At 43.0% G+C, this 106,041-nt stretch overlaps 3 protein-coding genes and 1 pseudogene across 4 annotated transcripts; 2 read left to right on the forward strand and 2 right to left on the reverse strand.

Annotated features, from left to right (window-relative positions):
• Positions 1-5,738: 5,738 nt before the first annotated feature.
• MED17 (mediator complex subunit 17) lies at positions 5,739-24,905 on the forward strand. Its single transcript, XM_081240882.1, has 12 exons — positions 5,739-6,221; positions 8,627-8,793; positions 9,328-9,547; positions 11,380-11,516; positions 11,607-11,691; positions 12,038-12,190; positions 13,928-14,058; positions 14,921-15,105; positions 17,996-18,133; positions 21,332-21,449; positions 22,912-23,071; positions 24,317-24,905. Exons 1-12 carry the CDS (start codon positions 5,972-5,974, stop codon positions 24,526-24,528), a joined length of 1,956 nt encoding a protein of 651 aa, XP_081097008.1. The 5' UTR covers positions 5,739-5,971; the 3' UTR covers positions 24,529-24,905.
• A 5,859-nt stretch (positions 24,906-30,764) lies between these two features.
• LOC308620626 (YTH domain-containing protein 1-like) lies at positions 30,765-33,054 on the forward strand (the record flags this gene model as incomplete). The annotated part of the gene is made up of 1 exon (XM_081240416.1): positions 30,765-33,054. The coding sequence occupies exon 1, from the start codon at positions 30,919-30,921 to the stop codon at positions 33,052-33,054; it is 2,136 nt and encodes a 711-aa protein (XP_081096542.1). The 5' UTR covers positions 30,765-30,918.
• Positions 33,055-51,161: 18,107 nt separating this feature from the next.
• VSTM5 (V-set and transmembrane domain containing 5) lies at positions 51,162-83,852 on the reverse strand. Its single transcript, XM_081240887.1, has 4 exons — positions 83,320-83,852; positions 54,925-55,251; positions 54,674-54,814; positions 51,162-54,543 (listed from the first exon to the last, which is right to left on the reverse strand). The coding sequence occupies exons 1-4, from the start codon at positions 83,408-83,410 to the stop codon at positions 54,500-54,502; spliced, it is 603 nt and encodes a 200-aa protein (XP_081097013.1). The 5' UTR covers positions 83,411-83,852; the 3' UTR covers positions 51,162-54,499.
• Positions 83,853-97,792: 13,940 nt separating this feature from the next.
• On the reverse strand, positions 97,793-99,424 carry LOC308620955 (keratin, type I cytoskeletal 18-like; annotated as a pseudogene). Its single transcript has one exon. The product of its transcript is annotated as a keratin, type I cytoskeletal 18-like (transcript).
• Between the last annotated feature and the right edge of the window lie 6,617 nt (positions 99,425-106,041).

Below are 106,041 nucleotides of genomic sequence, written 5' to 3' on the forward strand. Positions count from 1 at the left end.
ATATGACACATTTTATAGAGAGATCGGGGAAAGCCTCTGATAAAAAGACATTTGAACAAAGGCCTGAAAAAACTGAGAGACTGAGCCAGTATTATGAAGTTGTTTGGAGAAACATCCTTTCCTGCAGATTTAAAGGCTCAGAGGCAGAAGAGGACTTGGTATTTTCAAAAAATGGCAAAGAGCCCATTGTAAACAAAATAGGATCACCTGAACTCCATGAAGTTAACATCTAGCGCATATTGAGAGAAGCAATTTTTTAAATGCTAGCTAGCTAGCTAGCTAGCTAGATATTTGCAAAATTATGTTAATACCATATTCACTTTAGGAATGTGACAAGGATGCCCAATATCATTAACTATTGGAGTTTCAACCAGGAAAAAAAGACAAAGACAGAATAGGTATAACAACTGAAAAGGAAGGAAAAAATAATTTTTCAGCAGAAAACATGATTGACTTCTTGGAAAACCCAAGAGACTCTGTAGTTAAATTATCAGACTGAGTTCAAAGAGGATCCTAAATATAAATATTACTCAGCCATAAAAAAAGAATGAAATACTGCCATTTATAGCAACATGGATAGACCTAGAGAATATCATACTAAGTAAGTCAGACAAAGACAAATGTATGATTTCACGTAAATGTGGAATCTAAAAAATAATACAAGTGTGCTCGCTTCGGCAGCACATATACTAACAAATAATACAAATGAATCTATATACAAAACAGGAACAGACTCACAGACATAGAAAACAAACTTACAGTTACCAAAGTGGAAGTGGGTGGGGGAGGGATAAATTAGGAGTGTGGAATTAACAGATACACACTACTATACATAAAATAGATAAGAAACAAGGATTTAGTGTATAACACAGGGAACGGTATTCAATAGCTTCTAATCTATAATGGAAAATAATCTGAGAAAAAAAATATATATATAACTGAACCACTTTGCTGTACACCTGAAACTAACACAATATTGTAACTATACTTCCACAAGGGAGAAAAAAGTTGCTAAATGTAAAATCAATATACAATAATGAGTTGTATTTCTGCATACCAACAAAAAATAGGTTAAAAATGTAAATTTGGCAGGAATTCCCTGTCGGTCCAGTGGTTAGGACTCCGTGCTCTCAGGGCCAAGGAGTGGGATTAGATCCCTAAATGGGGAACTACGATCATGCAAGCCTCGGTGGCATGGTCAAAACCAAAATAAAAGGAAATTTGAAAAATATACCAATTACAATGTTACCAGAAGTACACAGCAGTATTTTTATTTAACAAAAATTATATATAACCTTTATGGAGAAAATTATAAAACTGTTGAAAACTCAAAGAAATCAAAATAAACATGTACATCCAGGAAGATGCAATCTCACAGAAGTATCAATTCTCAAATCTATAAATTCAATTCAACATCAGTCTAATCCCAGTAGGGCTTTTACAGAACCTCACAAGTTCATTTTAAAATATATGGGGTAGGGGGACTTCCTTGGTGGTCCAGTGGTTAAGACTCCACACTCCCAATGCAGGGGGCCCAGGTTCGATCCCTGGTCAGAGAACTAGATCCCGTGTGCTGCAACTAAGACCCGGCGCAGCCAAATAAATAAATATTTTAAAAAATAAAAGCAGACTCTCATTTGCTTTTGGTTGTTTTTGTTTTGTTTTGTTTTTGCAGTACGTGGGCCTCTCACCGTTGTGGCCTCTCCCGTTGCGGAGCACAGGCTCCGGACGCATAGGCTCAGTGGCCATGGCTCACGGGCCCAGCCGCTCCGCGGCATGTGGGATCCTCCTGAACTGGGGCACGAACCCATGTCCCCTGGATCGGCAGGCGGACTCGCAACCACTGCGCCACCAGGGAAGCCCTGCTTTTGGTTTTAAAAGCCCAGCTTCCTTTTATGTTCTCTGTGATGCCTCCGTGTGGCTTTGTTCTACCATTCATTCCAGGACAACTTACTGAACACCATCAATGTGCCAAGCACTGTACCAGGCCTACCCCAGTCAGCTGGGGACACTGACTGACATATGAACAAATAATTAAAATTAAAAAAGGATAAGTCCTGGGTTTCCCTGGTGGCGCAGTGGTTGAGAGTCCGCCTGCCGATGCAGGGGACACGGGTTCGTGCCCCGGTCCGGGAAGATCCCACATGCCACGGAGCGGCTGGGCCCGTGAGCTATGGCCGCTGAGCCTGCGTGTCCGGAGCCTGTGCTCCGCAACGGGAGAGGCCACAACAGTGAGAGGCCCGAGTACTGCAAAACAACAAAACAAAAAGGATAAGTCCTATCAGTATTACCCTGTAAAGTATTGTACATTAGAGGACACTTCATATCACAAACACAAAAATAAATTTACTAAAGAACACATGAATTTCTGGCACTGGCCAAGATGGAATAAGCCCACAACAGGCTATTTCTTCCACAATTCCAAAATACGAAATTTTGGATAAAATACAAAAAGCAACTCCCAGAACACTGTTGAAAATTAAACCATTTTGACTGAATGGTTGAAGAGGGAAGTCAAAACTTGAAGAATGAACAATACTGATGATGAGTTTCCTGATTTTTCTTTCCTCTTTTATCTGAGGCAGTCTGGGTCACAGAACTACGCAATGGGCATGGACAGCAAAAACTCCCAAGAGACAGTTCTTTTTGGCCAGAGAACCAGGAAAGGGAGCCTCAGCAGGCCAGTGTGAAAGTCTCCATTTTTTTTGTTTCTTTTTTATCTCTTGGCTCTGCCCGGAGGCTAGTCCCAGTGCAGTCAGAGCTGCACTGCTGTACCAGTGGTATCAGGGGAGCTGTTACCTAAAACACCAAGAGAAAAATGATTCCAGAGGAATCAGGAAATGGGTTTCTTGTGGTCCCATTTTTCTCTCTCTTTCCTCTTGGTGCTTCATCTGGAGGGTGGCCCCAGCTGTGAAGAACTACATTACAGTCTGGGGTGTAGGGCACTAAAACTAAGAAAAACTGGTATTTGTGGCCAGAGGAAGCAAGAAAAGGGGTGATATTCACAGTATTCCCTTATTAGCCAATTAATGTCTGTAAGAATTTTGAATGTGTATCCCAAATTATCTTACACTCTGCTCTGTGTTTTGGACTTTTCCATTGTCCAATCTTTGAGTTCACTAATCCTTTTCTGTGCTGTGTCAGATCTCTTAGTAAACCTTGGGTTATTAACTGCATCTAGTTTTTAGTCTAGAATGTACATTTGATCATTTTTTTTATAGATTGAAATTTTTCTGTTGAAACTGCCCATCTTTTCATCTATTTTGTCCATTTTCCTTTTTTTTTTTTTTTTTTTTTTTGGCCGTACAGCATGCAGAACTTCCCTGACCAGGGATTGAACCCATGTCCCCTGCATTGGAAGCACGGAGCCTTAACCACTGGACCACCAGGAAAGTCCTCTATTTTTTTTTAACATACTAATCTGTTAAAGTCCTTGTCTTCCATCACCAATGTTTTGATCATTCATGAATACGTTCCTATTATTTGTTTTTGCTTATGTTTTATCAGTCACTCTTTCCTACCCCTTACTAATACTGCTAGATGGTATCTTTCACCAGTGAGGATTTCCACCTTTCTTTTGCTAGGCAGATGAAGTGTGAGACTGATTAGCTCGTTGTAATCAGAGAAGGAGCTGGGTTGGGGCTCGGTTGCATTTTAAATAAAACTCAGACCACCTCTGCCTAGAGTCTGTTACTCCGTGTTACTTCTGGGATTTTAATTCAGAGCCTGGCAGATCTCTGCCTCCTCAATCCTGAAAGATGGTGTGGGGTTCAGTTCTTCCCTTTCGTAGATTTGCGCTCCATGAACCCTCAAAATCTGACAAATACATATATATTTTATTTATTTATTATTATTTTTTGCGGTACGTGGGCCTCTCACCGCTGTGGCCTCTCCCGTTGCGGAGCACAGGCTCCGGACACGCAGGCTCAGCGGCCATGGCTCATGGGCCCAGCCGCTCCACAGCATGTGGGATCTTCCCGGACCAGGGCACGAACCCGTGTCCCCTGCATCGGCAGGCGGACTCTCAACCACTGCACCACCTGGGAAGCCCCCTGACAAATATTTTTTATAGAACACTTCCCTCTAAGCAGGGCTTAGGTATGTATATACCTTATGTGTATCTTAGTCTGCAGACGACTTCACTGTTTTTCACACTTAGATCTTTACTCCATTCGGAATTTATTTTTATTTAGGATGTGAGATAAGGGAATGCAACTGGATTATTTTCCATATGTGACTGATGGTTGGCCCTGCTCCTCCCATCATCTACACCCCTTTCTATGTAACTCTGCAGTTTCTGCAACTGAAAAAGCTGAGTGTAACCCCTCTCCCACCCTTGACTTTTGGGTTTGGCCATGGGACTTCTGGGTTTTTGGCAAGTAATGCAGGCAAGGCTTACATCTTGTACCTCTACCATCTCCATGAGAAGGACATACCCTGACCAGCCTGTTAGTACAAGAAGAATGCGAGACACATGGCACAGTCTTCTAAATGGCCTGTAGACCTATAACTTGAAGTAGAACCAACCAGCTGAGCCCAGCCTAGATCAGCTGACCCTCAGGTCAAGCCCAGCTGAGACAGCAGACGCCCCAGCCAAACTGCGTAAGTATGAGCACCTTATAAAGATTAAAGGAGAAATATGTTTAAAACACTTAGCATAGTGACTGGCACAAATAGAGCCCAAGATAAATATTAATCAAATTTTGAAATAAGGTATTAAAATATTTTACAAACTTATGCACAGAGTAAGTACAGTAGTTCTCAAACATGACTGTCCAGCAGAATCTGTTGAGCTTGCCAACGTTGAGCTTCCTCCCTCGAAAATTCACACACACCCCCAACAAACACCCCACATGTATTGTTTAGGTAGAGACTGACATCATGACAACTATATTTTCCTAAATACCTTAAAAAAGGAGTTGAAAAACTTAAATATACCTTAGCACAAAACTTGGAGAGCCTCATGATAAGTGATATACATAATTCCTTAAATTAAGTAGAGTTTTGTATCATAAAAGAATTCATCTTCCCCTGTGGAATTACAACTGATGAAATACTTTCTCAGGGACTCATCAGTGCTTCTTTTTTTTTAATATTTTTTCTGAATTTTATTTTTTTTTATACAGCAGGTTCTTATTAGTTACCTATCTTATACATATTAGTGTATATATGTCAATCCCAATCTCCCAATTCATCCCACCACCCCCACGCCCACATCACTGCTTCTTAATCTTATAAATATTATTTTAACTCAGGCATGAAAGAAATATGCGCATATTACACGTCAGAGATACTCTCCGTCATGGAGTTTACCACTAACGGGAGTTTAGATAACAAACTAATTATGCAGTATAATTTTAAGTAGTGATAAGCACAATTCATTGTTTTCCTCAAACTACGCCCTTATTTTCTAACTCTTCAGACATGTTGTTTCTACCCCAGGTGTAAGCCCTCAAATCTCAGCATTCTCAGAGGGCCTCTCGTTGCTAGGATCCAGGGGCCCATTCATCTCCTTTTCCCTACCTCTTTTCGGTCGTCTTCATCCTTTTATCCAACATCACTTTCCAACAAGCAACACTTAAAACAGAGGTGGACATCAGGGACCCACCTCCCCAAACTCTCTGCTCCCACCGCCAGCCACGCCTCTCACAGACCAGGATGTTTCTCCGGACGACGTAGTGGGATTCACCGGAAACGCTCGTCCGGAAGTGCAGAGTTCTCGCGTCCGCCGGTTTCCTTCCGCGAGACTCCAACGAGGTGGAGAGGGGGGAGCGCGAAGGGGCCTGCAGTGCATTCTGGGGAAGTTTCAGCGCTCTCGTCTTTGTTTCCGGCTCTAGAGCAGCGTTTGGTTTCCCAAAAGCTCCTCCAAGGCGCGGTTCCCGGGTTCCCGGGTTCCCGGCTCCCCAAAGGGGCGCACATACTTCCTCCCTCGGTTTTCGGCTGGCGCTGGGGTCCTGCCGACGCCGCCAGCATGTCTGGGGTGCGCGCTGTGCGGATCAGCATTGAGTCCGCCTGCGAGAAGCAGGTCCAGGAGGTGGGCCTGGATGGCACTGAGACGTACCTGCAGCCGCTGTCCATGTCCCAGAATCTGGCGCGTCTGGCCCAGCGGATCGACTTCAGCCAGGGTTCGGGCTCCGAGGAGGAGGAAGCGGCGGGGGCAGATGGCGACGCGCAGGACTGGGCGGGCGCCGGGTCCAGCGCGGACCAGGACGACGAGGAAGGTAAGGCCCGTGTCTGTTGCTCGAGTCTGCTGGGCGGGTCTGGGGGTCCCGGTACCCGCCCAGGTAATGTCACTCTGCCTCTCCTGCGCCAGGTGAGATGCTGTGCGTGGAAGTACTTCGAACGTAGGTACGCGAAACATTAATTGTGCTCTTCGTCACCTGGACAGTTTAGGGCACTGCTTGACTCTTAATATTCCTTATTTTTCTGCAGGTTTCCTTGAGTGGGAGCGCTTGAGGGACACTGTCACTGGTGAAGTGTTTACGTTTTTAATAGAGCGTCTGTAATGTGGCACACCCTGGTTAAGAGCCCTGTAGTTCACATCTCGGCTGTGATAGTATTGGCTATGTGACCTTGGACTAGTTACTTTGTTTCCCTGTGCGAGGTGGATGATTATAGTAACACCTACTGAAAGGAGATTTGCATTGACTGGAGTATGTGATAAGATCTAAGAGGTAGGCAGAGGCCAAATCGTGTAGAGCCAGTAGGCCAGGATAAGCACTTGGTTTTTATTAGAACGACAGCTGAAAGTTTGAAGGATTTTAAGCAGACAGATGATTTTGTTTACAAAAGATCACTCTGGATGCTATATAGTAAATGGACTATAAAGAAAATAAAACTAGTTAGGAGAGAATTATAGAAAAAGTATGTGTGGTTTTTGTATTCTTATTGTCAAGAATAAAAAAACATTAACGGGTCTTGATTTAGTTATGTGAAGAAACCCTGTGTAAATGGGCATTTAAAGATGGCATTTCAAGCCAGTCTTGTTAGGACAGTTAGGGATCCGTTTGGGAATAAAAGGTAAATACTACCTCAGACCTCACACAGAAATATTTCCGCAAGGATTGAAATGCAAGTGAAGAGAATAAAACAAAATGTTGGGAAGAAGTTATAATCATGTAACTTCGGGATTAGGAGAGATCTTCTTAAGCAAGATAGGAAACACAGACGTTATAAAGGAAAAGATAGGTATAATAGTAGGTATATTAATTACATAAAATTCTAAAATAATAATGGAAAAATGTGCCATAAACAAAGTAAAAAGATAAATGACAGACTGGGAAAAGTATATGCAACACATATGACACACAAGCGGTTGATACCCCTTATGTTCAAAGAGTCCCTTGAAACTGAAAAGAAAAAGACAATTCATTGGAAAAATAGGCCAAAGATATAAACAGTTTGCTCACAGAGGAAAGACTTCAGATCTCACTAGTAGGGAGAAGCAAATGAAAATATCATTAAGACACTATTTTCATGCATAAGATTAGTAGCAATTTAAAAAGATCGTTAATATCTCATGTTGGGAATGTGAATTTTTAGAGCCTTTTTGGGTGACAGTTCGGCAGTTCAGTATGTATCAGAATCTTTAAATGTTCATCTCTTTTGTTTGTTTGCTTGTTTTTGTTTGTTTTTGGCCACACCTCACGGCTTGTGGGATCTCAGTTCCCTGACCAGGGATTGAACCCGGCCCACGGTAGTGAAAGCCGGAATCTGAACCATTAGGCCACCAGGGAACTGCCAGTGTGTATCTCTTTTGAACCACTAGTATCATAGCTAATGATTTAACCTACAGAAAAAGTTGACATATACACAGATGTGTGTTCAAGATGTTTACCACTGCTAGCGTTGTTGCAACCAATCTCCATGTCCATTAAACAGAAATGAGTAAACTTACTGTACATCTGTGTTCCAGAATATCATACAGTGTTAAAAGAATGAAGTAGATCTGGAAGTGTCTCTAGGACATATTAGCTTGGTGGGGTGGCGGGGAGAAGCAAGCAATAGAAAAATGGGGGTATATGTAAATGCATAGAAGAACATTTGGACGAGTATGCCCCAACTGTTAATGGTGACTGCCTGTCAGGAGGGGAGAGAATTAGGGGTGGGGAATAAAGGGAAACTTTCACTTTTTACTCTATAACTGTATTGTTTGAACTCTGTACAATGAGTCTGTATTCATGAAATATAATTTTTAAAAGTGATTAAGAGGTTGGAAGATGTGTTAATAGTGTTAACTATCTGAATGCTGCCATTATAGGTCATTTTTATTTTTGTACTTTTCTGTGTATTGGAAATTCTCTACAATTACTTGTTCAGGTTTTGAAAGCTGGAAGAAAAAAAGGTTATTAAGAAGGCTTGCATAAATTTTAAAAGTTGTTTGAAAGCCTATCATGTTGTAATGTTAGCATTAACTTAGGGAATTCGATATCATACTTGTTTTGACATTGTAGGAATACTAACTTAAATGTTAACCAAGATTCAAGAAAGGGTGGAGAGAATGGGATAAAAGAGGGAACAATTTAAAATAGAATTCATTATTTCTTCTTTTAGTACTTTTAAACCTCTGAATGAGCTTTCTATAACTAATACCTGTGTATTTCTCTTTTTTTCTTTCTCTTTTTAGGGTTGGTGAAATTTCAGCCTTCCCTCTGGCCTTGGGATTCAGTGAGGAACAATTTGAGAAGTGCCCTGACAGAGATGTGTGTTCTCTATGATGTTCTCAGTATTGTTAGGGATAAAAAATTTATGACTCTTGATCCCGTCTCTCAGGATGCACTTCCTCCAAAACAGGTATTTGTGGGATTTGATTGAATAATGGTGTCGTTTTAAACTTGGCTTTTTGGAAGTATGTCTACATGAATTGGTAGTGATTGTGGATATTTATATGTGTATATATAATACATAGATTTTGATTTCTCATCAGTTTTCCAGTTATGGACTTTGATCTGAAGTGTACTGAGTGCCTCGAAAGGGTGTACGTGTGGGTGGGGGAGAGAGTGGCATACATAGGGGAGGAATGGCAGTACAGAGAGTGGAACCTAACCTAGGCTGGGCCAGGTTGATGCAGTGTTGAGTTCTGATTTATAGTCCACTGTGGTGATTTGATTTAACACAAATCTTTATTTGAGTTGACCAAAGAAATAGGTTGTGGTTATTTTTTTTAAAAAAAAAAACATTATTATATGTGCTTTTCGCCCTTCTCCATGCTTTTCTTTAATTTTTAAATTTTCCCTTGTGTAGGTATTTTATTGTTGAGAAAAGTGCATCATTTTAAAATCATTTAAAAAATAATTCTGAGCTACACTTTTGGATTGTTTTTGATAGAATCCTCAGACGTTGCAGTTGATATCTAAAAAGAAGTCACTTGCGGGAGCAGCACAAATCCTACTGAAGGGGGCAGAAAGACTGACTAAATCAGTCACTGAAAACCAAGAAAATAAGCTACAAAGAGACTTCAACTCTGAGCTTTTGAGACTGAGGCAACACTGGAAACTTAGAAAAGTTGGAGATAAAATTCTTGGAGATCTGAGCTACAGAAGTGCAGGTATAGCTTATTGTTTAAAATATAGTTTTTCAGAAACTATAAATGATAGGTTGTAATGTTACCTTTTTGGGTGGGAAGGGGGGGCCACACCGCACGGCTTGCGGGATCATAGTTCCCGGATCAGGGATTGAACCTGGGCCCTTGGCAGTGAAAGTGCCAAGTCCTAACCACTGGACTGCCAGGGAACTCCCACATATTCTTCGGTAATAATATTATTTCTCAGTTACATGTTACATTTTGAAGTTTTAATTTCTGTGCCCATAAGCCTGAGAAAGCTAAAATTACCCTTATCACGACCTATGTAAATATATGTATAAATAGTTTATATTCAATTTGAAAACATTTTAGATACATTTAATTGAAAGTTCAGAGATAGGGTTTATGTGCTCATACACCCTGAACCATAATTGCATTTTAGTCAGAAATAAGGAGGTAGGGTTAGAGTCCTCAATCACAGGCTTACCAGTAACCCTCAAAAACTGGGCATAAATGGAGAAAAGAAACTTCTCTATTCTTCCTTATTCTGTTTTTCTCCCTAAAGTCTGCTAAGCTGTTTTCATATCCTGGGTGAAGAGAAACAGTGGTGAAAACACTTCGCCTTCCTTTTTCCATTCAGCCGAGGTTGCAACACTAACTTAAGGAATATACTTTGTTGAAGTATATCAGAGTTTAATATCTTGAATTCACATCTTTTGGTATAAATTCTTTGTTGTTGAGCTATGATATATAATAGCAGGTTTTCCGAGGTAATTATGGTACTGTCTTTAAGCTGCTGAAGTATATTTAGAGGATACAGTAAAAGTTTATGAGTCACAGCTCAATAGGGTAAAAACTTTGAATGTCAAGGGATAAAAAAGCAAGGAGCCCTGGCTGTGATCACTGGGGTGACAATAGTAGAGTGATATTTTAAAAGGATTCATTTGTCAGAGCAAGCCATCATTATCCCAAAGTTAAAGGAAGGTAAATTGAAGTAGTTAAGTACTGGAGGACCTACATGCCTTAGCGTTGATGTGAATTGGGAAATTTTGAATTCTGAAGGTAAAGTTCTATCACAAAGATGAATTCGAGATGACAAAGACATTTTTACATTTTAATAGGTAGTCTGTGGAAGCAGTGCTTTCTGGCTTTGAACACTGTAATCTCTTCCCAACAAATAATTATGTGCAAGAACTTTACCTAATTTCTCTCTATGGGATAGTCACCTGTGTTATAAAAGGATTTGATTACATTCTGTTTTTAATTGCAAGAAAATCTTGAACATCTTCCCTTGTTATAAAACAGCAGTTACATTTATCTACCCACTCCTCCGGTAATTCAGCAGCCCAAAACAACTATCCCAAACTTACCCACTACATAAAAAGACATCACATGAAAGTCTATGAATTGGTTGAAAAACGGTGGTATATACACTTTCCTTTTGTCCTTCTCTTACTGAATTCAGAACCCTTTAATTGCAACCTTATTACAGAGACTGAGCTCCAGAAGTTTTTAATCTCCAAAGTTTAAATTTATGGAAGTATTTTCTAGAATTATATTCATTTTGTCAAAACTCCATTTGAATAAAACAGTTTGGATGGCCTGTAGAGTTCATATTATTGTGATACCATTAGACTAAGGCATGTTATTTTTTTAAGGTAAATAACTCTTTTTTCCTGCTTCCTTACTTACTTTTGTTTACCACGACTCTCCCTTCCCCCAAAACACACGTTTTTCATAGGAATTTAATTTATGCTTCAGTGATGTGTATGTGAAATATTATTATACACTTAATAATTTGCGTTAAATTAACATGTTAACTGGTTTTGATTTTGCTATTTTTAATACGCCTTTAGGATCTCTGTTTCCCCATCATGGTACATTTGAAGTAATAAAGAATACAGATATTGATCTGGACAAGAAAATACCTGAAGATTACTGTCCCCTTGATGTCCAGATTCCTAGTGATTTAGAGGGCTCTGCATATATCAAGGTATTTGTCAAAGTATTTTTCAAGTAATTTCTTGCTAGTAGCCCAGAAGCTAATTTGCTAACATTTTTTCATGTTATTATTGTCACATAGGTTTCAATTCAAAAACAGGCTCCAGACATAGGTGATCTTGGCACAGTTAACCTCTTCAAACGACCTTTGCCTAAATCCAAACCAGGTATAGTTATGTTCTGTCCTCTAACTTCTGGTCTTATCTAAGCTTATATTTACAAATGAACTGAAGATAAACGTAGATAGGAAAAATAGGTACTTAGGAATAAGAGCAGTTGGAAATGTAAGTATTTATAATTTGTTAATTAACCATTAGTGAATAGCTGTGTGATCTTTTTTTAAAGATTGAACTTATTTACCAGTTTTCTCTGTGTAAAAGAAGTAAAATGTTTTATATGCCATAATGCACTGTTTTCTAAACTTTTGTCATATGTATCCAGATCATCATTTAAGCTAGTTAATACCTAATATAATTAGTTAATTAATATATACGTATGTCCCCTGTCTTTCAGGTTCCCCACATTGGCAGACGAAATTAGAAGCAGCACAAAATGTTCTCTTATGTAAAGAAATTTTTGCACAGCTCTCTCGGGAAGCTGTTCAAATTAAATCACAGATCCCTCACATTGTGGTGAAAAACCAGATTATCTCTCAGCCCTTTCCAAGTAAGTGCAGCCTACCCTTTTGAGATTTATAATTAGGACTTTGTGGTTTGGGGAACAGGACAAAGCAGGTAGCTATTTAGGTGTGCTGAAGGAACAGTTAGAGCAAAGAGGTAGTGTGCGGTCCGTAATAACAGCCAGTGAAGTATGCAGCACAGTCTGCACTGCTGACTCTGTTCTGGGTCCTCAGTAGTGTCACTCCTGGGCTTTAAACAATATATGTTAAAGTTTGTCCTAGCAAGGCTGTTATTCAGTAACAATTGCTTTGAGGTGTCTATGCCAGCACCATTTGTGGAAGATTTCTCAGGGATCCTGTCTTATTGTCTAAATGAGATGTCAATTAGAAAATGCTTAGGTTTTTTTTTTTTTAATTTTAATTATTTATTTTTTAAGATATTTTATTTATTATTTTTTTATTTGGTTGTTTGCACTGGGTCTTAGTTGCAGCAGGCGGGCTCCTCAGTTGCGGCTTAATTGTGGCATGCGAACTCTTAGTTGAGGAATGCATGTGAGATCTAGTTCCCTGACCAGGGATCGAACCCAGGCCCCTGGCATTGGGAGCATGGAGTCTTTGCCACCAGGGAAGTCCCTATTTTTTATTTTTTTTATTGAGGTATAGTTAATGTATAATATTATATAAGTTTCAGGTGTACAACATAGTGATTCACAATTTTTAAAGGTTATATTCCATTGATAGTTGTTATAAAATATTGGCTATATTCCCTGTGTTGTACAATATACCCTTGTAACTTATTTATTTTATATATAGTGGTTTGTACCTCTTAATCCCCTGTCCCTACATTGCCCCTCCTGCCTCCTTCCCACTAGTAACCACTAGGTTCTCTCTATCTGTATGTCTGTTTATTTTTTGTTATATTCACTAGTTTGTTTTATTTTTTAGATTCCATATATAAGTGATATACAGTGTTTGTCTTTCTGTGACTAATTTCACTTAACATAATACTCTCAAACTCCACCCATGTTGCAAAAGACAAAAGTTTCATTCTTTTTTTTATGGCTAAGTAGTATTCCATTGTATATATATACACCAAATTTTCTTTAGCCATTCATCTGTTGATGGACACTTAACTTTGCTTCCATATCTTGGCAATGGTAAATAATGCTGCTATGAACATTGGGGTGCATGTATGTTTTCCAATTAGTGTTTCTGTTTAGAAAATGCCTAATTAAATATCCATAATATTCCTAAATTTGTGGAGATTGAATTTAAAATATTATTCAAAAGCAGTTAGACTTACCTAGAGATCCATTTGTAATTAGCTGCACTTGTTTTTCCTTAAATTCTGAGCATCTTCTTAGATCTTCTCAAGGGAATAGGTATTAGGAGTGAAAAATTTCATCCTGATTCTCATGGGAACAGGGAACGATATCTGTCTTCTAGTCAGTAAGACCAGATGTTAACTCTGTGTTTTGTTTTGTTTTTAATTTAAAATCTAGAAGAAATAAATTAACATATAGTTTCTGTTCACCTGTCTTTAGCCACAGCTCAGGGTCAGCAGCCACATTGTAGGTGAACAGAATTTGAATTGTTAAAATATATGGTAGTTTATTATATTCGTGAGTAGTCATTTTGGTGTAAAAATGTTGATCACGAAAGCCTCCTCTTAAAGTTCAGGATGTATGTTTTGAGAATGGGCTGTGATTATACTTTAGGAAAACAGTTTGTGCCTTTCCATATTATAGGTTATTTATATCTGTCCTACTTATTTTTATAAATAGGCTTGCAGTTATCTATTTCTTTGTGCCATTCTTCAAATGATAAGAAATCCCAAAAATCTGCTACCGAGAAGCAAAGTCCAGAGGACCATCTTTATGTCCTAGAGCATAATTTGCATCTACTGATTAGAGAGGTAATGAAGTAAATGTTTTTCCTTGCATTGTGGTAAGAGTATCCACAGCAGTGAATGTACACACACTCCCCTCTGCTGAGTCCTCATTATTCATGTAGCGATGACATTCACTAGCTGTGCTGTGAAAGATCCTTGCTATGGGCTCAGGGAATACAGAGATAATCAGAATACAGTCTCTATCTCCAAGCATAGCTTCTAGTGGCAGAAATACACCACAAGTTTTATAGAGAGGTGTAAGAAATGCACGCTAGAGGGTATTCTGATTGGGGAATCAGGGAAAATATCTTGCCAGAGCCCGTGAAAAGGATTACTTGAGTTATTTCAGGATGTATTCTACTTACACATCATCTAGAACTATGTTTCCAGTGTGCTGGTTCACAGTTTAGGGTAATTTCAAAAGACTACCCTGAAAATCTTTTAATAGAAGTACATATTCCAGCCTTCTCTGCCTCACCCCAAAATCTGGTTCAGTCATTTGTGGTGGTGCAGGAATCAGTATTTTTTTGTGTTCCTCAGATGGTTCTGTTGTAACCAGGTTTGGGAACCTCTAATCTAGGGGATGGTGGAATAATTATCTATTGATTTCATGTTTTCTGTCAGTGGGACTTATTAAAGAATATTTGTTTTTCTACTTTAAAAATTTTTAAATAAAAACAGCAGCTTGAGAGGGGCCCTTCTCTTTACAAACTCACATTAAATGTGGCCTAGTAGATGTTAACATTTATCTGTGTGCCAAGACTGCCTTTATATGTGGTTCAGATCTATTGCTTTCATGTTTCCAAAATGTGAGCCATGTTTTGATCGAACATTGTGTAGTTAATATGTGGGTATTGGCTGTTTAAAATGGCTGTTCTTGTTACAGTTTCATAAACAGACCTTGAGTTCCATCATGATGCCGCATCCAGCAAGTGCACCTTTCGGCCACAAGAGAATGAGACTTTCGGGTCCTCAAGCTTTTGATAAAAATGAAATTAATTCAATACAGTCAAGTGAAGGGCTCCTGGAAAAAATAATTAAACAAGCAAAACATATATTTCTGAGGAGTAGGTAAGGACAGAGTTACTATTTTTCTTTGAAACTGCAGTCCTTTTTCCTTTGTTAGTTATCTTTATTAGTTACATTATTTTTGGCATGCTTTATTTTTTTTTCCGGGGAGATGGAAGTGGCTATGGTAGAAGAGATTATGGTCGTAGATGGTCCTGTCAAGTTTGGGGAAGACTTAGCGCCATTGCCCATGTAACTTAATATATTGTTTCTAACACTGGCACTAAAGTTTCCAAAGACGACTGACTGGGAACCTGCTGTGGGACACCAAACTTTCTTCAGTAACCCATCCATGAGATACTCTTCCTGAACTGATTTAAACCTTTTTTGAAGCTTTCCCTATTTTTTGGTTGTCACACATTTTAGGACTTTGGAAGGCAATTTCCTATATGTTGACTTATTTAATCCTTAGCTCTGGGGCAGATCATGTTAACCCATTTCTACTGATGAGAAGATTGGGGTTTAATGAAGTTGTGCAACATGCTGAAGGTTACACAGCTAAAAAGTTAACAAAATCAGGATTTATGCCCACGTTTATGTAACCCCAAAGCTCATTTTCTTTCTTCCATACACATCATTTACAAAAAAAAAACTTGCATGATTGGACCCAAATGAATGTATCACTTCCAAATGCTAAAGGGTGCTCTTCTATTTTATTATTGGCTCTTAGTGAAGAGGTCTGTTTCTCCTTCATTCATGATTGCACCTTGGTGGTACTCAACAGGCGTGGGGACACTGTTTTTGGAAATGACATTTTATTTTTGATTTTTGATTTTTTCCTGTTAATACAGTCATGGTTTTATTAGCATATTAGTCTTTGGTCTCAGAATGGAAACTTTTAGTAAAATGAATTAGGAAGACATGTTAGAGACAACAGCATGATACAGTGAAAGGAGTAAGGAGTTTAGGGTAAAAGATGCGTTTAGCCAGGGCTCAATGACTTGCTAAGTAACTTTGGGCAAGTTAGTTAATATCTGTGGCCCTCTATTTCTCTGTCAACTGGGGGTATAGGAGTCTGGTCTTAGGGTCAAATTGAATAATATATACAGAAGTTCCTTTTAAACAGAATATTATATGTTAGATTATTGTTGTTACTTTTCATTATAAAAGCTATTAATTTGAGTATATTGTTAATCTTGCAAATTTCTGATTAACCGTAAAGTTAAATATTCCCCGAAATAAATGAAGGGCATGGAAAAAGTTATCTTTAGAATGCTTATAAATTTCTGAATAGTAGTTGTAATCTTGGAAGCAGCAAAGTTTTAAAAACAATCCCTTTTCTCCCCTTAGATATAGAAATAATGTTCCAAATGTATCAACCCATCTGTATAATTCCATACAATTAACATGTTCCTATATTTTTACATACATTTGAGCCTTGAGCAACACGGTGGTTAGGGGTGCGACCCTCTCTGTACAGTTGAACTTACAGTCGGCCACCAAATAAGCAATTCCTCCTTTTCCCAGGTTTTGCATTCGTGGATTCAACCAACCAAAGATTGTGCAGTGTTGTAGTAATTATTTAGTGAAAAAAATTCTCTTATAAGTGGACAGGTGCATTTCAAACCCATTGTTCATGGGTCAACAGTATATGTGTCAGGGCATGTGTATCTTTTTTATTTTTTAATAAATCTGGTATCATAAAGTTTTATACCGTGCCTTCAGAGATTTTAATAGCTATGTAATAGCCCATTGTGTGACTAATCCATAATTTCTTTTAACAATTCTCAATTGCTAGATACTTTTTTATTCCCAGTTTGTTGATAGATATAATACTGAGATCAAACCTCTCACATACGTATTTATCTGCTGTAAAAATTTTTGAAGCACTGCCAGGGAAACAAATCACAGCAAAAGAAGGTAAAGTTAAAAATGGATTGAAAGAAACCACTACTAGAGCAGAAGCAGGATAAAAGAGCAAAGCCCAAGCCTGTTGGTGTAAAAACCCCTTGTCCTCAGTGGCTATTCTCATTTCTTCCATTTCCTCCTGGCTTTTCCTTCTCTTTCCAGTAAAGTGCTAGAATCAAATTTTAGAAACTGAGGATCTCAGTAATTTGGTTAACTTACATAATTTATGCTTTGGTTCTAGGCAGTGGCTTTTCATTAGTGTGTATAAAATATAAAGGAAAGATTATTGGCTCTGGAGTTTGACTTCCAGGTTTTGTGCCCCAAACAGTTACAAACTTTGGGCAAGTTACTAAACATTGCTAAACTGCTTTTGTTCCTTCTGAAAAATGGAGGTAATAATAGTAGTGTCTACTATCGTTAGCAAGGTTAAAATAATTCATGAAAGCACTTATTATAGTAGTTGGTACATAATTATCACTGGATGGATCTTATTTTTCATTTATACTTACCATATTTATCCTTTATCACTTGATGGGTCTTATTTTTCATTTATGCTTACCATATTTATCTTTCTTGGAGTATAGGTTTTAATTGTGCAATAAGTCTCTCTAGGTTCTCTTGAAAATGATTATAATTCCATGACAGTAATGGAATTATAATTCCAGGTGCGGGTATGTCCCAAGTCACTTGTTACCGGGGATCAAGTACTGATATTTATGAGTAATTTATATTCTTTACAGAGCTGAGGTTAGTACCCTGGAAGTATCCTTCTCACTTGTGTTCTGGTAAGATTTTCTGAGTGGCAGAAAACAAATGGAGTTAAAAGGAAATCAACGTGGCATGAGAATGTGCCGTGATGTGAAACTGAGAACCAGCACATCAGAGCTACATCTGACCTTTCTTTCAAATCTTTGCTTTTCAGATGATGGTATTTTCAAAAAGTAGTCATCTGTTTTTCAAATAACCATAAAACTGATAAGTGATTTATCATCTTATTATTTTATATGGTAACTTTATAAAAATTTTAACTTATTTTCTTTAAAAGAACTGCTGCAACCATTGACAGCTTAGCAAGTCGCATTGAAGATCCTCAGATACAGGCTCATTGGTCAAATATTAATGATGTTTATGAATCTAGTGTGAAAGTCTTAATCACATCACAAGGCTATGAACAAATATGCAAGTAAGTATCAAAAAGAAGTTGTTTAATACGTTAAGTTGCTCTTTATGTATTGATGTTTGCTGAGTGATTATATCAAGATTTTGGTTTTTATTTGCTAGGGTGGCATAACATTCCAGTAAATTATGTCAGCTGTAGAGTGTTTTTAAGAATGAAAGGTAAGGACTTCCCTAGCGGTCCAGTGGTTAAGAGTCCGCTCTTCCATTGCAGGGGGCATTGATTCTATCCCTGGTTGGGGAACTAAGATCCCACATGCCGCGTGGTGCGGCCAAAATACACAGCAAAAAAACAAACCAAAAAAAAACAGAGGTAAGAATGTCTAAAATAGTCTCTGTTAGGTAAATGTCACATATTTGAGCTGTGGTAAAGAAGGAACCCCAGCTTTGAGTGGAAAGCTGCCACGCTTCCTCAGACTCCTGTCCACTTCAGTTCTTGCCTAGAGGCTGTGGCCACTCTGGGGTATTTGAGGTGAGGAGGGCTGTTTATATTAGAGCCTGTCCTTTCCATAGTGTGCCTAAAACAACTCCTGTGTCTAATCCAGTTCATGATTATGTCCTTAGTGACTTTTGTCCCCAGCATTCCTGGAGGAGCAGTCTACTTGATTTATATTCATAAATCACAAGTTAATATACAGATAGTAGATTGGTGGTTGTAGTGGTGGGGAGTTGGTGAAGGTGGTCAAAAGGTACAAAATTCCAGTTATAAAATTAGTTCTGGGGAAGTAATGTACAGCATGGAACCTATAGTTAATAATACTCTATTGTATATTTGGAAGTTGATAAAAGAGTAATCTTAAAAGTTCTAATCACAAGAAAAAGAAAATGGGTAACTATGTAAGGTGATGGATGCTAAAAAAACTTACGGTGGTGATCATTTTGCCATATATACAAATATCAAACCATTATGTTGTACACCTTAAACGAATACAATGACATTGTCAATTATATCAGTAAAACTATGGGCAGTGGGGAGGAACACATTAATATAATTAGCTGGTGGCCATGAAAGACATTTTGGGCTTCCATTTCAGCCTCTTTGAAAATTAACAACTAGAAAGATGGAGCTGAGTCCCCTCCTCCAGGTCAGTCTGAGAGAGTGAGTATGTTTATCAGGGTCTGTATGTTTTATTTTCCAAGCTTTAGTTGCTTTATTTCAGGCAGACGTAACTAGCCACAGTGGTCTCTCAGTGAGCAAAACACAACTGGAAACCATCACCACCCTCAGGAGTAGGGGAATATAATAATATATACTATAATAATGTGTAATATAATAATAACACTATATTTTAATAGGGATGTTTTAATTCTCTTTTTTTATAAAAATGAAAAATAGTAAACGAACAGGATTTAAAGATCAAATAGAGAAGGTAAAAGAGTATACAATGCAAAGGAAATCAGTCTTGAAACTTCTTGGAAAAGATTGGTGGAGTGGATCATGGCTTTCTTCCCCCTCTACCTAAAGAAATAATGAAATAATTGGGGTGGCTCGGGGGTGTGGTGGGAGAGGAAGTGTTGAATATGTGAAACAAAGTTAGTGTATGTTTTTAACTGTTAAGGCTAGGTGACAGGGTCATCGGCTTATACTATACTTTTGTGTGTGTTTAAAATTTTCCATAATAAAAACTTAGAGAGTGAGCACAAAGGAGAGGAAAAGAAAAAATTGAGCAGCATTGAATTATTTACATCTAGAACTAAGACCAAACAACTGTGGGATTATGGTTATAGAATCCAGTGTAAATGTTCTAAAGTTCTGTGAAGAAAGGTTTGTGATAATGTAGCCTTGATAGAATCAGGACAGGAGAGGAAGTAGAAGGAAGTATAGAATGTCCTTTTCCCCATCTTCTATAACTGGTGGGGTCATCTTATGCTATTTGAAATTGCAAGTAATTCTCTTTCTTAAAGCTCCCCAACTTTCTATTGTTGAACATTTTAGTTGGACGCCAGCAAAATAATTTGTACATATGTAAGCATATCTATAGGATAAACTCCTCCAAGTGTAACTGCTGTGTCAAAAGATAAGGACATTTAAATTTTTGATTAATGTTACCAATTTGCTTTTCAAAGTGGTTACAAATTCCTCTTCCCTCACACCTTTGTTTAAAAAAGGAGAATTTAAAAATTTCGTTAGATTTATAAGTCTTTTCCTTTAAGCCTTCTGAATTTTGTGTTTTTTCTTGGAAAGAAATATGTAAAGTTCATCAAAATTACAGTTTTATATAGGTAGTTGCCAAAATGCTTTATTCTTAAATATTTGCTGTAAAACAAAGTTAGGAAAAAAGAGGTACTATCAAATGTGGAAAGAAATAATGCTATTTTTTTCCACATTTGTTCAGCTAGATTATTTGATTTGGAGAGTTTTGTGTTTCATGTACATGTCATATGCTAAATATTTATAAATTAGTTTGGAAGAGTTTTGTGATCTGCGTATATATTCATTGGCTCTTTTATGAGTTTCTTTGTTTGACCTAAGCTTAGTTAATAGAGCGTACGTATTTTGACTTGTTTGCTGATTATTTCAGGAGAGGGTGAAGTTAACAAACCCTATTTTCCTTTCTGTATGAGAATTTGACCTTTGGTTAACTCTCGCTCTAGTCTCCTAGTAACTTGATAAGGAAAGATGCCATGTGTGTTACTAGACAACACTGCTTATAGCAAAAATGATCCCAGATTGGTAAAATGGTTCTGGACTGGGAGAAATTATAAACCCCTGATGGGGACGGCTTTGGATTTCCCAGGATGGTGTGACTTCTAACAGTGGGCAGTGTCTCTGGTGGGCACCCTGGAAACCATGCCTGTGGAGCTGTTAAGGGTGCGTGGCTCCTGTGAGGAACCAGGTTGTTAAGTCAGGGCAGGTCCCATGTATTCTCAATGTGGATCTCATTTCATTGCAGCAAAGGTGTATTGCTGCAGTGTTGACAGCTGAAAGGCCTGCCGTAGAAGAGGAGCAAGTGGTGTTGGCCTGCTGGCAAGCCGTGCTTCCCCCACCGTATCCTTCTGAGTAGACTGCTGCTTAGTGGCCTACAGTAGTTTAGAGAGAGTCTGATGGTTTCCATTGAACCTAAGAAAACTCTCCCCCGTGGGTGTTGGTGTAGGTTATCAAAACTGTCTGTTATATCCTTTTTTTTTTTTTGATGATAAGGTTTTTGGCATTGTATAAGGTAATTTTCAACATTTCTGATTTTTAGTATATGTGTCTCTAAAGGTCCATTCAGCTGCAGTTGAATATTGGAGTTGAGCAGATCCGAGTCGTACACAGAGATGGAAGAGTCATCACTCTGTCTCATCAGGAGCAGGAGCTGCAGGACTTCCTTCTGTCTCAGGTAACAGCTGCAGCTACAGGTCTTGAGCCCCTTCCACTCATAACTAGTGAACGAACAAAGTGGGGAAGAAGTACAGTTATTTTTAAAAAGCCATCTTTTCCTGCCACCTAATGTCTAGTGCACATTTTACAACCTACAGGCTAATTGAAAGTGTTGACAAACTATCCTAGATTTGTTTCTACTCTTAGTTTGTATTTAAGATGCAGGACCAGTTCTGAGATTATTGGACTTTTTTCATTTCTCGTGTTAGCCAAGATATACCACCCCTCCAGGACCACGTGAAAGTTTAGAATTACCCAAAAAAAACAGAAAGGGAGATCAGATACGAAGCTATAGTGTCCATTCTCCATAATGATAAATGGAATGCTTTCCTCTTGAGCCCTAAGCAAGAGTTCCTCTTATTAAGGGACAGTACGGAGAGTGCTGTCACAAACCTTCTTTGTGACAGTGGACAAATTTCTGGACCTTTCTTTTCTTCGTCTGTAAAGTAAGAACAGTATTTTTCCTACCTTCTTCATGGAGTTATGATGGTCCATTGAAATATGAGTTATGGGAGAAAGCGTAGGTTTTGAAATGCTAATGAATCTTTCACATAAAACACATTTATGTTCCACATAAAATTTTTTGAAAATACTGACACTCTCCATCCTAGAAGCAATAATCTTTTATACTGATTGCTTATGTGGAACCAAGGAAATAAAATGCATTCATGAGGTATGGCAGCTCTTGGTTGATTGCACCTAAAATGGCTTCGGTTGGCTTACACATACACGCAGAAACATGTTGAAAGCCTATGGGATAGCTTCTGGAATTGATGAGAAGTCTAGAGAATAAGACTTGCAAATGGATCAGGATCAAAGGAAGCTAGGTAGAACCACAGCCAGGGCAATGGCACTACTGATGCCATCCCAGCACTACTGCCTTCATCACTGGGACAGAATGCACTCTGAATTGCCCCATGTATCAGTCGGGGTCTTAACCAGAAATAAGTGGCACATTCAGGATAATTTCGGGAGTGTCTGTTTACCAAGGACCTAGTTATAAAAGCTGGTAGTGTAACCGTATGGATCAGCCTCCCAGGACAGAGCAGGGTGGAGAGTGGCCTTGAGGGGGTTAATGGAAGATACTCAGCTACACACCCTGCTACTACTTAAATGTTGCTTCATAATCACTGATCCAGGTGGGAGGTTCCAGTTGGCCAAGTTCAGGTCGTATGCCTGTCTTCCAGCTGCCAGTGGACAGGAAAGTGAGTATCAGGCTATGTTAGCTTCTGCAGTAGAAGGTGGGGTGCTGTTTGCTTCCCTCAGTGGTCACACAGGAGGATTCCTCAAACATAAGATAGGGTTCCTGGGCTAGGCACTGAAAACCCCAACGGAAGTTTATTTTACAGTCACGATGTCAAGTCAACTGCAAAGTAAATACCCATGCTGATTGTCAGTGAAGTTTCCTTTTTCATTCACAGATGTCACAGCATCAGGTGCATGCAGTTCAGCAGCTAGCCAAGGTTATGGGCTGGCAGGTCCTGAGCTTCAGTAATCATGTGGGCCTTGGACCCATAGAGAGCATTGGCAATGCCTCTGCCATAACAGTGGCCTCCCCGAATGGTGACTATGCTATTTCAGGTACTTTCTGCTTCTCTGAATGTGAAGAGACCTTTGGGAGTTTGGCCTTAACATTTAGCTTTAATGGTTACTATACTTAATAGTAATTTATTAGCTTTAATAGTTACTATACTTAATAGTAATTTATCTCTGCAGTAGGTGAGTTCATGCAGTAATTATACTGAGCATTTATCTCATCATAGGTGTTATTCAGAGCAACAGGTTATTACTTCTCTTTCTAGTAGTTATAAAAAATGTCTTGCTTGGCAACACATTTTCCTAAGAGATTATCTGAAAAATGCCATCAGCATTGTTGTTGCTCCTGCAGTTCAAAACTTTTAATGGATAAATGCTTTTTAAAAATACACTGCTGGGGAGTAACCTGGCAGTCCAGTGGTTAGGACTCGGTGCTTTCACTCCATGGTTTCACTGCCATGGACCCAGGTTCAATCCGTGGTCAGGGAACTAAAATCCCACAAGCCACATGGCCAAAAGTAGATAACATAGATACATAGATACATAGATAAAATACCTATACTGCTGCAAATATGCAAGAATAATATTTGATCCTAAAGATGGTCAAAGGATGGAACAGAGAGATGTTTTATGAAGCACCTAATATGCGTGGGGCACTTTGATAGGCATGTATACATACTGTCTAGTTGAAAATTATATATGGTTTCAGTGTGATCTTTTCTAATACCTGCTTTAAATATTTGAAAGAGTGGATAATTAGAAATTCTTCCCCACAGGATCAGAGCTTGTGAATCTGCAGGCTTGATCATTGCTAGGCCCTTATTCATAATTTCTTTTCTTCTTTCCTGGGTTATAAAGCCTCATTAAAACCTAAAGTTCATATTTGGAATAATCTTTCCTCCATCCTTTCCAGTTCTGATTTTGAACATTTGACTTTATCACATAGTAGGTATATATTAACCAAGTCATTGAAATATTGGGTTGTCAAGTATTTTAGAAAAAGATAATGATGTTCTGAAAATGTATAGGACATTTGACTTTCCTAAACCAACATTCATCTTGCCACATTTTTATAGTACAAATGGTAATTCATGAATATTTATACCAGCCTAGTATCTATAAATTAGTAAATTTTATTTTAGCATATTGAACCTGAAAAGCACTTTTAAATAAGCACTTTCAAGTTGATAGACAAACAAGGTTTTTATACTCATGAAAATGAAGTTGTGTGATCTTTGTTGTCTCTAGCTTGGAAAATGAGTATATGGAACTTCTGGTTTTGTTCCACAGTTCGTAATGGCCCTGAAAGTGGCAGCAAGATAATGGTTCAGTTTCCCCGTAACCAGTGTAAAGACCTTCCAAAAAGTGATGTTTTACAAGATAGCAAATGGAATCATCTTCGTGGACCGTTCAAAGAAGTTCAGTGGAATAAAATGGAAGGCCGGAACTTTGTTTACAAAATGGAGCTGCTTATGTCTGCACTTAGCCCTTGTCTACTATGATTTTCTTCCAGACCAGTTTCCAGATATTTTTTTCCAGAGAAGTTTCCAGAAACTTTGAGAAATGTTTGCAGATCAACTATAAGCACAAGGAAGAGGAATCTTCCAAAGGAGTATTGTTTTTAAAAAGTCATAATTAGCAAATGTTTACCTAGCATTTTGAAAACTTTCACTTTATAAGTGACAAGTGCTTTGAAATGCAAAAGTTTATGTACAGTTATAGGGTATACAAGTATGGAGATATGTAAATACTTTTTTTTTAATGCAGTTAACTTGAACTGTTACTAACTTATGGATTTGAATTTGCTTTTTAAAATATTCCTTTGATGTTGACATCAAATAAAGCATATGGTTACAAATTCCAGACACTCTGAACTCAACCTCAGTGAATTGTGTCTTTAATTGACTTGTCTCATTCCACTATTATTGCTTAAGAATCTTTAAACACTCTTAAGACCCAGCTTTCTTACAGGAATTCCCTCCAGTTGAGAGAAGCAGATCCTTTCCCTGAAGTGCAACAAAGTACTCTCCGGCCGAAGGAGCCTGTTCTCCAGTCCCTACCAGAGCTATTAAAGCCAGCTCTTGTATTAGTGGATAAAGTACCTCTTCCTCTGATTGTCTTTGTTATGCATGCCTGGGTCTACTACTTTGAGAAATTCCTTGGAGAGTTCCAGCTGAAGGCCTGGAAGGCAGACTGTATCTTTTAGTGTTTCCTCAGGTCCCTCCTTGGTCTGTTTTCCCACTTGAAAGACCTCATTTGCCTTGCCACACTAGGCACCTGCTCCTGCCTGGCCCTGCCCCTGGCAGCCCCCAGCTTCAGCCAGCAACCCTGGATTGCTTCTTCCAACTAAAGATTTATCCTGTCTTATTCCATTAGCTCTCTGCATTTTCCCAGGGAAAATACAAATGGAGTAATGGAATACATTTTGCAAAGAATAAATAACATGAACTTCTTGGAAATAGTGCTCCAGTCCTAAAATATGTCTGAGGAACTTCACTTAATAATGTTCCCAGTGAATTTGAGGTTCTTGCTTTGTCGAGAAAGAATTTGGAGACAAAGTGATAGCTAAGAAGTGGATTTATTAAGACAGAAATACACTCAGACATGTGGACCATCTCAGAAGGCAAGAGAGTGCCCTGAAATATGGCATGGTTAATTTTTACGGGCTGGGTAATTTCATAGGTTAATGAGTGGGAGGATTATTCCAGTTTTGGGGGGGAGGGGTGGGGTGGAGATTTCCAGGAAGTGGGCCACCACCCACTTTTGGACCTTTTATGCTTAGCCTCAGAACTCATGGTGCTGGTGGGTGTGTCATTTAGCATGCTAATATATTACAATGAGTGTATAATGAGTCTGAAGGTCCACTGGAAGTCGAATCTTCTGCCATTTTGGATCTAGTGAGTTCTAACCAGTTTTTGTCATGTCCTATGGCTGTGTCATTCTTTTAAAGGTTGTGCCGGGCCCCCTTCCCTCCTGTTTCATTCCCCCCTCAGAGATTTTACTCCCATATTCTTACGGGAAGCAGAGGGGTGACGGTCTGTCTTCTACAACTGCTTCAGGGCTGAGTAGGGGCGTCAACCCTGCCTGTCAGGGAGTAAAAAATCTCTGGATGCCTGATCTAGGGGCCACAAGGGCAGGACAGCTCCTTGTTTTAAGTCCGTACCAGCTGGAAGCCTTCATCTTGATGTAGAACTGTTGTAACTGTTAACTTAGCCTTCCTATGAATCTTCTTGATGATGAAGCACTTTTTGTAACAGTGTCAGAGTACAAAAATATCTGTAAATGACAAAAGACTTAAAAGGCTTGATTAAACCTCTGATTACATTTAATTTAACATAGGAAATAAGCCTAGTTAAATACTTCTCCTTGAGATACCTCAGGGGCCCTTTAAAGTATCCCAAAGTTAGCTAGAAATCAAAAGAACTTTAATTAAAATTTGGTATTTGGGAAGTTTTGTCAAAAGGATTTAAAACACTTGGTCAAATAAGATCATAGGTCACTGTGAGACAATAGTTACTTAGCGAAAGTGACAATAAAACATTTCAAACACAAATACAGAACAGATCACTTAAAAGGCAAAGAACTTAAAACCTGTTAGCAAAGACAGTTCAACATTTTAAGAAAACGTGTCCTTTTAAGAGAAAGCCCAAATTCAAGTGTTGTACCAGCTTACTTTTAAAATTCATTTACTCAATTAAATTTATTCTAAACTTAGTCAATCCTGACCATGCGCAAAACCCTTTTCTCAGGGTCCACTTTCCACAAACCTTTTATCACTTTCTAATTTCCATCACTTTATTTTTTTCCATCCAGAAACAACCAGAAGACAGACTTTCTTTTCCCTTAATTAAATGCAATTCCATTCCTCACACTTTCTTTACTGAAAACACACAGTCTACTTTCCTTAAATGTTTTTTTCACATCAAGTTACTTTTCTTGTTGACAACCTGTAACAGAATAAGGTCTTATTTGACCTCTAGTAAACCTGGGTACAACAGAAGTACTATACTTAACACTGATGACTCTAAAGACATGTCTATATTAATCAGACCAACCAGCTTAAGCCAGCTTGTATGGAAGAAAAGAAAGTTGCTATATAAGTAAATGCTAGTTAACACAAATGATCTTATTTGCAGTAGATCTCAAAACTAGAAATCTAAGATTCCTCTTTACTTGTTTTAGGCCCTGTCTTCTTTTTTAAAGGCATTTGGAGGACTTTAAATGTAGGGACCTAAGAGGTCATCATCCCTTCTCCTATCAGTATAGAAATCCTCTTTAGAACATTCCTATCAGTTATTGCTTGAGCACTTCCCTTACACTTAGGGCTTCTCAAATTTTTCCTCCAAAGTGCCCTAAGGACATAATACCTTTTGGCAAAGAAGTAGTTATAGATGTAGTACAAATTAAATTTGCAAATATAAATATCTCTAAACATACCCGTTTTCACTTAAAAAGTCATCTGAATTTTGCATTCTATTTCATTGTATGTGTGTTGTATCCAAAAACAGCAGTATACACTTTCTTCTCAACTGCTCATGGAACATTCTCCAGGATAGATCATATCTTGGGTCACAAATCAAGCCTTGGTAAATTTAAGAGAATTGAAATCGTATCAAGTGTCTTCTCCGACCACAACACTAGGAAACTAGATATCCATTACAGGAAAAAATCTGTCAAAAATACAAACACATGGAGGCTAAACAATACACTAATAACCAAGAGATCACTGAAGAAATCAAAGAGGAAATCAAAAAATACCTAGAACCAAGTGACAATGAAAACACGACAAACCAAAACCTAAGAGATGCAGCAAAAGCAGTTCTAAGAGGGAAGGTTATAGCAGTACAATCCTCCCTCAAGAAACAAGAAACATTTCAAATAAACAAGCTAACCTTACACTTAAAGCAATTAGACAAAGTAGAACAAAAATAACCCAAAGTTAGCTGAAGATATCATAAAGATCAGATCAGGAATAAATGAGAAAGAAATGAAGGAAACAATAGCAAAGATCAACAAAAGTAAAAGCTGGTTCTTTTAGAAGATAAAAAAAAATTGATAAACCACTACCCAGACTCATCAAGAAAAAACAGGGAGAAGACTCAAATCAATAGAATTAGAAATGAAAAAGGAGAAGTAACAACTGACACTGCAGAAATGCAAAGGATCATGAGAGATTACTACAAGCAACTATATGCCACTACAATGGAAAACCTGGAAGAAATGGACAAATTCTTAGAAAAGTACAACCTTCTGAGACTGAACCAGGAAGAAATAGAAAATATAAACCGACCAATCACAAGCATTGAAATTGAAACTGTGATTAAAAATCTTCCAACAAACAAAAGCCCAGGACCAGATGGCTTCAGAGGCAAATTCTATCAAACATTCAGAAAAGAGCTAACACCTATGCTCCTCAAACTCTTCCAAAATATAGCAGAGGGAAGAACACTCCCAAACTCATTCTACAAGGCCACCATCACCCTGATACCAAAACCGGACAAAGATGCCACAAAGAAAGAAAACTACAGGCCAATATCATTGATGAACATAGATGCAGAAATCCTCAACAAAATACTAGCAAACAGAATCCAAGAGCACATTAAAAGGATCATACACCATGATCAAGTGGGTTTATCCCAGGAATGCAAGGGTTCTTCAATATATGCAAATCAATCAATGTGATACACCATATTAACTAACTGAAGGAGAAAAACCATATGACCATCTCAATAGATGCAGAGAAAGCTTTTGATAAAATTCAACACCCATTTATGAGAAAACCCTCCAGAAAGTAGGCATAGAGGGAACTCAACATAACAGAGGCCATGTATGACAAACCCACAGGCAACATCATTCTCAATGTTGAAAAACTGAAACCATTTCCACTAAGATCAGGAACATGACAAGGTTGCCCACTCTCACCACTATTATTCAACATGGTTTTGGAAGTTTTAGCCACAGCAGTCAGAGATGAAAAAGAAATAAAAGGAATACAAATCAGAAAAGAAGTAAAACTGTCAGTGTTTGCAGATGACATGATACTATCCATAGAGAATCCTAAAGAAGCTACCAGAAAACTACTAGAGCTAATCAATGAATCTGGTAAAGTAGCAGGATACAAAATTAATGCACAGAAATCTCTTGCATTCCTATACACTAACAACAGAAGATCAGAAAGAGAAATTAGGGGAACAATCCCATTTACCATTGCAACAAAAACACTAAAATACCTAAGAATAAACCTACCTAAGGAGACAAAAGACCTGTATGCAGAAAACTATAAGACACTGATGAAAGAAGTCAAAGATGAAACAAACAGATGGAGAGATATACCATGTTCGTGAATTGGAAGAATCAACATTGTGAAAATGACTATACTACCCAAAGCAATCTACAGATTTAATGTAATCCTTATCATACTACCAATGGCATTTCTCACAGAACTAGAACAAAAAATTTCACAATTTGTATGGAAACACAAAAGACCCCAAATAGCCAAAGCAGTCTTGAGAATGAAAAATGGAGCTGGAGGAATCAGGCTCCTGGACTTCAGACTATACTACAAAGCTACAGTAATCAAGGCAGTATGGTACTGGCACAAAAACAGAAATATAGATCAATGGAACAGGATAGAAAGCCCAGAGATAAACCCACGCACATCTGGTCACCTTATCTTTGATAAAGGAGGTAAGAATATACAGTGGAGAAACAACAGCCTCTTCAATAAGTGGTGCTGGGAAAACTGGACAGCTACATGTAAAAGAATGAAATTAGAACACTCCCTAACACCATACACAAAAATAAACTCAAAATGGATTAAAGCCCTAAATGTAAGGCCAGACACTATCAAACTCTTAGAGGAAAACATAGGCAGAACACTCTATGACATAAATCACAGCAAGATCCTTTTTGACCCACCTCCTAGAGAAATGGAAATAAAAACAAAAAAAAAAAAACAAATGGGACCTCATGAAACTTAAAAGCTTTTGCATAGCAAAGGAAACCATAAACAATATGAAAAGACAACCCTCAGAATGGGAGAAAATATTTGCCAATGTAGCAACTGACAAAGGATTAATCTCCAAAATCAAAATCAAAAAAACAAACGACCCAATGCAAAAATGGGCAGAAGACCTAAATAGATATTTCTCCAAAGAAGATATACAGATTGCCAACAAACACATGAAAGGATGCTCAACATCAGTAATCATTAGAGAAATGCAAATCAAAACTACAATGAGGTATGACCTCACACCGGTCAAAATGGCCATCATCAAAAAACCTACAAACAGTTAATGCTGGAGAGGGTGTGGAGAAAAGGGAACCCTCTTGCTCTCTTGGTGGGCATGTAAACTGATACAGCCACTATGGAGAACAGTATGGAGGTTCCTTAAGAAACTAAAAATAGAACTACGATATGACCCAGCAATCCCACTACTGGACATATTCCCTGAGAAAACCATAATTCAAAAAGCGTCACGTGGCACTGTGACGTTCCCAGGGAGGAACGAAGTGTAAACAGCGCAGGGCATTTTGGGAGGGGGATCGTTTCACACAGCTCCATTATAGCGCTGCCCGCTGCCTCCATGGTTTCCCTTCCTTCCCCACTACCGCCTCCCGTCCCTAAGCCCCAGCGGGAAGGCTGGGCCTAGGGTGGGGGAGGCAGGAGTGAAAGGAGGAAAGCGTAAAAGGGAGAAAGGGAAGAAGTGAGGAGAAAGGGTGAGTCGGGAAGGGTTAGTGGTAGAGGCTAACGTGCGAAGCGCGGAAGCCCAGCGGACGGACTGACGACGGACGCGCCTGTGCTGCTGCTGCCGCGGCTGCGGCGCCCACCTGAGGCACGTCGAAGCCGCGGCGGCGGCTGCGGCGGCAGCAGCGGAAACAAGAGGGGAGCAATGGCGGCCGACAGCCCAGAGGAGAAAGATATAGAACTTATTGTTCTAGATGCTATTGTGTCTGAAGAACCAGAACAGGATGATGAACTCTATAATCCAGAGAGTGAACAAGATAAAAATGAGGAAAAGGGTTCAAAAAGAAAAAGTGACCGAATGGAATCTACTGACACAAAGCGACAAAAGCCTTCTGTTCATTCAAGACAATTGATTTCTAAGCCACTGAGCTCATCAGTCAGCAATAACAAAAGAATGGTTAGTACAGAAGGAAAGCCAGTCACAGAGTATAAAAATGAGGACTATCAAAGATCTGAAAGATACAAACGTCTAGAAGCTGATCGGAAGATTCGTTTGTCAAGTAGTGCCTCCAGAGAACCTTATAAGAGTCAACCTGAGAAAACATGTCTGCGGAAAAGGGATCCTGAAAGGAGGGTCAAATCCCCTACACCAGATGGTTCTGAGAGAATTGGGCTTGAAGTGGACAGACGTGCAAGCAGATCCAGCCAGTCTTCTAAGGAGGAAGTGAACTCTGAAGAATATGCCTCTGACCATGAGACTGGCAGCAGTGGTTCTTCTGATGAGCAAGGCAACAACACTGAGAATGAGGAGGAAGGGGTGCAAGATGTGGAGGAAGATGAAGAGGTAGATGACGATGGAGAGGACGAAGAGAAGGAAGAAGAAGAGGAAGAGGAGGAGGAGGAGGAAGAGGAGGAGGAGGAAGAAGAAGAATATGAACAGGATGAGAGAAACCAGAAGGAAGAGGGAAATGATTATGACACCCGAAGTGAGGCTATCGACTCTGTTTCCTTCACAGATGGACCTGTCAGATCTGGTTCAGGAACAGATGGATCAGATGAGAAAAAGAAGGAAAGGAAGAGAGCTAGAGGCATATCTCCTATTGTTTTTGATACAAGTGGAAGCTCTGCATCAGAGTCATATGCAGGTTCAGAAAAGAAGCATGCGAAATTACAATCTGCCGTTCATGTTGTCCGAAAAGATCAAACCAGTAAACTCAAATATGTCCTACAGGATGCGAGATTTTTTCTCATAAAGAGTAACAGCCATGAGAATGTGTCCCTTGCCAAAGCTAAGGGTGTATGGTCTACACTGCCAGTAAATGAGAAGAAATTAAATGCTGCATTCAGATCTGCAAGGAGTGTTATCTTAATATTTTCTGTGAAAGACAGTGGAAAATTTCAAGGATTTGCAAGACTTTCTTCAGAATCACACCATGGAGGATCTCCTATACATTGGGTACTTCCAGCAGGAATGAATGCTAAAATGCTGGGAGGTGTCTTTAAAATTGACTGGATTTGCAGGCGTGAATTACCCTTCACCAAGTCGGCTCATCTCACCAATCCTTGGAATGGACATAAGCCAGTAAAGATCGGACATGATGGACAGGAAATTGAACTTGAATGTGGAAACCAGCTTTGTCTTCTATTTCCCCCTGATGAAAGTATTGATTTGCATCAGGTCGTTCATAAAATGCCTCACAAGAGAAGAATGCATTCTCAGCCCCGGTCAAGAGATCGTCCATCCCGTCGAGAACCAGTCCGGGATGTGGGAAGGCGTCGACCAGAAGATTATGATATTCATAACAGCAGAAAGAAAGCAAGGATTGACTATGCCCCTGAGTTTCATCAGAGACCAGGGTATTTAAAGGATCCACGATACCAGGAAGTAGATAGACGGTTTTCAGGAGTTTGCCGAGATGTGTTTTTAAATGGGTCCTACGATGATTATTTGAGGGAATTTCATAACATGGGACCACCAGCACCTCGGCGAGGAATGACTCCTTATCCTGGAATGGAACAACCTCCACACCATCAGCACCATGCTCCACCTCCTCAAGCTCATCCCCCCTACTCAGGACATCACCCAGTACCACATGAAGCAAGATACAGAGATAAACGAGTACATGATTATGATATGAGGGTGGATAATTTCCTTCATCGAACACAAGCTGTTGTCACTGGTCGGAGAAGTAGACCTCGTAAAAGAGATTGGGAGCGAGAGCGAGATCACCCTAGAGATAACAGAAGAGACAGAGAACGAGATACAGGACGTGATAGAGAAAGAGAGCGATTATGTGATCGGGACAGAGACCGAGGGGAGAGAGGTCGATATAGAAGATAATGTGTTTTTGGAAGCACTGATTGTTTAAAAATAAAAAGAATCTTGTATTCTTCTTTTTGTGTGTGTTTACAAGTAGTAAAATTATTTTCAACTGTCTACTTAAAGTTCATTGTGTAGAAGGATTTATTATGACCCTCTTTGTTCCAAGCATGCAGTATAATAAGAACTGGAAAAACTCAAATCCTCCAAAAAATGCACAGTTGACAATTTGAGTTGAGGCTTTTATTGTGGCAGAATGGAACAGTCCAAGAATGTAGATATTGATTCAGTCTCCATAAATGTTCATCTACATATAATATGTTCATCCTAGAGTTTTTTGTTTCTTTGTTTGCTTTCTTTCTTTTGGATCTTGATGGATGACGGCCACAATATTTTGCTTTGATGTATTTCTAAATGTAGGTGCACATGGTTCAGTAAAAATAATGCTGCTATCAAGTATGCAAATATTGAAATATGATGGTTTGACTGTATGGCAGTGCTGTAGCACCCTCTTGGTTTCTCCTTTTCCTTTTTTTTAATCTTAAAAAAAGTCACTTTTTATGTTTCTTCCATCTTCAATGATGAGAGCAATATTAAGAACATGTTGCTATCTAACTGTTAGTCTTTTTAGATAAAAAATTCCTATGTTCAGTAGCATGGTCGATGCTATTGTTTAGCCTTCCCCTCCAAACTGTATACATTGGCTTGGAATGTTCACAACTTGTGTGTATGGCAGCGGAAGATAATTCCCATATTCTACATTGCTACTGTTTTGTATAAAATAAATTGGTAAAGATTGACAAAAAAAAAGAGTCACGTAACACAATAATCATTGCAGCACTATTTACAATAGCCAGGACATGGAAAAAATCTAAGTGTTGATAGACAGATGAATGGATAAAGAAGATGTGACACATATGTACAATGAAATATTACTCAGCCATAAAAAGAAATGAAATTGAGTTATCTGTAGTGAGGTGGATGGACCTAGAGACTGTCATACATAGTGAAGTCAGAAAGAGAAAAACAAATACCGTATGCTAACACATATATATGGCATCTTAAAAAAAAAATAGTTCTGATGAACATAGGTTCAGGACAGGAATAAAGAAGCCGAAGTAGAGAATGGACTTGAGGACACAGGGAGGGGGAAGAGTAAGCTAGGACGAAGTGAGAGAGTGGCATCGAAATATATACACTACCAAATGTATAATAGTTAGTGGGAAGCAGCCACATAGCACAGGGAGATCAGCTCAGTGCTTTGTGACCACCTAGAGGGGTGGGATAGGGAGGGATGGAGGGAGACGCAAGCGGGACAGGATATGGGGATACATGTATACATATAGCTGATTCACTTTGTTATACAGCAGAAACTAACACAACATTGTAAACAATTATACTCCAACAAAGAGGTTTAAAAAATTTTTTAAAGACCATAATGAGATATCACTACATCTATTAGGACAGCTAAAATGAAAAATAGTGACAATAACAAATGCTGGCATAATGGAGAATCTGATCTCTCATATATTGCTAGTGAGAATGTAAAATGGTACACTTGGGAAATCAGTTTGGCAGTTTTTTAAAATAATGAAACATACATTTATACAACCCAACCATTTCACTCCTTGGTATTTATACCAAAGAATCAAATACCTATGTTCACATAAAACCAGTAAATGATTGTTATAGCAGCTTTAAAAAAATTCTAATTGAAGTATAATTGACATATAACATCATATCAGTTTCAGATGTACAACATAATTGTTTGATATTTGCATATGTTGCAAACTGATCTCCACAATATGTCTAGTTAACATCTGTCACCATACATGGATACATTTTTTTTTCTTGTGATGATAACTTTTAATACCTACTCTCTTATCAACTTTCAAATATACAATATAGTTTTATTAACTATAGTCACCATGCTATACGTTACATCCCTAGGACTTATTTTATAAGTGAAAGTTTGTACCTTTTGACCCCCTTCACTCATTTCATCCACTCCCCACTCCCTTGCCTCTGGCAACAACTCATCTGTTCTCTGTATCTATGAGCTCAGTTTTTTTTGTTTTGTTTTGTTTTAGATTCTACATATGAGTGCTAGAGCAGCTTTATTTGTAACAGCCAGAAACTGAAACAAACAAAATGTTCCTCAATAGGTGAATGGCTAAACAAATTGTAGTATACCCATACTATGAAATTAAAAGGAATTAATTAACTCAGCAATTAAAAGGAATGAACTATTAATACACAACAATTTGGATGGATCTCAAAAATACATTATGCTAACTAAAAAAAAGCGAATCTCAATATAGTGTGTGACACACTATAAGATGCCATGTACATCAGCAGTCCCCAACATTTTTGGCACCAGGGACCGGTTTCATAGAAGACAATTTTTTTCCACAGCCAGGGGTTGAGGGTGTGGTGGGATGGTTCAGGCAGTAATGCAAGCGATGCGGAGCAATGGGGAGCGATGGGGAGCGGCACATGAAGCTTCACTTGCCCGCTGCTCACCTCCAGCTGTGTGGCCCAGTTTCTAACAGGCTGGAGACCAGTATCAGTCTGAGGCCTGGGGGTTGGGGACCCTTGATGTACATAATATTCTCCAAATGACAAAATTATAGAGATGGAAAACATACTAGTGGTTGCCAGGGTTATGGGATGGTGAGAAGTTGGGCGAAGGGGGCAGCTATAAGAGAGTAGCACAAGGGAGATCTTCGTGATGATGGACCAGTTCCCTATCTTGACGGCACTGGTTGCTAAATGAGTCATGTGACAAAATGACATAGAACAATATACAAACATTGCGCCAATGTCAATTTCCTGGCTTTGATATTGTACTATAATTGTGTAAGATGGAACCACTGGGGGAAACTGAGTGAAACGTTCATGGTCCTCTTTCTCTCTATAGTACAGAGTGAATCTATAGTCTATATTTATTTTATGAATCTATAATCATTTTTAAATAAAAGGTTTAAAAAACACATATTCATGTTAAATTTAACATTTAACATTTTATTTATGTATTGCAAAAAAAGTCTTTAGGGCTTCCCTGGTGGCGCAGTGGTTGAGAGTCCGCCTGCCGATGCAGGGGACACGGGTTCGTGTCCAGGTCCGGGAGGATCCCCCGTGCCACGGAGTTGCTGGGCCCGTGAGCCATGGCTGCTGGGCCTGCGCGTCCAGAGCCTGTGCTCCGCAACGGGAGAGGCCGCAACAGTGAGAGACCCGCGTACCGCAAATAAATAAATAAATAAATAAATAAATAAATTAAAAAAAATAAAAATCTTTAAGACACACTAAGTGAGATAAAAGCAAGGCTAAGAATGATGTATTAAAACAGTGTGCTCCTATGTATTTTTTCTTTTGGAAGGGCCATATATGCATGTATATATGCTTATATAGTCATAGAAATTTCCTAAGTGATAGTCAAGAAAATAATAACAGAGGCTGCCCCTGGGCAGGAGAGAGATTGGGGTAAGAGACAATTTGAAAAGTGAAAAGGGGCTGTATTAATAATTATACAGTGACAACAGGCACTGACAGGACAAAAATGGGAAAATCAGAGTTTATGGTCACTGATAGTATGCACTCAACAAATGTTAATAATTGTTATTTTCTTTTTTCTTCCGTATATTTTTATCTATTTTGTACAAGAAAATATTTATGGTAACAGAGGACTAAGTTAGTTTTATTAACCCTTCTACTGAAAAAAAATTAAGTTAGTTTTAAAACATTGTTAAGCCCATCAAATATATGATAGGACATCACTTAAAACACCTCAGTGGTCAACAATCCAAATGCCTAGTGGGCCAGTCAGGTAAGGTAGATGTGTGAATTGGGCCATGTGTAGTATTTAGGAAATGGCTGAGACTGTGACAAACTGGAAAGAACTCCAAGACAAAGCACTCAAATGCAAATGTTTATAAGACTCAGCCTGGGCCAGAAAAACACAGCAATGTCCTGCCAGTGCCCAGTAGTGACCCCATCCATGTCTGCTCACTAAGGCATGCTGTTCCACTGCAGACAAGTCTAATTACTAGAAAGTTTTTTATGCTGAAGTGACATTTACCTGTGGTGATTTCTCCCTATTAATCCTAGTTCTGAGCATTTCCTTCATAATGAGAATTGTGGACCTGGTTTCATAGTAAGTTAATTGGACTTGTTGGCATCCAATTAAGAACTAGTTCCTTTACTAAGTGCTCAGAGCTGCCTACAGGTAGACAATGTAACTCAAGTTTGTCCTCACACAAACCAGGGTAAATGCAAACTCTGTCATTTAACAGATCCAATACATTGAAAAAGTGATTCAATCTTTACTTATCTTCCTATTCAAAATGAGGATAATAAAAATGGCCAATTTGCAGAGTTGCTGTGAAGATTAAATATGGAAACGTTAAAATGCCAAGTAGGGGCTTCCCTGGTGGCGCAGTGGTTGAGAGTCCGCCTGCCGATGCAGGGGACACGGGTTCGTGCCCCGGTCTGGGAAGATCCCACATGCCGCAGAGCGGCTAGGCCCGTGAGCCATGGCTGCTGGGCCTGCGCGTCCGGAGCCTGTGCTCTGCAAGGGGAGAGGCCACAACAGTGAGAGGCCCGCCTACCAAAAAAAAAAAAAAAAAAAAAAAAAAAAAAAAAAAAAAAAAAAGAAAAAAAAAATGCCAAGTAGATGTCAAAGAAAATGACTCCTTCTGTCAGAAAACAATTGTGATAGAGGTTACTTTGGACCTTATTGTTCAACTTATGTGGATTTTGTGAGAGTGGAAAATATGCAGATTTTCAGAGTAATTTCATAGCCAGGGATCGAAGGTTGAGCTTCCTCTCTTCCCAATCTACCAGGCATGTTTCCTCATTTTGCCACTAGATGGCAGTTGCTTCCCAGAGCATTTGAGCTCCAAGGAAGTGAAATCTCCAAAGCTCATCCAAGGCTCTCATTCATGTTACAAATCAGGCCTAGAGCCACACCAAGTAACAGGGTGTCTATCCTCTCAAGGAGAATTTGTTTCACTCAGTAACCAAGAACTTCAGAGCCCGTTCCTGAAATTCAACGAGGGAAGAGGTGATGGTCCAGAAGAGCAATTTATTACTCACTCACTCCGCTAACCTGGATTTGCTCCTGCCACAGGGCCTTTGCACTTGGCTGTCCCAGCTTCCTGGGTCCTCTTCCCCCAGGCATTTGTATAGCATACTCCTTTCTGTATTTGCGTACTAGCTCACAGCACCCATAACGTAAGTCCCAGGACAGCTGGGGCTGTGTTTTGTTCCTTACAGCATCCCCAACCTCAATAACTGTGCCTACTACATACTAATAAACATTTGCCCAATAAATACCTGTCAAATGAAAGTTAAATGAATACCTAAGTTCTCAAAAGTTGCTCATCCACTAGCTAAAATAACACTCTTTCTCTTTTCCTTAAGAAAGCAAATCCAGATGCCAGAGAAGGAGAGAGACTCTGTCTAACCAGCCCAGGACTGAATGTGGCCATGGTCCCCACCCCTCACCTGTGGAAATCACATCTCATCTCCTACATTGCTTGAGCCTCGGGTGACAATGGCAAGGCTAATAAACTGACCTGAGGTAATGGGGGAAAGTCAGGAATGATCTTTTTCTTTCCTTATCAGTAACATGGCTTTTAATAGTCATTCTGGAGAAAAAGCTATTGCCAAAACCCAATACTCCTTTGTTTTGTCTTTTATCCACACCTCTATTTTGTAGGTGCCTCAAACTCAAATAAATTCATTCTCTTCTTCCACAAACTGTCCCCGATAATGGCACCCCAGTCATAGGACTTTAGCTCATTGCTCTCCTTGGACACCACATGTAACTGTCACCCCCTAATAATCCTACCTCAAGCCTCTACACTCCTCTTTCCCATTCTTACTGCCATCACCCAGGGCCCTCATTTCCCTGGGCTGTCACAAAAGGCTATTTGACAAAATGCACAGCTCTATGACCTGCTCAAAACTTTCTATGGACTCTTTAAGATCAGCTTATTTCATCTCCTTTGTGAAGCCTTCTCTCTCCCTGCCTCTCTGAGTAGAATTGACGCTCTGTTCCATGTGTCTCCACTTGTTTCATGTAGATTTCTCTCATGGTATCTATCCCTCTTTATTGCAATGAATTTTTACCAGCTGTTTCTCACTAGAGTAACATGAGGGCTGGGCCATATTTTATTCATTTGTTTGTTATTGTTTTTTTATGCCCAGCACCTAAAAATGCATCTGCAACATACTGATGGCCATAATTGGTCCCCACTATGTGCCAAATAAACCCCAACATCTTGTCCTATCATTCAAGGGCACCAGTATGTTGCTTAATTGTTTCCCCACATGTCCCATCCACTCCCAGGCATTGCTGGCCACCCTGGGAGTCCCTGTAGCACATATCAGGGACTACCTAGTGCCCGTGGAGAAAGGCCTCTGAATGATAAACTTTAGTACATGATGGTAGATCATACTGTCATCTAGTTGAGTCTAGAGCCAGATTACCTGGGTTCCAATCTCCCTTCCACAATTTACTGGTTGTGTGACTTGGAAAAGTATTACTTTAACCTCTATGGGCCTCACTTTCCTCATTGGCAAAAAGGTGGTTATAATAGTACATTTCCCATAAATTGTTTTCTTTCTTTTTTCTTTTCTTTTTTTTTTGGAGGATTGGGTAAATATATGTGAAGCTCTGGAACAATCTTGACAAATAGTAAGCATTCAATTAATTCTAATTATTATTAAGCATCTGCTGTATATCAACTGTGATGCCAGAAACTTGACATATATTACATCTAATCCTTACAACACCACCAGAAGGAGGCAAATTTTCCTCCTTCAACTGGTAAGAGGGCTAAGGCCCATAGAAGTTGAGTATCTTTCTCAAATTCACATGGTCAGGAAGTGCTGGGACAAGGATTTGAACCCAAAGTTGTCTCTCTCCTCTCTGCTAACTCTTTCCAAACTTCAGTCAACTGCATCCCACTTATGAGACTTTTGCCATATGTGTACTATTGTTTACTAAGTATTCTTTCATTTGGCTCTTTTTCCTTTAAATAAATATAGTCTAAACTTCATTTCACTTTCACAAATGAGATTGATGTGTTGGCCACTTATCCTAATTCACATTAAAATAAATACAAAATTCTTAAATGTTTGTCCACCTTTCACTTAAAAATGTCAAATATTCCACAGTACTCGGTCAATGCAGTACTGGACCATGATGCTGAGCCTGTTTTGATTTACACGAGTTGATCTTCTGTACAACAATGTGCATATAGTTAACAATACTGTACTGTACACTTAATTTAAGAAGCCAGATTTCATGTTATGAGTTTTTTTACCACAAAAGAGAGAGAGAAAGCCAAAAAAAAAAAAAAATTTACAAAAGAATAATAGTGAAAGAGAGAGAGAGAGAGAGCCAGAAATGTTCAGTTAAAGTAATACAGAACTTCAATTCTAGACTTCAGTCCACTGCTTAAATAGCTTTGGTACAGTTGGCAATTCTCTCAACAGTTACTTTCTCTTATCTATTTCATATGGATAACACTGCAGGCTACAGCTCTTTGAGGTGTTATAGGAAAACTAAAATTAGTAACTGATGGGATAATATTGTGAGAAATATAAAGTACCCCATAAATCAATATTTTAATTATTCCTTGTGCAAAATAGTAATAACTTGTACTCATACCAGAATCAAATTATAATAATACAGGACCATAATGATAGGCTCTTGTCAATAATCCAGTAGGAATTGTTATTAGATTCCAATCCAATCAGCCCTCTCAAGGGAAAGAAACTGTGCTTCCTCATAAAAATGGAATTTTCCTGACTAAGTTATTCTCCAGGTAGGCAAAGTTTTCTCTTTATTATGGGCATATAATACAGTGAAGATGCAGTTCAAAAATTTTTATTCTGGCAACAAAAGATTAAAAATTTCCTTGTGTTCCGACCAGAGAAAGTGAGAAGTGCAACCTCCACTTGCAAATTACAAAATCCCATATTCTGAGAATTTTGAGCGTGTTCCCAAGTCTCATCCCAGTCCTGCACAAAGGGCGTCACTTTTGAGACACAGCTTAACCTGGATTTCACGCATGATGAATGCACCTTCTATACACAAACACAGACAACACAATACTGCAGGTGATAATTATTTTCCCATAAATTCAAGTACTTATTCATGTCCATACTGTCCCTTTGCTAGAGAAGGGTCTGGTACCATTTTTAGTTTACTGCATTTGCTTTTCACTTTTTTTTTTTTTTTTTTTTTTGCACTACACGGGCCTCTCACTGTTGTGGCCTCTCCTGTTGCGGAGCACAGGCTCCGGACGTGCAGGCTCAGCGGCCATGGCTCACAGGCCTAGCCGCTCTGCAGCATGTGGGATCTTCCCGGACCAGGTCACGAACCCGTGTCCCCTGCATCGCCAGGCGGACTCTCAACCACTGCGCCACCAGGGAAGCCCTGCTTTTCACTTTGCTTAACAAACATAATCTGAGGATGTTCCTAATACAGTTAAAACATAAGTACTGTTGGTTTTATAATTTCTGTCAGCATCGGTGAAAATCAAGCACATTAAAATTTTCTTTTATTAAAAAAAGAATTACTTATTTTATAAATAAAAAAGACCATAATGGCTATTTATTCCTGGTAGAAGTAAGCTTCAATTTATATGCCAATTTTGAGGAACTGGCAATGGCTGCCATAGTGCTCTCTCTGACTGCCAAGGGCCCAGGTGGCAGGGGTGAGGGGACTGGTCACCTATTTGCCATTCTTCAGCTGGTCCAATCCATTCAACTTTCCAGAGGTTATTCTCCCACCGACTTCTCTTTCTCCCACCACCGTTCCCTTACTGAATATTTCCCAGATGACGTGAGCCTGAAATTCATTCTGGCCAGTTTTATATTTCTGAGTATTTATATAAGCTATAAGGACTTAATTTCCTTTAAGCCAATTAAATAGAGCTCTTCTATGAATTAGTTTTGGCAATAGCATACATCTACAACACACATAGATACATACAAACACACAAACACAGAGACCTCATAGTTCCCATTTCAAAATTTCAGCCCCGAGTCAGGTACAGTAATATAAAACCCATCATTTACAAGGGGTTGGATTCAAATTGGGCTTCTGGCAGATGGAACAAATCCAGGTCACCTGTCTAGATGGCTAAACCCTTTTTACTAATGTTTACAGAAGAGACACTTAGGATTTCTATTTATCCTTGACAAGTCAAGTTCTAAATTACTTTACCTTCTTTCAAAATTTGCATTTTAAAAAGATGGCAGATATTACCGTTCCTGGGAAGACCTTTACCCTCTTTCAAAATTTGCATTTTAAAAAGGTGGCAGAGATAAGGATTCCTGAGAAGACCAGGTAGGATTGGAGTATTACAGGGAGATTGGCATGGCACCAAAAGCCCATAATTAATGAATTGTGAGATTAGGGGTTGGAGGCCTCTTTGAGCCTCTGGTTTTATGGGGTATTGGCGCCCGGAAGGGAAGTTATTAGTTTCCTGTAAGGTGATTTTTATAGGAGTGACAAATTTGTTTTCCCTGGGATTCCCTGATCCCAGATCTGTGGATCTGTAAGTCTTTAAATTTCTGGGGGGAATATTTTGGGTTGGACTGTCCATGTCTTGTATAATACACAGTCCAGCCAAAAACACTCCTTGGCTTTGGTCTTCAGGGAGAGTAAGAGTTGCCCCCAAGACTGAGAAAATCCCTTCCCAATAATGGGCTGGGGCATTCAGGCATGACAAGGAGCTTGTGAGTTTTAAGACTCTTTCCCCAGGTGCAAGTTAGAGGGGTGGTGGAATGTTTTCATTTTGGTTTTCCTTCAACCCCAACAATAGAGCAGGTTTCAGGGGCAAGGGGCCCAGCACGAGAAGTCAGGACAGAATAAGTGGCTCCTGTGTGCACTAGAAATTGGACAAGCTTATCTGCCACATCAGTGGTCACCCGCAGTTCCTCCCGTGTATGATGACTGTCTTCTCAGGATCCTTGGGAGGTCCCAGGTCCTGTCAATCAACCACTGCCATGACTGGCACGGGGGAATATCCTCACTCCCTTTGGAGCTGGAGGCAGTCCTTCTTCCAGTGGCCCATCTTCTTGCAGAGTGGGCATGGCGTTTTGGGTGTAGGCTGGGACCTGTTTCCTGAGCATTCCTTGCTCCAGTGTTCAGGACTCCCACAGCTGAAACTGGCTCCTTTCCCTGGTGGAGGTCTTCTAGGAGTACTTTTGGGGTGACCAGGAAGGAGGTGGCTTAGGTTTCGTCATGACAGCTGCCAAAAGCCTGGCTTGCTGTTGTTCCATCCTTAAATCATGCCGTTCCTTCTTTTCCTCCTCAGCCTGGTCTCTATTGTTAAAAACACTGAAGGCTGTGTCAATAAGAAGGTTGAGAGGGGTTTAGGGCCCCATGGCAAGCTTTTGAAGCTTCCGACAGATGTAGGGGTTGATTGGCTAATGAAGTGGGTTGCAAATACAATGTGTCCCTTGAAAATATTTGGGTCTATATTCGTATATTTTCTGAGGGCATCTACCAATCGGGGCTGAAATAGGGCTGGATTTTCATCTTGGCCTTGGGTGACCTCTTTAACCTTAACATAGTTAACAGGTTTAATTATGCATCATTTCATCCCTTCAATGAGGCGAAGGATCATGTGATCCCTACTAGTGATACCAGGCTGGCCTGGTTGATAGTCCCAACTGGGATCCATTAGAGGCACTGCTGTCAGGCCCAAAGGATATCGATGTGGTTGGGCAACCTGTAATTCATCAGCATATGTTTGAACCTGTGCCCAAATACGGGCCTTTTGCTCACTAGTGCAGCAGTGGGAAAGGACAATATTTTCATCCTTCCAGGTAAGGTCAAAGGAGAGAGTCAGTGCCTGGAATTCTTCGGTGAACTGGCCAGGGTCCTCCAAGAATCTGCCTAAGCAGGTGTGGCATTGGTTAAGGTCAGACAAGGAAAAAGGGGTGTGGACTCTGATAATTCCCTGAGGCCCACCTACTACTTCCTGAAGGAGGCAAAGAGGCTCTGGCTGCATTTCTGGTACGGAAGGGTAAAGAGGCTTATAGGGCAGGGGAGAGGCTGAAGATGGTGGAAGAGTGTTAGGGCTTGGGTCTTCTCGCTGGGGCTCCTGTTCTTCCAGGTGTGCCACTACAGAGGGCTTTTGTGTAGCCTAAATGGGTCCCAGCCGGCCAGGTTCCCTAACCTAGGACTTGCGAAGCTCTGGGTTTTCTCTCAGGGCCATAAGAGCCTGTACATAAGGAACTTCTGTCCCATTTCCCCTGCCTTTTGCAAAAGATGTCTAACTGTAGGATTGGTATTATAGTTGAGGCTCCCATTTGCTGGCCAGGCCTCATCGTCCTCAAGTTCATACTGCGACCAGGCTTCATTACAAAAGAAAATGAGCTTCTTCGTTTTAAAGAATCTAGAGAAAACTTGTCCCAGTGACTCAAACTGCAACCAAGGGGTGAGTCCTTGGGGATGGAGGAGGTGTTTCCCATCATTCCTTCATGGGGAGAGTGCTCCTGTACCAGAGAGGAGCACTACCGTTAGGCGGTCCCATGGGAGCTCTCTAAGACAGGAGTGGTTCCAGGCATCCCCATCCACATAGTCCTGTTGACTTCATCCACAATGGGGGTTAGCTACTCCCCCATGTGGCGGTCCTGTTGGCCCCAAAGTCCTGGGACCTGTATCCTATCCTGGCGTCTGTGGTACCCAGGATGAGTGACCTTCCTGAAGGTTTCTCTATACAGTCTATAGATTAATTCCTGTGTTCTGGGATATGTTCCCCTGGAATGGACATCCTCATGGCTCTAAGACTTATTTAAGTCCCAGCCTTTTTCCCTAAAAAGGTGGTAAGTTTCAGAAAACAGGCACTGGCCATTACAGCAGATGGTTTGTGAGAAAGAAAAAACTTCTCTTTTCCCTTCCCTTTTGTGGGCAGCACCCCTGGGACCTTGGTGCCATCCTCCCCCTCACCCCCTCCCACACATGCTCTGGCCAGCGGGCAGTGGGGCTGGGTGCAGGGGCTGATATGGCAGCCGAGGCAGAGGCACCGTGACTGTCGTTAGGGGGATGGAGGGCCCCGCAACCCTAGAAGAACACTCCCAATCACGTGACCCCAGGAAGGCAAGCACGGCAGATGCGGGTCATTGCTCAGGCATGTATCCCTGGGGCGTGGCCATGCAGTTTGAGTTGCCTGCCCAGCCCTAACAGGGCGTGGTGGCAGTGGGGTCAGCGTGGACTCTGGAGGGGGCCGGACAAAGGCCAGGAGGCGGGTGGTGAATGATGGTCCCACCACCGTGAGTCCCAACCACGTGGGGAGGAACCATTCCCCTCCTAATACCCGGGGGTATGCGCACAGACAGTCTACTGCTTGAGGGAGCTCCCGAAGGGATTGCAGCCGCTGTAACCATGGCACAAACTCTAAGTAAGGTTGTATTCCATATTTTTACACAATTGGACCTGTTAACAGTTAATTAAATGGTGGATGAGGCAAACCCAGAAGGCAAAGATCCTGTGGTTCAGGTCCCTAGATGCCTGTGAGGATGACTGGCAGTAAGGCTGTGCCTCTCAAGCCCAAGGGAGGTGAGAGGCTAAGTCCAAAAAGGTGACAGAGAGTAAGAAAGCAAAAGAGAGAGTAAGGGAGAGAGTAGGAGAGAATGAGAGAGTAATGGTGGGAAATAAAGTAGTCCCTCTCAAGCGCAAGGGAGGCGAGAGGCTGAGGCTTACCGAATTCTCCTGGCTAGCTCACCAATATGTTCCCAGTGAATCTGAGGTTCTTGCTTCGTTCTAAAAGAATTTGGAGATGAAATGATAGGTAAGAAGTGGAGTGTGGACCATCTCAAAAGATGGGAGGCCTTGGGAGAAACACACTCCACAGACAGAGCGTGGGCCATCTCAGAAGGCAAGAGAGGGTCCCAAAATATGGTGTGGTTAGTTTTTATGGGCTGGGTAATTTCATAGGCTAATGAGTGGGAGGATTATTCCAATTATTTGGGGGAAAGGGTCAGAGATTTCCAGGAATTGGGCCACTGCCCACTTTTTGGTCTTTTATGGCCTTTTATGGTTAGCCTCAGAACTGTCATGGTGCTGGTGGGTGTGTCATTTAGCATGCTAATATATTACAATGAGCATATAATGAGGCTCAAGGTCCATTGGAAATCGAACCTCCCGCCATCTTGGATCTAGTGAGTTCTAACCAGTTTTTGTCATGCCTATGGCCATGTCATTCTTTTAATGGTTGTGCCCTGTCCCCTTCCCTCTTGTTTCAATAAGAGATTTAGCTTTATGGGCCTTTTGGTGCCACTATAAACGATCTATAAGTAATCTGTAGCTTTCAATTTTTAAAAGATACCTTTCTAATAATTTACAACTGAAGTAACTTTTAAAAAGTCCTTTGTATTTCTCTACACTTTTTCTTTTAAAAGATAAATAGAGCTTGTAAGTCATAAAATACCTAACACCTTTCTGTTTCTGTTTGCTTTTTTTCCTCCTGATTAAGGTACTACATCTTTCTACCCATGGAAATTGAAAGATTGTTATGAATCTGCAGTCAGTTAAAAAATTTCTGTGCTTCATAAGTTATGGTGGACCAAAAGTTGCCTTAGCTAATTTTACTAAGCTAATCTGTACATTTCTACTCACATAAGGAGTCTTTTAAGAAGGCTCACACTGCAGTACAGTGATTCTCAAGCTTTCACCAAAGGACTGTTTTTTTTTTTTTTTTTAATTTCTATCCATTGCAGATTGATACTTTGGTAAAATACAATAAAAATTAATTACTAGAAAAATTTTGAGATACAAAATAAAAGCCCCATTTATTATAATAGACATAAAATGGCTGTCAAATATTAAAATGTTTGAATGTTTTATTTTCTGTTTCTATGATTATCTTGTCATAAACCAGTAAAAGGACCACACTTTGAGTAGAGCTGATGAGAATACACACACAGACATTACCACCTGCTCATTTACACTTCATCTGAGTGGACCGGGATAACTGAAGATCAACAGGATCTCCAAATACCTTCCTGTCCCCATTATGTTAAGTCACTGTTTAGAGAATAGCTGCTTCCCACTTGAAGAATAGTGAAAACTAAAGTAAATATGGGGGAAATGGCAGGCAGCTCAGTTGCAGTGGCAGCAACTCTATATTTTCCAGCTTAATGTTTCAACCTGAATTACCTGGAATTGGAAGGATGTGCTGTGGAATTTGGGAGAGAGGCTGGAAGAAAACCAATTAGTCCCTCACCAAGTATTTAATAGGCTGACAAAGGAGCTGTGTTGGAATGTTGGCTCTACATCTGCTCAGCTGTGTCTGCTTGGCAGGGTTACCCTCTCTGAAGCTGTTTCCATGAATATAAAATGGGGACAAGGATGCCTCTGGTAACCTCAGAGGTGGTTCAAAGGTTTCAATATGGTTGGTAATGGATGTTAAATTCTAAAGTGTTGTGCAAATATAAAGCATTAAGCAACTGTTTCCTAAAAGTTGAGCTAATTAGAAGTTGGAAAAATGGTTAAGACATCAGATTTATGTTTATTTATCATTAGGAGAAAATGTTTTAGCATGTCCTATATTCAAATTTACAGATGGTAAAGACAGGGAGCGCATTTGTGGGTGGAAGATTTGTTTTCTCCAGTTTATTTTTAAAGCCATTCTCTGTGGTTGACCTCTCTCTAGGTCTTTCATTCACTTTCACTTTCCTACTCCTGTTCTTTGTTGATACCTTAAATACTTGGAGCTAAATTCAAGTCTCTGAATCTCACTTTAGGATGGGAACTAAGAGGAAGTTCACCATGGAGAAACCCTGTCTCTTCTAAGCAGCAAACACAGTGACACAAGTGGTACTCAAAAGTCAGTGACCAGAGCTGGGTCTTTGCTTTAAAGTTTGCTGTTTCCTATCTGCAAGTTCACTTCCAGAAATTTATCCTATAGACATACTTCACAAAGATCATTGTGTAAGGATTATCAAGGAGGTCTGTAAAAGTGAAAAACTGAGACCAATCTAAACATCTGAAAGAATGACTAAAATTATGCTAGAGGGGTCCCAGACGCAGGCACTCATTTTTACTTCTCTAAAACTTGAGCTCAAATGGCTGAGGAGTTTTTCTACTCCCGGTATTCTGGCTTCCCTAGCTTATGCACCAGAAAAACTTCCATGTTATACTGTCTTCATTTCCCTATTTACTGATTGTGAGCTTTGTAGAACAGACTATACTTGACCTGAAATTTGGTAGATGAGGGAGAAGTTTGAGATAGAAAAGTAACGTACAATCTGGAAAACTTCCTGATAACTTAGTGAGTATACCAAGGAAATTAAGCCAGTGGCAGAATCTCTTCTTCCACTCTATTCATGGCTTCTCTTTTAACCTTCTTTACATGTAGTCCCATCCCAATCCCCTTGAGACCCAAAGAGGCAGTAAGAGAGAGCTCTGATCTGTGGTAACAAGCCTAACAAAAATCATATATTTACCCTTTAAAACTTCACCATCAGATTTCTTTGCCAGAACACCATGAAATCAAAGTGGTATTCCTGATAATCTCATGTTGACCGGGAATTCTAACTGGCATTATGCATTGTTATTGAATAAAACAGGAAACTGAATTATTATTTAATAAGTTCACTTTGTTTAGTAAGAAAAAGTCTTTTCAAACCATGAGGTACCTGAGGGAAAAGTACTTTCTAGCATATTTAGTGACAGAACTGCCTGAACAACCTTGCAGTCTGAACAGTCTTGCATCAAAAGAATTTAACCTACCTGTGGGTGCACTTGATAAGGTCAAATCTGAAGGTAAATCTTTTGATTTTACATCAGTAGTGCTCTTTCTCCCTCTCCCAACATTCAGTCTTTGCTAAACTTTACATAAAACCCACCAATATTATAAAACATTCAAAAAAAAACAAACAATCCAATCAAAAAATGGGCTGAAGACCTAAATAAATTTCTTTAAAGAAAACATACCAATGGCCAACAGGCACATGAAAAGGTGCTTAACATTGCTAATTATTAGAGAAATGCAAATGAAAACTACAATGACGTATCACCTCACAGCTGTTAGAAGGGCCATTATCAAAAAGTCTACAAATAATAAATGCTGGAGAGGGTGTGGAGAAAAGGAACCCCTCCTACACTGTTGATGGGAATGTAAATTAATACAGCCACTATGGAGAACAGTATGGAGGTTCTTTAAAAAACTAAAGTTAGAGCTACCATATGATCCAGGAATCCCACTCCTGGGCATATACCTGAAGAAAACCAAAATTCAAAAAGATACATGCACCCCAATGTTCATTGCAGCACTATTTACAATAGCCAAGACATGAAAGCAGCCTAAGTGTCCATCAATAGATGAACGGATAAAGAAGATATGGTACACACACACACACACACACATATACACACACATATACACACAATGGAATATTACTCAGCCATAAAAAAAGACGGAAATAATGCCATTTGAAGCAACATGGAAGGACCTAGAGATTATCATACTAAGTGAAGTAAGTCAGAGAAAGACAAATATCATATGGTATCACTTATTTGTGAAATCTAAAAATATGATACAGATGAACTTATTTACAAAGCAGAAACAGACTTCAGACATAGAAAACAATTTTATGGTTACCAAAAGGGAAGGCGGGGAGGGGGGTTGATAAATTAGGAGTTTGGGATTAACATATACGCATTACTAGGAATTCCCTGGCAGTCCAGTGGTTAGGGCTTCACGCTTCCACTGCAGGGGGTAGGGGTTCAGCCCCTGACTGGGGAACTAAGCTCCCACAAGCTGTGTAGCACAGCAAAAACAAAGGAGAAAAAAAACATATACACACTACTATATATAAAATAGGTAAACAACAAGGACCTACTGTATAGCACAAGGAACTATATTCAATATCTTGTAATACCCTATTGCGGAAAAGAATCTGAAGAATATATATGTGTATAACTGAATCACTTTGCTGTACACTTGAAACTTTCACAACATTGTAAATCAACTATATTTCAAAAAAATTTTTTTAATCTTATAAAACATTGAATTTCCTGAAAGAGGAAGAGATTCATAGGCGATGGAGTTGAGTACCTTAGTTAACAAGTGGAAGCCATCTTGGCTGAAGGAACGAGTCTGATGTGATAGGAAGATTGCCCAAGATATTTATTTTTGTATATACCATTTGAAATAAAACTTTTCAGTGAACAAACAATTACAAGGTATCCATGCTATGAATTGCATTGTGGAGGCAATAAGAATATCTAGGAATAGGTAGAGACATGAAATAATGCCCAAGAAACATTAAGGGAGAACAAGCAAGTTGTAGGGTAATGTGTATAATAGAATCCCATTTGCCTAAAAAGAAAATAGATTAAGTATGTATATTGTGGTCCATGTATATATAGACAGATATTTTCATATATGCATGAGCAAGTCTAGAAGGATACACCCGAATTTAACTATTGCGTAGGAAAAAAACTTTTACTGTTTACTTTATATATGGACTCCAATATCATTTCAATTTTAAAGAACGATTCATCCCCTTTGTAATTAAACCAAACACCCACCTAATGTTGAAAAGGAAGTGGAAGGACTTCCCTGGTGATCCAGTGGCTAAGACTCCCAATGCAGGGGGCCTGGGTTGAATCCCTGGTCAGGGAACAACTAGATCCCACGTGCTGTAACTAAGAGTTCGCATGCTGCAAATAAAAATCCCACGTGCCACAGCTAAGACCTGGCGTAGCCAAATAAATAAATACATAAATAAATATTTTTTAAATAAATAAAGGCAGTGGAGATATCACTTACACGTGGAATCTAAGTTAAAAATGACACAAACGAACTTATTTACAAAAGAGAAACAGACTCACAGATCTCAAAACCAAACTTATGGTTACCAAAGGGGAAACATGGGGGGAAGGGATAAATTAGGAGATTGGGATTAACATATACACACTACTATATATAAAATAGATAACTAATAAGGATCTACTGTATAGCACAGGGAACACTACTCAGTATTCTTTAATAACCAATATGGGAAAAGAATCTGAAAAACAATGGATATATATATAGAGATATATATAGATATATATAGCTGATATATAACATTCACTTTGCTGTACACCTGAAACTAACACAACATTGTAAATCAACTACACTTCAATAAAAATTTTTTTTAATAAAAAAATTAAAATAAAATAAAAGGCAGTGGAAATAGTGGACTCAGTATCCATGTTCTCAGGGTTTGGAAAAGTTGACAGTGGGGATGGGTTATGGGTGTGCAGAGAGGTGCATGTGCTGGAGACTTGCACTGTCCCTTAATAGAAGCTGAGCTCTGGATTGACACACTATCAACTACCACAGGGATTTGCTCTGCTTTCAGTAAACTAGAGGCATCTGAGGCTTCCCTGGAAACTGGGCAGAAGAAACATGCTGGATATATAAAGGCTGATGACAGAGAGAGGGTTTCCCTTCCCCCAGTCTCCCCTCCCATGTTGCCACAGGGGGCTGTATTTGTGTCTGGGCCCTGGGGTTTCACCCCATCACATTTGGTTCCTCTTGGTTCCATCTCCTAACATTCTATCCTGCCACGTCTTCTCTGCCCTCGTTACAGTTATCTAGCCTTTCCAAACCCTATCCTCTCTCAGGGCTTGTCTCTACATCCCTGCACTGAGCAAGATATCCTGATAACCTTCTTATCTCTCACTGCCTTAGCTCCTCAGCTTTGTGTGGTACCATTTCAAATCAGAGCAAGCGTGAAGTCCTGTGGAGTATTTAGCTCCAGAGGACAGGGGTGCTTTGTTTCAGCAATCCTTGCCTACCTGGAACACCATGAAATGAGAAAGAACAGTGTGTCCCTTTTGGGTTTCTTAGATCACAATCTCTGAGAGGACATCTGTCAACAAAGCACGAAAGTTCTCGCGTCTTATGCACTGTTGAACGAGGTGATGACAACGGCCGCATCCTCGTTTCAGCCCCTTCTAGAAGCAGGAAGGACTCTATTGAATCACAAGTCACATTCCGGAAGCAAAAACTTCAAATTAGTCTTCTGGTTACAATACAGGGGAGAATAATGGCGCTAATATGGTGTGGCTTTTCTGAATTGCTAAAGAATGTTTATGGTTAAAATCAATGTGATTAATTCCATTGTCAGGAAAAAAACCTGTCAGGTCCCTGGCTGTGGCTGAGGGTTTTGCTTCTGTCTACAGCTGATGGAAACCTCTCCCAGGGCCTCTGAGTTCTCCATAGGGATGGGCTCACACACAAAGGACCAGAGCTTTGTTTGCAGGTTTTATTTCAGTCTTTAAAACTTTCTTTTTCCCTCACAGCTTGAAACATAACTTATAGTTGAACATGTTCAGTGGCTAAACCTCTATGACTTAATATTTTCTTTTTTAAAAAATAGACAAAACCCCCAGGCTCAAGAATCAAGAACTTTCCACAGGAATATTCAAGATGGGGGGAGCTTAAAAGTGCAAAATAAAGACATGGAAAGCTGAGGGAATAAACTTTCATGAAGATTTGGGGCAGGGGCAGGGCACAGATTTAATTTACATCTGGGTTTGTGCCTCTCACTGGGTGTTCTTTTCCATTTCTCCTTTTATTACAAAGATTACCACCCCTGACTTCTCATAAGCTGAGAGGTAGAGTTCTGGAAAGCAGGTAGTGTCAAGAGGATAGAGGCTCTAGCAGCTACCCAGATCCAGTCCGGTTTCCTGCTGATGGGCGTGCTGTGTGAAAAAGGACGAAGAGGTGATCAGATGATCCTTGACCCTCTCTGGCACTTATCCTGCTTCTTCGCGGCACTGGAGACGAGTATAAGAAACCCATCCTTCATGGCATAGGTCTGGTTCCTCTGATTGCTGTCCAGGGAAAAGGGTGCAGGTGTGTGTGTTTACACGTGTCCAGGAGGTGGCCTGAGGTGAGACCCTTCTGTGTGTCACATACTTAGGCTACAAATCAGTCGTGTAGATCAACTGCTCTCTCACCTTCTGAGTCAAGTAGTGACTTTGGAGCTCTGCTCTAGATCACTGATAGCCCCAAAAGATCCCTTCCCGTAACCCCAGGTTCAGTATTCAGGGAAAAGCCTCATACTAACATCTCCAGGTAACTTCTGGAAAAGATGTGGACACTGGGGACTTGAAGAGAGGGAGAAGAGAATGTTCTAGCTCTCCTTCATGTTTGTGTGGGTAAATTTGCAGCTGAGGGCTGGGGACACAGCTACTAAGCTCAAATTCCACCAATAATTGGGATGGTACCTTTGATCTGTAGCTAAGGATGTTGGGGAGGGAAAAGAGAATGGAAGATAAATTCATGCCTGCTTTAGAGCTTGCCGAAAGGAAGCTGGGATGGAGAAACTCAGGCAAACACGGTGGCCAACAACTTCAGAGAATAACAGCCAAGGCCGGCTGTGATCCTGTCCCCACCTTCACCTGGAGCCCCAATACCCCAGGGTACTTTACATTTTCCAGGACTCAGCACAATACTTATTGCTTTCTAGGCTCTGGAAGATTCCTCATGCTTTCCTTCCATTGCTCGGAGTGCTCTGTGCTACTGTGGGCCTCACTTGATACCCTGAGGGTGAGGTAGGTGAGGGCCAAGTGTTCCTCAGCCCAGTTGGGAGCAAGCAAGGCTCTGACTTGACAGGAAGTATGACTGGCTGAGGGGGAGAGATTGACTTACCATTGTCCCTCCCACCATGCAGGCCCAGCCTTCACATAGGTAGTGTCACCCAACTTGTCAGGGGGTCACTTGGAAGCCAGACTCTGCCCATGGTGGAGATGAACTGTTCTCCTCACACTGGCCTACACTGGGGCCGTAGAAGGGGAAAATCTAATTAACATTGGAGTAAGAGAGAACGAGAGAGATCATTTTCTCCCTGTTCCTTGTTCCCAGTGCTGGTCCCTGTGGAACAAATTAAGCTCTTCTCCCTAAAGCTCCAGGCCACAGAGGGGAGGGTCCTTTCCCTGATCTGAGCAGGTGCTCTAATGCCTCAGCTCTCACAATAGCTCCCACAGCAGAGGGCTGGAGGAGGCCACAGGCAGAGAAGACCGGAGCACAGAGAGCTCGTTCTGGTGTTGGCTGCACACGTGATCCGGAAATACTCTGGCCTCTGGTACGGGGACCCCTCCAATGGCCATCCCCCCACCAGAGCAGAGCGTAGTGAGGAAGCAGCCAGGGCCTGCACGGGGCCACTGCCAATGCGTCCGCATGGCCCGGGAGCCGCAGCCAAGCACAGCTCTGGCTCAGAGCCTCCACCCCTCTCCTCTTTGAACTCCATGCCACTGGAACTGCCTTCATCCAATCCAGAGTTCAGCTCAGGCAGTCAACCTTGCCAACATCCAGCTGTCCCATCAGGAACCAGTGTGTGGTACAAGAGGCTCGGGGTGGACTGGCCACGTTTGCTCCTTTCGTTGGGAGATAACGTTTTCCTCTTGAGGTAGGAATGTAACTGGGCCCAGCCTTGGTTAACACTCCACATCTTGCAGCTCGATCTCCTCCGTTGTGCTTTCTGCAAAGCAAAAGACACATCCGTGAGTTGCCAATCGGCCGGGGGTGGTTTCTTGGTGAGAACAAGATGACAAGGGCCACGTTTGGCCATCCAAGCCGTGAATCGATTATCACAAGGCCCAGAGAATTACCTTTGAGCTTGTGTCTTCTCTTCCTCTGGAATTTATACGCACACTTATTACAAACCCACATGAGGCTGATTAACACTGCAGCCACGGCAGCGAGAAGAGCAAGGAAGACAGCGACAAAGTGGAGGTCTTCGTAGAGGATCTCTACGGGGCGGGGGGAGGGGAGGGGGAGATAACGTCTCTTTTAATATCATGAAGTCGGCCTCCGCACACTCACAGTTCTGAGAGGCGCCGGGCCCCTGGGGGTGTCTTACCCGACACGTGCAGTACGATGGTGCCAAACTGACTGCTCCCCAGGTGCTCGGTCACCGTGATGACGTAGTAGCCGGAATCCCTTACGCCCACACTGAAGAGCTGGATGGAGCCGTTGTCGAAGGTGCAGACCCTGTCCTTGTGGCTTTGGGAGATGTTGGCCTGAGTCCCTGGCTTCCACTCCACAATCTTCTGCACTCCCCAGTTGGACGTATACTTCCATTCGATAGTGGGGATGCCATGGCAGGAGTATGCAACCGAGAGCAGGATGTCCTCTTCCACTGTGGCATTGATGGCTGCCTGGGGAATGTACAGGGACACGCCCTGACCTGCGGGATGGAGTGCTAGACTTGGCGCCACTCATATGGACTCACAGTGAAGTGAACTTCTATAACACATTCATTTATTTAGCATGTATTTATTGAGTGCCTATTACATGCCAGGCTCTCTTCTAGTTCCAATGTTGATGGTACAATGGTGAATGTCAGGGACTGAATGTTTGTATCCCCCCCCCCCAATTTCTGTGTTGAAGCCCTAACCCCCCAGTGTGGCTGTATTTGGAGATGGGGTCTCTAAGGAAGTAATTAGGGTTAAATGAGGTCATAAGGGTGGGCCCTGCTCCAGTTGGATGTCTTTTTTTTTTTTTCCTGCCGTGCCGAATGCCATGTGGGATCTTAGTTCCCCGACCAGGGATTGAACCTGAGTCCCCTTCTTTGGGAGCGTGGAGTCTTAACCACTGGACAGCCAGGGAAGTCCCCTGCATTGATGTCTTCATAAGAAAAGTCTCCCTCTCTCTCTCATTCTCCCTCGCTCTCTCTCATTCTCTCTCCATGGGCTCATATGGAAAAGGACCATTTGAGGTCACAGTGAGAAAGCAGCTGTGTACAAGCCAGGAAGAGAGTTCTCCTCGGAAACCAAACCCTGCCAGAACCTTGATCTTGGACTTTCCAGCCTCCAAACTGTGCAAAAATAAACTTCTGTTGCTTAAGGCCCCCAGTCTGTGATATTTTGTTATCGCAGCCCAAGCTAGGACAGTGAACAAAACACAAGGTTACTATTCACTATTCCCTAGAGCTTCCATTGTATAAGGGAGACACACAAGGGTTAAACAAACACATGAGATCATTTTAGATAACAAGTGCTTTAAAGATAATAAAATAGGGTACTAGTGGTGGGTGGGGATGGAGGTGGTACACAACATGAGACAGGATGGTCAGAGAGGACCTCGCTGAGGAAATGAACTGGAACCCAAACGACAGGGAGGGCAAGGAGGCAGCCACGCGAAGACACACGTTTCAGGCAGAGGGAACAACTACAGAGAGTGAGGTGAGAGTGAACTGGTATGTCTGAGGGACAGAAAGAAGGCCAGAATGCAGGATGCAGGGAGTCATGGGGTGAGTTCAGGAGACAAGGCTGGAGAGCTAGGCAGGACTTGGGTCATGACGTGAGAGTCAGGGGTGGGTTTTACTCAAGGGTGATGGGAAGCCATAGGAAGGCTTAGGTGGGAAGGTGACATTCTCCATTAAGCTTGAGAAAGTCCGCTGTGGAGAACATCTGGGGGTGAGGGGACCAGAGCAGAGGCAGGAAGAACAGTCAGGTGGCTGCCGCAGAGACTAGATAAGAGATGGAGACATAGCCTTGGATACAATGAAGGGTGGTCTGATTTAGGATGCATTTGGAAGGAAAGAGGACAGAACATGCTGATAACTAGCCTTGGCAGTGGGCGAGGCAAAGAGGCATCAAGCCGAGATTTCTGCATGAGTGTGTAGATGAACAGTAGAGCCACTGGCTAAGATAATGTATGTCATGAAATATTTTATTAAGTAGGTACCATGCACAGGCCCTGCGCTAACTGCTTTACACACGCCATGTCATTAAAGTGTCACAGAACCCACTACAATTCCATCAAGGATATAAGAAACTTCAGTGTCAACAGGATTAAGTAGCTTGTCCAAGTTGACCCTGCAAGGCTGAGGTTCACACAAGGGCTGCTGACTCCAAAGGTCAGATATTTAACCTCTATGCTCAAGTCAAAGGTCAGTGGTTGGCAGTTAAGGGTACAGAATGTGACAAATCCCCTCCACCTCCACCCTCCCCACACAGAGAACGGTCAGGGCTGGCTGGAGACTGGATAGTGAATAGGGCAGGATTCAAGCTGGAGCCCATGCCTCTGTTTCCACCTCTACTTCCTGTTTAGCCCCTCACTCTTTGGGTGCCCAGTTGCCCCTGGGCCCCTGCTGTGTGGCTCCAGGTAACCACGCCTGTTACTTTTCCAGACTTTTCTCATTGTCCTCTCCCATGCCCAGAATATCCCATTACCATCCCTCTCCTAAGGCTCGGCTAAGTGGCTGGAGATAATCCGATAGGTTCCATGCTGAAAAACTGGGAGGTAATAATGGTTTTCAAGAGTTATAGCTGCCAGGACTTCCCTGGTAGTCCAATGGTTAAAAATCTGCCTTGCAATGCAGGGGACACAGGTTCAATCCCTGGTCGGGGAATTAAGGTCCCATACGCCATGGGGCAACTAAGCCTACACGCCACAACTACTGAGCCCGCTCACTCTGGAGCCCACGTCACAACTAGACAGCCCATGTGCCGCAACTGCTGAGGCTTCACAGCACAACTAGAGAGAAGCCTGTGAGCCTCAACGAAAGATCCTGAATGCCGCAATGAAGATCCCGCATGCCACAGCTAAGAACCGTCACAGCCAAAAAAAAAAAAAAATTACAGCTGCCACGTAACAGAAAAATATTTTGTTCCCAGCCCTATTTTAAAAAATGTTAAACTCACAGAAAGATTGAAAGCCAAGTACAATTAACATCTATATACCCTCTCCTAAATTCACCAATTATTAACATTTTGCCGCATTTGCTTTTTCTCTCTCTCTCTCAGGTAGAAAACAGAGGTCAAGTTCCAGGTCAGCCCTTGGAGGGCAGGAATTAGGTGTTTTCTTCATCTCAGTGTTCCCTGTACCCAGCACAATGCCTGACACATAGTGATTGGCCAATAAACGTTTGTTGAATGAATAAGTGAATGACTAATTATAGCAGCAAGAAGGCGAGCCGATCTGATAGAAATGTTGCTGCTTGGGTGGTTTGAAAAATTAGGCACGTCTAAAAGCTTATACACACATAGCAAAGAGAACTGTAATTTACTCAAGGCTTTATGTGCCCATTGCTTTATTATCTATTTATTATGTACTTTAAAATCCTTCTCTTTTTATTTTTTACAGGAGTCAGGAACATGCCCATGTAGCTAGGAAATGGCAAAGGTGGGATTTGCATGCAGTTCTGTCTGATTCAAAACCCACAGTTTTTCCACTCTACTTGGTGACTACTGATCTATCATCTATTTATCTATATTTTCTGATTTCCTTGACCTCACATATGAGCAGCTGGGATTATGATTACCATAAGATTTGGAAAACCATATTTAGAACTAATGACAAATCTGGATCATCAACTATTTGTATTACATGTACATCCTGTGTTAACCATGTTAGTCAAGGTTACTGACAGACTAGTCTCCTGGGAGAGTAGCAGCCCTTTTAATAGCCTTAGGGAACCTCCATTTTGAGCCTTTCAGTTATTTTGTCCCAAGAAACAGCAAAACTGAAAAACAAAAATAACATGCCCAAGTTTCTCAGATGCAGACACAGTTGGAAGCTGGCCAACTGGTACTTGTTAGCTTCTATATTTCCTTTTGACTAGAAAACCCTCTTCCTAATCTGACAAATTAATCAGGCATTTAACTAGGTTTTAGGAACAAAGAGTTCCTCTTCTTCCTGACACACAGAAGTAAGAATAAATGGTCTATGGCAAAGATGGAACGTGAACAGTTCCAAGAGTTTAAAGGCAAACTGCGTGTCAACTGTTTAAAAAGTTGAATTAATGAGTAACCACTCCTGCAACTCATGCTAAAATCATTCCAGGGCTTCCCTGGTGGCGCAGTGGTTGAGAGTCCTCCAGCCGATGCAGGGGACACGGGTTCGTGCCCCAGTCTGGGAAGATCCCACATGCCGTGGAGCGGCTGGTCCCGTGAGCCATGGCCGCTGAGTCTGCACATCCGGAGCCTGTGCTCCGCAACGGGAGAGGCCACAGCAGTGAGAGGCCCACGTACCACAAAAAAAAAAAAAAAATCATTCCAGAACAAGTCCAGAGAAACTTAGTGGCTAGGCCAATAGTCAGACCTGGCTCAAATGTTCTACTCAAGGAGGTTGATGCAATAAATCAGCTTTTATGTGTAAAATGGATGCCAGGCAGCCATGAACAAGAATGAACTTTGTGCAGACAAGGGAAGATATCTATGACATGTTACTCAGTTAAAAAATAAATTTATAAAACAATATGCTATGATCTTATTTACATTTGTGTAACTATGTGCTAACATGTATATATTTAGTATGGAAAAATGTTGGAGTAATATATGCTATATTAACAGGGATTATCCGTTAGAGATTGGATGGCACCAGAAATTTTCCAAGTTATATATTCATATCATTTTGCATTTTCACATTGATTAAATTGATAATAAAAAAAATGTTTTAAAAATCATTTAAAGTTCTCCTGATTAGACTAAGATATCTGGTGAGCAAAGTTTAAAGTTTAAAAGTTTACCTTGCTTTAGGGCTTCCCTGGTGGCGCAGTGGTTGAGAGTCCGCCTGCCGATGCGGGGTACGCGGGTTCGTGCCCCGGTCGGGGAGGTCCCACGTGCTTTGGAGCGGCTAGGCTCGTGAGCCATGGCCGCTGAGCCTGCGCGTCCGGAGCCTGTACTCCGCAACGGGAGAGGCCACAGCAGTGAGAGGCCCGCATACCGCGAAAAAAAAAAAAAAAAAGTTTACCTTGCTTTTCATCTTTACTTGAATTCTATGTGGAGAGAAGAAAAAAACTAAATTCTACCAATTTCCCAGAAAGATGTAGATGCTTCCTTTAAGGAAGAGGTCACGTAACTGACGACATTAGCAGGGCAGAAGTCACTGGAACCTGAACGAAGGGGCTTCCAGAAAGCCTGATTTCCTAGAGCTGGTGACACCCCTTGGGAACTAATCAAAGAGAAAGTACCAGGCAGGTGAAGCCAGATACTGAGCAACAGGCTAGAATCTAATACTCTAATCTAATCTAAAAGGAGTAATCCTTACTCCTTTTCTTACAAGTAAATTACAGAGGTAGCGCTTTGCTGCTTTTAAAAATTTATTATTTAAGAAGGATATATTTCCTGAAATCACAATAAAGGTTAATACTGTTCACACCACAATTTGGGGGGGACAACAGCATCAATTAAAGGGGAGACAGATATTGCCTGCCATGGAGGATTCACCTTAATCAAGACAACTCATTTTTTAATTTTTTTTGTGGTACGCGGGTCTCTCACTGCTGTGGCCTCTTCTGTTGCGGAGCACAGGCTCTGGACGCGCAGGCTCAGCGGCCATGGCTCATGGGCCCAGGTGCTCCGCGGCATGTGGGATCTTCCCGGACCAGGGCACGAACCCGTGTCCGCTGCATCGGCAGGCGGACTCCCAACCACTGCGCCACCCGGGAAGTCCCAGGACAACTCATTTTCATCTCACTTATCTGGAAAGCCACTTATCCAGCCAGTGTGATCATCAGATGAGAACCAGGAAACAAGCATCATCGTCATCAGCATCCTTATCAAGACTGTAGGCAACTAAACTAGAAGTCAGAAAGCCTAGTTTAGGGGTCCTAATTCAGAAGTACTGGAGCAGGTTGGTGAAGTGATGAGTCACATCACAAAAGGGTTATTCCAGGTGCGGTGAGGTGTGGTGGAGATACCTGATGTGGGAGGATCCACACAGGCTCACCCTGGGGACCTCTTAGCTGTCGAGACCTAGAGACGGCGCCTTCACTGCTGAGAGCCCCGGCTTCCTCCGCTGTGGAATGAGGACTGGAAAACCTCGGGAGGAGGGCTGTGAGGATGAGGTGACACAACACATGTAAGGCCCAGTGGGGCTGAGCACAAGGTACCCGTCCAGGAGCTGCAGTCCCCACTGCTCACCCCTCTCCATCAGTGTGTCACCAGCCTCAGGTGACCAACCCTCATGGTTTGCCCAGGGCTGAGAGTCTCCCCAGGATTCAACAGTTTCAGTGCTAAAATCAGGACAGTCATGGGCAAAACAGGACAGCTGGTCACCCCATCTGAGACTCAAAGAAACGTTGAAGAGCAAAGAGAAAACTCTAAGGTAGACAACAGCTGATTTCTGAGGCACCCAAGGGGGCTCCACAGTGGGGGTGTAGAGACAGCCAGCTCTGGGTAGACAGAGAGGACAAAAGCCCTTCTTCCCTTAACCCTTTGGCTTCCGAACACATCTCCCATGGGTCAGCAATCTCACCACATCCCCTTTTTAGTGGGGACCGCCCATCAGTGACTGAGCCCAGTCCCACACTCGCCACGCTTCCTCCATGGCAGGGCACTGGCTCATGGGCGCTGGCCTGGTGAAGAGTATATCATCACCCCCATTTTAGAGAGGAGCAAGGTCAAGCCACTGAGGTTAGGTAATCTGTGCAATGTCACAGTAAGTGGCTGAGTAGAGATGGAAATCGGGGTATTCTTCCACTGTCCTGATAATAAGCCAGGATGTTTGCAGGAGCTGGGGAATGGGGAAGACATCATTACAGTTGAGGCTTGAAGAATACGATTCTGAAAGGGAGGAAGGGCAATCCCAGCTAAGAAAGAAATGAGCCCACCTGGAGGAGCATGATGGATCCTCATGTTGGGGACCTGGTGAGTAAGAAACAAAGATGGGCTATACCACGAGGAATCTGTCACAGGCTGGGGATCAGCCGAAGGAGTTATCCGAGTTATCAGTGAGGCCCTAGGATGGTATTCAAGTAGAAGCATGGTGTGCTCTAAACTGGGCTTCAGGAAGGGCAATCTGGCAGCAGAATTGACGATTTCATCATCTACACACCTCACCTGCACGGCCCTGGGCTCACTGCATGTGCTTGTCCTATGCACCTTCAGGAGAGCTCATAGCTGGAGCCCAAACAAGTGGGAACAGCTTAAGGTGCTGAGTGTGGCCAGACTTGGGCCAGTCTCTGGCCCGGACTGGGGAGACGGGATGGTGGGAGCAGCAGGAAGTACACACGTGCGTGGTAGATCTGCCCTAGGACCGTGAGATCTTTGCTGGGAGAACTCGTTTCTGATTCATCTCAGAAACACCAGTGTCCAGCACAAGGTCTGGCACTTCATAGGTGCTCATGACATGCCTGTATGAAAGAATGAATGAAGAATAAACAAATATGTGTGCCCTGCCTGTTGAACTGCTGCCCATTTGGAGAGATCAGGAAAGTAAGGGGTTGGATCTGTATTGAGTTGAGGGGGCATCAGGTCTGGCTGAGGGAGAGCTGGCAAGACCCCTTTCCCAGCCCCAAGTTTGCTGAGAGTCAAATAGCTAGGAGGAGAAATGGGATGGTTTTAAGTGGCAACTAATATATCCATGTCCCTGCCTAACTTCTGCTATTCCTGAAACAAGCGAGCCTGGAATTTCAGACACACAGCTTCATGAGGGGCCAACACAGAAACCCCAAATAATGGCTTTTAGGTTTAGATGCCATGACTAGTGTTGATGACTGACATCTGCATACAATTTACAGGGTACCTAACCCTCCTGTTAGCTCAGGTAGTAATTCCCCCTCTTGGTGCCTGATTACTCAGATACCAAAGAGCTCAGCTCCTCCCTGAGGGAGCTCCTCCCACCCCCCACCCCACCCCGATATTGCCATATAATGGCCTTGGGAAGTCACCCAGATGTCAGCCAAACCCAAACAAAATGGACAGATACAGGTTTAGATGAAGGCTGGCAGGCTGCTTTCCTTCATCAGGTTCCTGTACTTATACCCCAACCAGAAAAATCACTCCAAAAGAGCAAGAGCCACCGTTTCTACTGGTAACACTTGTTAAGTACTAGCTGTCATACACATTTATCACAGCTCAGTGAAACCCAGGCTGGGAAAGTCGAATGACTTGGCTGCCATCAGACAGGGAACAATGAGAGAGTTTGATAACATTATGTTGCCACCAGTGTGCAAAAGTTATACCCAATCATTACTGTGGAGATTATAAATGGGTATAATCTGCTTGAAGGGCAACATGTTGAAACCTATAGAAATATTAAATAGCACATACCTCTTGACCCAGAAATGTTACTTTTAGGAACTTATCCTACAAGTAATAAGGGCACATAGATGCAAAGTTATAAGTGTACATATTGTCAATTGCAGTAGCAAAAGACTGGTGACAACCTATGTGTTCACAGGTAAAGGAAAACTGTTTCTTACTCCAAAAAGAACACTTCTGACACTTACTACCTGAAGTTAGTGCAGGCTCCACAGGTTAAGGGCTCAGTCTCACAAGACTGCTCCCCATTTCAGACACCAATCACAAGTCCAGGCTTCCTATACTTCTGACCAACTGGGTATAAATTGGAGGCTCCCATGACACCCTCTTCAGGTTTGATAATTTGCTAGAACAGCTCACAGAACTCAGGAAAGCACTTTACTTACTATGAGTACTTTATTATAAGGGATACAACTGAGGAACAGCCACATGGAAGAGATGCCACAGGGCAAGCTATGTTGGAAGGAGTGTGGATCCCCCATATCCTCTTGGGCCACACTGCCCTCCCAATACCTCCATGTGTTCACCAGCCCAGAATCTCTCCCAACTCCCTTCAGTTAGGGTTTTTTTGGGGAGATCCCATGACATAGGCATGATTAAATCATTGGCAATTGGTGATTAACTCAATCCCCAGCCCTTCTCCCTTCCTGGGAGGTCAGGGATGGGGCTAAGATTCCAACTTTCTAATCACATGGTTGGTTTCTCTGCAAACGAGCCCTCATCTTCCAAGAGTCACATCATTAACAATCAAAAAAACACTCATCACTCTGGAGAATCCAAGGGTCTTAGAAGCTTATGTGTCTGGAACCAGAGACTAAGACCAAATATTATAACAAAATATGGTCCTATCGCTGCTATCACCCAGGAAATTACTAGGTTTTTAGGAGCTCTGTGTCAGGAATCAGGAGCAGAGACCAAATATATATTTCTTATTAAGTCAGAACTGGTTAAATAAATTATCAGTATTCACACTTGGGAATACTACAGCGGCACTTTTTTTTTTTTTTGCGGTACGCGGGCCTCTCACTGTTGTGGCCTCTCCCATTGCGGAGAACAGGCTCTGGACGCACAGGCTCAGCAGCCACGGCTCACGGGTCCAGCCGCTCCGTGGCATGTGAGATCTTCCCGGACCAGGGCACGAACCCATGTCCCCTGCATCGGCAGGTGGACTCCCAACCACTGCACCACCAGGGAAGCCCTGCAGCGGCACTTTTAAAATGAGGTAGATCTACATGCACTGATATTCGATGATCTCAAAAATAATGAAAAAGCACAGAGCAGAACAGTGTGTAGAGACTGTTCCCATTTGAGTAAAGTAATGATATGTATATATGTGTGTGCGCACACACACACAGAAATCTGCACATTTATCCATAAAATGCACAGAACATCTCCCAAAGGGTATTCTAAAAATCAGGTGCCATGGTTCTCTTTGGGGAGGGGACTGGGTGTCTGGGGTGGAAGAAAGCTTTACATTTCATTTTATATCCTTTTGAACAGTTAGAATATTTTAGTGAGTTTGTGAATTACTTAAAGAAAAACAATAAATAAAATGAATGCCAAGATTGGGTCAGAGTCCCATATTTTTCACATTTGATAATGTTAGTGATTCACATATACACAATTGACAAAGTACTTCACAGGCACTATCTCAACCTGTGAGACAGGCAGGGGACTGGGGTTAAGGACCCATGCTTTTTGCTTCATAGGTACTTACTTATTTGATCACTAAATGTATGCACTCAAACATAGGAGCACCTAAATACATAAAACAAATATTAACAGACATAAAGGGATAAATCGACAGTACCACAATAACAGTAGGGGACTTTAATACCCCACTACGTCAATGGACAGATCATTCAGACAGAAAATCAATAAGGAAATACTGGCCTTAAATGACACATTAGACCAGAGGCACTTAATAGATATATAAAGAATATTCCATCCCAAAACAGCAGAATACACATTCTTTTTAAGTGCACACAGAACATTCTCCAGGATAGATCACATGCTAGGCCACAAAACAAGTCTCAGTAAATTTAAGAAAAGTGAAATCATATCAACCATCTTTTCTGGCTACAATGCTATGAGACTAGAAATCAACTATAAGGGAAAAACACTGCAAAAACCACAAAAACATGGAGGCTAAGCAATGTGCTACTAAACAACCAATGGGTCACTAAAGAAATCAAAGAAGAAATTTTAAAAAATACTTGGAGACAAAGAAAACACAGTGATCCAAAATCTACGGGTTGCAGCAAAGGCAGTTCTAAGAGGGAAGTTTATAGCAATACAAACTTACCTCAGGAAACAAACAAAAAAAACCTCAAATAACAACCTAACCTTACACCTAAAGGAAATAGAAAAAGAAGAAGAACAAAAAAACAAAATTAGAAGGAAAGAAATCATAAAGATCAGAGCAGAAATAAATAGAGATTTAAAAAAATAGAAAAAAAATCAATGAAACTAAGAGCTGGTTCTTTGAAAAGATAAACAAAATTGTACCATTAGATAGACTCATCAAGAAAAAAAGAGAAAGGGCCCAAATCAATAAGGTCAGAAATGAAAAAGAAGTTACAACTGACACTACAGAAATACAAAGGCTCATAAGAGATTACTACTAATAACTTTATACCAATAAAATGGACAACCTAGAAGAAATGGACAAATTCTTAGAAACATACAATCTCCCAAGACTGAAGCAAGAAGAAATAGAAAATATCCACAGAGTAATTAACAGTAAGGAAGTTGAATCAGTAATTTTAAAAACTCCCAAAAAACAAAATTCCAGGATCAGATGGCTTCACAGGTGAGTTCTACCACACATTTAGAGAAGAATTAACACCTATCCTTCTGAAACTGTTCCAAAAAATTGCAGATGATGGAACTCTTCCAAACTCATCTACTAGGCTAGCCATCACCCTGATACCAAAACCAGGCAAAGATATCACACACACACAAAAAAAAACACAGGCCAATATCACTGATGAACATAGAGGTAAAATCCTCAACAAAATACTAGCAAACAGGGGCTTCCCTGGTGGCACAGTGGTTAAAAATCCACCTGCCAGGGCTTCCCTGGTGGCGCAGTGGTTGAGAATCTGCCTGCTAATGCAGGGGACACGGGTTCGAGCCCTGATCTGGGAAGATCCCACATGTCACGGAGCAACTAGGCCCGTGAGCCACAACTACTGAGCCTGCGCATCTGGAGCCTGTACTCCACAACAAGAGAGGCCACGATAGTGAGAGGCCCACGCACCACGATGAAGAGTGGCCCCCACTTGCCACAACTGGAGAAAGCCCTCGCACAGAAACGAAGAACCAACACAGCAAAAATAAATAAACTAATTAAAAAAAAAAATCCACCTGCCAATGCAGGGGACATGGGTTCGAGCCCTGGTCTGGGAAGATCCCACATGCCGCGAAGCAACTAAGCCCATGCGTCACAACAACTGAGCCTGCACTCTACAGCCCATGAGCCACACCTACTGAAGCCTGCACGCCTACAGCCCGGGCTCCTCAACAAGAGAAGCTACCACAATGGGAAGCCTGCACACTGCAACAAAGAGTAGCCCCTGCTTGCCGCAACTGGAGAAGGCCCGCATGCAGCAATGAAGACCCAACGCAGCCAAAAAAAATAAAAATAAATTAATTAATTAATTAAAAAAAATACTAGCAAACCAAATCCAACAATACATTAAAACAATCATACACCATGATCAAGTGTGATTTATACCAGGGATGCAAGAACAGTTCAACATTAGAAAATCAATATGATATGTCACATTAATAAACTGAAGAATAAAAACCATATGCTCATCTCAACAGATGCAGAAAAAACTTTTGACAAAATTCAACATCCGTTTATTATAAAACTCTCCAGAAAGTGGGCATAGAGGGAACATACCTCAACATAATAAAGGTCATATATAACGTACCTACAGCTAACATCATACTCAATGGTGAAAAGCTAAAAGCATTTCCTCTAAGATCACGAACAAGACAAGGATTCCCACTCTTGCCACGTTTATTCAACATAGTATAGTAAGTCCTAGCAACAGCAATCAGAGAAGAAAAAGAAATAAAAGGCATCCAAATTGGAAAGGAAGAAGTAAAATTGTCACTGTTTGCATGATATTATACATGATAATATACAAAGAAAATCCTAAAGATACCAGCAAAAACCTATAGAGCTCATTAATTAATTTGGTAAAATTGCAGGGTACAAAATTAATATACAGAAATCTGTTGCATTTCTATACACTAACAACAAACTATCTGGTAGAAAAATTAAGGAAACAATCCCATTTACCAACACATCAAAAAGAATAAAATACCTAGGAATAAACCTACCTAAGGAGGTAAAACACCTGTACTCAGAAAACTATAAGACACTGTTGTCTTCAATGAAACTGAAGACAACCCAAACAGATGGGAAGATATACTATGGTAAGATGGATTGAAAGAATTAATACTGTCAAAATGTCCAAAGTATCCAAGGCTATCTACAGATTCAATGCAATCCCTATCAAAACAATGGCAATTTTCTCAGAACTATAACAAGTAATTTTAAAATTTGTATGGAAACACAAAAGACCCCAAGTAGCCAAACAATCTTGAGAAAGAAGAACAAAAATGGAGGTATCATGCTCCCTGACTTCAGACTATACTACAAAGCTACAGTAATCAAAACAGTGTAGTACTGGCACAAAAACAGATGCAAAGATTAATGGAACTGAATAGAGAGCTCAGAAATAAACCCATGCACCTATGTTCAATTAATCTATGATAAAGGAGGCAAGAATACACAGTGGAGGAAAGACAGTCTCTTCAATAAACGGTGCTGGGAAAACTGAACAGTTACATGTAAAAGAATGAAATTAGAACATTTTCTCACACCATACACAAAAATAAACTCAAAATGGATTAAAGACCTAAATGTAAGACCTGAAACTGTAAAACTCCTGGAAGAACACATAGGCAGAACACTATTTGACATAAAACATAGCAATATTTCTTTGATCTGTCTCCTAAGGTAAAGGAAACAAAAGCAAAAATAAACAAACAGGATCTAAGTAAACTTAAAAGCTTTTGCACAGCAAAGGAAACCACTGACAAAAAAACCAAACAAAAACACACAACTGAATGGGAGAAAATATTTGCAAATGATATAACGAATAAGGGGTTAATATTCAAAATATATAAACAGCTCATACAACTCACTATAAAAAAAACCCCAAACAACCCAATTAAGAAATGGGCAGAAGACCTGAATAGAAATTTTTCCAAAGAAGACACACAGAAGGCCAATAGGCCCATGAAAATATGCTCAACATGGCTAATCAGGGAAATGTAAATCAAAACCACAATGAGGACTTCCCTGGTGGCACAGTGGTTAAGAATCCGCCTGCCAACTCAGGGGACACGGGTTCGAGCCCTGGTCCGGGAAGATCCCACATGCCACGGAGTAACTAAGCCCGTGCGCCACAACTACTGAGCCTGTGCTCTAGAGCCCATGAGCCACAACTACTGAGCCTACGTGCCACAACTACTGAAGCCTAGGCTCCTAGAGCCCATGCTCTGCAACAAGAGAAGCCTCCACAATGAGAAGCCCACACACTGCAACGAAGAGGAGTCCCTGCTCACCGCAACTAGAGAAAGCCTGAGTGCAGCAACGAAGACCCAAAGCAACCAAAAATAAATAAATTAATTAAAAGAAACAATAATACATAAATATAAATATATATATATTAAAAAAAACACAATGAGGTATCACCTCACACCTGTCAAATGGCCATCATCAAAAACTACAAATAACAAATGTTGGTGAGGATGTGGAGAAAAGGGAACCGCTGGACACTGTGGCAGGAATGTCAAGTGGTGCAGCCACTGTGGAAAACACTATGGAGGGTCCTCAAAAAACTGAAAATAGAACTACCATATGACCCAGAAATTCCACTCCTGGGTATATATCCAAAGAAAACAATAACACTAACTTGAAAAGATATATGCACCCAATGTTCATAGCAGCATTATTTATAATAGCCAAGATATGGAAGCAACCTAAGTGTCCATCAACAGATGAATGGATAAAGAAAATGTGGTATAAATACACAGTTTATATTGAATATTAACCCTAAAAAAGAATGAAATTTTGCCACTTGCAACAACATGGATGGACTTAGAGGGTATTATGCTCAGTGAAATAAGTCAGATAGAGAAAGACAAATACTGTATGACATCACTTATAAGTGGAATCTAAAAAATAAAACTAGTGAATATACCAAAACAGAAACACTCACAGATACAGAGAACAAACTAGTGGTTACCAGTGGGAAGAGGGAAGGGGGAGGGGCAAAATAGGGGTAGGGGATTAAGAGATACAAAGTACTATATATAAAATAAATAAGCTACAAGGATATATTGTACAGCACAGGGAATATAGCCAATATTTTAAACTATAAGTGGATTATAATCAATAAAATTTTTGAATCACAATGTTATATACCTGAAACTAATACTGTAAATCAACTATACTTCAATTTAAAAAAAGATAGTTGGTGATCAGAATGTTTTACAATCAAAATCTTATTAAGCCAGCAGTATATTTATTCATGAAAAAAAATGAGGAAACTGAGGCTGAGTCACAGTATAAGTGTCCAAATCCCTGACAAGTAGAAAATCAGAGCTGAGACTGGAACCCAACTCTCCTTTCACTGCTCCACAGCTGCCTCTAATAAGATAAGGCACTTTGAATATAGAGGTGGAGTTTTTCACTTCTTTTATGTTTCCCAAAATAGCACATCACTCAGTGCTGTTAAGGACTTGGGAGACAGATGTGACAAGAAGCAAGAGTCTAGACCTGGGCTTTCCCATATGGTAGCTGCAAGCCACAGTAGCTATTGAGCACTTGAAATTAGCTAGTCCAAATTGAGATGTGCTCTAAATGTAAAATACACACCAGATTTTTTGTTTGTTTGTTTGTTTGTTTTTGCGGTACGCGGGCCTCTCACTGTTGTGGCCTCTCCCGTTGTGGAGCACAGGCTCCAGGAGCACAGGCTCCAGGAGCACAGGCTCAGCGGCCATGGCTCACGGGCCCAGCCGCTCCGCGGCACGAACCCGTGTCCCCTGCATCGGCAGGCGGACTCTCAACCACTGCGCCACCAGGGAAGCCCCACACCAGATTTTGAAGACTTGGTACTTAGCATGATAAACAGAATGTAAAATATCTCATTAATAAGTTTTTATATTGAATACATGTAGAAATAATATTTTAGACATATTGGGTAAAACAAAATATATTAAAATTAACTGTGCCTGTTTCTTTTTTAATGTGACCACTAGAAAATTTAGAATTACACATGTCTTGCATGTGTGGCTCACATTATATTTCTATTGGATACCATTGGTTTAGACCATCACTCCTCCACCCGCTTCAGAAAAATCCTCTTCCCTTGAGTTTGTTTCACCCTCTCCCCTCCTCGTCATCGTGAGTACTCTGGTCCCCCAGTCTCCTCTTTACTCTTCAAACACGTTGGCAACTCTACTGCAAGGCATGGCATCATCCTACATACCTCCAGCATTAGGAGATTCTCCTAATTCTATTCTGACATCTACAAGAAGATTCTCCTTCTACCTCGGTCTCCAGTAGAGCAGCCTGCTCTGACCACAACCTTCTCTCCTTCCTGTTTACTGTTCAACATCTCCCACTGGCCTCCTCAGTCCTTCCACTCCAGCTCTCTCTCTGTTTCCCAGTCCATCATTCTCACATCCCGCCCTCTCCAGCCTGGGTTCCATAGCCCATCATGTCCCAAACACTCTTGCCAAGATTCTTCAAACTCCAGTGGCCTCTGTCTTTTAATCACATCTACTAGCAAAACCCTCACCCTGGATCAACAGCTCTTCACTTCCTCCCTGCCCAGACCTGAGACCTGAGCAGTCAGCACGGCAGGAGAACATCCCACGGCCGACACTCTCCAGAACAAGAGCGCACACGGTTTCCAGTGCACATTCGAGAGGGCCCTCCGGACTGCCCACCTTACTGTATTGTTCACGTAAATTCACTCTTCCTTTCTCCATGGTTATTATGTCCCTCCAATCTCTTTTTTTTTTTTTTTTTTTTTTTTGCAGTACGTGGGCCTCTCACCACTGTGGCCTCTCCCGTTGCAGAGCACAGGCTCTGGACGCGCAGGCCCATCGGCCATGGCCCACGGGCCCAGCCGCTCCACGGCACATGGGATCCTCCCGGACCAGGGCACGAACCCGCATCCCCTGCACCGGCAGGTGGACTCTCAACCACTGCGCCACCAGGGAATCCCCCCTCCAATCTCTTTGACCTCCAAATTCCTCCTCATTCCCAGCAGACGACCTCGTCCTCCTGGGACACCACTGAGCACCCTCTCCTGCTTGCAACGCCCTGTGGCTCCTGGGCCACCACACTCACCCAATGTTCTCATCAGCTCCTTTTCTGCCGGCAGAGAGGAAACGCCGCCCGTCTCCCCAGATGCTGGGGAGGCACACCTGCCTGTGGGGACCGAGGGTGGCAGAGGAGGGCAAGATGCCGGCTGGGGAAGCCCTGGAATCAGAAGACCCAGTACTGTTTCAGCTGCTCCAGGCCCTAGCTGAACAACAGCGCAAATCCCCTCCCCTATCTGAGCCACTATTTCCTCATTTGTAATTAAGGATTATCATGGCTTGGCTGTTAATGATTCAATTAAAAAAAAATGTAGGTGAGAGAACTTGATGGCCAGGAACAATTCCAGGGGGCACAGGAGCTCCCTTCTCTGATTTTTCTCCCAGACTCAATCCAGTCTCTCCCCATTCAACAAGCATTTGGGAAAGTAAGTCAAGGGGACTGACACTGATGGAGCACCAGCCCGGAGTCACACATGCTACATGCAAATCCATAATTAGCTCCTTTGGCATCTGATCAGCTCCACCCAATCTCTTCTCAGAACCCCGCAGAGAAGGCCCAGCAAACCCACCTCCCCAGTCAGCAGACTGGACCAAGGGGAACCACCTGATCTAATCTAGCTATTGTCAATCTTTGAATATTAGGCCATTTGGGGAAGCTTTTAAAAATCCTACCCTGGACTATGAGTTTAGAATCTATGGGGATGAGACCAAAGCTTCTGTGATTTTTTTTTTTTTTTTTTTTTTTTTTTGCAGTATGTGGGCCTCTCACTGTCGTGGCCTCTCCCGCTGCGGAGCACAGGCTCCGGACGCGCAGGCTCAGCGGCCATGGCTCACGGGCCCAGCCGCTCCGCGGCATGTGGGATCTTCCCAGACCGGGGCACGAACCCGTGTCCCCTGCATCGGCAGGCGGACTCTCAACCACTGCGCCACCAGGGAAGCCCACCTCTGTGCTTTTTAAAAGTCCCCACATGATTCTAGTGTACAGCCAAGACTGAAAACCACTGAACGAATCCACACTAAGGGGTTAGCAGCTGAAGCCCAGGCCCACTTCCTAGGGGCATTTAACATTGCCTAAACCAAAGGAATGAAGGGTCATTGTGTGAAAAAGGAATGTTTGAGGCCCTGTGACAGCCTTTCAGCAAGATATTTGGGGGAAATGGGCTCTTTCTGGCATCCCTCAAATTTTATTATATCTGGTCCTATTTCTAGAGATGCTTCTGGGTTAGGGAGGAAGATCGAGTGACCTAAGTATTTCCCTTTGCCTCCTCTACTGTCTGCAATGTTATAAGGCAATGGTTCTCAACATTTAGTTGCATCAGAACCACCTGGAGGGCTTATTGAAACAATTGCTGGGCCCCATCCCTAGTCTCTCATTCAGCAGGTCTGGGGTGAGGCCCTAGAGTTTGCATCACTAACAAGTTCCTAGGTAATGCTGCTGCTGGTCCCAGGACAACACCCTTAGAACTCTGGGCAAAGGGGACACTGAGGATGCTCCTAGGAGCCCTGAAAGCTGGCCCCTCCTCTCCTTCCCGAGCACAGTTAATACCACTTCTGCCAGGCAGGGGAAGAGCCTCTGCTGCAGAACGTCTCATCTTGGAGGAGGGAAGACTTGAGACACCCAGTCATTGCCAGAACAAGCACCAGTGTGTAAAGACTGAAAGAAGATGGGTTCCGGTGAAGAGAACTGAGAGAGTGTGTGTATAAACGCATGCATTCATAGACCTGGAGTCAGGCAGACTTATCCTCAACATTTAAGTCTGCCAATAACAGCTGTGTGATCTGGGGTAAATTTGTTTCTTTCAGAATCTGTTACCGTACCAATGAAATAAGTATACTATAATAGGGTTGTGCCCACCTCCAGCAGCAGAATGAAGTTTAAGGGAGGCAAGACATATAAGGAGCTTATCACAGTTTCTAACACTTGGTGCCCATTCAATCATTATTGAACAATTATTCTTCAAAGACTGAGAATTCTTTGAAGATGCACTGAGCTGCTTATTGAGGTAGTGAGCTCCCCATCCTCATGGGTGTGTAAGCAGAAGCTGGAGCTGTACCAGGGACTGAAGCAGTAGATCTGAGACTGGGAGCTGGAGTGTTGCGTGAAGGAGGCTCGTTCTTCCAGCCCAAATTACATAACACGTATAGAACTTGAATCAGCATTTGTAAATCTGTGATCCACTTGTGGAGGTGTAGCAAGAGATTGGGTGACCCGAAATTCCTCCCTGTGGAATTCCTTCTGGAATCTTTCTGACTTAAGCAAGAGCCACCCTTGCTAGAAAGCCAAACACTTTTCTGAATGATCACAGGCTATGGTCAAGTCACTGCTGTGTTTCTACTCGGATGTCAAGGAAGCTAGGTATGGCAAAGGTGGCTGCCTGGCCCTGCCCAAGCATGGGGGATGGGGTGCTGCTGGGTTTTCCCTCTGCAGATCTGGGCTGCAGGACTTATGGCGGGCCTGAGTCAGTGGCCAGCCTGGGGAACCAGGAGGTGGGGTGCTCCTCAGAGACTTCTGTGGAAATGTGTGTGGAACAGGAGGATGAAGGAGGAAATGAGGTGGCTGACGTCCCAACAATTCTTTTTACAGGATGCCTGAAGGCACTTGGAAGAGGGGTGTCGAGTGATCAAAAGATAATTCAGGCACACACGTGACTGGGTACCACAGTTAGAGTACAAAGCTCCTCCTTCGACGGGACTAAAGGGCCAATCCGTCTTCATCCTACAGGTCTTAGTTTAAACATCGCTTCTTCCAGGAAGCCTTCCACAGTCCCTCAACACCAGGTTAGGGGTCCCAGCTCTGGGTTCCCATGGCTCTCTGTCCCTCTCTATCAGTTTATCCCTGTCCATTGTAATTTCTCTTGATTAATGCTCCATCCTCCCAGATCAACTTTCAGCTATGAGCACAGCGGCTGGTCTATCTTGTTCTTCATTGACTCCCCCGGGCCTGGCACAGTGCCTGGCACTTTGGGTTTCCCATAAACACCTGATGAAAGAATGAATGTCTTTAGGCAAGTCTCTCAACCTCTCTGAGCCTCGTTTTCCCCATCTATAAAATGGGGACTAATAATACCTATTTGCAGGATTACTGTGAAGTTGCATGGAAAAGCAGCTGTTACAGTGCTTGGCACAAAGTATGTGGTGCTCAATAAATAGTCACAGATATTATTGCCTTGTAATTGTTATTAGCAATTATAGAAACTCAGGAGGTACTGGCTTTTCTTCTCTTCAGTTGGCTAGAGACTATTATTAGTGATCTTTCTAGACTACATATCTTGCTGTGTCTCTCCTGGCTCTGAAAGACCTAAAAAGTCTCACCTCAACCTTCTTTTCCTTCCCCATCTCCCAAGACTCCTTGCCAGCCCCCAATTCCAGTGGCGCCAGACTGTGGACCACTCCCCACTGTGGCTTACTCCCTCTAGCTCAGCTCAGATCACCCATCCCCATTCTCGGCCTTCTGCTCACTGCTAAAGGCCCATCTTAAATGTCACTCCTCTGCCAGGCCCCACTCGGCTCCCACAGCACAGTTCCCAGCTGGCTTTGCATTCGTGTTGGATGAGTGACGGCCCATCTCCCCCGCTAGAAGGAGCAGGTGAGCTCACACTGAGATCCGAATCGCCAGCACCCCAGCAGTGTGTGACACGACGGGTGGCTCTCACTCAAACTGGGGCTGCCAAACTGAACTGACAGTCTACCTGACATAGAAGAACAAGCTCTGGTTCAGGGACTCCTGAACTCCCACCCCAGAGTAAGCAGAAGGCCTGCTTGAGGAAGGCAAGAGGAGAGAGCGGGTCTGGTGTTCCGCTTTGGGGCATTGGCCTCCAAAAGGAATGTGATCCAGTCCCACAGTGAGCCCGGGGTGGGGATATTGCAATAGGACAGAAGGGCAAGCAGCCAGAGAAGGCTCACGTTAGTTAGGTCCCCTGGCCAGTGTCTGGTGCCGAGGGACCCACATCTCCCTCCTGATCCCCTGGCACTAGCGTAAGACTCTATCAGAGGAAATATTCCAGCACTTAAGATCCAAGACCTTCCCAAGCCCCAGTCCTTAAACTGTTAAGATAACTTATCAGATTGAATATGAAGAAATTGACCAGAGCTGAAAAACTTGACTTAACGAAAGAATTGTCTCCCACTACTGGCCCCAAGAGCGAGAAGGTGGCAGTGCTGTGTCTGTGCTCACTATTTCCTGTCGCTCAGAACCTTCCTCCTCCCGGCTCACCTGGCTTCCTCCTACTTTGCCTTCGAGGCTTCTTCTTTGAGAAGACTCCTTCCAACTCTCAGCTGAGCTAAATGCTTCTCTCAGTACTCCCTGGGCATCTGACCTCAAATCATCTGGGTAGGATCTGACCTCCCCTCTGGGTCATGTGATTCCTCCCACTGCAGGGACCGTGCTGAATACCCCTGGCTCCTGGCATGGTGCTCCCGACACAGTAGGTGCTCAGGAACCATTTACTGAACCAAACCAAACTTCAAAGCAAAGCAGCCTTCTCTTTTGACCTAAGCCCGGTGGCAGAGTATCATGGGTTTGTCAGGATTAAACTACAAATAAGGCATAAGCGAGACTTGTCTGCATACAGTGGTGGGTGTTCTGAGAACAGAAGATGGGAGAAAGGTGCACTGTTCATGCCCAGCTCTTTCCTTAAGATAAGATGAATGGGGGGGGACGTGGAAATGGTCTAGTCCAGGAACTCTCTGCCTGGCCACACCTTAGAGTCACTCCAGGAGCCTAACTTGAAACGAAACAGTGTTGGGTCCTGCCCTCAAAGAGATGGATGTAACCATCTGGGGTACGGTGTGGGCATCTGTAGGTCTTACAAGCCCTCCAGGAGGTTCTCATGTGCAGCCCTGGCTGAGAACCGCTAAACAGCCCACCCTCCTGGCCCTGTGCACTCAGAGAATGAAGGTGACTCCATATACAGGGCTTACTGCCAGCACAGGACTGGAACCAGCCCCTCAGGCCCTGCCCCTTCCCAGCTGGAGACTCCCCAGGAAGCCCCAGAGCAGCGGGGTTCCTCTGGGATCAGCATGTCACTGGCCTGAGCTGCCCCTAGGGATGTGCCTCAGCAGGGGAAAGGACACCGTGCTTCCTGGACCACAGTGAACAGCAGGAATGTTCTGTGCTCGCTTTACGGTCCAGTGTATCCTTTCCCCTTTGCCCACAGGGCTCACCGCTGCCTTCCCAGCCCAGCAAACCAGTTACGGGAGAAAATCATTGCCCAAACTCACGCTTGCCAATGATGCCTCTCTCCCACTCCCATTTCCGCTAGGTTAGTAAATACTTTCTGACCCTGAGACTGTGTTCCAGGGAAAACCCAGGTGCAGGCAGCCCAGTGTTTGAGAGCACAGGCTATGGGGGTGCAGTGTCAGTGGGGTCTCTGAGTGGGGGACCAGTTAAGTTTCCAGTAGGTGCCTACCAAGGCAACTCTCCCACTTCCCCACTTCCTCTTCCTTCGCTTAGCACACCCAGACCCTGCCAGGCCCCAAGAGGATGCATGAACCTAGGCTTTTTTTTTTTTTTTTTTTGGTTAGGATGGGTTTTTGTTGCTGCGCGCGGGCTTTCTCTGGTTGAGGTACGCGGGCTTCTCACTCCGGTGGCCTCTCTTGCTGCAGAGCACGGCCTCCAGGTGCACGGGCTTCAGTGGTTGTGGCACACGGGCCCAGTAGTTGTGGCTCACGGGCTCTAGAGCGCAGGCTCAGTAGCTGTGGCGCACGGGCCTAGTTGCTCTGCGGCATGTGGGATCCTCCCAGACCAGGGCTCGAACCCGTGTCCCCTGCATTGGCAGGCGGATTCTTAACCACTGCACCACCAGGGAAGTCCTGAACCTAGTTTATGAGCACTTGCTGTATGCCTAAAACTCTCTTCTCCACCCTGTCCTGCTGTATACCCTTACTCAGCTTTCAAGACTCAACCTCACCTTCTTCATTCCCGTTCCCCAGGTAGGAGGATGCTTCCCGGTGACGGTGACCGACAGAAGCAACACACATTCGGGAAGGACTCAACTTCAGTCCAGGCTGACAGAGATTACAGCAAAGTTATTTATTTGTAACGTGCATCTTGACTTTAGATATATCGGAATATTAAAAGTAAAAAAAAAAAGTCTTAGAGCAGATGAAATAAATAGGTGTCCTTAAGTCCTGGGGACAATGGAGAAAGGAGTCTCCTGACTGTAGCCCCTTCCCAGACCAGCAGAGAATATACTCAGGACTCCCTTGGAGACCAGAAATGAAGAAATTTGGGTGACTTTCTGGTTGATTCCGCCCCTCCCTCAATAGCTTCAGTGTAATCCCCCAGGCATTTTTTGAGTACTACCCCCAAGGGGAGGAGGTGTGTGTGCAGGGGGTACCTGTCAGCCTGGAGGTGGCTCCCGGCCTTCCTCATCCTCCATACGATGTGCATATCAATAGCACTGCACTCAGCACCCTGCATTAGGGCTCTGTTCTCCCCCCAGGGAGGGCTAAAATCTGAAACCTGACATGTCCATCAGAAGGGGGCTAGCTAAGGAAAAAGTAGCATGTGGAGGGTTTCCCTGGTGGCGCAGTGGTTGGGAGTCCGCCTGCCGATGCAGGGGACGCGGGTTCGTGCCCCGGTCCGGGAAGATCCCACATGCCATGGAGCGGCTGGGCAGGTGAGCCATGGCTGCTGAGCCTGCACATCCGGAGCCTGTGCTCCGCAATGGGAGAGGCCACAACAGTGAGAGGCCTGTGTACCACAAAAAAAAAAAAAAAAAAAAAAAAAAAGTAGCATGTGGATACAATGACATATGGATAGCAGTTGAGAGGAATGAGCAAGATCTAGGCTATCAACATGGACAGAGCTCAAAAACTGCTGTAAAAAGGGAATTCCCTAGCAGTCCAGTGGTTAGGACTCGGTGCTCTTGCTGCCAAAGGCCCGGGTTCAATCCCTGGTCAGGGACCTAAGATCCCACAAACAGTGTGGCATGGCCAAAAATAAATAAATAAATAAATTGCTGTGAAAAGTAAGTTGCTGAGTAACAAGCACAGCATGACTGCATTTTTTTTTTATTGCATTTTTAAAAGCACACCCAAGCACCACTCTTTTGGGTGGGTACCTTTATAGGTATGCAAGATCATTGTCTATAAATCAGAGAGGACAGTGCAGAGAGAGACCACGCCTCATTTGTTTCACCTGCGCCAGTGCAGAGCCTGATACACCATAACTGCTTAATAACTGTGGACGGCTACATAGGTGACCAGTGGGGCCTTGTCCTGGCTTGATGGATCCCGGTGTCTCCCCGGGGCCTCCAGGGGATTCCTCCAACACCAGCTCTCCCTCCCCTCCCATGGCACCTCCAGCTAATCCAGAACCCATAGCTCCCTCTGGTTGTGGCTGCTCTGGCCTATCAACTCCCTCCCCAGACCCAGGCTCAGCCCCCATGCTGCCCCTCTGTTCTCCTGGGCACTGGGCCATGAGTGACTCAGTGGGGCTAGCTCCTCCATCCCTGGCTCCACCCTGGTCAAGTGGGGATGTTAAAGGGCACTCCTGTGTGTATTCATGTGTGCACGTGTGTGGCTGTGTGCGCATGCTGGGGGAGTGGGCTGCTTTTTAGAAGCTGAGGTTGGAGCACAGGAAGCAAGCTGACTTGGCCTGGGCCATTAGCTAAACTTTCCTACTTAACAATAGGTCCTACTGTATAGCACAGGGAAATATATTCAATATCCTATGATAAACCCAAATGGAAAAGAATATTTAAAAAAGAATATATATATGTATATATGTATATATATATATATATGAATCACTTAGCTGTATGGCAGAAATTAACACAACATTGTAAATCAACTATGCTTCAATTAAAAACAAACAAACAAAAAAACCAACAACAAAAAAACCCAAAACTTTCCTGCTTGAGTCTTGGATCATCTGCTTCTAAATGAGCGGGAGCACTGATGAGGAGGAGGCCTGATGGATAACTTCCCATGTTGAGAGCTGAGAAAGGAAACGAACAAGGGTCCTAGAAAAGCGCTCCACCTTGGCCAGGTGCGGGAGGCCTGCCAGCTTTCAGAGGGGATAAGCCTTTAAGTCCCTGTCTTATTCAGCTTGAGCTGTTATAACAAAATACCAAAAACTGGGGGGCCTAAACAACAGACATTTACTTCTCACAGCTGTGGAAGCTGCAAAGTCCAAGGTCAAGGTGGCAACAGACTCAGTTCTTGGTGAGGACCCCCTTCCTGTCTTGCAGATGGCCGCCTTCCTGCTGTATCCTCACATGTAGAGAGAGGGAGTGCTGGTCTCTTCCTCTTATTATAAAGACACTAATCCCCTCACGGAAGTCCCACCCTCATGACCTCATCTCAACTTAATTGCTTCCCAAAGGTCCCACCCACCTACACGTACCATTATACTGGGAGTTAGGGCTTCAACATATGAATTTCTGGGGGACACAAACATTCAGTCCATAACATCCTGCCCCTGGCCCCCCAAAATTCATGCAATGAATTCTTGCATGCAAAATACATTCATTCCATCCAAACAGCTCCAAAAGTCTTAACTCCTTTCAGAGACTTGGGGTATGATTCATCTTGAAAGAAAATTACTCTCCAGCTGTGAACCTGTGAAACCAGGTAGGTTATGTACTTCCAAAATGCAGTGGTGGGACAAGCATGGGATAGATACTCCCACTGCAAAAAGAAGAAATCAGAAGTAAGAAGGAGTGACGGGTCCCAAGTGAGCCCCAAACCTAGCAAGGTAAATGCCGTTAGCTCTTTGGTTTGATGCTCTGCCTTCTGGACCTACCGGGGCGGTGGTCTTGCCTTTAGGACCCACTGAGACAGGGGTGCACCCTCACCCCTGCAGCTCTGCTGGGCATTTCCATGTCCCCCAGAGACTCTGCAAGGCCTCCATCTTGCCTGTTGAAACCAAGGCAATGCCCCACCCCCGCCTTTTGAAACCGAGGAGACAGCTCTGATGCTGGCTGAATTGCCTTCAGAGTCATTCTTTTCTTAGCCTGAAAAATAGTGTACCCAGCTAAACAGCGATACAGTCAGCCCTGTAGGATCTATCAAATCTGACAGCCTTCCCTCATTCCATTCTGTCTTCACCCCCTTCAGTTACACTGGAGTTGTTTCTGCTGGGGTGGCTGATTAGGCCCGTGGTTCACACCCAGGCTAATCTTATCAAACAGTGTTTGGCCTCAATCTACGTGTTCTCTTCTGAACATGCTCTCATTTTTCGTAACACAGATAGGCTGAGAATTTTCCACATCTTTAAGTTCTAGTTCCTTTTTGCTTAAGAATTCCTTCTTCAAGTCATTTCTCTCTTCTTGCATTTCACTATAAGCAGAGAGGAGGGACCAGGTTGCTCCTTCGACACTCCTTAATATCTCCTCAGCTAAATATCTAATTTCTCCTCACTCCCAAGCTCTACCTTCCACAGAACACTAGAACATGAACACAGCTCAGCCAAGTTCTTTGCCACTTTCTAACAAGGATCACCTTTTCTCTATTGTCCAGTAACATGTTCCTCATTTCCATCTGAAACCTGACCAGAATGGCCCTTAGGGTCCATATTTCTAGCATGTACTTCAAAACTCCTCCGCTTCTACCCATTACTCAGTCCCAAAGCTGCTTCCACATTTCTGGGTATTTGTTACAGCAGCACTTTACTTCTCGGTACCAATTTCTGTCTTAGCTAGGGCTGCTATCACAAAATACCATAGACTGGGTGCCTTAAACAACATAGTTCTGGAAGCTGGGACATCAAGATCAAGGTGACGGCAGATTTGGAGGGCTCTCTTCCTGGCTTGAAGAGAGCTGCCATCTTGCTTCGTCCTCACATGGCAGAAAGAGATAGAGAGAGGGATCTCTGGTGTCTCTTCCTCTTCTTATAAGGACACTACCCCCATCGTGGAGGCCCCACCATCATGACCTCCTCTAAACCTAACTGCCTTCCAAAGGCTCCACCTCCAAATGCCATCACATTGGGGGCTGAGGTTTCAACATGTGAATTTCAGGGGGACACAAACATTCAGTCCATAACAGTCCCGTTTATAGAGAAAAGGCCTCAAATGCTGTGTGTTTGTGTGTTTGTGTTTGTGGAGCATGCTTTCACGCAGACTTCAGTGTAAATGATGAATATCTGACTTTCTGGGTGGAAGCTTTGGGCAGAGGCTGAAGAGGCAGAGAATGGAGGGAGCTGCTGAGGGGAGGAGGCCCCCTCTACATCATCAGTGCTGGCCCTGAAGCACAGGCCCCCATCAGGCAGGTGCATACCCACTCACTATCCTTAAGGGGTAGACTCTGGCTGGCACTGGACAAGCGCTGGGAATCTGTCTTCCTGGAGTTTACAGCTTTGCAGGAGTCACTATTCAATGGAGAACTGCAAAACTTTGAACCTTCTTCCTGGTTTTGCACGTGCTTCCTTTTTACCTAGGATGCGCTGTGTTCCCTCTGTCCCATTCCCCTGGCTGCTCCTGTCCATCTGTCACTGGGTAGGTGCAGCTCCCTTTGGGAGGCTTGGCCTCATTCCTCTGAGCCTCTAGGGCTTCCAGAACTTTGGCACTTCCTGCCTCTCAGGACTCGCCACTCCAAGCCGGCAGTCTTGTCTGCTCGTCTGAGGACAGGACTGTGAACCATGGTATCCCCAGTACGATTGTGGCCTGCTTCCTGGAAGCAGAGGGTGCCATGAATGAGTGAGTGAATAAATGAATTATACACTGTGGTGAATCGTTGGTCCTTGAATGCCTGGGACAGCTGTACAGATGTTGTATGAGAATGCCTGATTGGAGACACATGTTGAAGGGTTGAAAAATGATAGAAAAGGTCACTGCAAGGCCAAACACACCCACCCACCTGATGGACTAGCTGGCTATTCCTTGCTCCACAGACAGCCAGAGGCACATGCCCCCTCCCAGTCCTTTTGGGTTTCTGAGATCTGCAGCCTCCAAAGCTGGGCTCTAGCTAGAGAGGTGTAAAGGTCAAGCGCGCTAGATTGCCCAGGTTTAAATCCTAACTCCACCACGGCCTAGCTGGTGACGGCTGTGCATCAGTTTCCTCACTTGTGAAACAGGGATAAGAGTAGCACTTTTTTCATTGGGTTGCTCCGAGGATTTAATGAAAGAAGTGTTGTCAAGCCCCAGGGACAGTGAGCGCAAACGTGCTTAGTAAGCACCGCCTCTTACTATAGACCCTCCCACCGCCAGTGGCCCTGCACTGGTGAGTCTCCACACTTCAGATGACTAATCTGTAAAATGAGAATAGTCATAAGGATCATGATTAAATGAGAAAGTAGAACTGCATTCTAATCTGCGGTTTGGGTCCATGGTAGTCTGTGGGGCTGTGCGTTACATGCAGACTCACCAAGCCGGGGGATTCTGGGGACAGCTCATCCAAAGCCTCCGCTCCGGGGAGAGCGGTGAGGACCACAGCCGGCCTGAGGGATTCAGGCCCTAACACCCAACCCAAACCCCTACAACCCCTTCTCTTCGAGACAGTCTGCTGGGGGTTCCTCTGAGAGGTGGGGAGGCCTACAGCACCAGGGACCAGCGTCAGGGACCAGGGAAGGCGCCGGAAGGAGAGGGGGAGGGTCCCCGCAGTAGGGGGCGGGGCTCGTGTGCCCGGGGGGTCGCGGATGCCTGGGCTGCGGCCTGGTTATTCCAGGAAAAAGAAATAAAAAATGCTGCAGAGGAGGCGGCCACCGGGCCGAGCCGGTTATCTTCCGGGCGCCTTCCGGCTCTGATAACGCCCGGGGCGGGGCGCGTACCCAGAGTGGCCCGGGAGCCGGCCTGGGGGATCCTCGCCGGGCCGGGTCCCCGCTCCAGGGCGCGCCCAGCCCCGCGGAAAGCTGTGGTTCGCCCCGCGCCCCCCGCCCCCCGCCCGGTCCGGCCCTTGCTTACTCTGCAGACAGCGGGCAGCGGCCAAGCAGAGGGCGAAGACTCCCAGCGAGAGGCCGTGGCTCTTCCTCCTCCGGCTCGGCAGAGGCCTCATGAGCAAGCCCCGCGCGCCGCCGGCCCGGCATTGGCGTCCCGGGCGGCGCGGCGCGGCCCCGGCAGTGCGCTCACGTGGCAGCCGCTGCAGCTCCTGGCCGCCCGCCTGCCCGCTCCTCCTCCTCCGCTGCCTCCTGCCTGTCCTGTGAGGCCAGATGCAGATGAGCTGGTGTACTCCGGTTGAACCAGTTCCCAAGGAGTGGGGAAGGAAGAGGAGACCGGGAGGGAGGAAGGGAGGGAGATAGAGGAAGCAGTTAGAACGCACACACTCAGAGGTAAATAATAGCAAAAAATGAGTAGTCTCCTTCCGTTCACACCCACTTGACTGGTATTGATTCAAGATTCAGCTGGACGCTGGGTGGCAGAAGGAAGGGAAGGTATTAGCTGTTGCCTGAGGACCAAGAGGGACCATCTAATGGCTCCATGTGAAATGAGAAGGCTTTCAGGTAGGTGAAATGACAGCCTAGGGTGAGAGGGGTGAGAAGAGGACAAGGGAGCCTCAGGCTGCTCTGGGTGGAGCCACTGGACAGTGATGATAGCTATCCACCATGTACCGTCCAGCCATCTAAACACCATCCATCCACCCATCCATGCATCCACCCACCCACCCATCCATCCATCTATACATCCATCCACCATCCATCCACCCATCTATCCATCTACCATCCACCATTCTTCCATCCACTATCTACCCACCCCCCATCCACACCTCCATTCATCCATGCATACAAGATGTATTCACTGAGAGCCTACTTATTTGCACAGGGCCTGATACATGGTAGACAGTCATAAAACATTGGTGGATTTGAAGCCGGGCACTGTGCTAAAGGTTGGGGATACAACTATGAATAAGATAGAAGTCTTTAGAAATCCTAGCGAGGGGTAGGGCTGGAAAAACAAGCAATTGCTGTACAGGGCATATGTCCCTTATGTACAGGGCATATGTCTCTTTGATAAGGGAGGCCCAGTATGCTATGGGGACTCAGGGCAAGAGTAATTAACCCTGGGGAGGGAGAGTACAGGGTGGAGGAGGAATTAATATTGATCCCAGCTAGTCATGAAATTCAACTCCAGTTTGTTAAAACTAGATTTTCTAGCCTTCTTTGCAGCTGGGGGTAGCAGTGCTGGCCGGTGCTGGCCAGTGATGTTAAGGGAAGTCTTCTTGTGGTGTTTCTGGGAAAGTTTTTGCTTTCTTTTATTTTAATTAATTAATTTAATTATTTTTATTTTGGGCTGCGTTGGGTCTTCATTGTTGCATGTGGGCTTTCTCTAGTTGTGGCGAGCAGGGGCTACTCATTGCGGTGCGCGGGCTTCTCATTGCGGTGGCTTCTCTTGTTGAGGAGCATGGGCTCTAGGCACGCGGGCTTCAGTAGTTGTGGCATGTGGGCTCAGTAGTTGTGGCTCGTGGGCTCTAGAGCACAGGCTCAGTAGTTGTGGCGCACGGGCTTAGTTCCTCCGTGGCATGTGGGATCTTCCCAGATCAGGGCTCGAACCCGTGTCCCCTGCATTGGTAGGTGGATTCTTAACCACTGCGCCACCAGGGAAGTCCCTGCTTTCTTGATAAAAGTGACAGATAAGGCTAGGGCTGCCCCTCTCCCTTTCTTCCTGCCTTGAAGATATCATAACCTTTAGATCTGTGGCACCTATCTTGTATCCATGAAGTTACATGGATGAGGACAAAAGCCATCATGCCAAGTAGGATGATGGAGCAGAAAGATGGAAAGATAGAAGACCATGGCAGTCCGGCACACTTTCCTGTCTCCTTCTTCTGGCTCCTAAGGGGGACTCCTTGCCAATTTCATGTGTTCTTGGTGAGGTTGACAGTAGTGGTACCCTGCCGACCGCCCCTGGGTGAGCTTGTGAGCCAGGCTGACCAATCAGAGTACACTTTTCACCAGCCAAAGTGTTTGGTTCAGGGATGGTTGGACAGGGCCCTCAGAGTCTTCCCCTGGGAATGATATGTGGTCATTGTTGGGATTGCTAAAATGAGAGGATACGAACCTGGAAATACTGGGAATATTGGAAAGGCCCTGAATTAAGCATGAAGCCAAGATGGTACAAACTAAGCTGGGAGCTGAGAAGAGAGTTAGAGCCCTCATGACATGGATTGAGCTCTGGGATTCTGCACACTAGCCTTTGCCAGTTATGAGCAAATAAATACCCTCTTTGCCTCAAGAAATTAAAAAGTTGGATTTCTCTGACATAAAATTGAGAAAGTCCTGACTCATACAAGGGGTCTTCTTGACAGTTTTCTGTTGTTGTTTTTTTTTTTATTTATTCCATGTAAGGGGATTCAGGAATCACTTGCATTCATTTATTTATTCATCAAACTTTCATAACATCTGACCCTGTACCGGGCTACATTCTAGGCCCTGCAGCTCCAAAGATGAATAACTAATTCATGGCTCCTGGTACCAAGAAACTCACAAAGTAGACAGCATGATCCAGATTGAGAAAGGCCTCCAGGTATATGGGCTCTTCCTGCTGAGGCCGAGATGAGAGCAAACTGGCTGTTTTGCTCACTGCCATGTACCTGGCACCTGGCACATGAATTAGAAAAACTGTAGTCTGAGAGATGTAAGAGAGAAGGAAGAATTTCATGAGATCAAGAGCTGATAAAGGCTAGAGTGACTCAGTGATGCTCTGAGTTCCTGTCCTGCCTCTGTCACCCACCAGCTCTCTGGCCTTGGAGAAGTAACATCAACTCCCTGGACCTCTGGGGGGTTTGGGCTGTACCAGAAATGCTCAACCCTGTCTGCACATTAGAAAAAAAGCACTGCGGCCAGGGCCTCACTTCAGTTCAACTAAATCATATTTTCTGGGATGGGGCCCTGGCATTAGTGTTTTTTGAAAGCTCACTGAATAATTCTAATGTGCTGCCAGAGTGGAAAAACACTGCTCTGGGTTAGTTAGAAGCTTCTTGTGTCATATTCAAATGATACTTTGATCTGAGTTTGTGGGATCCTTTATATAGAGTAGGATTTCATAGAGGGGAGGAGGGAGATAGTATGAGTTCATTTAAGCCCTGATTATAGTTACTATTTCATTTGTTCATTCTCTCCTACCTTCCTCCCTCCCTCCCTTCTTCCTGCCTTCCTGCCTTCCTTCCTTCCCTTTCCTTCCCTTCCCTTCCTTCCTTCTTTTCTTCCTACAACTTTTAGTTAAGTACCTACAAGATCCCAGGCATGGCAGTAGTCTGGTTGAGGCAGAGAGGGAGGAATAGGGAGAAAAACTAGGAAAGCATGTTGGGACTAAGATTTGAGGGGTCTGTATACTGATACCGAGGATGCTTGTTTTTGCTATAAGGGTATAATTCAAGATTCATACTTAGTATGAAATGTAGGCTTCTCCTTTGAAATCTTTGACATAAACTATAGCCCTCAGGTATTTGGTAACTATTCTCACCAATCAACCACTTGGTTAAAAAAAAAACATGCACCAGTGTTTATTTTCTCAAAACCTTAGGAGCCATTCTTCACTTCCAGAAGAAGAAAATGATGTGTGTTTATAGTGATCTAGCTTTATGACAGCCATATATATCCCCATATAATTCTCATGTTCAAGGACAGCCCTGATTTTAGATATGCCCTTCCAGTGAGACCATATATCTTGGTGTTCAGTTTTGCAAAATTGATTACCACATTTAGATAACCTGTAAGTTCTTGGGCTTTTTTTTTTTTGTCTCTCTTGAAAATATGCTTGTAGTTTATTATATATGTGTGTATGGTTTTAGGGTGCCAGGTAGGTGGTTGAAGTGGGAGGGGATTGTGTTGAATGTTACAGTATGAAAGACCTATACAAATCTTTGTTAAAATTGGTTCCTTTGAGCCAGGCTTTTATGGTTCCATACAGTGCCCTAAGTCTCTTAAGCTGAGCTGGTGTGTGTTCCCCATGTCACTCTGGGACCATATGGAGGCCAAGCCTACTAAGGGGGAGATCCAAAATGGCAATTATCTTTCTACCTTGAACTTGGCTGGTCCAAACTGCCTGTACCATGCAGCCTGGGTGTAGCCTCTGTGAGCAGGAGTTGTGGTGATGAAGCAGGCAAGCCTTATCCCCTATTAGCCTACGGTTACCTTAAGGGTAAGTGCCCGTACTATTCTCTTAATATCCCTTCTGCATGATAATAGTGATTCTGGGGAGAACATTGGATAAGAGCTCTGGCTCTGGAGTCAGACAGACCCAGGAAAAGCCCAGCACTTCCACTCCTAGCTGTGTGACCTTAGGCAAGCTACTTCACATTCCTTTACAGCAGTTTTTTCTCTGAAAAGTGGGATTCTGACATTACTACTTAGTAATGCTGCTGGGAGGGTCAAATAAGACACACGTGTGAAGTGGGATGGTTGCATGGGAACCCCTGATCCACGTCAGTTATTATCACAGCGTCCAGCTCAGTGTCTTGTATAATAGGTGCTCAGCAATTGAATACATTTCCATGGTGGGATTCATGCCTTTTTAGTCTTGGACGCTAAGACTACACTTCTAAAGGGCAGAGACCATTTCTTTCAGATCTTCTATGGGCTGTCTCTTCCTGCACAGGGCCCGGCATGTAGAAGGTGTTCAGTAAATATGCAGTGGGGGCAGTGTGGTGGATGGCAAAAGTCTAACCTGAATCCTGGTCTTAGCTGTTCCATTATGGAAATGATTTAATATCTCTGGGTCTCCGTTTCTTCATTGGTAAAAATGAGGAGTTTGGCACTGAATGCATGGTTTGGAGTAGATGCCAGGTACTTGATCCCAGAATATGGTCTGCAGGAGATTTTCAGTCAAACAAAACAAAACAAAAATAAAAATTAGAAAAACAAATAATAGTTTTCCTGAATTCGCTGGCATTTGTGAGCTGGTTGGCCAGCAGTATCTGACATTACCATTAGGGACCCAGATGGGCTGGGTATCCCTTGTACAAGATGGGAACTGAGCTATTCAAGTCTAATTTCAATAAAAGTCAATGAAAAAGTCGCAAAGGCAGGGCACTGTAAAGGAAATTATAATAGGTATGATAAAAGCTTATGAGACATATTTTTAAAAATTAATTAATTTTATTTATTTATTTTTGGCTGCTTTGGGTCTTCGTTGCTCGCGCGGGCTTTCTCTAGCGCGGGCTTTCTCTAGTTGTGGTGAGCGGGGGCTACTCTTCGTTGTGGTGCGCGGGCTTCTCATTGCGGTGGCGTCTCTTGTTGCGGAGCACGGGCTCTAGGCACGCGGCCTTCAGTAGTTGTGGCACGCAGACTCCGTAGTTATGGCGCAAGGGCTCTAGCGCGCAGGCTCAGTAGTTGTGGCACACGACCTTAGTTGCTCGGCGGCATGTGGGATCTTCCCAGATCAGGGCCCGAACCCCTGTGCCTTGCATTGGCAGGCGAATTCTTAACCACTGCGCCACCAGGGAAGCCCTAGGAGACGTATTTTAAAATCATGGTTTACTACTGTACTCAAAAAAAATTAAGGTTAACTATATGCCACACAGAATTTTCTGATCCCATGGACCATTACTGAAAACATAGGTTGTAGGAGTGGTCTGCTTGAGCAGGGAAGAGTATTCTGTCACTGACATTGTTTAAAATTGCCGGTGCATGGTCATAATGAAATTTCTTAAGTGGTTCTTACTCTTATTTTTAAGTTCTTTTTAGACACTGCACCTCCTCATTGCGTCAGGGACCAGATGCCCCCTGCCCTTGATTTGCCATGGATTGAAAATATTTAGGTGCCCTTGGACTAGATCTCTTACTGCTTGAACATCATTAAATTCTCAGCACAAATTTCATTCTGTTCGAGAGACCTAAAGTAGCCCTGCCCTACCAACCTGCACAGTCACTATTCCATGTTTTAAAATCAACTTGACTGGGGCTTAATTAATGTGCAGGAAACTGTATCCATTTAAAATGTACAGCTTGATGGCTTTCATTATATGTATACACCCATGAAACAGCGACCACAATCAGGAAACAGAGCATTTCCTTCACTCCAGAAGTTTCCTCTGGGCAGTCAGCCCATCCTTCTCTCTGCCCTCAGCCCTAGGCAACCACTGGATTGTTTTTTGTCAATATAGATTCATTTGCATTCTCTAGAATGATATAAATAGAATCATACAGCATGTAGTATTTTGCATGTGCTTTTTTTCGCCCAGAATAATGATTTTGAGATTCATCCATGTTGTTACGTGTATCAGAATTTCAATCCCTGCTATTCCATTGTTTGGATATATTACTGCCATTTGTGTATTCATTCTCCTGTTGATGAACATTTGGGTTATTTTCCATTTTTGCCTATTGACGTCAGTCTGTTTCCTTGTCTTCTTTGCATTTTCACTGTCTGAAATTTTCTTCATCTGTTTGGTGGTTTTTGGCTTCCCTCTTTCCCCCAAAACAAACAGGACCTCATCTTCCAGTTCTTCACTTTCTCTGCAGTGCCTGACACATGATGGGAGCTCAGGATTGAATAATGCCAGGAATTTAACGTTGGGCTGTACTTGGAGCATTCCTGAGTTCAAATACCTCCTGCACTACTAACTTTGTGACCTTGAGCAAATTGCCTCCCGTCTCTGAATTTCAGTTACTTCATCTGTAAATTGAGCATTGTCATACTATCTCACAAGTATGCTGTGAACATAAACGTAGATTTATTATTATTTTTTCAAATAAATTTATTTATTTAGTTTATTTATTTTTGGCCACATTGGGTCTTTCTTTTTTTTTTTAATTTTATTTCTTTTTATTAGTTTCTGCTTTATAACAAAGTGAATCAGTCATACATATACATCTGTTCCCACATCCCTTCCTTCATGCATCTCCCTCCCTCCCACCCTCCCCATCCCACCCCTCCAGGCGGTCACAAAGCACCGAGCTGATCTCCCTGTGTTCTGCGGCTGCTTCCCACTATCTATCTACCTTATGTTTGGTAGTGTATATATGTCCATGCCTCTCTTTCGCTTTCTCACAGCTTACCCTTCCCCCTCCCCATATCCACAAGTCCATTCTCAAGTAGGTCTGTGTCTTTATTCCCGTTTTACCCCTAGGTTCTTCATGACATTTTTTTTTTTTAAATTCCGTATATATGTGTTAGCATACGGTATTTGTCTTTCTCTTTCTGACTTACTTCACTCTGTATGACATTGGGTCTTTCTTGCTGAGCGTGGGCTTTCTCTAGTTGTGGCGAGCGGGGGCTACTCTTCGTTGCGGTGCGCGGACTTCTCATTGCAGTGGCTTCTCTTGTTGCAAAACACGGGCTCTAGGTGGGCAGGCTTCAGTAGTGGTGGCTTGTGGGCTCTAGAGCGCAGGCTCAGTAGTTGTGGCACACAGGCTTAGTTGCTCCGCGGCCTGTGGGATCTTCCTGGACCAGGGCTCGAACCCGTGTCCCCTGCATTGGCAGGCGGATTCTTAACCCCTGCGCCACCAGGGAAGCCCTAAAGGTAGATTATTAAACATGGAAAGTCAGTGCTGTCCTAAGTGTCTTATGAGTAATAATTCATGTAATTCGTTAATCAGTTCATCAACCCCATGAGGAAAGTACTATTATTATCATTCTGACCATTTCACAGTTAAGAAAATTGAGGCAGGAGTTAGTAAGAGCAGAGCTTCACTTGTACCCAGCTGTTTAGCTTATGAGACTGTTCTCCCCATCGCTGTTATTCTGCTTCTCTAGGCTATTAAACCAGATAACATGTGAAGTGCCCAGCACAGTACCTGACACATAACAGCTTCACAGTAAATATTCGTTTCCTTCTTCCTTAGGTATAAAGTCACAGAGCAAGATGCCAAACATCCCACCATTTACCTATCATTTCAGGACCATATGTGCAAAGTTGCAGCAGGTAAAATTCAATAGAATTTTGTAGACTGTGATACACTGCATTATTTTCATCCTCTTGACATTTTAGTTTCTTGTGTTGAGACATGATTTAAGTACTGGGAAGGATGATAAGTTTGTTAAGTAGATCAGTTTGATTACATATTTTTCCAGTACATTGATTGTGAATTTTTGTTCATAATTTGGCCCAGAAGGAGACTCTTTAGGCCCCGTTTTTTTTTTTTTTTCGGTATGCGGGCCTCTCACTGTTGTGGGCTCTCCCGTTGCGGAGCACAGGCTCCAGACCTGCAGGATCAGCGGCCATGGCTCATGGGCCCAGCCGCTCCGCGGCCTGTTGGATCCTCCCGGACCTGTGTCCCCTGCATCAGCAGGCAGACTCTCAACTACCGCGCCACCAGGGAAGCCCGCAACAATAATTTTTTTTTAACTTGTTTGCAACATCAATTGTTCTAAGCCCAGTTGTATTTCTTTCCTCATAATACTGTATACAATAGCTAATACCTCTTGAGGACTTACTAAATGCAAGGCACGTGTCTAAGTGCTTTATATTTATTACCCCATTAAACCTCACCACAACCCTAGAGGTAAGTTACTATTAACATCTCCATCATTTCCAGTGAGGAAATTGAAGCAGAGAAAGGTTAAGTAACCTGCCTGGGTCCCACAACCAGTAAATGGTGGAACTGAGGGTCAAACTTAACTGGTCTGCTCTTAAACCACTAATTTAATGTAAAAAAATCTTCAGCACCTACACATGTCCATTTATGTTTGTTATGACATTGCCATTAATAATAGTGAAAAAATGGAAACAACATACCTGTCCAATAATAGGGAAATGGTGGCACAAATTATGGAACATCTCTAGGATGATCTATTATATTCATTAAAAGGGATGCTCTTCAATAAATTTTAAAGACGTGGGAAAATGCACAAAATGATGTTAAAAGAAAAGGAATTGTATATATCATTTAACCTCAGTTATGAAAATATATTTGTATATGAATAGAAAAAAAAGAAAATATAGCAGTATTTTTTTGTGGATTATGTAATTATGGGTGATTTTAAAAACGAACAGTTTACGTACAATAGAATGGACAGATATTAACTGTCCAGTTCAATAAATTTTGATAACTGTATACACTTGTATAAATGTCATCCAAAATGAGAGAACATTTCCATTATCTGAGAAGGTTCCTCCTCCAGTTAATCTCCCTTCTGCCCTTGCCCTCTTGTCAGTACTACACCACCACCGTCCTCATTTTTATCACAGTAGGTTAGTTTTAATGACATGAAAAACACCTCTGCCCTCTCCTTCAGAGTCTCACAAAGTTGCAATCAAAATCAACTGGAGCACTTTGTCTATTTTTTAATTTCATATAAATGGAATCATATTCTTTTGTGTTTGGCTTCTTTCACTCAACATAATGTTTTAGAGATTTGTCATTATGTTATGTGTTTGTTCCTTTTTATTGCTGAGTAGTATATTCCATTGTATGAATATACCATGATTATTTACCCACTTTCTTATTGATGGACATTTGGGTATTTTCCAGATTTTGGCTATTATGAATCAGTTTGCTATGATTATGTTTTGTCTTTATATGATCATAGTTTTTCACTTCTCTTGGGTTTATACCAAAGAGTGCAATTGCTGGGTCATAGAGCAGATGTACATTGCACTTTATGAGAAAAGAAGAAGATAGTGTTCCAAGGTGGTTGCACCATTTTACATTTTACTTCCACCGGCAGCGTATGAAAGTTCCATTGTTTGTACATCCTTGCTAACAACTGGTCAAGTCAAATTTTTATCCAGTCTTGTGCGTGCGAAGTGATATTGTATTTTATTTTGGAAGGAGAAAACCCTCTTTAACCTGGTTTCAAGGTTGTCTCATAGATAATTCTAATACCATCCCAGGCTCTTCTGCTTACCCCCTCTATGTGTTCTGTGTCCTATTAGAATTGGACTTTTCTTGTGCCCTAAACCATGCTTTCCTGCCTCTGTAGTGGTTGCAGGATTGAGGGCGAGAGGGTTAGAAATGTAGAGGGAGGGGAGAGAGAGGAAAACAGGGAAAGGGAGACAGAGGCAGACATATACAAAAGACAGAAAGAGGCAGGGTGGCAGAGAGATGGGATTAGACAAAGAAGAGAAAGATAAAGAGCAAAGGAAAGGAGGTAGGCGCCAGATAAAGGAGGAGGGGGACAATGGGACAGCAGGAAAAGTGATAAGGAAAGAGAGTAAGAAGAAGTGTGCATGAGGGGAGGGGACAAAAAAAGAAAGTGAAGCGGGACAAGGAAGGGAAGGGAGGATGGAGGTGGGAGACGGAGGAAGGGAGGAGACAAAGGGAAAAAGAGAAGCAGAATCTTTCCCGCACCACCCATCCAGTGGGCAGCCTTGGATTGTCCCAGCCCTGGAGGGAAGCTCATTTGCCAGCGAGATCTGTCTCTGCTCCTGGTGGGCTGATGCCCAGGAAGCAGCGCTGAGTTGCGCTGAGAGCATCCCTCATTAATATCAGAGGCTCCAGCCAGCTCTAATGGCCCCTGAGCCTCATGGGCTGCAGAGGGACCAGAGAGCTTACGTGTTGGTTGCGCAGATGCCGGGCTGTGCTCACAGAGAGGACACTACCCTGGGCTAACCTGGGGTCTGATGCCAGGCCAGGGCCTTGAGACTTCTGAGTCATCTGGAAGGCAAACAGTAGTTCCTTTGGAGTGATGGAAACATGGTGAGTCCAGTTCCCTCTCCTGGGCCTGACTAGGGTGACAAGCAACCCCCATGAGTATAGTTAACAGAGAGAAGCAGCTCATGACAGCCGTGTCATTTGAGTCAGTCCTTTGGGTACATTTGGTCCGTCAACAGAAACTGAATCTTGCCCAAATCTCAGCTGTCCTCAAATAGCTCACAGTCTAGTCAGAAAGAGGTGATAGTCAACGAAATTAGTCTAAGACTTCAATATGTCCTACGAGAGATGAATACGGTAGTAACTCCTTTCAAACCCCAAAAGCTCAGTAAAGGGGCTTCCCTGGTGGCGCAGTGGTTGAGAGTCCGCCTGCCGATGCAGGGGACACGGGTTCGTGCCCCGGTCTGGGAAGATCCCACATGCCGCGGAGCGGCTGGGCGCGTACGCCATGGCCGCTGAGCCTGCGCGTCCGGAGCCTGTGCTCCGCAACGGGAGAGGCCACAGCAGTGAGAGGCCCGTGTACCGCAAAAAAAAAAAAAAAAAAAAGCTCAGTAAAGATTTATTTATTTAATGAATAAATGAATGTTCAACCCATGTGTCCAGTAGCACCGAGGAAGAAGGGTTATTGATGAACTAATCCTTTGCACAGGATTGGACACATGATGGATGCCCCAATTCAGCTTTATTAAATGAATGGCGGGTTACATTTTACTGCAGGGGAAAATGCGATACTTCTCAGGAAAGTAGCACTCTAAACTGCTGTCCCTCACTAGTACCTTAATATGTCCATTTTTGCTGATATTTACAAATCCCACTAGCTCCCTTAAAACTCGTATCCATTCTGGGAGTTGAGCAGGGCTGGAATCACCATCTGCATTTACAGATGAAGAAATCGAGGACCAGACAGGCTGGGTGTTGCCCGTTGAAGTCCTAAAGCCACATCTGGAATGCAGGGCTCCTAATACCTCAGCCAGTTCTCTTTCTCCACTCCATGTGGCCATCCCCATGTTCAGTCACAGCAAATGGAGTGGGAGGTCTGATGCCATTGGGGCTTTGGGGGGAAGGATTATAGTGGTCGAAGTGGGAACTCTGTGCTGGCACTAAGGGAGTGGCTCTATAGAAATGATTTCATGTAACTATCACAACAGCCTTGTGAGATGGGAATTGTTAGTTAATTAACTTATTTATGGCTGAGCACAGCACGTGGCTTGCAGGATCCTAGTTCCCCTACCAGGGATTGAACCTGGGCCACCACAGTGAAAGCGCCGAGTCCTAATCACTGGACCAGGGAATTCCGCAGCGCCCCACTCCCCCCTTTTTTAGACTTAAGGAAATATAGGCTCAGAAATATCGAGTAACTTGTCCAGAGTCAGAGCTGGAATTCAAACTAGATCTGTTGTACTTTGAAGTACACATTTTTTCCACTGCATCATGGTTACTCGAGGTGATTTTGGAAAGAGATGAGCAAAGTGACAACATCGAAGTTTCTGAGACTCTTCAGCAAATCACAGTTCCTCTGGCATGGGGTGGGAATCGAAGGGTGCAAATTGTGCATCTCCAGGCCTCAGGGGCACTTTGGGATTTCCTCCCTGTGGGAGGAACACACTGGATTTTATTTGGCTCACCCGTTCCCCCCTCCAGCGATAGAAAGAGAAAACAGACCTCATTAACTAGGGTAGCTGGGCTTCCTTGTAAATTTAGGGACAAACCAACCAATCAAGTTTAAGTGGGACAGAGGAGGGGAAGGGTTTGAGGGGAAATAAAATTACCCATAATTCCCTGAGGTAGATTACATCACACCTGCAACCAGCCTGGGGAATTTCAGTGCCTGTGAGGATGGCCCAGCCTCTCCGCTCAACTTTCTCCCCTTCCCTCCATCTGCTTCAGTCCCCGCCCCCAGGGCCCATCCCCACCTCTGCTGTTAGCAAGAGCAACTCTACCTTAGACACCTTAAACGGCTTTCTTATCGTCTCCTTCCCACTGCCATTTGTATACTTACAGAAACCTCCAGAGCATGGGGTCTGGGCCCTGATCTGTCTGTTACACTTCATTCTGTTTGTCAGTGTGTATTAATAGTCAGGGCTTTTCCAGTGGCAAATGGTAGGTACCCATTTTACACTTGCTCAGAGAGAAAGAGTTTTGCTGGCTTTTTAACTGGGAAGGACAGGGGTACGATATCTAGGGTCCGAGGAGCTTGTCAGACTCAGGGTCCCTGTGTACAACTGTTCAGCCTGTATACTGCACAAGGGCACCACATCTAAGGGGGGGGCATTCCCATGGCATTGTATGTGAAATACATGCCATTCACATACTAACCGCATGAGGTAGGTGAGACAGTTTCAGCTGAGTCCTGGAGCAGTGAGGGAGAATCCCCTCTTTAATAAAGCCACATTGGCATATGAAGCCCTAAACAAGCTCAGGAGATATGTTCACACAGGTGCAACTGTGCATGTCCCAACCACTTCCTGCCTCCCCTAAGACTGCCTCTCTCACCTGCGGCTCTCAGAGACACGTTCCTGTCCCCCTGCCCTCCAACTCCAGCCTTCCTCAGAGGGCAGGATGGCCACTGGGGCTAGAACGTTCCTTCAGGGTTACTGAACATGGCAGAGAGCATAGCCACCTCTGTTTCTATTTCCAGGGCCCATGACTTAGGGTTGTTCAGGTTGTACTCTGATATATATGTATATATGGGATATATATGTGATATATAATGATATATATGTGTACACACACACACACACACACACACACACACACACACACACACACACACACATATATTTGCCGAGTGCTGCACAGCATGAAGGATCTTAGTTCCCTGACCAGGGATTGAACCTGGGCTCACAGTGAAAGCACTGAGTCCTAACCGCTGGACTGCCAGGGAATTCCCTGTACTCTGATACATTAACATAGAGCTTTTTAAACTTGAGGCACAGGTGCTTTTCCCTAATTCACACAAAGGTGTTATATAGGCTGGGATGACCCTGGCCAGAATTTTCATTTCTATAAGGAGGCCCAACAGGCTTTAAGTAGGGGTATGACCCATTTATAGAGTTCCAAATTGCAATAGGTGTCATTGATTTCTGTGTGCCCACCTTCAGACTATCAGGTTCCAGAGTGATCTTTCTAATGTACAAATCCAATGATATTGCATGAATGAATCAAAAGAGTTATTCAGGAACAAAGAGAAAGGTTGTCAAGCTGCACTGAGGATCCAGCTGAGATGAGAAATCATGAATTTGCAGAGCCGCCAACTTGCACTGCTGTGTCATGTTCTCCAGCAGCAGACCAGCAGAAAAGACAGGTTTGTAAGGTGGAGACAGAGTCAGAATTTTGCCATGTGAGACTCGAGAGTGAGGGTGCTGGTGAGAGAGTAATTCTGATGACTCACCACAGCGGTGAAGGTTGCGCAAGAAGGAGCACAGCACAGTGCTTTCATCTCTCAGCTCTGCTCTGTCATTCCCCACTGTTGCAGAGAGGGCTCTTCTGTGTGGTGAAGATGGTTGTGGTGAGCCCTAGACTTGCATCCTTCCAGTATAATTCTACACGCAAAAGGCTGGCTTCCAGCTAGTCCCAGTTGCAATGCTGGGAAGAACACTAATTGGCTTGCTGTGGGTCACATGACCATCTTGGGGCCTATCTTGGTCATGGGAGAGGAGTGGAGTACTCTGATTGGCCAGCCCTGCATCACATGGTCACACTTACTGTCAGGAAAGTGGGTGTGTCTTACTAGAAGACGGGGGTGAGGGTAGGGGTGGGGTGGGGACACACTCACCAGTGAGTAAAATTGATAACTGTCATACCCATCTTCCCACCTTCTCATCATTCAACAAAAATGTACTGAGCACCCACCATGTACCAGGCACTGTGCTATGCTCCTTTTTTTTCTTTTTTTTTTTGCAGTAACGTCTCAACTTTTATTGGCCTCCTGCTCCCCAGGGCACCCTGCTTCTGCTGACTCAATGCCTCAGAACTTTGGTGTCTGAGGTCTCAGATACCACTTTGCCATCCACGAGCCTGAGGGTGGTGGTCTTCTGGATGGTTTGCATGGAGTTGCTGCTGTCCACGGCGTCACCAAGATTGAAGTCCTCCCCATCTTCCACCAGGCGGCGGTAGGTGTTGATCTCAGCCTCCAGCTTGACCTTGATGTTCAGCAGGGCCTCGTACTCCTAGGTCTGGCGTTGCCCCTCTGCTCAGGTCTGGGCCAACTCCGACTCCAGGTGCAGGAGGACCCCATTGAGCTGTTTCATCTGCATGGCATAGTAGGCCTCCACTTCCCTCAGGCTGTTCTCCAAGCTGTTCTTCAGATTTCTCATGGAGTCCAGGTCGATCTCCAGGGACTGGATGGTGTGTCTCAGCTCCGTGAGTGTCATCTCAGCAGCTCCTATCTCAGCCGTCTGCAAGGTGACCACTGTGGTGCTCTCCTCAATCTGCTGGGAGCAGTACTTGCCCAGCTCCTCTCGATTCTTCTGAGCCAGCTCGTCATACTGGGCCCGGATGCCTGCCATGATCTTGCTGAGGTCTTGAGGTTTGGGGGCATCCAACTCCATGGTCAACCCGGAGTTGGCAGTCTAGTGTTGTAGACCCTTTACTTCCTCCTCGTGGTTCTTCTTCATGAAGAGCAGCTCCTCCTTGAGAGCCTCGATCTCAGTCTCTAGCTGCAGCCAGGTGACACTGGTGTCATCAATGACCTTGTGGAGCCTGTAGATGTCACCCTCCACAGTCTGGTACATGGCCAGCTCCGTCTCATACTTGACTCTGAAGTCATCAGCAGTAAGACAGGCATTGTCCACAGAACTTTCAAAAATCTGAGCCCTGAGGTCCTCGATGGTCTTCAAGTAATGCCCCCAGTCTCTGACCTGGGGTCTCTTCTTCTCCAGGTGTTCCCGGATTTTGCACTCCAGTCTCCTATTATCGGCCTCCAGGCTCTTCACCCTCTCCAGGTAAGAGGCCAGGCGGTCATTCAGGTCTTGCATGGTCTCTTTTTCGCCCTGGATGCCCTCTACACGCACCAGACCCCCGGCCATCCCGGCGCCCATGTTCCTGGATCCCCAGCCGCCCCGGACGCTGGTGGAGTGGGACTCGAAGATCTGGGAGCCTGAGCCCCCAGTGCCTGCATAGACGCTGGCAGTGCTGGTGACCGGTCGGACCCGGTGGCCCGGTGATGCGCAGAGCCCAGGGACTGGTAGTTGGAGAAGGTGGACTGGGCACTGAAGCTCATGTTGTTTGTTCCATGAGGAAAGAGCGAGGACTCAGGTGCTGGGCCGTCTCTATGCTCCTTCTTACCCAACCTTCACCACTGTGGTGAGTTATCACAATTACTCTCTCACCAGCACTCTTCACTCTCGAGTCTGACGTGACAATATTCTGACTCTGTCTCCATCATGGAGAACGTGACACAGCAGTGCAAGTTGGCGGCTCTGCAAATTCATGATTTCTCATCTCAGCTGGATCCTCAGTGCAGCTTGACAACCTTTCTCTTTGTTCATGAATAACCCTTTTGATTCATTCATACAATATCATTGGATTTGTACATTAGAAAGATCACTCTGGAACCTGATAGTGTGAAGGTGGGCATACAGAAATCAATGACACCTGTTGCAATTTGGAACTCTATAAATGGGTCATACCCCTATTTAAAGCCTCTTGGGCCTCCTTATAGCCTATAGAATAAAGTCTAACCTGTTTATTAGTTTGGCATACAGAGCCTGGCCCCTCCCTCACTAACAGCCTTAGCTCCCTGCCCTCCTATCTTCCTACTTTCTGACCTATGAACTCTCAGCTCGTTTCCTTGACTCACTCTTGCTGTTCATGCTCCTGGGCCTTTGCTGACACTGTTGTTCCTGCCTGAATGCTCTTCTCACTTTCTTCCACGAGTAAATTCTTGCTCATACTTAAAGGCTCAGCTCTAGTGTCATTTCCTTCACGTAGCCCAACCCATTTTCATGATGAGGTGTCCCTCCACCAGGCTCCCATGGCACCCTGGGTATGTCTCTCTCATAGCACTTACTATATCTTATTGATATTATCTGTCTATTTCCCCTACCAGTCGGTCTGTTCTTGGAAGACAAGGGCTGTGTCTTGTTCATCTGTTCATCTCTGGCCCTGGCACATAGAGGGGAATTGATCTCACCTGAACTGACCTAGGATCCACTAAGCTTTTCTAGCCACCTCTCTCTGGAAGAGACAATCCCCCACCATTTCTCTTTCATTCCCCTAAGAGCTGCAGCCCTCACTCCAAGAGGGGCAAGTACATTTCACTCCCACTGGTGTTGCACAGTGTTTCCTGCACAGGCCACAGAGCAGATGTCCTGCAGAGGTATCAGGCAAACCACTCCTTCGCTTCTTGGTCCACATTCCTCATTATAGCTCCTAATGTACAATCTGAGAGGTAGACATCACCCAGCATTGAGATTCACGTCTCTCTACTCCAATGTCACTGACCCCTTCAAATATGAGGGACTCTTCTATTAGGATAAATGATTTGCCAAGATGCTACTTGTTCCTGATGTAAAACTGGCTCCTGGCCAACAGTTGCCCAAACATGCTCACTAGGTCTGAACCCTCAAGTGGGTGTGGCTTGGCTTTGCTAAGCAAGGGTCACTCTTTCACGGGAAGTTGGTTGGAACATGATTTTTGAAATTCAGGAGTGGTCTGCTTCCTTTGGGGATCCTTGGTTGATGAGTGCTATGCCCCACCAAGTGGTCCAGAGAGAGTCTCTGACCTGATGGAATAGTTCTTGAACCTGGGCCACCAGGTCATGTGAGAAGAGAGGGAGAGAGAAGGCCTGGACCTCTATGGACCTTTGAGCCACAGGATGGCTAGTCATTGTTTTGTGCCCAGAGAGAAGGGAGGCCATTCCTGACACAGGAGTTGGCATGATTTAGCATTAAGCATCCCCTAATATAGTTTTGCTGAATAGTCTAGAAAAAAAGAAATGAATTTCCAAGAACAGTTCACTGTTCTCATTAGGAGGGTAAAACAGGACAGCACTGCAAGGCCCAAGCCTGACAGGCTTGGGCTTAGCACCTGAGCTGCTCCAGAGCAGGGGGAAAGTGATGAGCAGCCACAGACAGTGGCATGGCTGGGAGGAAAGAGCAGGGCATTTGGAGTCTGGAGACTGGGAGCCAGACCCAGCCTTGATGCTAATTACTTGGGAGGCCCAGGCAGGTCAGTTAATATGGCCTTGCCTCAGTTTCCTCACTGTATGGTGGGAACACACATGTGGCCCTGCTTCCTACCTGAGACACCTGCTTAAGTTTACTTGATCACCGTGTGTTAGGCCAGAGTCCGTCGATACTGGGTGCTTATATCCAGCTATGATGGTTAATTTTATGTGTCAACTTGACTAGGTTATGATGTTGACTTGTTTGGTCAAACACTAATCTAGATGTTGCTGTGAAGGTTTCTATGATTTATTCCGTCGACTTTAAGTCAAAGTGATTACACTCCACAATGTGGGTGGGCCTCATCCACTCAGTTAAATGTGTTAAGAGCAAAGACAGATTTTCTGAAAGAAGCAGTTCTGCTTCAAGATTGAAACATAGAAAACCTGCTTGAGTTTCCAGCCCACTGGCCTGATCTACTGAGTTTAGACTTGCCAATGGTGTGAGCCAATCCCTTAAAATCAATCTCTCTTTCTCTCTGGGTCTCTCTGTCTTTGTCTCTGTCTCTCTCTCCTTCCCCTATTTGTTCTGTTTTTCTTGAGAACCCTGACTACTACATCTACCAGTTGGGGTCCCAGGCATCATTTATTAATCTGTGACCCTGGACACATCTTTTAACTTCCCTGATTCTCAATTTCTTGATCTGTAAAATAGAGATTAAGAAATATGTATTTAAAATATCTCCATCTCGGGGCTTCCCTGGTGGCACAGTGGTTGAGAGTCCGCCTGCCGATGCAGGGGACACGGGTTCATGCCCCGGTCTGGGAAGATCCCACATGCCGTGGAGCGGCTGGGCCCTTGAGCCATGGCCGCTGAGCCTGCACATCTGGAGCCTGTGCTCTGCAACGGGAGAGGCCACAACAGTGAGAGGCCCACATACCGCAAAAAAAAAAAAAAAAAACTCCATCTTCCCTTTGCACACAGCTCTTCTGCCTGCTTCCCTGTGCCCGTGAAGGAGTGTTTGGGGGCTGAGGCGTCAGAGAGGGCACAAACTGCTTATCATCTTACACTGTTCAGGCCTGCCCCAAACTGCCCTGCCACGCCCTGTCAACCCTGTTCTTTTCTCCTGATGGTCTTTCCGGCCCATCCAGTGTCTATGCTCTGGTGAAATGTGTAGAATGACTTTCCAGTACCAGCCCCCAACTGGGACCAGAAAAATCAGGCAGCCCTCTCCCCACTGCCCAAAGCTGCTTCTAACCAGGGCTTCTCCTTCTGGTTCAATAGCATCTCCGCCTTTGAAGTCCATATATTTGGACATTACCAGCCTCCTCTATTCTTAGGGACATAATCCTCTTCCCTTCAGACCCCCTCCCATACGTTTGTCTTCAACTCTGTCCTCTACTGTTGTCTTTGTTGACCTTAGGTGATGATCCATCCAAACACAATACCCATAGGAAGATGCATAAAACATAAACACACAATTTGACAAATAACAAACACAAACGTACAAATTAACAAATAGTGATAAAGCCAACACCTCTGTTACCATCATCCAGGTCGAGAAATTAAATATTGCCAGACCCCCAGAGGTCCCTTTCAGGTCACAACCCCCTCCCTCACATATAAGTATCCATGATCCTGATTTGTATGGTAACTATTTTCTTGCTTTTCTTTGTGGTTTTAAGGCCTATCTGTACATTTCTAAATCCTATAGTGTCATTGTGCCTGTTTTATATAAATGGAATTATATTCCTATGGTTTTTATTTATGATTTTTGTATATGTGATTTGTATATATGTATGTGTATTTGTGTCGCTTCTTTAGCTCAATGTTATGTTTGTAATAATCATTCACAGGGTTGCAGGTAGCTGTAGTTCATTCATTTTCAATGCTGTATAGTTTTCTTCTACATCAGGGGTTGGCAAACTATGGCCCATGGGCCATGTTTTTGTTTGGCCCATGAGCTAAGAATGCTTTTTATATTTATAAAGTTGGGGGAGAAAAAACAACTAAGATTTTGAGACAGAGACCTGCAAAGCCTAATATATTTATTCTCTGGCCCTTCACAGGAAACGTTTCCTGACCCCAGCTGTATATGAATATACCACCATTTACTTTTCTGTTACATTCTTGATGGGTATTTGAGTGGTCTACAGTGTTTTGGCTCCTGAGAAATGCTGCTATGAATATTCTTGTACATGTTTTCTGGTACAGATGTACATATGTTTCTCTAAGGAAGGTATCTAAGAGTGAAAATATACACACATTCAAATTTAGTAGATAACCCCAGTGTTCCAAAGTGGTTGTACCAATTATATTCCCAACAGCAGTGTCTGAGAATTCCAGTTGCTCTACATCCCCAACACTTAATAATACCAACTTTAAAATTTTTTGCCTATTCGGTGGGTCTGTAGTGTTGTATCATTATTATTGTAATCTAGTATTTCTCTGTAATGAAGTTTATTGGACAGATATATATATATATTTTTTCCTTTTTTTGGCGAAATACTGATTTTATTCCAATATATTTCCTATTTTTCTATGGGATTGTCTGTTTTTTTCTCACTGATTTGAAGGAATACTTTATATATATATATATTTTAATAAATTTACTTATTTTTGGCTGCGTTGGGTCTTCATTGCTGCTCAGCGGGCTTTCTCTAGTTGCGGCGAGCGGGGGCTACTCTTTGTTGCAGTGTGTGGGCTTCTCATTGCGGTGACCTCTCCTGTTGAGCACAGGCTCTAGGCGCACAGGCTCAGTAGTTGTGGCGCACGGGCTTAGTTGCTCTGTGGCATGTGGGATCTTCCAGGACCAGGGCTCCAACCCGTGTTCCCGGCATTGGCAGGTGGATTCTTCACCACTGCACCACCAGGGAAGTCCCTACTTTATATATTTTGGGTACGAATCCTTTCATCAGTTATGTATGTTATGATTATGTGGCTTACCTTTTCACTCTCTTAATGGTATCTTTTGATGAACAGAACTTCTTAACTTTAATGTAGTCAAACTTTATCAGTGTTTTCTTTAACAATTAGTACATCTTGTAATTGTTTAAGAAAGCTTTCTTCTCTAAAGTCATGGAGATATTCTCCTATTTTATCTGCTGAAAGCTTTATAGTTTTGCCTTTTACCTTAAGGACTTGGATTCATCTGGAATTGATTTCTGTTTAACTTATATGGGTAGCTAATTGTCCCAGCAGCACTCACTAAAAAACTGTCCTTTGCCTGCCTCTATCATGTATCAAGTGCTTACATAATACAAAGTTCTTCTTCTGGACTTTATTGTATAGGTCTGTTTGTTGACCCATGTACCAATCCATACTGTTTTAAATATTATAGCTTCATGACAAATCTTGGTATTTGGTAGTACGAGTCCTCCATTTTTCTCCTTCTGGTTCTTCTTCTCCTCCTCCTCCCCCCCTCCTCCTCTCCCCCCTCCTCCTCCCCCCTCCTCCTCTCTCCCCTCCTCCTCTCCCCCCTCCTCCTCCCCCCATCCTCCTTCCTCTTCTTCTTGTAGTGCATCTTCGCATAAGATGGGAATTAACTTGTCAAATGTTACTAAAAAAAACCTGTTGGAATTTTAACTGGAATTGCATTGACTCTAGAATTGATTGGAAAGAATTGACATCTTATAATATAGAGTCTTCCAGTCCATGAACATGGTCTATCTCTTAATTTAATTCAGTTATCTTTAATGTCTCTCAATAAGTTTGGTAATTTTCTTTGTTAAAATCTTCCACAACTTTTGTTTTATTTATTCCTATGTACATCATATTTTTTGATGTGGTTATAAAAGGTAGAATCTGTCTGCCATAGATACAGATAATTTTTCTATGTAGTTTCGATTTTTTTGTGAAATGAAAAATGGCTTTGTTAAGATGTTCATGGTATTCACCTCACCTTTCCCTCATTTACTGGGGTCAGTGATGGCTCATCAGTGAGAAAGGGATGTGTTTTTCCTTTATGGAAGGTACGCTTCTATGGACTTACAACTGTAATAACCAAAATTTGATCAGCACTTTGAAATGTGTTTCCTACCTTATTATCTTTTAATATTTATTTATTTATTATTTATTTTATTTTTGACTGCCCTGGGTCTTAGTTGTGGCATGCGGGATTTTCGTTGTGGCACAAAGGATCTTAGTTGTGGCCTGTGGGCTTTTTAGTGTGGCATGCGGACTCTTAGTTGCAGCATGCATGTGGGATCTAGTTTCCTGACCAGGGATCAAACCCGGGCCCCCTGCATTGGGAGCGCAGAGTCTTACCCACTGGACCACCAGGGAAGTCCCCCTACCTTATTATCTTATTTAATCCTTGTAACCATCCTGAAAGGTAAATATTTTAATTTTCATTTCACTAGTGAGTATACAAGCTCAGAAACATAAAAAGACTTGCTCAAGTTCACCTGGCTTTATTTAGCTCAACTTCAGGACTGTTTACTTCAGTCTGGTTCTCTTTCCCCTACCCCGCTGTTGCCACCTTTGAAGATATGGGTTTTTTATTTATTTATTTTTTATTTAACAAATTTAATCAGTTATACATATACATATGTTCCCATATCCCCTCCCTTTTGCGTCTCCCTCCTGCCCTCCCTATCCCACCCCTCCAGGAGGTCACAAAGCACCGAGCTGATCTCCCTGTGCTATGCGGCTAAGATATGGGGTTTTGTAGTATCTGGTCAGAGTAAAATTTGGGAAGCTAGAGGAGATGAGAGTAGGCTCAGAAAAAAAAAAAGCAGCTTACATAGATGGACTAGACTTTCTATTTTCTATTTAACAGTGGATACTATGTTCTCTTCTATGAGGAACCATAATTCAGTCAACAGATCTTAATTCTTATTAAATTTGAATTCATATATACTTTTAATTACTAAATTAGTATAAGTCCTAATAAAAAATTAAATTTTTTCTTATTAGTTTGGAAGAAACTTGAGGGTATCTCTGTATTTCTAGACTGTTACAGAGTTTTAGGGAATAAATATTGCTGAATGAATGCATTTTTCTCCTGTTCTTATAATCTAGAACCCTTTCGCCTGGAAGCTAAATAT

Source organism: Mesoplodon bidens (genome assembly GCF_964165515.1).
Source record: "Mesoplodon bidens genome assembly, chromosome: 7".
In the NCBI taxonomy this organism is placed as follows: Eukaryota; Metazoa; Chordata; class Mammalia; order Artiodactyla; family Ziphiidae; genus Mesoplodon; species Mesoplodon bidens.

Bases quoted from the DNA above. Each gene is read 5' to 3' on its own strand.
- MED17 (XM_081240882.1), top strand. From the start codon at position 5,972: ATGTCTGGGGTGCGCGCTGTGCGGATCAGCATTGAGTCCGCCTGCGAG. The intron at 11,517-11,606 runs GTATTTGTCAAA...ATTGTCACATAG, and splicing joins AGGGCTCTGCATATATCAAG to GTTTCAATTCAAAAACAGGC. The intron at 15,106-17,995 runs GTAAGGACAGAG...TTTCTTTAAAAG, and splicing joins CATATATTTCTGAGGAGTAG to AACTGCTGCAACCATTGACA.
- VSTM5 (XM_081240887.1), bottom strand. From the start codon at position 83,410: ATGAGGCCTCTGCCGAGCCGGAGGAGGAAGAGCCACGGCCTCTCGCTG. The intron at 54,815-54,924 runs GTAAGACACCCC...CCCGCCCCGTAG, and splicing joins CATCGTACTGCACGTGTCGG to AGATCCTCTACGAAGACCTC. The intron at 54,544-54,673 runs GTAATTCTCTGG...TTTGCTTTGCAG, and splicing joins GAGAAGACACAAGCTCAAAG to AAAGCACAACGGAGGAGATC.